Source organism: Coenobita brevimanus, chromosome 43 (assembly GCF_032717465.1).
Source record: "Coenobita brevimanus isolate Jiangsu-jjx chromosome 43, ASM3271746v2, whole genome shotgun sequence".
In the NCBI taxonomy this organism is placed as follows: domain Eukaryota; kingdom Metazoa; phylum Arthropoda; class Malacostraca; order Decapoda; family Coenobitidae; genus Coenobita; species Coenobita brevimanus.
Genome location: NC_136996.1, coordinates 24,853,085 through 24,997,263, shown reverse-complemented (window position 1 = coordinate 24,997,263; position 144,179 = coordinate 24,853,085).

Here is a 144,179-nt window from a genome sequence, read left to right as displayed (position 1 = left end):
CACAAAGGAACAGGGCATAAAAACTCGGCAGTACACCTTAACACATCTATTGTCTTAACTCAACACACCTTACAGTATAAGAACAAAGAGACACTGGATATGGAATAGACAGGATAACAGAGTTGGCTTCTCAATACTAACGTACACAAATACATTAAGGGCAGAGTATGGTGATATTCAGATATACACAGATTGTTTGTCACTAGAGTACAACCCCAGTATTATAGTTTGGGCATAATTGTCATTTAATATTCTGGACCGGATGTATTATAGGCAGATAGAATAAAGGGTCAGGTTGGTTAATATTACTATACACTTGTTGTGGCGCGAGTCGCAGCACCCGGGATTGTCATTTAGCCGTGGCGACACTATTTCACTGGCTTTTTTTCCTTCTCGGCACTCCACTGGTATAGACACAATGTTTCCTTACATCCAATCGTCTTAATGGCCGTACTTACTAACCCTTACTTTCTGCCTGGGCATTCATGTATCTGTGTGTCACTTTATATTTTTGCCCTCACTGTTCCACTGTCACTTTCACTCCTGTCTCTGTGGTTAAGACTTATGTGCGACGTAAGAGAGGCGTTGAAGTCGCCACTTTGCCCTTGGTTCCTGGGCTAACAGAGGTGGCGCCCGGGCGTGGGAAGGGGCCCTACTGGGGAGCCTTCCTGCAGGAGGCAATGGACCATCCGCAGGGACGTCATCGCCCGGGGCTGCTTTGACAGGGGGGTGCAGGGAAACCCTCCCATCTGGGGGCCTCGACCTGATAGGTGGCCCTCGTACTGAGGCCTCGTCGGTGGGGTGCAGGGAGGCCCTCCTGTCTGGGGGTCTCGACCTGATAGGTGGCCCTTGGGGCTGGGGCCAAACAATATCCAGGAGATGGGCCTGTCGCCTCTTACTCCAGGCGGAGGGCCGTGGGAGAGTGGGACCCAAGTGGCCCTGCTCTGGGGCCTGCTGGCCAGTCCTGGGGGTCCGGGTGCTGCAGCCGCCTACAGGGCGGGGCGCCGTCAGGAGTGAACTGCGGCACCTCTTCTGCCGGGCATCCGTCAGAGGCCGGGGTCATCCAGGGGTAGGTTGCAGGACCGGGACAGGGCCACGCCACCACTCTTGGAATGGCAGCACATCCGGGGAACCACACCTGGAGGGAGAGAGAGAAGGGCATCCCACACAGCTGAGAGGTGGAGGGCCAGCCGTGCAAGGAACCTTCTCCTCCGGGAGAACCTCAGGAACCACGGATGAAGGGCGTACAGTGGCCGCTCCTTCCCCCACAGATACAATGGCCATTGTGGTGGTTCCGCAGTTCCTAAGGGCAGCAGCTGAAGGGGGTACAGTGGTCGCTCCTTCCCCCACACATACAGTGGCCGATGTGGCAGTGCTGCTCCAGAAGGAGGAAGAGGCAGATGGGGGGCTTACAGTGGCCGCTCCCTCCCCGGTACGTACAGTGGCTGTTACTGCGGCTCTGCCTGCCCAACGGGAAGTAACTGAAGGGCGTACAGTGGCCGCTCCTTCCCCGGCATGTACAGTGGCCGTTACCGCGGTGTAACTCCCGTAGGAGGAGGAGGAAGTGGATAAGGGGTGTACAGTGGCCGCTCCCTCCCCAACACGTACAGTGGCTGTTATCGCGGCTCCATTTCTCCTTCCTTTGCCAGTCGGAGCACGCTCAATAGCTAACGCTCTGAGGCTGTCTCCAGATGTGGCTGTAGCTGAAGGGCGTACAGTGGCCGCTCCTTCCCCCACACGTACAGTGGCCGTTGTGGCAGCGCTACAAGGGGAAACAACTGAGGGGTGTACTGAATCTGGAGCAGTCCCACCATGAACCTGGTGAGGGCTGCTCCGCTCGTAAGGTTGTCTTTCATTCCTGCGTTGTTGTTGTTGGCTTAGTACACCTAATCTCTTGGAAGCAGATTTTACAAGAGAGGTATTATGATCTCTCCAAGATAATTCCCGAGAGAATGAAACCCAAAGTATGTCCAAAGATGATGCAGAACTCAGTTAGGTTTTGTTAAAAATTAGAGGATATTCATGTGGTAGATTTGGCAGAAAGATACAAGAACTAATTTATTGATGCATTAAAAACAAGATTACCTTTGCCCCAGTCGAAGATGTCAGTCAAGACAAACATTAAATGTGCCATAGCTTCATCGCGTCTGTTGAAGTAACTGTTGAGATGGACTTTGCGGGAAGGGCATGGAATGGTGAAGGGTGGAGCTATCACCATAAGAATGAAGAGAGTTAGATATACAGCTTAGAAGGCCATTAATGAATAGAAGGAAGAGAGCTGGTGATTGGACAGAGCCCTGAGGAACACCACTATTGACAGCTCTAGGAGAAGAACAGTGGCCGTTTACAACAGCAGGTACAGAACGACCAGAACGGAAGCTAGAGATGAAGACACAGATAGGAGGATAGAAACTACAAGAGGACAGTTTGGAAATTAGAGATTTTTGCCAAATTTGGTTGAAAGCCTTTGAGATATCAAGTGCAATGGCAAAGCTTTTGCCAAAGTCCCGAAAGGAGAATAACCATTAGTCTGAAAGGAACATGAGAAGATCACAAGTGGAGTGTTCCTGACGGAACCCATACTTTTGATCGGAAAGGAGTTTATGATAGGAAAGGTGCGTTATTTATTTATTTGTTACAACCAGATTAAAAACGCTTAAATTATAGGACTGTAGAGGACTGGGAATGGTCAACCTTCTTTGGGACAGGCTGAATGAGAACAAACTTTCAGCAAGAGGACAAGGCACAAGTTGACAGACAAAGGCAAAAGAGTTAACCTAGGCAGGGTGTAAGCACAGATACACGTTCTTGAGGACAACAGGAGGGACCCCATCAGTCCCACATGCATTGTTAGTACTGAGGCCAGTGATGGCAAAAATCACACCGATTGAAGGAATTTTGCTGTCAGTCATGAGGAAGTCAGAGGGGGGAAGTGCTGGAGGAACAGCACCAGAATCATCAAAGATGGAACTGGAGGAGAAGCCTGAATGATGAGTTCTGCATTCTCAGTAGAAGAAACAACTACAGAGTCATCAGAGTGGAAAAGAGGAGGGAAGGATGATGAAGTAAGTTTTTAGAAAGGTTTTTGGTAAGGTGCCAGAAGGAGCGGGAAGAACTTGAGGTGGAGAGTTCAGTGCATTTAGTATGAATGAAATAATTTTTAGCAGAGTGAAGGATAGACTTAGCATGATTCCGGACAAAAGCACAAAACAAGAGATTAGTGGGTGGGTTGGCTCTGGTACCTTTTGAATACCCTCTTCCTGTTGTGGGCAGCTTTAGAACAACCGTGATGAAGCCATTTATTGTTTTCATTAGTCACAGTATAAGAAAAAGGAATATATGCTCCCATGCCCATGGGAATAACTTTCGTAATGCGCAAGGCACACTCAGATGGCTCTCGGCCGGGGAAGCATTAATCACTAGGAAGAATAATAATAATAAAAAAAAAATACAGCCTGATGGCCTTCTAGTCAGTAGCTCCGAAGTGCCAAAAAAGCTGCTTCTTGGGAGAACCCACAGACTTTACTGGAGATATAAGACGGGTTAAGATGATAAGGTTGTGATCAGAGGAGCCCAACGGAGAGAAAAGATTGACAGCATAAGCAGAAGGATTAGTTATAAGGAGAAGATCAGGTATGTTGGAACTCTCTCCAAGGCGGTCAGGGATATGGGTAGGGTGCTGTACAAGGTGCACCAGGTCATTAAAGATAGAAAAGATGTAGGCTTGTTCGCCAGGTGGATCAGTGAAAGAGAAGGAGAGCCAAAGGTGATGGTGAACATTGAAATCCCTTAGAATGGAGATTTCAAAGAAAGGAGAAATTGATGAGTTCCATTTTAGAATGCCGTATCTAACTCCTAAGCTGGAGAAAATTGTCTAGAGATTGCAAGAACAAAGGGGAAAAAGTTGTCCCCAGGCTGAAGGGGTAAAATTGAGGAAAGAAGGAAAAGAAGAAAATGGGGGTCGGGAGAAGAGCGGAGAAATGTCTGGATGGAGAGGAGAAGAGAATGAGGTAAGAGGGAAGATCAAATAAATGCAAAAAAGAAATGCTAGGAGAATGAAAGAAAAAATTAAAAGGGATGGACTCTGCTAACGAAAAATATATAGAATAAGGAAGTAATGAGAAAACGAAGAAAAGGATACTAAAAACGCTAAAGGAAGGGAATGAAAGAGGAATGAAAAGAAGAGAAAAGCTGAGGAGAGACGGGGAACTAGTTTTATGAAATGGTGGAAAATGGAATTACACAGAGAGGAAAGCTAAGAGAGAGGAAGAAAGTGAAAGAAAACATGAATAAAGAGGGGAGTGATATGTGAAAGTAATGCACAAGAGGAAGTCTTACAATAACTTTGTAGAAACTTGTAGGGAAGTTTCGTAGATCAGTTATACAGATATTACACTCGTGGACGAGCGGTTATTATACTTGAGTAGTTTTGTAAGTAGATAATCTTCGTTACCTTTTTGTCATGAAATGACAGGAGAGGTAAAGATGAGTATGGGACTATTTTCATTTGTCTTGGAAATAACACGAGTGAAGTATAGAGTCCCGCGAGCTAACCTCCCTGTCTCGCTTTCTCTGTCTCTGTCTCTGTCTCTGTCTCTCTCTCTCTCTCTCTTTCTCTCTCTCTCTCCCTCTCTCTCGTCCATGTTGCTAGCCTCCTTCTCCCTACTACATGTCGGTTCTATAGCTAACCTCCTTCTGAGCTCTGCTTCCTAAATTCCTATTTCGGCAGGGGTCGTGTCACGTGGAATATTCTGATGTGAAGCTTCTAGAACCCTGTGTGTGAGTATGTGTGTATGTGTGTGTATGGACACGAGGCACTTCATGTTCCTATCAAGCATTCCTTGAGTTAGAGTGTGTAAGCATGTTTAGCATTGCTCGATTCTTGCAGACACAATACCTGTCTCATCCCCTGACTTGTTGCTTCTATCTGTCTGTCTGTCTATCTATCTATCTATCTATCTATTATGATTTGTAATTATAATATGGAGTCCTTACAGAAGGATCAAAATAGAAAATCATAGAGGTACGAGGAAATATAGGCATAAGGGAAGACATGAAGAAGCTAAAGTGAAGGAAAGGGAGAGGAGTAGGAAAGATGTCTGGAGGCGATAATAATAATAATAATAGTAGGAGGTGAGTGAGAAAGTGGTAGAGATGTGAAGGGGAGGGGAGTATAGGGAGAAAGTAGAGGGGCAAGGAGGATGCGCGAGAGCGTGCGTGTGTGTGTGTGTGTGTGTGTGTGTGTGTGTGTGTGTGTGTGTGTGTGTGTGTGTGTGCGTTTTATTCAAATCTGCACTGCCTCTCAACTTATCCCGACCTGCACCCGAACACACTATGAATAAGATGTGATTCAGAATATTGCGTACTTGAATAATATGCATACTATTTTTCGAACACTAATATCAATAAACACTGAAATCGAACAGTGATCAAATTCTTACAAAATACACAATGTGAAAAGTTTATTGAGCTTCAGCGATCGCATTACTGGGTTTCGAACGTCACTACGTTCTCTATTGTTTTTTATCATTATGAAGTGGATTGATTTTTATGACTGTACTGTACTGTGCATCAGATCTACTCCTTGTGCAATCGGACTACCCCTGAACTTGGCAGCTAGTATAGGTAAAACGAACTTAAGTGGTGACAAAACATTACACACACGCATACTCTCTCTCTCTCTCTCTCTCTCTCTCTCTCTCTCTCTCTCTCTCTCTCTTCATTTTCCAGTTGTGTCAAAGAACTGGATCTAGACTACTAACTGTATTGTGATTTTTATCATGTACCAAGCGAAGATTATGTATACATACATGCTTGTCGTACGTGGCGACTAAAAGGGTTGGTGGTGGGTTAGTGCCCCACTCCGTAAAAAGAACTAACTAAAAAAGCGAATAAAGCGCCTCGGACCCGGACGGACCATACCTTGACGACTAAGGAACGGACAAAGGACATTCTTAGGGTGGGAACGTGGAATGTGAGAGGAGTGAATGATGAAGTGAAAGAGAGAGAGATTGTTCAGGTGCTTGAGGATGCAAAAGTGGATATATGTGGATTGACTGAAACTAAATGGAAGGGTGAAAGGGTGAGAGAATGGGAATATGGTGTAGGTACATGTGCAGGAGTCAATGAAAATGAGAGGGCAAGAGAGGGAGTATGTCTGATGATAAGCAAGAAGTGAAAGGAGAATATAAGAGAGTATGGAACAGTTGGTGCAAGGATTGTAGAGTGAGGATGAAAGTAGGTATAGAAGAGTGGGCGATTGTATGTGTGTATGCCCCGACAGATGATCGAGTGGCAAGAGTGAAAGATGAGTTTTGGGAGAGTGTAGAAGCATGTATGGACAAGTTTGAGAGGAGCGAGAGAGTGCTGTTGATTGGAGACATGAATGGCAAAGTTGGGAATGTACGAGTGGATGGAGTGGTTGGTCAGTGGGGTGTGCCAGCTGACGTAGATGGGAATGGAAGTGCTTTGGTGGACATCTGTGCTGGAAAGGGGTTGGCAATAGCCAACACCTGCTTTCGGCATAAGATGATCCACTGATACACATGGAGAGTAATGAGGAGGATGGATGGTGAACTTGTTGAACGAAAGGCAATTATAGACTACGTGTGTGTGGATGAGCTAATGAGAAGACAAGTGTTGGATGCAAGAGTGTGGAGAGGGTGGGGGAATGGAGTCTCGGACCATCACTTAGTGATGGCCAAGGTAGAGCTGCAAAGAAAGTGGTTGAGGAGACGAAGGGGAAAACAGGAGGAAGCAACTCCTGTGAGAAGAGTGAAGAAATTGCAAGATAGTGAGAAAATGACAGAGTATAAGAGCATAGTGGAAGAAAGATTGGGAAGGTATGAGCTAGAGCAGATGGAAGGGGTGGAAGACGTAAGATATTCACGGAAGAGATAGGCGCATCATGTGAGGCGGTTTGTGGAGTAAGGAGGAGATGCAAGGGTGTGCAAGGGACAGCATTATGGAATGATGAGGTGAAACGAGCTGTGGAACAAAAGAAGAAGCCATATAGTGAATGGTTAGCGAGTAAAGGTAGGGGAGAAGATGAGAGAGAGAAGAGAGAGGTATATGTGAGCAGGAGAAGGGAGGTTAAGAGACTGGTGAAGGAGAGTAAGAAGAAAGTGGATGAAGAGTTTGGGAGGAATCTGAGTGTGAAATGGAGGGAGAGTAAGAAATTGTTTTGGAAGGAGGTAAAGAAAGTAAGACAGTGTGAAAGGGGAAATAGTAGGGGAGTGAAAGATAGGAATAATAGATTGTTGGTGGAGAAGAGAGAGAAACTGAGGTGATGGAAGGAGCACTTTGAGGATTTGTTGAGTATAGAGAGTGAGAGCAGTGCGAGTATAAGTGGTTGGGGAATGGCGGGAGAAGAAGAGATGAGAGGAGAGAGGAAGAGATCAGTAGGGCGGAAGTAGTGGAAGCGATGAAGAATATTAAGTTGGGAAAGGCCCCAGGAATTGATGGAGTGTGTGGTGAAATGTTTGGTATGGGGGTGAGATTGTTGTGGAGTGGATATGGAAGTTGTGTAGATTGGCTTGGGAAGAGGGAAGGGTTCCAGAGGACTGGAAATCAGGTATAATTGTTCCTTTATACAAAGGAAAAGGGGAGAGAGAAGTATGTGGTAACCATAGGGGTATTTGCCTACTTAGTGTGACTGGTAAAATATATGGTAGAATACTCATTGATAGGGTTAGGCATATGACAGAGGAGCTAGTTGGAGAAGAACAAGGTGGATTTAGGAAGGGAAAAGGGTGTGTAGATCAGATATTTGTTCTAAGATGTTTAGTGGAGAAGTATCTAGAGAAGGGAAGGAAAGTGTATGCTGCCTTCATGGACTTGGAGAAAGTTTATGACAGAATAGAGAGGCAAGGTATGTGGAAGGTATTAAGAATATATGGAGTGGAGGGGAAATTGTTGAGTGCTGTGAAGAGTATGTACGAGGGAGCTGGGGCTGCGGTGCGAGTGGATGGTGAGCTGAGTGAGTTCTTTGATCTCAATGTGGGACTGAAACAGGGTTGTGTGATGTCTCCATGGCTGTTTAATATATACATGGATGGGGTTGTAAAGGAGGTGCAGGGTAGGGCAGTGGATGTGGGGGTGGCTCTAATGAATGAGGGTGAGATTTGGAAGCTTCCGGTGTTGCTGTTTGCTGATGATACAGTACTGTTGAGTGAAGATGGATGGGAGTTGCAAGGTTTGGTGAATGAATTTGGGACAGTGTGTAGGAGGAGGAATCTGAAAGTTAATGTAAACAAAAGTAAAGTTATGGTGTTTGAGAGGAATGAAGTCACAGAGTGTGCAGTGAGGTTGGATGGTGAGGATATAGAGAATGTGAGTGCATTCAAGTACTTTGGTAGTGTGATGAGTAGGGATGGAACTTTGGGGGATGAAGTGCGTGAAAGGGTACAGCAGGGAAGGAAGGTTGTTGGTACACTGAAAGCAGTGATGAGAAATAGGGAGGTGAGTATGGAAGTTAAGAAGTCACTGCATGATAGTATTGTGATCCCTACCCTGACGTATGGAAGCTAGGCATGGACCTTGCAAGAGGGGAACAAGTCAAGAGTGAGAGCAGTGGAAATGAGTTACTTGAAAGGAGCATGTGGAGTGACGTGGAGGAACAGGTTGACGAATGAAGAAGTGAAGGAACGCTGTGGGGTGGATGTGGATGTGGTTGAGAAGATTAGGAGAAATACACTGAGGTGGTTTGGACATGTGAATAGAATGGAGAATGAAAGACTGACTAAGAGGGTGTATGTAGGTGAGGTGGAGGGAGGGAGAGGGAGAGGTAGACCGAGGATGAGGTGGAGGGATGGAGTTGAGAGGTATATGAGGAAGTGGGGGGTGAGTTGGGGGGAGGGTAGTCAAATGGTGGGTGACAGAGCGACTTGGAGGCGTTTTGTCTGCGGCCTCCCTTTGCGGGATTAGGGCGTCGGGCTATAGATAGATAGATAGATAAATACATACATACATACATACGTAGTGTACAACAAAATCCACATTCTTAACCCCCTCAGCCAGTAGTCGTCGTTATTATCTTTTTTTCTTTCTTACCATCGGCGGTTGCATTTATGTAGGCCTCTCATAGTGAAGGGGTCTGAAACAACTATCGGATCTTTTGTGTCTGGTGAACGTTCTCCCATTTTAAGTAAATTTCGTCACTAATATAAGTTTGTAAGCTGATTCCAAATTTGAACCTATTTTTGGTGAGATTTTTAAAAAGTTAGGTTAGATTAAGTTAGGTTAGGTAATAATAATTAGGTTAGTTAATAATAATAACAAATAGTATTTAAGTATATCCTAAATACAAAAGATACAAATTCTAAGTTATGCCCCCGTAAGCATTTGATGAGCATAAGCAATCGTGGTGGATCCTCTCAGTGGCTCTGCTCTAAACGTGGCTGTAACTAGTGGATTTTCTGTCAGGAAAGGAACGTGGTTTAAGGGTGGCACGCTTTCCTTATCCACCATAGCTGTATTTGTCTACGTATGGAGGAAGGAGATGAATGTTATACTTATATATAATTTGTTATTATCATTAACTGACCTAATTATTATTATTAGCTAACGTAAGCTAACGTTTAGAAAATTAATTTTTCCCCCAAAACAAGTTAAAATTTGGAATTCGCTTAGAAAACTTCATTAAAAACGAAATTTACATAAAATGGGAGAACGTGCACCAAACACAAAAGGACCCAATTACCACTATCCCCCTCAGCTCAGTGACTTATACTCTTACACCTGTGTGAGTGAAGCGAAAGCGGCTGTTATGTTTTAGTCAACGTGATATGTGTGTGCGTCTAATGAGAAAAATGACCAAATTATTAAGAAAACAGGAAATTATTCTAGAAAGAAGTGCGAAGATGTAGAAATGGAAGTGGGAAAAAGTGTGAGAGTGTGAAGAATGAAAGTGGAGGAATACCAATAAAAGGAAGTAAAATAAGGAGTATATGGAAAGAATATTTTGAAAGTCTAATGAATGGGAATGGTGAGTGTAAGGAAGATGTAAACATGACTGGGTTTGATAGTGCACAGACAAGAAATGTGGTCCTAGAAGATTTGGCAGAGGCAGAAGTGAAGGAGGTTGTGAAGCAGCTGAAGAATGGGAAGGCATCAGGCGCTGATTGAATATTGGGTGGTACGAAAAGTTTTCTCCATTAGCAGTTTGCCTAATGGTAACTGATGCGTTGCGGGGACGGCTCGGTCTGCAGGTGTTTGCGTGGGTATGGCTATGGGCAAAAGTATGGTGAAAAGGAGAATATGAATGAGTTAAGGTGGAAAGAGGCATGGTAGGTCAAGAAGAAGGTGCATGGATATGGTAAATGAGGGTGTGAGAAAAAGGGTATGGAATCTGACGATTTTTGTACGAACGAGTGCATGGCAAGGGTTTGTTATACCCCTCCTCCCTTTTTATTTTAGCATTGGCATTCGTTGATTTGACCGTGTCTGACAGGTAAATATGACGATCAGTGAGGACAGTTGCACCGAACAGGTGATTACTGTGGCCTGAGTGATGAATGAATGGGTGTGTGGCCCATTTCGCATTCTTTCCTTTTCCTGGCTTTATATACCCTACCTCACCCCACCTATAGATGAGTAGAAGAAACAGGATGATGATGTTGATCGTGATGAATGTGTGCGTGTCTCCCTGTCTGTTTGTGTGTGCACGATAACTGTGGGTGTTTTTACACACTATTAGCCAAACCTGGTGGAGGGGCTGATGGTATCCGACGGGGTTGACCTTTTGCTTTTGACAGTAGCGGAGTAGGTCATTACACAGACTCAGGCGTTTTGTGATTAGGTAAGTCAACATTTTTAAGACTAAATGAGTGAGTGAGTGAGTAAGTGAAGGAGTACATAAGGAGTGAGTGAGTAAGTGAGTGAATGGAAAGTGAGTGAGTCAGTGAACTGGACGTGAATGAGAAGGTGAGTGAATGAGTGAGTGAAATTTGTGTGAGTGATTTTGTGAGTGGCGAGTGAGTTAGAAAGTTTGCGAATGAGTTAATATTGGCATGGAGTGGGTGACTGAGGGAGTAAGTGAATAGCTCAGGGAGTGAGTGGATGTATGAGTGAGAGCCGAATGTGTGAATGAGACACTGAGTGGTCAACAAGTATGTGAATTAGATGATGTACAATGAAATGAAGAGTGAAATGAGAGTGAGAGGAAATGAGTGAGAAAGTGAGTGAGTGACTGAATGACTGAGTGAGAAGTGAGTCAGTGAATGAGTGAGTGGATCTGAATGAGTGCATAAGAGTGGGGAATGAGTCAGCAAGTTAGTAAATGAATGAGACTGAATTCGTTGTGATTGACTGAGGAATAAATGAGTAATCGCGTGAGTGAGTGAATGAGTGTGAGTGAAGAGTGACAAGTAAATGATTCAGTGAATAAGAAAATGGTAAATGGGTGACTGAGTAAAAGACAGAGTGGGAGAGTGAGTGGATAGTAAGTTAGTGTCTGGGACTGAGTAAAAAGTGACTGAATGAGGAGTGAATGAGTGAGTGAATGAATGCACGAATAGGTGAGAATAAAGTGAGTTAGTTACGAAGGAGTGAGTGGGGAGTGAGTGAGTGAGTACGTGGAAGAGTGAAAGAGTAAGGGCTGAGTGAGTGACTGAATCAGTGAGTGGAGAGTAAATGAGTGTCTGAATGCATTTAATAAGAGGAGATAATGGGAAAAGTTAAATGTGTGGGGCAAGAATAAGTGAGTGGGATTAAGGGAAGAGGACGTTAATATAAAGAGTGGTGGGAAAATGAGTAACTGGAGGTGGAGTGATGTGGAGAGTCTGAGCAGATATTGTGAGTGACAAGAGAGGGAGGCAGGGAGTCAAGGAAGTGAGAGAGATGGAAAGGTTGAGGATAATGCACGAATAAATGGATTCGATTTGGAGAACACAGTCTAAAGCAAAGGTCACAGGGCAAGGTCAGTTCAAACAGCTTTGATTTTACATGAACCAAATAGTGGAAATGCTAAGGGTCAAGTACGAAGAGTCTATTTTAAGAACATTTAGTCTAAGGTCAAGATCATCAGGCATGGTCAAGTTTTAATCCATGTGCTTTTGAATGAACCATATAACAAAAACAGTCTTTCTCGGATGTGAATGAAACTTGATGGATGAGTTGAGGATCGCCCAGGAGGTTGGCATATGATTCTGAGAAAAACAAGTCAAAGGTTCAGATCACATGGCAAGGTCAACTTTAAGTTTTTGTCAGATTTAAAATAAAATACTTTGACGAAGAATTCAGTGTAAAAGATGGATAAATTCGGTATCGTATTCGATTTGGAGCAGTGACGTGCACACATTCAGAAGGGCAGGGGCTCAGCTGAAAAAAAAAAGGGCATTTCCCTAACATTCTTTTTCTTTAGTGAAATCCGCAATGCTATATAGGCTATATATATGTAAACTCACAAAGGAAAATGTTAAAACTGCATGTGGTAAATATTCCGGAATTTTATTAAATTCAACGCAGTATTTTTATATATAAAGCTGATTAAAGGAAATACTCGTACATGAAAATTTGTTGTCAAAAAGGTATTTTTTTTATTGCAAGATTTTCAAAAGATATGAAGATATTGAAATATTGGAGAGTGTTTACAATCACTCAGTTTTACTTATACTGACTTTCATCTCGCTCATCATATAAATCACTGTATTTTGTCGATTCATCACTGAGAGGACAAAGCAGAAAACTATACAAAAGAGAGGCGACAAAGGTATAAAAAAAATTTAGTTTCCCTAATAGAGCAACTGACCAGTGGAATGCACTACCAAACCCAAATGGAACTGTGTGTCAACACCATTCACAAATTCAAAGATAAATATGATAAATATAGGTTAGAAAACTGGACAATACGACACACACACACACACACACACACACACACACACACACACACACACACACACACACACACACACACATGTAAAGATAGGACAAATGTGCCATATCCAGTGGGGTTCAGTTTGCTAGGAATAGTCTGTTGTTGTCATAGTCGATTAAGTCACACCCAGCTGAGTTTAAACTGACAGGTATAATTGGTTGTTGTAACTGAGAGGAATAGTTTGTTGTTATTATGGTCGATTAAGTCGCATCCAGTTGAGTCCATTTTGTAGGTATAATTGGTTTTTGTTACAGTCGCTTTTTTTTTCTGTGTCTGTGACTGTGTGTTCTTACCTGTTGTAAGAATAATTAGGTAAGAATACACACACACACACACACACACACACACACACACACACACACTGGCTCGCTGGCTCAGTGGTAACGTTCTCGCTCGCCATCTGGTGGACCTGAGTTCGCGCCTCGCTCAGGTTGAGAAAAGTTTCACTGACAAAGTGGGTGGTTACTGTCCCCCTTGAGCAGGGGACGGGTGTGTGCGTGTGTGAAGGTCACAGCCTTGCCCTTAGATAGGACTATATGAGCTCTCAGCTCCCTTCCGGAGGGTAAAAGCTGACGATAACGACCATAAAGTGATCCTGACCGACTCGGTGAGTTACACACACACACACTTAAGAATACTGTTAATACTTGGCCAACAAGTGCTGAAGACAGTAGTGTAGCCAATCCGCAAATTGGAGGTGGGTGGACAAGGTGGGGGCAAGTCCTATTCTGAGGAGACCCACTGCTCTACAGTGTGCACACGTTACATAATATGAAATTTCAAATGGGGGCTGGGATCAAGGGTTTGTGTGGGACGCCCCACATGGTTATGACACTGGCCGAAGAGGGTTGCCCTCCCGTGGTGGCATCGATATAGTGTAACTGGCTGGCTCCACTGGCCATTTATACAAACGTCAATCAGCTCACCCCTGTCCACAGAAGAAGAATGATGAAATACAAGAAAAGAGAAACTCCAGCCTGCAGTCCGCCTGGTTCACATTCATGTGAGCCTGGGCATACAGCAATAACAACAACTTGGTCAACAAATAATCGTGGGACAACTGCTTCTAAAACTCTGCACAGGAAATAAGCAGCGCTCACATTCTTCTACGGTAGAGCTAAAAAGTCACTGAAGACCAGAGAGCCCAAACTTATAAGCGATTTCAGGTGGGCACAACCTAGAGTTTAGTGCTTGACCCAAGGAAACAAGAAAATCCCATCAAATCACAGTTTCGTACTGGCTTATACATCAACGTCATCATCACAAACATCATCATGCAGGCTCTAATGCCCTCCTAAAAGAGGAGGTCCGTTAAGAACAAGAAAAAAGGTATATGCTGTAAGCAGAACAACATCCATCAATCAAATGGACCAATCGAATAATTAACCATGAACCATTCATGCCTTAGAAATGCAGTTTTGATTCCACAAGCAATACCATTTGTACATATTTTTTAGAGACGCACTTTACATCCACCTGTGGTGTTAGCATTCTGTTGTCAAGGAGTGGTGTTTGCTGTTTACCATTTTGTTTTACGCATATTTCACCACAAATAAATATTAATTTTCTGGGGCTAACCTAAATTTCACAGATCTAGCAATACGAAAAAAAAATGTTATGATCAAAAGAAGTAGTCCCAAAAATTATGCTGGAGACACAATAATATGATTTTTATTTACCTGAAAAGTTAGAGTAGCATCACATTACCAATTACAGACCTGTGTCCCTGAGCAGCATGGCCGCAAAATTGTACGAGAGAATCTTGAAAGTCAGGTGGATAGAATATCTGGAGGAGATGGACATTTTGGCAAAAAGTCAGTCTGGATTCAGAAATGGAATGCAGTGTGTCTCTAATTTGGTGAGGTTCTACTCAAGGACGATGGATGTGCTACAGGAGAGAGATAATTGAGTGGATTGTATATGCACATAGATCTGGAGAAAGCCTTTGACAAGGTATCCCATAAGCGACTGATGTGGAAATTGGAGCACATAGGAGGACTGAAGGGGAACCTCTTGAAGTGGGTGAGAGACTTCCTGAGAGTCCGACAGATGAGGACAACAAAGGACAAGATGTCAGGATGGAAGGAAGTAACAAGTCGGGTCCCCTTGTTGCTGGTGCTCGTAATGTTCCTGATTTACGTAAATGTTAATTATGATGGATGAAATTAACAGTTATGCAAGTATGTTTGCAGACAATGCAAACGTCTTGAGGACAGTAGCGGTTGATGAGGATTTTAAAATTCTACAGAAAGATCTGGACAAGATGTATGGCTGAAGCCGGGTATGGGAAATAAAATTAAATGAAAAAAAAAAAAAAGGGAAATGGGTAAAAGTACTGAAGTGCTCGACGGGAGAGGAAACAATCACAAAAGCGAGAGAAGAGAAGGACCTGGGACTGTTGGTTCAGGATAATTTATCTCCCGAAACACACATAACAAAATTCTCAGAGAGACATATAAATTCTTGACAAACTTGAGAGGCAGTCCAATAGCTGGATGAGGAGATGATGAAAAAAATGATAGTGGCTCTGATCCACCTCAGGTTAATGTATGCGGCAGTGGTGTGGTCCCCACATAAAAAGGAAGATATTAACGAAATCGAGAGAATACAAAGAGCAACAACCAAGATGGTTCCCAGCTTGGCAGATCTAACGTGCAAGGAAAGACTAAAAAGCTGGGTCTGCCTTCTTAGAAGAAAGAACAAAGAGGGGTGACATGATTGCAGTGTTCAGGGCCATGATGGGAGTAGACAAAATTGACAGAGAAGATTTGTTTGTATGGGATGGAGGACATGGAAAGAAATTGAAAAAGACAAGTTGCTTGAAGGATATCAAGAAACACGTTTTCCATACAGATGCATTGATCTGTGGAATAGCCTGGACAAAGAGTTCATCCGGTTCAAAAACTTAAATGAGTGCATAGTTTGACTGATTGAGACATGGAGAGGGGACCCCACGAGTGTAGCTCATTTCCTGCTTATCACAACGAGGTAAGTGCAGCTAGGTAATTACATCCAGCTGGCTTGGACCAGGCCTGCTGAGGAAGCAGACCAGTTTTCTTGTATACATATCTTGGGTAGACTAAGCTAGACGGCTGGTATTAGTCGTAAACTGATTGTACACTAAAAATTCATTATTCAATACATATCCCTGACTAAAACAATACATAGTATACGTAAGTTTACGATAAGATATCATGAATTTAACTACACTCTGCTCAGTATCAGTAGGTGTAAAACTGCCATCTCTCTTCTTTCATTACTTAGCGACAACAAGAAATTAACAGCAGCATATGGTGCTAATCACAAAAATGTGCTGTGGAAAGAGTGCACGGCCGTAGTATTGCCTTATTCCGACACTGAGCTATGAGAAGTAAGTAGCCAAAGTACGAAAATCTCTGACAAGTTGAAATGGGTGCATCATGGAAAGATATTTGTGTTGCAGAAAATTTGAATAGAGAATCAGGAGAATTGTTATGGTCTGATTATTCTAAAGAAAAAAGATGGTACGAAAAAAATAAAAGAAAAAAGAAAAAAGAAATTGAGTGGGCAAGAAAAATGTTGCCGGAACTGCAAAGCGGAAAAATAAGTTTTAATTTTTTCTACAGCCGAGTCTTTTATGTATGAATCTGAAACAGATTTTTCTTGGATTAGATGGAAGCGTGGAAGTTGTGGAGTTAGGAGAGGGGCAGAGGGGGATGAGACCTATAAAGAAGAAGAAGAAGAAGAATTAATGTCAATCGACTGCACGGGGTTTTCTGATGTAGATAATTTTTGGATAAGTTCGAACCCTAAGAAAGAGGGTGTCTGTTTTTATTTATTTACTTTTTTTTTTAAATAACAAAACAGAGGAAAAAAAAACAAATGAATAAAAAAGAAATCCATACACCAGATTACTGGCGTCCTCCATTCATAAAATATCTGTAACAGTTGGACTTGAACAGCTGTAGGTTGAAGTTTGGGGGGAAACAACTCCAGGGAAGCAAGTTCCAAAGAGATGCTATGGAATGTCAGCAAGATAATTTCTAAATCCACCCCAGTTTGCCCTATCAAAGTGCCATCGGGTCACCCTGACAGCTTCAGAACCGGGAGGTTTGGGAGGGCTAACTAATAAGACCTTAATGAGATTGAGGTCAGTGGATCCAGGTGGTGACTATATCTACCCGATATTGGTCTGGATTATTTGTCAGGAATAGATGCAAGAGATGGGCATTATGGTCAAGATTATCTGGTATTCTGGTTGGTTGCTTTACCAACTGTGTGAGATTAACGATTCTGCAAACAGTTCGCACTCTAGGCCAGCATCATCATTTCTGGCAGAATGCAATAACTATGCAATATTACATGCATAAAAATCACCCAAAATGGTTATTTCACTGCTGAGGGCAAGGTTAAGGTTACTCAACTGTGTGAATATGGAGTCAAATACACTGGGTTCTGAAGCACTGGGGGAGCAATAGACTACACAAATATATTTAGCATTATTTAGATAATTTGGTTTATACAGTGAGTAATCAAAATTCGCTGAAGTGAAGTATAACACTGTCAATAATTGCATATTCAGATTTGATATAAAAACAGGTGCCACCCTTGTTATGGAAGTTTGTGAGGAGATGGTTACTAGGAAACCAAAATGGGGATATTTTGGTAGAGGGAGAGATTTGTGGTTCTGTGAGGAACAAGGCCAGTGAGGATATGGACTGTAGGAAAAAATGAACTGAATTTAGATTAATGCTGAGACCACAGATATTGGTGAAGATTAAGGTCACACCCGCACTTCTCTGCTGACGAGCATGAATGGAATCTGCAACAGTCGCTGCCGCCACAGTCACTTGATGGCGACCAAGAGGACCCTGTGCTGCCCGCCCTACTCTGCCAGTGGTGGCAATCCGAGATACCACCTCGTTTGCTAGTAATAATGCAGTGGCTATTGCTAAAGGGCGTGGATATAGGTATGATATCTTACGTGCATGTAGTGTGGCGTAGACAGTTGAAGGTAGAGGTATTTATTTATTACCTATTTGTTCATATAATAATATATATGTTTTTCTCTTTTATATTTTCTATATCCTGCCTATCTTAATCCACTTGGTAGAAAATTTGTAGACCTGGAATTAAGGGATGTATTGTACTTTGATATGGTTTGGCATGTAGAGAATGGAGAATGGGAGACTGACAAGGAAAGCATATTTGAGTGAGGTGGAAGAGAGGAACATCAAGACTGTGATGAGATAAAGGTGACCCGTATACTTGCTATCCAAGAAGGCTTCGTTGCTTCACTTTCATCCTAATTTAATATGGCTTCACCCACCTATGGTGGGGGTGGCATTTAGTGATTGGTCTGTCTGCCCGTGCAAACATGAGTGCGTGCATGTGTGGGGTCGTGCGTCTGTAAATCTCTTGTGGGTGCAATATCTCTTGAACCCAGCGATATCTCCTGAAAACCCATTGATGGATTTCCACCAGACTTTTTTCACTGATGCAGTATAAGGAGATGATGAAAAGATTGAGTCAGCTAGGTCAAGGAGTCAAAGGTTAAGGTCATATGGGGTCAATTTACATAATCCTAATGGATTGGATATCTCCTGAAACCCTCGACGGATTTCAACCAAATTTCTGTCTGTGATACGGTATGAGTAGACAATGACCTGATTAGGTCAGCAAGGTCAAGAGGTCAAAGATCAAGGTTATATGGGTGTGGGCGCAGCATCTCCTGAACCCCTCAACGGATTTCTACCAAACGTTTGTCAGTGATACAGTATGAAGGGATGATGAACTGATTAGGTCAGCAAGATTAATGGGTCAAAGGTCAAGTAGTCATAGATCAAAGAGTCAAAGGTCAAGGTCATATGGATGTGAGAGTGATACCTCCTGAACGCCTGGATGGATTTTGACCAAACTTTCGTCAGTGATACAGTATGAAGGGACAATGAACTGATTAGGTCAGCAAGGTCATATGACGTCGAATTAGTTTATCTTTACTCTCGTTTCAACTCACAATGAACCCTGGTTGTCTGGCGAGTCCATGTGCAGGGCTTAAAAGAAGCATACTCAGTAACTCTTTGCATCAACAGCTCGAGGCTCAAGTTCTCAGCGTTTCATTTTACATATTTCACTTAGATATTGAAATACCCACACGGCGGGGTGAACCGGACACCACCAACCCAGGAGGAGAGTATGAGGGGGTGATACCCACCCCACAAGGAGATGACAGAAAGGCTGGCTTACCTGACATACTGTTCAGGCAAGAGCGATATATCTCTCCCGTGACCCGACGCCCCTCTTCCCCACAGCCAGACCACCGGGCAGTGTACAGGAAAAGTACACTACTCTCCAGCAGAGGGAACACTGCCAGAACTGGGGTGGGACTTGCAGTGGCAAGATCCCAAGCAAACCCCCAGACACCGAGTCCCCTGGATCGGCCTCCTATTTAACAGAGGACTCAGGAGAAGCCTCAAGGGTTGCTATCCCCCTACCCCAACAGAAGGAGGACACGCTTCACAGGAGCTGTGGCATAAGCCAAGAGAGTTCACCTGACCTCTTCCTCCCGATGTCGCCGGGACAGAAATCCCTACCCCGATGGAAGGAGGACATGCTCTGTCAGAGCTGTGGCTTAGGCTGAGAGAGTTTGCCCGACCTCTTCTTCCCAACGTCACTGGGGCAGGAGTCCCAGGCCCTACGGCAGGAGTGCAGACTCCACCGGAGCTGTGGCTTTTGCCAGGAGAGCCCGTTGGGTGCCTACTCCCAGCCGCCAGGGTCGGCGGTGTCCGGAAGTGTCTCCCCCAACTCCTGTCACACCCCTGTCTCCCGTAGGAGTACAGGCAGTGCCCAACAGGGCTGCCTGATGGAGGGACCATCCCCCGGACCTCCCTCGCACTCCCCGGAACGGAATTTCGGCGGGGCCTCGCGGGCCCACCAAGTAGGAGGGTCGGCCCTCAGCCGCTCTCCCTCCTCTAGTCCCCAAGCTCCTACCGAGGGAAACATCTCTTGCTCCGCCCACCCCTCCTGCTGCGGAGTGAGGCGCCCCTCTCCCTGCCTCTCTCTTCGAGAGGGTGGGATCTGCTGTGTTAGGACTCCAGATAAACTTGTACACCATCAACGCATTGGACACTCACAGTTTTTTTATTTCCCTCATAACACATCAGTTTACATAGTCTGTCCAGATATACCACCATCTCATACATCAGCATCAGGATTATACTGTACATAGCACCAGACTACTGTGCGGTATTTAACCAGCCATGTCTACTTTATCCACCATCAATCACTACGCCATTCTCAATCATACACACAAACATTTCCACCCACTGCCTGATATGAACTTAAACATGAGCACAAGTATTAAGCTGACTTCACCTAAGTTTGAAACTATGCAGCTGATCAATGAAACAATGAAGCCCTGGGAAGATTTGAGTTTGAGTATGTTCAACCCATATTATGTGTATAGCCCAGCACCTACTGTCTTTATAATCGTCTGCATTGTAGTTGCAGTACTGCTGTTCGCAATGCACAGAATGCATGCAAGAATTGCTAATTTGGAGTCATTATTTAGTGGGGGGAGAGTTAACATCAAAGTTAACCACCCTGAATGAAGTGTATATATTTTGTATATAGTATTAATTATATATATAAAAAAAATACAAAGAAGAATGACCCATATATGGCAGACCAGTACCATTATCTTTAAATGAAGTATTAATAACTCTTACCATAATCTTAATTTTAAACTATTTTTTTATTCTTGCATGTATGCATTTCACTATAATAACCCAAGTACATACTGTATTACAATTAAATAATTTACTTTAATGCATTTATTCAAATATGTATACAACTTGTTTAAAATGTAATATTACTGAATAATCACTATTTACTATGAATATTATATGTATACAATATTCATACAATTATGTTACTTTTACAATATTATGTATTTCACTTAATTAGCTTATAAGTTCATTGTAATGTGTATATAATGTGTATTAATATGTTATGACTATTAACTGTCGATGGTACGCCATTTTCGCGCGGCCGAGCAGTGTGTTAGGACTCCATATTATAATTGCAAATCATAATAGATAGATAGATAAATAGATAGATAGAGAGACAGATAGAAGCAGGGAGTCAGATGATGAGAAGGTATTGTGTCTGCGAGAATCGAGCAGTGCTAAACATGCTTACACACTCTTAACTCGAGGAATGCTTGATAGGCACACGACAACGCCTAGTGACCATACACACACATACACACATACTCACACACAGGCTGCTAGAACTTTCCACTCACAAGGAACACACGTGACACACCCCTGCTACACCAGAATTTAGGAAAGAGAGCTGAGAGGGAGGTTAGCCACAGAACAGGCAGGAGCAGAAGAAGACAAGCCATACAAGAGGCAGGTCGCAGTGAGAAGGGCTTGGTAACTTTGAGAGAGAGACTTGTTAATATTTCCAAGACAAATAAAAATATTCCCATACTATTCTTTACCTCTCCTGTCACTACATGACAAACGGGAAGCTACTCCAAGATATAAAACCGCTCGTCCACAAGTCTCATAATATATATAACTTCTCTACAAGTAAATACAAAGTCTTTTATGACATTTAGTCATTTTATGACACTGCTCCCCTACAGGAACCCCACCAGAGACCAGACCGGGCGAGACGTTCCCGAGGCCAGGTGTCCGGTCCTTGCAGCCCTGCCCTCCCCAGGTGCTGATGGACTCCACCAGGACAAGAGACTGCAGTCCAGTTTGACGGCCTCCTCCTGCAGATGAGACTGCAGTTCCCGAAGTGAGTCAGCAGACCTCCCCAGACTCCTGCTGCAGCAGCCAGACCTCCCCTGGTGCAGGTGGCTGCAGTTCCTCTCTGACAGCCGCCCCTGCCGGACGTGATGGCAGCTCAGCCAGGGCATCGCCCTCCCCCTGGCTGACCCTAGGCCTAGGCTGCCCCAGGTCTGCCTCCAGAACCCCGACAATGACTAAGAGCCAGCGCCGAGCAGCATGCCTCCTGGCCCTCTTTGGCCCTAGCCAGGAGAACCCCGACTCCAGCCAGCCTGTCGCAGCTAGGGAGTCGCCCATCACGCCACCCACCAACTCCTCCAGTACTAGTGGCGACCACACTGACAACCTATCCCTGTGCTATACCCCGGATGGCCCACCCTCTACACCCAGCCACCACCTGAGGTTCCCAGCATAGGCCCTCTCGTCACCCATGGTCCATGCCCTCCACCCCACCAGGACTGTGAGTACGAAACTCTAAGATTGTGTGTCCCCCCCCCTAGTGCTAGTGAACCCAACCCCCATGCTCCCCTGTGTTGTTGTGTCCCCCAGTGTTCGTACACCCTACCCCAGTGAACTTGCCCTTACTTATCCCCCTGGTGGACCTAGTGTTGTTCCCCTTTTGTATACGATTGTACCCATAACCGTATGGACGGAATGTGTGACACCCACCCACGGGTTGACCTCGGATGTGAAAACCTCCCCCAGTGTTGCGCCCTCCCCACAGGACACTATATTTCAGTATAACCCCACTGTGTACTCCCCCCCCAGGCCCCCAATCCCTGTCTCCCCCTCCCATGAACAGACCCACCCTAGACTCACTCAAACCCCCCCTTCCCCCCCTGACCAGTGCAGAACATCATATATTCTCCTCCTATGTAAATGCTTACATAACATAAGGTTAGCTAGGATATCATCTATGTCACACAAATGTATTGTACTAGCTAGGAATTCGTCTATGTCACGTGAGCACCTAGACTTAGGGCTTGAGTATATTATCGTCCATGTCACGTGCATGTCATATTGGCTATACTGTACTAAATTGTCCATGTGTGCTGAACATAATGTACCTGACATATTTGTGGAATATTGTCTGTGACACTGTGAGGACATCACTCTATATTGGGAAGGTGTAGCTCTGTATACCGGACAGACTTGCTGAACTAGGTGGAAAGTGATTATTGTAAAACCTGTTTCGAGTCATTGTAAGTTCCTCAGTTTTGCTCATAGAACTTGTATGTTTCTCTTTTGGTAATATATAAGTGTGCCTTTTGACAGTGGTGTTTGTGTTTTCCTTCCTTGCCTGTACTGATCTGGTCAGGAACAAAAAAACCAGAACTGCACCATACCTGAACCTGAGAAGTCGGGACTCAGAATACGCTGCATAACACTGGTGGCTAATGGTGGTTCTTGACCCGGTGGTGGAATGGCAAGGAATGGAAAATTCGCAAGCATGGCGGCCAAACCGCACATACAACTTCCTAAGTTTGAGTCTGAACTTTACGACATAAACATGTATATGTCTATGATCAAAGCTATACCAGACATAAGTTTTGAGAATGACCGAGAAAAGATAGCAGTCACGCTTCCACACCTTGGAAAGATTGTCTCACTAAAATATTCCCGGAGTTGAAATGGGACAAATTTCAACAAATTGTGACCCAAGCTGTCACACCCACATTAGGGAAGGTCGTCGCCTTCTCTCAGCTGGATGCACTCACATATGATGGGAATTTAGACAACACCCTTATTCAAAGACAATGCCTCGTCGCCACCACCTACCCGGAGGCGGACATACAAACCTGGGACCAACATGTGTTTAATACCCTGTTACAGATACTCCCCAGCGTGGTCACGGAACACTTTACCATCTACGACCCTACTGGGGATATCAACAGGGATATCCAGTTGGTGAGACGCCCGCTCGCTGCCCGCACCACTCCCCAACAAATAGGGGCAGTAAGCAGAGTCCCCACCCGCAAGTCGCTCCCTAACAAGCCTCGGATGCCCACCCCAAACCAGCTGCCCCAGGAACCGCCAGCCCTACCACGAACCATCCCCACTAAAAAGCAATCCACTCCCAGGGAAATGTCCAACCTCATCTCCATCAATCCCTGGGAGTTCACCACATGCAGCCACTGCTGTCCCATACACTACATTCTAGAACAAATGAAAGCTGCCCGGCAGAGGGCTGCGAACCAGGGGCACTGCAAGGTATCGGCTATCGAGGACGACCCACCAGACGAACCCTCCCCGCCCACCAATGCCCCTGATGCTGAAGAGGCTGGCATAGGCAGTGAGGGGGAAGGTGCCTCGCCCCAACTGGATTTGTAGGACTGCCCCTGCACCTCCCCATGGTGGCGAGGCCACCTCACACAAGTACCACCCCCAAGTCTTTGGTAAGGCCAGGCTAAATGAGGTGAAGGTTCGACTATTGGTTGACACGGGAGCAGCCAGGTCTTGCCTATACTATCACTTCTACTCCCGTCATGCCAGAGCTTTCGGTCCTCTCCTCCCCACCTCACCCCACCTTGTAGACGTGGGGGACGGCCCCCTGCCTATCTGTGGGGAGACACGGGCCCTCCGTGTCCAGACACATCAGAAAGCAACTACCCAACATCAGTTCATTATATCTGACTCCACTTGCCGTGCCTATGATGGTTACTTGGGGTTGGATCTGTTGCAGAAACTCCGGGCCAACATCGACTGCCATGGAAAGCGGTTGCACTTCAACAAGTCACCAGATCCACCCCCTCAACCTCTCTGCACATGCCACACCGCAACACCCCCCCCTCCCCTCCCCCCTTCCCACCTTCCCCCTTCCCCCCAGCCCCGCCCCTGCCCCACCCGCCCCACCCCCCACCTTCCCCGCTATGCTCTCCTCCACTGTCACTATTCCTCCCAGCCACAAGGCCTGGCTCCCCTTGCACTGACCCGCTGGCACCCATGTAGTATTTTCCCCAACCGCACCGGCAGGTGCTATAGGACTACATAATAAATAGATAGATAAATAGATAGATAGAGAGACAGATAGAAGCAGGAAGTCAAACGATGAGAAGGTGTTGTGTTTGCGAGAAGCGAGCAGCGCTAAACGCTTACACGGGGGAAAGCTGACGACAGCGGCCAGTAAGATGATTCAGTTAGCTGTCAGCAGTCCTCTCGTGAGAAAGTTCTGTTGCCACGAGGAAGATACGTGACACACACACCCTACTACACGAGATGTGAGGAAAGAGAGTTTAGAAGGAGACAAGCGACCCTATAGAGAGGTCGAGACGGAGATTAGCTTGAGAACAGAGAGAGAGAGAGATAGCGAGACAGGGAGGTAGCTACCCAGGACTTATACTATTATACCTGTTTAATATTTCCAAGACAAATAAAGATAGTCCCATACTATTCTTTACCTCTCCCGTCACTACATGACATCTGGTGGGGAAACTACTACAAGATATAAAAGCCGCTCGACCACAAGTCTAACATATACTTCTCTACAATTAACTACAAAGTCTTTATGACATTTGGTGGCAGCGAACGTATACGAACCTCGTCTACGAATCAACATTAAATTCCTACAAAATATCAAGATTGACAACAACCAACAATATCAGCTCCTGCCCCCTCCGTCTCCCAGATCATTACGCTGATGCAGAGGTCAAGAGATCACTCGACGCCTTGCAAGTAGCTTAACGACAAACCAGCAAATCTGCGGACATCGTCTCCGAATTAAAAGCAAATTTCTACAAAAGCAACCGAGACTACAAGGTTAGCTTCAGTTCTACAAAGTCTACAGCCATCTACAATCAACTACAGCCATCTACAATCAACTACAATTAACAACTCTACGAATAAATCACTAGAGAAAAGGACAGAGAAAACTTCCACATAGAATAAAGGGAACAAACAAACGAAGAGTGAGACACGATTTACAACTCATCTTACTCACTCGTCTTCACTCAAGTTACTCATCGCTACTCATTCACTCACCACAGCTACCAGTGTGGGAAGCCGACGTCACCATGTGCTGAGATGACATCACAACGCGAGTCTGCCATGCCAAGCAACGTGTGACGGACAACAGGCACTTCTCACCCACTACTCATTACTCATTATTCACATAGCTCCTACTCATATTCACTTATTTTCACAGTTAAGTTGGAAATTCGACGTTCTATGTTGAGGTTTGCCTGGGACAGCCGTTAACCACTACAAATACCAGGCCATGGAGTTTCCTGAGTAATATCGTCCATCAACACACCACTAGAATTATCAAGAGATCTTCAATCAAACCTGTATTTTCTTCCGAGATCGACTTTTGTAACGACACACCTCTACGATCTGTATCAAGTGGGTAAAATTATACTTGCTCATTTCTTCTCAGTGCTAAAATTAGCTATATTCAACTTATTTAATCATCTAGTTTGCTAGGACATAAATAAACAAGAGGCATATTTCATAACATCATATCTTAATGACAGGAATATTTTCGCAACCACCCACGTTAATACCAGATGACACACAAATTGCCACAACATCAGACTCACAATTAAGAGACAGCCCACCCATTGTACAACCCACACCACACGTTATAGATAAGGAAACAAATACGGGAGTTTCGGATGATGAGTGGGAAACCCCTTCAGATGTTGAGAGTATCGACTTCGCAGCTGCCTTAAATACGTATGCCAATATACTTAACAGGGTTCACCGGTCCGGTCATACATATTCTACCATTCCCTCACATAACGATAAACTCGTACAAGTTGATTTAACAGGGCAATCATTAAAGATGAATCAAGAAACAAATACTGCTGATCTAAAAACCACACCTCACGTTTTTGTGTATCACGAGGATAAGACTGCCCCAAAATTCCCTGGCACAGACAAGGATCGCATTGATGTCATTTCATTAATCAGTCAGTGCGAACAAATGTTCATCAAGCGCCATATACTAGATGAACAAGAGAAAATTGCTATTTTTTCATCTTGCATAAGCCAGGAAAGATGTCCAGCAAGCAATTTATTGCGCTCCGATAAGCTACATCGTGCTAGGACATATGATGAATTTAAAACTGAATTTCTGAAGAAATTTTCTGGAGGTATGAACTTCTTGCCAGGTATAATTCCAGAATTACATAAAATTGTAGATCTTGTAAGGGAGCACACTACAAACCATGTGCTCAGTGAAATAACTGCTGATGTCTCCACAATCAAGAGAACCCTATTAGCTACTCTGGAGAATTCTAAGTGGATAACAGATGATGGAAAGATGTCCCCAGACCTCGTCGTGGACATCATTGGTTATGTAGCTGCCTTGTGTAAATTACCTGATAGAACCCTTAAGATCGCCAAAACAATCGCGTACATCCCTGGAATGTGCTTACTAGACTTAATGAACGAGGTAGAGATGCAGTGCAGTAAAGCAGGTGTGGTCGACACACATGCACATTCTGGTAGAATCAGGGTACCTGAGACAGTATCAGCTGTGAAAACATCAACACCGACCCCAAACAGAGAACAAAATCGATCGCGACCTGAAATGAGGCAGCCCAAACAAGCAAAGACGCCTAGACCTCGTTCCCACACGCCTTCCTACAGGCAGTTTCATAAGTTTTCGCGCAGCCCGAGTAGGTCTCGCGCTATAAACAACACTTTTTATGGGAAATCACCTCGTAGGTCACAGTCAAGGGATAGGTCCATTCTGTGTCATTACTGTGCAAAACCAGGACACACAAGGTATGAATGCTTTATCAAGGCAAAAGAGGATAATCAAAAGACACAAGGGTTTGGTCCTTACTGTAGGCATCATAGATACCAAGGGCACTGGACTAGTGATTGCAAAACAGTAGAAAAAATTGTGTCTATGTTCAAATCGGGGAAGACCAAGTCATGACAAAAAACGAACAAACATAAAAAAGAACAAGGTTAAACTTCACATAGGAGGCATGTTGGGAAATGAGTGTATCTTGATACCAGCTGTATGTGAGGATCAAAACGTTTCCTTATTTTTAGATACAGGCTCTCCAGTGAACTTAATAACACATGAAGAACTAAATAGAATTCTTAAAAATAAAAAGAAAGTAACTTTTCTGGATGAAGCTGATTTAGAATTAAACACAGTAGATGGTCAAGAGATTACAGTAAAAGGTATGATAAGATTAAATCTCAGTTTCACAGAAACTACAAGACCATTCTCTGCATTGTTCTATATCGTTGAAAACTTAGCAATTACAGCTCATATGTTACTGGGCTTAAGATCCATGAGAACTGAGAACATAACTATACTCCCACAAATGAATGGAATAGACTTTGATAATGAATTTATAGAGGAAATAACTTCAGAGCCCTCACCGATTGGTAGAAGAGAGCCAAAAGAATTGGTAATATTAAAGGCTTAAACAAACATACACAAACAGATGAGTGTATAGATCCACTTACACCAGCAACCCCATCCTCCAGAATTAGTGACCCAGCTAACAGTACTGATTTATCAATTTTTCCAGCCCATCTCACTAATGATTTGGTTATACCACCTAATTCATACATGAAGGTTACCATAAAGAGCAAATTACGGAATAGTACTGTTCTTGTCTTAGAAGAATTATGTAAAGTAAAAGGATTGTCAGTAGAAAACGCATTATGTCATACGAACGACGAAGGGCTAACTCAGATATTCATTATTAATCACATGAATGGGGAAGTTCAGTTGAAGAAGGGAACTTGCATAGTTAATATTGAAAAATGTTTCGCCCCTGTGAAGGAAATAAATATTGGTGGAGTAACAAGTGAGATAAAATCTACGGATAGAGAAAGAATAAAGAGAATTTAATTCACTCAGGTGAATTTGACGAAGAAAATGATTTGTTAACCCTGCTGGAAACACACAGGGACACCGTAGCCTTGCCCGGAGAACGATTAGGGTGTACTAACTTGATTAATCACATGATTAATGTGCACCCAGAAACACCACCAATTTTCGTACCAGCTTATCGCATACCACACTCCCAACGTACACTTGCTAATCAGTATGTCGATGAAATGTTAAAGCTTGGAATTATTGAGCCTTCAGTTTCTCCGTGGAACGCTCCCCTTTTCTTTGTGCCCAAGAGAAATGGAGAAATGCGTGCGGTAGTAGATTACCGTAAACTAAATAATCACACCATCCCAGACAGATTTCCCATGCCATTGCTAAGTGATGTGCTACAGAATATTGGTCCTGAGAATAATATATTCTCGACCATCGATCTCCTAAACGGATACTATCAGATTCCGGTATCTCAGGAGTCACGTAAATACACTGCCTTTTCAACAAACAGAGGCCATTATCAATATACAAGAATGCCAATGGGACTGAGGACAGCCCCTGGTACGTTCCAGCGTCTTATGAATTACGTATTGTCCGGAATTTTAGGACAAGGAATATTTGTTTATCTTGACGATATTATTATCGCAACGAAGAATATTAAGGATCATCTCAGGAAATTAGACTTACTCTTACAAAAGCTTAGTGATGCTGGATTAAAAATTAAACTTTCTAAATGCAAATTTTGCTTTAAGGAAATAAATTTCTTAGGCCACAAATTAAGCTCTGATGGTATTCACACCACTGATGACAAAATACAGGCAGTGAGAGATTTTCCTGAACCCACTACGACTGACGAAGTTAGACAATTTTTAGGTCTGGCTGGGTACTATAGGTCTTTCGTACCACAGTTCTCTCATATAGCCTTCCCTCTATTCCAACTACTCAAAAAAGATGCTGTATTCCAATGGGAAGAAGAACAAAAAAGGGCATTTAACAATCTAAAAATTAAACTAACGAATGCACCTTGTTTAGCATATCCAGATTACACGAAATCATTTCTTATTTGTACAGACGCATCAGTTAAAGGATTAGGGGCTGTACTGATGCAGGAAGATAAAAGAGGAAAGAATCAACCAATTGCATTTGCCAGCAGACAAACAAGAGGTGCAGAAAAAATTATAGCACTACAGACTTAGAGGCACTTGCAGTGATTTTTGCATTACAAAAGTTTCGAGATTTGGTATATGGTTACGAAATCCACTTATTCACCGACCATAAACCACTGGTGGGTATGTTTAAAGAAAAACTCCTTTCTGGGAGGAGAGCAAGATGGAAATGTACAGTTGAAAACTACAGTGTACAAATACATTATATACAAGGTAAAATGAATATAGTAGCTGACGCATTATCTAGGAACCCGAACACAATTCAGGTTGCGGCGTTAGATCTCAAAGGAAATATCCCAAACCACGAGGATATCGCAAAGGCACAAAGACTTGACCCAGTATGGTCAAAAGTAATATACAAGTTAGAAAGTGGAGATGACATACAATTACCCAAACTGCATGTCCCACTTGAACAATTCACAATGGTCAATAATACATTATACAAAATTAACTCTAAACAACCAAAACGCCAAAGAAATACTAACCAGTTGGTAGTACCTAATGACATGATACCCCAAGTATTACGAATGATACACGACAGCCCACATGCAGGACACCCTGGAAAGGATAAGACATTCAACCAAGCCCAGCTATTATATTACTGGCCTTCATTACGAAGAGATATACACAATCATATAGACAGATGCGAATCATGTGCGAAACACAAAGGATACCCAATCACACCTGCACCGATGGGTAATTACCCAGTACCACATCAACCATGGGACGTTGTCGCTGTTGATTTACTCAAGATGCCATTATCATACAATAATAACCTATACTTATTCGTAGCAACGGATCATTTTTCCCGTTATGTCATTTTAGCTCCAATTAAAGATAAGACAGCAGAGACAGTAGCAAAGGCAATAACAGATAATGTAATATGTCGCTTTACTACCCCTAAGGTACTAATAAGTGATAATGGAGGAGAATTTAATTCTGAGATCTTACAAGAAATATGTAAACAATACAACATTAAAAAGGTTAACGTTTTGGCCTATCACCCAGCATCGAATGGGTTGGTAGAGAGACAAAATAAAAAGGTATTAGATGTGCTACGACACATTCTCAGTGAAAATTATGCAAGCTGGGATGATTGGATTCCCAGAGTAGAGGCCTCCATTAATGGGTCTATAAATAAATCCATTGGTGACACACCACATTTCATTATATATGGCACGGATAAAAAATTACCATATGAGCTCCTAGAAGGTGACAGCATGCCTATATACAATTACGATGATTACTCTAAACTCCGTTTACGTGAATTCCAGGACATACACAAAAGAGTGCAAAAACAATTAACGATGTCCAAGGAAGAAATGTCGGAGGCATTTAACAAAAAGGCAAAAGATTCACCTATCAGCTTAGGAGACATTGTTTACGGAGTCATTCATACGAGAGACAATAAATTATCCCCTAAATTTGAGGGCCCATACAGAGTAATTAACATAAAGGCAAACAAAGTTTTAATTAAGTCACTTTCAAGTGGCGAGGAAAAACAAGTTCATATTGACCATTTAAAACGAGTTTCAAGGGAATTATCACATAATTATTCAGCCTCGGATACAACCGAACAGGTGAACGTACCTCAAGAAACCAAGCAAGAACACAACAATGATTACAAAAAGAAATTAAGGTCATATACCAAACGATCGAACATAGGTGCAACTATTCCACTGAAATCTACAGTACATCATTTACGGGAATTAAATATCGATTTAAACTCCTTCTATAATTGATATAACAGCCAACCGTAACGCACATCATCACTATCATCAACCACAGCTTTATAGGAAATTAATAGATTTTTTTTTTTTTTCGGTAGGTTACGATGAAGGGACTTATGCTATGGATTCTCCTATACATAGTAAGAGTATATGCGCACCTAGACCCCAAGCATATAGTAAGACAAGGATGCCTCATAGCTCCAACGGCCACGACTACAATCGTCAAGGATGTCATGAGTACTGAAATAAGTCTAGATTACTTGTATGACTTACCTACTTATATAGAAAGACTTGCGACGCCGATGCGAACTCTGGACTTCAAGATAGGGAATTATGTTTCACAATCACATATCACCAAGGAAGTGGATGAAATGGTGAAGTTAGCGAAATGGAAACTAGAACAGGCGAAGTCAACTATGCTCGTCATGATCCAAGATCTCCCATCTTCTGGAACAGAGGTGCTGAGCGACAGGAACAACATCACACGTACTCGCCAAAAGCGCGGTTTGTTCGATCTGGGCGGCGCAATTCTTGGGAACATCTTTGGATTGGCTACAGAGGATGACCTTAAAAGAAATAAACAAAAAATTTAATAAGATAGCTCAGGTACTAACATACCAAGATAAATTCATCACAGGACAGAACTTGGCAATGAAAACAATTGTGAAAAATCTGAAACAAGCAGAAAACGTAGCTCTCGAGAGTATAGATAAAATAAATAACTTGGAGGGTAACGTTACCCTTTTCCAGCACTTCTCCATCATCACAGAACATATTGACACGATTCTACTACAATTAGAGAACACTAGAGATCATTTCAGGGCACTTATGCAAGGAATTTCGAATGCTGGTGATGGCAAGATCACAAATGACTTACTCCCGGTTCATGAGCTACGTCAGATAGTTAGTCAAGGCATACATACACATAAATTGAAGCCATTGTTCCGCAGTAGGGAATTTATGCAATATTACCCGTACTTGGAAGCAACACTAACACCAACATCAGTGATAGTTCATGTACCATTCATCACGGAAGACCTGTTCACAGTATACCAAATACACCCCTTCCCCTATAGAAACAACAACACTTTAGTCATCATCAACATCAACACAGACACCGAACTCATCATGGTCTCCAAGAGACGAGACACTGTCACTTTCGCAAGTGAGTCAACGATTGAGCGAAAGTGCCGCACATCCTTACATGCTGTTCATCTTTGTCCTGCGTACATTTTCACGTTTCAGCCTACTGATACGGTCCCTTGTGAAATGGCTATCATCAGCAATAACAATATTCATCATCATTGCAACTTCACTTTTGCTCCAGATAAACTTGTACACCATCAACGCATTGGACACTCGCAGTTTTTTTATTTCCCTCATAACACATCAGTTTACATAGTCTGTCCAGATATACCACCATCTCATACATCAGCCTCAGGATTATACATAGCACCAGACTACTGTGCGGTATTTACACCATCCATGTCTACTTTTTCCACCATCAATCACTACGCCATCCTCAATCATACACACAAACATTTCCACCACTGCCTGATATGGACTTAAACATGAGCACAAGTATTAAGCTGACTTCACCTAAGTTTGAAACTATGCAGCTGATCAATGAAACAATGAAGCCCTGGGAAGATTTGAGTTTGAGTATGTTCAACCCATATTATGTGTATAGCCAAGCACCTTCTGTCTTCATAATTATCTGCATTGTTGTTGCAGTATTGCTGTTGGCCATGCACAGAATGCATGCAAGAATTGCTAATTTGGAGTCATTGTTTAGTGGGGGGAGAGTTAACATCACAGTTAACCACCCTGAATGAAGTGTATATATTTTGTATATAGTATTAATTATATATTAAAAAAAAAAAAAAAAAAAAAAATTAATAATAATAATAATAATAACACAAAGAAGAATGACCCATATATGGCAGACCAGTACCATTATCTTTAAATGAAATATTAGTAACTCTTACAATATTCTTAATTTTAAACTATTTTTATTCTTGCATGTATGCAATTCACTATAATAACCCAAGTACATACTGTATTACAGTTAAATAATTTACTTTAATGCATTTATTCCAATATGTATTCAACTTATTTAAAATGTAATATTACTGAATAATCACTATTTACTATGCATAATATATGTATACAATATTCATACAATTATGTTACTTTACAATATTATGTATTTCACTTAATTAGCTTATAAGTTCATTATAATGTGTATGTAGTATGTATTAATATATTATAACTATTAAATGTCGATGGTACGAGCAAATATAGGACTACATAATAAATAGATAGATAAATAGATAGATAGAGAGACAGATAGAAGCAGGAAGTCAAACGATGAGAAGGTGTTGTGTTTGACGACAGCGGCAAGTAAGTTGATTCTGTTTGGTGTCAGCAGTCCTCTCTTGTTAATGTTATGTTGCCTCGAGTAAGATACGTGAAACACACACCCTACTACACGAGATGGAGAGAGAGAGAGAGATAGCGAGACAGGGAGGTAGCTACCCAGGACTTATACTATTATACCTGTTTAATATTTCCAAGACAAATAAAGATAGTCCCATACTATTCTTTACCTCTCCCGTCACTACATGACATCTGGTGGGGAAACTACTACAAGATATAAAAGCCGCTCGACCACAAGTCTAACATATACTTCTCTACAATTAACTACAAAGTCTTTATGACAGTGCCACCGCTTCCTGCCTTCTCTCCCCCACCTTTCTCCCCCCCCAAATTGCCACAGACCGCACGGGTAACGTCTCCACCTCAGCCCTCACCCTCCCTAAGGGCCTAATAGTGGGTGAGCTGGAGGAATCCGAGCCCTGCACAACTCCCCTTCCTCCCACCTCCCCAGCTCTGGCCCCACTCCACGATCATCTCCACACAACAAACCACCAATCTGTGACGACTTCTGGACTTTCAGGACATCTTCTCGTCTGGACCCACAGACATCGGCCACACCACCATCCTGTCCCACAAGATACACATGACAGGTCCTCCCATCCAGCAACCTGCACGCTGGAAGAACCCCACGTAACTGGCAGAGGAAGACCGCCAGGTCCAGGACATGTTAGATGCTGGCGTAATATCTCCATCAACCAGCCCATGGTCCTCTCCTGTCATCCTCGTCAAGAAGAAAGACGGGACACTGCAGTTTTGCATGGATTACCATCGCCTAAATGATGTCACCACCAAGGACGCCACTCCCCTACCAAGAATCGACGACTCCCTGGACTCCCTGTACGAGGCCTCCTGGTTCTCCACCCTGGACTTACAGTCAGGCTACCGGCAGGCCCCAGTTCACCCGGAGGATCAAGGAAAGACTGCTTTCTCCACCAGCAATGGGAAGCACTACAAATTTAACATGCTCCCCTTCGGCCTCTGCAATGCCCCTGCTACATTTTCCCACCTGATGGAGTCCGTACTGAGTGGCTTCACTTGGGAGATTTGCCTCGCCTACCTCGATGACGACATTATCTTTAGTAGGAACTGGGTCGACCACCTCCACTGCCTACGTCAGGGCTTCTCCAAGATACGCCAAACCAGACTCAAGCTCCGCCCATCCAAGTGCGTTCTGGCTCAGAGACTGGTTGCCTTCCTGGGGCACGTCATATCGAAGGAAGGCATCGGACCCAATCCTGTAAAACTCAAGGCTATAGCTGAACTCGCCCTGCCGCGGAACATGCATGAGATCCGCATGTTCATAGGCCTCGCCTCCTATTACCTGCACACTGTGAAAGGGTTCGCAACCATCGCCAACCTGCTGCATGACCTCACCAAGAAGGAGGAACCATTCACCTGGACAGAAGATTGTCTCCAAGCCTTCCGGACCCACAAGGACAAGCTCATCACGGCCCCCATAGTGGCATTCCCCGATTACACTATACCATTCCACCTGTACACCGATGTCTTGCTGGTGGCCATCGGCGCTGTACTAGCCCAGGGACAAGACAGCGGGGAACATATCACCACCTGCGGCAGCCACACCTTCAGCCAGGCAGAACGTAACTATACAGCCACGAAATGGGAGTGCTTCGGTATCATCTGGGCACTCGAATACTTCTGGGCGTACCTGGTGGGTACCCACGTTACCATCATTATGGATCATCAGTCCCTCCAATGGCTTTACCAATCCAACACCAAGAATTCGCAGATGATCCACTGGAGGGAGACCTTAGAAGAATTCAACTTTGATATATCATACCAGCCCGGCAAACGCCACACAAATGCCGATGCCCTCTCTAGACTCCCTGTGAATGCCATCCAGGCTATGCCCACCCTCATGCTACATTGGCAGGTCAAGGACTGCCCTAAATGGATGCCCGCCCATCTATTTTCCAAGCTATAATGACAAGGTGACCTGTTATGTACCCACTCCAGCCACATAGCTCTCAACCCCGATGCTGCCTTAGACACCCTTACCCACCTCCAGCTGACAACGGGATACACCTCGGCACAAGAAAATTGCTCCAGACCTTCAATGACATCTTCTGGGCCCCACACTCTTCCAAACTCGTGCAACAAGTCGTGCAGGCCTGTCGAACATGCGCCCTTGGGAAAGACGCCACTAGCCCGCCTGGCCCCTCTGGCCACCTCGTGGCCAGTAAACTGTGGCAACTGCTATCAGTTGATGTTGTCGGCCCCTTTCCACCCAAATCGGGCTACCACTACATCATGATGTTTGTAGACAATTATTCTAAGTTCCTAACAGCATGCCCAGCAAAAGAACACCACGCCCTCACTGTCCCAGGCGACCTGCAACCATGTGTTCCCATACCTTGGCATCCCCCACGCCCTCCACTCTGATAATGCGCCTGAATTCACAGGAAAAGTTTGGATGGAACCATCTGCCCTTTTCGGATATATTATCTCCCACTCATCCCCATACTGGTCGCAAGGGAATGGCTTCTGCAAGCGTAGCCACCGCACTCTGCTCAATCAAGTGCGGACCAGGACTCAAGCCACACAAAGCAACGACTGGCCAGCGCACGTCAAAATAATACAATGGGGCATGAACACCTGCCCACGTGAGGATGGCATCACACCGCACGAGCGGGTATTTGGTGAGCCACCCATACTGCTCCCCCTCCACCGTCACCTACAAGCCCCTGCAAATCCCACCTCATCCGACTCCCTGCACCATGTGAAACGAAAATTCCAACACCTACAAGCCACACAAGACCTAGCCCCCGAGGCTACACTAGCCAGCCCATACAAACAGGTGATCTCATCATGGTCGTCACCCTACCTACCCCACACAGGCATGCCCCTCACTATACTGGCCCATACGAGATAATAAGCGTCCCCAACCCCTACCAAGTCACTATCAATTACCACCACACCACCTGCACCTACAGGAACCAACATGTGTGTCGCTCTCCAGCACTGAACACACCACCCTGTAAATGACACAGCCCGCTGGCCCCACCTCCCGCTTCCCCTTCAGTGCTGGAAAATTCCTACGCCTGCTACCTTTCTCCTTTCTTCTCCTCCACCAACAACCCCACCACGTCCATCACCCCCACTCCAGCCACCACCCCCACCACGTCCATCACCCCCACTCCGGCCACCATCCCCCATTCACTCACACCTGGCCCTCCAACATCCTCCTCCTCCCTGCCTTCCACCCCCACCCCACCCCCGCTTGTGCCCCACATCCTCTCCCGACACATCACCACCCTCGTCCCCTCCAACCGCCGTCACCCACCACCCTCCGAACCCTGCCACCACACCTGCCAGCACCACCCACGCCCATGCCTCACCTCAACACTCTTCATCACAGCAGCCACTCTTTACGCCACCTCCACCCTCCACACCACCCGCACGCCCTTCCCCCACCAACCCCTCCCCACCCAAGCCCATCCTCACCACCACCCACACCATATCCGGCCGCCTATCCCGCTCACCCGCCCGCTACACCCACACGCCCTCTCCATCCTCCACCCCCACCCCTAACACTGCCCCCCTCAACCCCAAATCACGCCACTTCCCAGGGAATATCCCAATTGCCCACCCCACTAAGCTGATTACCCCGAGACGCCCTCATAAAAAGCACGACAACGTCCTCCCTCTCCAGTCTCCAGCCAGACTTCCTCCAGCACGCTCCATCACCACCACTAGAGATGGAAATCACGCTCGTGATCTGGACCCCACCCCAGGGGGGCAGGCGCCGAATACACGGCACCAATCAACTCCTCCGCCTCTTCTGGGATTAAGACGCCTGGCTTTAAATAGGTAGATTGATAGTATAGGTCCAAGTAAGGTATTGTTCCTTGCCCTGTAATAAGCCACGCACCAGCAGGTGTTAAATTCAGGTCTCGTCTGACTTAAAGGTGTTAGACCTTTCTTTGAGTGGTAATTCTCTCTCTCTCTCTCTCTCTCTCCCCGACCTCTAACCTGCTCAGGGTAAGATGTACTCAGAAGGTCTCCTAAACCATAAAGTGGCGCCCGTCCAATGATTCATCGGCTAAGTGTGTACCAGTGAATTTACCAGGGACTTCATGATGAAAGAGGAAGGTGAGTATATGTATTCTCTTTTTTGTTAGTTAGCAAGTATACTAATTTTATATATGAGGAAAAATAGTGAGCCTATTGATGCGTTGAATGACAAGTTGAAATGTTGGAAGAATGAAGCTGGAATGATGAAAGCAAAGGCAGTTCACGTAGAGAAGTGGGAGCAGAAGTGTTAGGGAAGGCAGATAACTTATAAACTACACTAATTAATGTCAAGACCAGGCTTGACGATAGTGATGGTTTCCAGCCAGTCATGGGTGCGTGCAAGGCCAAGGCAACAGTGATAGAACTGAGGCTATTAGGAATAGGTTTCAGATACAAGGGGTTGAAGTGCAGGATGAGCCTAGCTTCATATTTGTCGGGAAGCCGTTGATTAGGCACCAGGAGTTTTGTGCTAAGAGTTCTAGGAAATAGTGTTCCTGCATTCTTGGGTGTAGGATACAGGACATGACTGAAAGAGTTTATGACATATTCAGCGACACCTCAGAAGGCTCGGTGTTTGTTACTGTGACTGAGTTCAATAATTTAGCTTCAGGCAGATCACAGGAGATTCTTGGAGGAGTAGGGACCTTATTTGGAAGCTCAAGGAATGTCCAAGGAAGTTAGTTGTCTGTGGTTTGTTACCAAGATTTGATGCTGGTTCTATGATCCTGAGAAAAATGATAGGAGGCAATAGTAGGCTGAAAGATCTGTGTAGAAATAGGGGTGTGATGTCTTGGACAACTTCAGTCATGAAAAGAGTATGTATGGCGGAGGTAGGCTTCACCGAAGCAGGGTGCTAGATGAGAGTGTTAGGCAATGATAAAGAAGTGGAAAGATGAAGATTTATTGGCGAAGCTGTTAACAATCCAGTTCCTGAGGTCAGTGGGGGTAGGGTAAGCAAGGTGAGATCAAACAAGAAGGATAATCAAGTGCTCCTGAACTAACCTCGGGCACAGTTAGAAAATTAGAGGATTAGTGGGAAGAGAGCGACTGCTAGGCCATCACCGGCTTATAGAAACTTCGGAAATTCGACAGAGAATTTAAACAACTAAACAGGGGTATTTTTAGTGTATCTCACAGCCCTGCTGGATCCAGCCGTGCTATGAATATTATGTAAACGAGTGCGAGAAGAATTATTTAAACGCGAGAGGAATGAATTATTTACGCAACTACCGAAAATCCCAACATAATGAATACAGAATCATGGATAAACTCCAGTGACGTGCACCTTATTAGAGAAGAATCACTACAAACTTTTAAAATATTTGATAAACTGTATCTGTACAAACTGGTGCGAGAGTTAAAGTTTATATATATATATATATATATATATATATATATATATATATATATATATATAGATATATATATATATATATCTATCTATCTATCTATCTATCTATCTATCTATCTATATATATATATATATATATATATATATATATATATATATATATATATATATATGAATAGAAAGGAGGTGTCATCGAGACTGATGTGGGTGAAAGCGAAATTTCAACGTGAATTGTGGGTGTTTGTGAGTGCATATGGGCCTGGTAGTGAAAGGGATGAGGAAGAAAGGTAGTCTTTCTGGAATGATGTTGATGAGTGTCTGCAGAGTTTTGGAGCGAATGTGAATGTGGTAATGATGGGAGATCTGAATGCTAGAGTGGGAAATGTAGCATTTGAAGGTGTAGTTGGTATGCATGGTGTGCCTGGAAGAAATGAAAATGGGGAACGAATGATAGGGATGTGTGTTGAGCGAGAGATGGTGATTGGAAATACGCAGTTTGAGAAGAAAGATATTTATAAGTATATATGGGTGAGACAGGAGGGTGGAAGGGTTGTTGATAGAGCTCTGATGGACTGTGGTTGTGTCCAGGAATGTAATAGGAAGAGTGTTGGATGTGAGAGTTCTGAGAGGGGAGGGTGGAGGTATGTCTGACCACCATCTGGTGGAGGGAAAGTTAAGAGTAGGTAAGAGATGGGTGACAACTAGGAGGGTTAGGTGTGGCAGGGAGGTTTTGAAAATGAGTGAGTTGGATAAAAGATAGAAAATGATAGAATATCAGGAGAAATTGAAAGATGAATGGAACGCAGTGAAAGATCGGGAAAATGGCAGTGTGGAGAAGGAATGGCAGTTGTTTAAGAGTGCTGTGGTGGGGCATGCAGAAGAGGTGTGTGGTGTGAGACATGTGGGTGGTGGTGCGAGGAAGTAAGTATGGCTGTGGCTGAGAAGAGACGTGCAAATGAAGTGTGGCTGCAGAGAAAGGATGAGGTATCATATGAGAGGTATAAGGAAAAGAGGAATAGGGCGAGAAGGACTGTGCATCATGCCAAAGTGGCAGCAGATGAGAGGTGAGGTAGGTGGCTGACTGAGAATTTTTAACAGAATAAGAAAATGTTCTGGAAAGAGGTGAAAAGGGTGCGAAAGGGAGAGTCTGGGAAGGAAGAGCGAGTAAAAGCAGAGGATGGAAGGATGTTAATTGAGATGGTTGCAGTAAGGAAGAGATGGGCAGAGTATTTTGAAAGATTGTTAAAAGTAGAGGAGGATAGGGTGGCTGAGATTGTGGCGGATGGAAGGGTGCAAGGAATAAATGTGTTGGGAGAGTTGAATGATTCTTTGATCACGAAGGAGGAAGTGGAGAAGGCAGTAAAGGAGATGAAAACAGGGAAAGCTGTGGATATGGATGGGTGTGCTGTGGAATGCCTGAAGGGTGGTGGAGTGACTATTGTTGACTGGTTAGTAAGATTGTTGAATGTGTGCTTTGTGAAAGGTATGGTGCCAATTGACTGGGCAAGTGCTTGTGTGGTTCCATTGTATAAAGGCAAGGGTGATAAGTATGAATGTACTAGTTTTAGGGGTATAAGTCTCTTGAGTGTTGTAGGAAACGTGTATGGTAGAGTGTTAAGTATGAGAGTTAGAGAGGGTACAGAGGGAGTGATTGGTGATGAGCAGTGTGGCTTTAGGAGAGGGAGAGGATGCGTGGATCAGGTATTTGCTGTAAGACAAGTGTGTGAAAAGTATTTAGCGAAAGGCTAGGATGTGTATTGGGCATTCATGGATTTAGAGAAGGCGTATGATAGAATTGATAGGGAGGCTTTGTGGACTGTTTTAAGATTGTATGGACTTGATGGTAGATTACTAAAAGGGGTGAAGAGTTTTTATGTAAATAGTACAGCGTGTGTAAGAGTGGGAAATGCTGTGAGTGATTGGTTTCCTGTGAGAGTGGGGCTGCGACAGGGATGTGTGATGTCGCCTTGGTTGTTTAATATTTGTATGGATGGTGTTGTAAGGGAGGTGAATGCAAGAGTTTTAGGTGGAGGTCTGAGTCTGCTGAATGTTGATGGTGGAGAGTGGAATCTGAAGCAGCTGCTGTTTCCTGATGATACTGCACTGGTGGCTGATTTAGAGGAGAGATTGAGACAGTTGGTAGAGGAGTTTGGAAGGGTGTGTGAAAGGAGGAAATTGAAAGTAAATGAGAATAAAAGTAAAGTGATGAAGTGTACGAGGTTGGTAGATGGTAGGGGGATTAATATAGTTTTGAATGGTGAGTTGCTTGAGGAGGTAGAGTGTTTTAAGTATTTAGGGTCACATGTTTCTGTGGATGAAAGAATGGATAGAGAAGTGAAGTTTAGAATGAATGAAGTAGGAAAAGTGCTGGGAGGAATGAAAAAAGTGTTTAGATGTCGTTCGGTTAGAATGGATGTAAAGAGAAGGCTGTATGGGGGTGTTGTGGTACCGTTTGCATTATATGGGGCTGAAACATGGAATATGGGTGTAGCAGAGAGGAAAAGTTTGAACGTTATGGAGATGAGGTGTCTGAGGAGTACGTGTGGAGTGACATGTATGGATTGAGTGCGAAATGTTGAAGTGCGAAGGAGAACTGGAGTTGTTCGGGAGATGGCTGATACAGTTGAGGAGAGGGTGTTGCGATGGTTTGGGCATATGGAGAGAATGGACAATGAGCGATTGGTGAAAAAAATAGCTAGATCTGATGTGAGAGGTGTAAGGCTGAGAGGGAAACCACGAATAGGATGGATGGACAGTGTGAAGAAAGCGCTGGATATGAGAGGGATGTCTGTCGAGCAAGGAAGAGTGGCTGTGCGTGACAGAAATAAATGGAGAAGAATTATGAATGAATAAATGATGACGCAGCCCTGAGGGGACATTCTCCCGCATTTGGTCTGATCAGCTAGTCAGGTCAGGTCCGGGTAAGGGGATGGGTCTATTATGATGTGGCAGGGGTAAACCAGCTCTTCTGTCGGGCTCTGCTGCGGATGTCACTGATTGCACTGCGAAGTTGACCCTTGTGTGGTGTGGTGCAGTGAGGATCTGTCCGTTCTTCCCTTTGGGGCTAAGATGTGAATAAATGTGTTTGAATGGACCAGTAAATGGGGAGTGTGTCGTCCTGTCCCGGCTACCTCCCTTTCCTTGGGGGAAGCAGCCTAGGTATATATATATATATATATATATATATATATATATATATATATATATATCATCAGCCGTTTGAGTATCCATTGCAGGACCGGCCTATCCCGACCAAAGTCGGGACGATACAGCCAATGTATCTTTACCAAGTGGCTTAGGCTGTCTGGTAGAGATTGTATGTAGGGTGAGATGTGCTTGTAAGTTAATTGTAGTGTTGGAGTGGCTTTGGATGTGTGTGTAGTCTGTGAACCAAGTGTAATCGGCCCGCACAAACCGACTGAGTGCAAGCATTCTATATAGTGAACGACACTGGTTCAACCACAGCACCCCTTGTGTCCGCCAATGCAGTGCGTGGCCGGGTAACATTCCTAAAGTCTATTACCCTGGCGGGGCACAAAACTTGGTTCACCCGTGTACGAAACGCACACTCTACCACTGTACCACAGGGGCTCCATATACAGTATATATATATATATATATATATATATATATATATATATATATATATATATATATATATATATATATATATATATATATTTATATATATATATATATATATATATATATATATATATATATATATATATATATATATATATATATATATATATATATTAAGAACCACATAATGCTGTACAGACAAGGATATTGGATGTCGAAACATACGATTCTTTATATTTTGAAAGTTTCACAGAGTAATAAACCCATTCTTTTCAGCGTAATATACAGACTGCCCAAGTCAGATGAAGAAAATTTTATGGTACTGTTCGACGAAACAAAATCAGTAATTTAAAAAAAAAAGTGAGCTATTTTGGGGGAATGTAGTAATACGAATATTGACCGGAAAAATTCGTGTGTGGATAAAGAAGGCAACAGGTTGTTAGAACTCACAGACGATGCATTTATAATTCAAAAAGTGAATACACATATATGCGACAATAACATTCTCGACTTGCCCTAGCAACAGGCAGATATTTCTTAACAACGATCATAATATCGTTAGACTTGAAGTTAACATAACCTGTAAGACCGGTATAAACAGCCTATTAATTCCTAACTTTAAAGAAGCTAATTTCGACAATATGAGAAGAGAATTTCCAACACCAACTGGATTAAGTTACTACAAATTGATAACGCTGAAGAAACGCTGGAATTATTCACTAATCGACTGAGGTTTACGAAACGAAAAAATGCACTTAGAATTACCCGAAGAAAGAATCACATTAATAAACCGGCCTGGATATCGAAGAACACTGAAGAAATCATTGATTACAAGAGAAGGGCATGTAAAAGAAATAAACGTACGGGAAATCACGATGATGGTACCGAATATTTCAAACTACAGTAGCAATGTATGCAATCTATTCGGATTACTAAACGAGACTACGAGGCGAAAATTTCTCGTGAAGCAAAATCAAACCCAAAATTATTGCTCAATTATGTGAGTAGTAAGAAAACTGTAAAGGATGGCATAAGCATTCTCATAAGCTCGGAAGGCGATCTCGTAAAATGATAACCATGCAATAGCATCATTACTGAACTAATAATTTCGCAGTGCTTTCACACAAGAAAGTAGTGTAAACATTCCCATCCCTCAATCAACGAAGTGACAGGACACGAAGTGTTAGATTATCTTCAGAAAGTCGACCCAAATAAATCAACTGGCCCAGATCAGAGATCTCCCCGCATACAACGTGAATGTTATAGACAATTATCCATCCTTATAACTAAAATATTCAATAAATCAGTAACTGAATGTAGAGTACCTAATAAATGGAAGCTCGGTAATATATCACCAGTTTGTTTTGAAATGGCGATAAAAAGCAAGCCATTTATTACCGCACAATAAATCTGATGGCAGAACAAAGCAAAATCTGGGAAAAATTATCAAAGAAAATTAACCTTATTCCTTAAGAAGCATAATCTTATAAGAGATAATCAGCACGGGTTTCGTAATAGTAGATCATGCCTCGCAAACTTACAGGATTTTTTTTTTTTTTTTTTTTTACAAACGTATACGGTAACCGGGAGGTAAAAAAACATTGGGTGTCATCCGCCTAGATTTCCAGAAAGTGTTTGATAAGGTACCCAGTCTAAGACTACTAGAAAACCTAAAAGTCCATGACCTCTCTAAAAAATAATGTTCATGAATTTGTGATTGGTTAACGAATCATAAGCAGCGTGTAGTGATAATTGGAGAATTGTCAGGTTGGCTAGAAGTAACAAGTGGAGTTCCTCAAGGGTCAGTTCTAGGACCAGTTCTTTTTACTATTTATATCAATAATCTAGAAAATGGACTCGCTGCTTTGGTAACAAAATTTGCAGATGACACGAAAACTGAAGGAAAGTAATTAGGAAAGCAGACTCTGATCTCTACAAAACGACCTGGATAAGTTACTAAATTGGAGTGAAAAATGGCAGATGAAATTATATGTAGATAAATGTAAGGTAATGCACTTTGGCGATAAAAACATTAAATATGAATATCGCATGTTCAACTCACCCCCCCCCCCCTCCCCGACGGAAGCAAAGGACGAGAAGGATCTAGGAGTTATTAACAGTAACGACACACACACACAAAAAAAAAAAAAATGTACAGCAGCCAGTAACACGGCAAAAACAAATGCTCGGTTTGATTACAAGGAACTTTGATCACAAACCGGCTGATGTGATTTCTAAGCTTTATACGTCGTTAGTTAGACCACACCTAGACCATGACCTAGATTATTGTGTACAGCAGTGGTCCCTGAATCTTATTATGGACGAAGATAGTCTCGAAGGAGTGCAATGCAGAGCCACAAAAATGTTCTCACCGCTGCAAAATTTCCGCCACGAAGAAGGACTAATGAAACTAAATATGTTTTCTCTGAAAAGCGACGACCCAGAGATCTGATATAAGTATTTAAAATTCTTAACACATTTGATTATATTAGATATGACAATTTGTTTGAAATACTTAACGATACTGTAACTAGAAATAATGGAATGAAACTCAAGAGATGCAACACTAATATAGGGAAAAACTGCTTTAATAGTCGCTCACTGGAAAAATGGAATAGGCTACCAGCAACAGTAGTTAGTGCAAAAACTATTTATACCTTTAAAATTCGGCTACACAAATATTCTGAGTCTGTAGGTTATAATTTAGTGTCGTTTTATTCCAGGTGTAAGAGATGCAAACGACTGGGAGACGTTATTATAATAACGGGAGTATTCGGCGATTGTTTTTCCTTTTTCTCCACAGATCTGTAGAATAGATATTACATAACGCAAAATCGTTCGTCTTCTGCCTCTCTTATAAAATCCCCATGCTTGCTCTTTTCAACAAGCATGGTGTTTTTTCTGTATTTTTCCTGCCGGTTTAATTGGATGATGTGACAGGTAGGGGACCGCCTTCCTCTTTTCTATCCTTTACTCTTACGCATTGGTTAGATCTTAATAGAATTAGCCTGTTTTCCGACAATTAGCCTCATCATGGGCTAACAGGCCTCCTGTTGTTTGTACTTCTTATGTACTTCTATGTTTCTCTCTCTCTCTCTCTCTCTCTAGCCAGGTGTCTTAATCCTTTAAGGGGTGGTCACAAGCAAATCGTCTCCATGTCGCTCTGTCTTCTGGGAATGGCGTGCCTACCCTCCAAATCACAAACTCCTCTTCCATATATATCTCTTACTCGATCCCTCCATCTTATTATATGAGCAATAAACACCGACCATCTCTCAAATGATTAATCATTGAAAAGTAGCAAAATTGGAAGGAGGATAAAGGTCCAGGTTAGGACCGGATGATGTGATGAAGAAGGATGCCTTCACACAGTGGCACCGATGTAACCAGGCAACTCCTCTGACTGCTGATATACACATTTCTCAGCTTCTACCCTATCCCACAAATGAAGGATGGTGAACTGTAGGAGAGGAGCCTGAGGCTGTAGTTCACCAGGCTCATATTCAGATGAGCCTGGGGCCATAACAACAACAACAACAACAACAACAACAACACAACAACAGCAGCAGCAGCAGCATCAACAACAACAACAACAACAACAAATTCAGGTTGTTAGTGTTGGAAATGTCTTAACTAATAAAAGAATCATCTGCAATGGAAACTTATTTCTTTCACCTTGATTTAGCCCAGATTTTCATCCTTATACAACTTACTTCACGTAACTCAGTGGAAGAAAAAACAGGAAATAAATATGCTGCGGCTCAGCATTCTTTCCGTAGCACTCCCTCGTCACCAGCGTCATATTCTAGTGTTAGTTTGCTGTTATAACTCAGTAACTGAGATCGAGAAATGACAGTTTTAGGTCAAGATACTGTAGAATAAACAAAAATGTATAATATCACCTTCGTAGAGGCCACATTGAAAACTCTGGGGAAAAATCTAGGATTCATGTCTAAAACGAATTTGCATGTAAATGCAAAATTTACCTTCTCATCTCTCCCTTCCTATCTCCGTCATCCCCCAACACCCATTTTCTCCTCCCCTCCTTCCTCTTTACCCCTCCTCTCGCTCATACATCTGTTTATCTATCTATCTGTTTATCTGTATCGGTCTGTATATATTCATATATTTATTTATCTACTTACCTGTTTATAGCCAAACGCCATAATTCCAGAGAGGGTGGCAACAGAAGAACTGCCTTCATGTCACCCTGTCCTACACCATCGGGCTGCCCTCTCTCCAACTCACACCGCCCCTAACTCACACACTGCACTCTCTCAACCCCTTCCCTCTCCATCTCATCTTCTATGTCCCTCTCCACACTCTCCCTCCCTTCACCTCCACTTCGTTCATATACACTCTCTTAGTCAGTCTCTCATCGTCTGCATCCTTACGCTGTATAAATAACCAACTTCATTTTCTCCCCCACCTCTCTGTCACATTCGTTGTCCTGTAAAGCATTCCTCCAAAACTGTCATTTATCTTTCATCCATCTTGCCTTCCGTCATACCAACACATTCCATCATAACGTTTAGAGCCAGACTTCCCAATTATTCACCTACCATTACCCCATCATCATCATCATCTTTCTCCAAGTTTTCCTCCTCCGGCTCCTCCTCTTTCTCCGATCCCCTTCCTTCTCCTCCGTTTCTTCCTCTTCCTCCTCCTTCTCCCTTTTCTTTTCCCTTTTCCCCTTCCCTTCCTCTCCTGCCAGTTCCCTTTCTCTCCTCCTCCTCTGAATCCCTCCACCTCTTCTCCTCCTTATCTTGCCGCTCCTCCAGCTTCTGCGTCCAGTTCTGCTGCTGCTGCTCCACGTCCTCCTGCTGCTGCTGCTCCTCCTCCTCTTCCTTGTCTTCCTCCACCTGCCTCTCTTAAGCGGGTATCACACGGGGACCCGTGAACAATTTGTGCAGCACAAAACGGACGTCCAAACTGAGCTTGGGTGTCCATACCCTATCACACGGTGGACGTCGACGGCCACCTTCTTCTTCTTTATCGAGTTCACCCCACGCGACTGGGAGGTCACTTCCAACTCCCTAGCAGACGACGTGTTTATCAGCAACAACAATGGACATGAACCAGATTGTGACTTTTGCAATGGATGTTGCAGTCCTAACCCTGCAGGATGAGGAAGAAGCCTCTGCAAGAAGACAAAGGAGGGGGAGAAGGAGGGCATTGTGGATGAGAGAATGGGTCCCACGGAGTGAAGAAAGCAGCCAGTATAGAAATCTGCACAGTTGTGCTTTCTTCCCGAGTATATGCCTTTCGAACGTGCGCGGGCCTCTCTTGAAAACAATCAATCCACATTCCATCATATTTACCACATTTTGGTATATATGAAAAGTTTCAATGACAAACAGAAATATTAAAAGTACAAAGTTTACTGACGGTTTTGAATTAATCATAATATATCACCTCAGCTGACTACAGAGTTCAAGATATCAGAGGACACACACTACATGTAAACTCCATAGAGAAGAAGGAGACCACCAAGTCGTGGACGTCCACGAATGGGTCAGGCGGTCTTCCTCCCGTGGACGTCCATGACCCTCCCGCGGGGGTAAGTTTGGACGTCCACGGCCAGTTTGGACGTCCACGAGTCTCCCGTGTGATAGCCCCTTTACAGTCCCTAAACTTCCTCCCGTCCTTCCTTCCTATTCCCTTTCCTTTTAATCCTCTTCTATCTCTTATCTCTTCCTGCTTCTCATCCTCCTATTTTCCTTTCTTCCTCATACTTTATTCTCCTTTTTTCCCATTTCATTTATTTCCCCCTCCTGTTTATCTTCCTTCCACTACCCACTTTTCCTCCCATCTTTCCCTTTCCCTCTCAGTCTGTCTCTCTCTCTGCAGATATATGTACATATATACTGTACATACATACATATATATATATATATATATATATATATATATATATATATATATATATATATATATATATATATTTATATATATATACTGTATATATATACTGTATATATATATATATATATATATATATATATATATATATATATATATATATATATATATATGTACACTCATGGTTACTAATCTCTGACCAGAGGCAAGTGGCGGGCAGTATTATGACCACACACGAGCCACGCATTCGAACACAGCCTCTACACTACTGGGCAGGGCAAAGAACTGTAACCAGGGGCGGTATTTATCATTAGCTGTGAACATTCACAAGGGTCCTTGTGAATTCGCAAGCCAGTGAACCGTTCACAAATTTGTGAACGATCGTAAGAGTAATTTATCAAGCTTGTGAAGCGCTCCTAACGCTGTGAACCGTTCACAACAATGAGGGAACTCTGCTAGCTGTCCGGGACACTTTTAACCCCTTAACCGTGGGGCGTAACTTTCGTGACTCTCGTGCGCAATGGATCATACCTCGGGGCATCACTTTTGTGATTTGGTGTTATTTTGAATTCTCCCGGGCTTTCAAGTGGTGGCTTGTATCATCTATCCGTACTGCCAGTGTCCAACAATAGTCAGCACTCCTAATGTCATCTGTACATCCATCCATTGTCGACAATTTAGCCATTTTTCCCCATTCTTGACTCCCTTCCCTACCTCCCCTCCATTACCCTCTCCTCTCGCAAGCCCGGCCACTCTGCGCTAAGCCAATCTTCCCCGGAATTTTCCACTGATTTCATCCATTGAAATAAGCCCTATGACCTATTCTTATACAAAATAATATATACAAAAAAGAAATAAGGTAAGTGATAGTGCCATACACATGGAATTGGCTAATTATCACCTGACAACACCTCATGTGCACTCATTCGCTAATTTTCCCTGGTAATTTCCCCTTGAAATATGCCGTATGATCTATTCACGTAATAAAAATATATATAAGAAAGGAAGGGAGAAGCCTAAGTGATATTTACATTCACCTGGAACTACCTAATTTTTTATGTATTGTCGAGATTTCCTACCAATCATTTCATAGCATATAAATTAGCAGCTGTCACCCTACTGACATTGTCAACCCTTGGCTGCCCACATATGCAGCGTCATTCAGTTCCCTGTCCTCTGAGGTAAAATCATGTCGCACTCGCGCCCCGCCATTTCCGCTGCTTCTGCACCCATTGCAAAGGGCCCTGTGACCTCTACCCCTCGAGAAACTCGTGTGGGAAGCAGTAAAGGACTAAGTGACTCAGCAGTGGAACGTGAACTGGCAAAATTATCTACGATAATGATGGATAGTGACTTTGATCCATCGGGTGAATCGTGTGATGAGCCTGGGGAGGAAATTGTGACAGAAACTCCAAGTATGAGTGCTTCAGTGTCCCAAGTTCGTCCTAGCTCCAAGGGAAAGGAGCCCTTAGTGCAGCAAGGGAAGGAATTTGGGAAGGGAGTGAAGAGGAGGCGGGTTAGCCCCGGAACAATGGCCCCACGTGACCCAGCCCGCCATGAGTCCCGAGGTGAATCACCTCCCTGCTCTCCCAGCCCCACATCACTAATTTCTTCCTCTTCTTCAGCGGAATTTTCTCCTGAGTCTTCGTTGTCGGAGTCTCCACCAGCACCTACAGTGAAGGCAGGCCGTAGGGGAAGAGGTAAATCCCTGACTCGTAAAAGTAGAGTAGCAACTAGAGTAAGGGCTGCTAGTGCTACACGGCAACCTAGGGTCAGTCAGAGTGACCTTGAAACAGCCCAGTTTGCCTCACAGCCACCCCTCCACCCTCACCCACCCTACACCACCACAAGAGGGAACCCTGGACGCCTTCTTGTGGACGGGAGGTCCCGATTTCGTCCCTGAACAACTCCATTTTCACTCTTGATGAGGATGCTGAGTGTTTGGACTTTCTTTTGGCCTTCCTCGATGACGAAGTCATGCAGCACATATGTGATGAGACCAACAGATACTAGTCACAACGTGGTGTAAGTGGTGCAGGTGCAGCGAAAATGCAACATTGGACCGTGCTTGGAGTGCAGAAGCTGTATGTGTTCTTCGCCCTCATGCTTCTAATACCATATTCAAAGAAGCATGGGTTAGACGATTACTGATCCATGGACCCTTTACTACCCTCACCCACCTTCAATAAGTACATGGCCAGAGATCACTTCCGGAACATCATGGGAAACCTGCACTTCGCCAACAACGATGTACTTTCCCAGACTGACCCACTTTGGAAGATCCGGGAGATTCTGAGCAGAATGAAGGATAAATTTATGTCATTCTTCCACCCATTTCAGAAGGTTGTCATAGACGAATCCTTGGTTTTGTTCAGAGGACGTCTTAGGTTTGTACAGTATATTCTAAGCAAACGTCATCACTTTGGAATCATGTTCTTTGTACTGTGTGACTGTAAGACGGGGTACATCCTTGACTTCGTCATCTATTCAGCCAGCACTGTCGATCTGGACAAAACACACCCCCTTGGGTTCTCAGGCCGTGTAGTGAAAGTGCTGCTTGCAAGGTACTGTATTTTGGTGGGAATCATGTGCTGTATACTGACAACTACTATACAGCACCGAAACTTGCTAAATACCCTTCAGAGCACGGCATCGGCTCCTGTGGCACTGTGAAGTGCAATCGTGCCAACTTCCCCAAATTCCCCAAGGCAGGAAACTCGCAGCGAGGAGACGTGCACCTACGCAAGTCTGAGAAGATGCTGGCAATACGGTGGCATGACAAGAGGGTCGTGCACATGCTCACCACCGTACACAAGGGGGAACTGAAAGACAGTGGGAAGGTCGACTGTAGGACAGGCGAACGTGTGAGGAAACCTGATGCTGTCATCGACTATAATATCAACATGCGGCTGGTGGACAAGTCCGACATGATGATTGCAGAGATTAACTGCCTCAGGAAGAATACTAGGTGGTACAGGAAAGTTTTTCTGCATCTCATTGACATGACGATGCTGAACGCCTTCATCCTGTACGAGATGAATGTAAAGCCACCCAAGTCTTTCTCCCTGAGATTGTTCGCCAGGACTTGTGTTCAGCAGCTGCTTGAGAGATATGGTAGGTTGACAGCAGCTGCTCCAAGGTGCCATTCTGTTAGACTTCCTGACAGACTTGAGCAGAGGGCGTACATGGATTGGCAAAGACTGTTGCAAATGCCTGCCACAACGAAGAGGAAGTCTGCAATCCGCAGGTGCCAGGTGTGTGCATATACCACCAGAGGCACACCTGAGCACAAACGCATCTCTTGGCAGCTGAGTGCCAGGTTCCTCCCCCACGTAACCTGCTTCTTTGATTACCACAGCCTGAAGCAGTTCTAAAAGTGCAAGTGGAAAATATAAATAATATGTAAATAATGTGTAAGTAATGTGTAAATAGCAAGTGAAAGCAATGGATGTAAATATGATTGAACAGTGTAATATAGTTTTATAAGTTACTGCAAATGACAGTGCATAACATAGTGTAAGTAAAATAGAAGTGTAAATATTGAAAATACAATAGAAGATGTAAATAGAAATGTAAATAATTAGTAATATAAGAATATGAGTACAAATACTTGAAGTTATGACAGTGAAAGTGAAACCTTGGCTCTCTATGTATTTTACTGAAAGAGAAAGTGAATGCCTACAGTGACAATAAACTACTATTACTGAAGGAAACTTATGGATAAATACTGCAGATATATATAAGTGTTATAAAGTAATAGGAATATAAAGTGTGAGTGTTTTTATGAATAATAAATGACAGAATACCAGCGGGGAACGGGACGGGTTGGAAGCTTGTACGCGCTCGTAATTTACATTGCTTTCACAGTTATTTTTTTGGAGTATGGATTCCAAACTATTTGAAAATCATATAATAGTGTTTCTAGTGATAATATCAGGCTGTGGTAATCATATTACGGGATGTCGGGAAGTTTAAAGTGGTGACTTAGTTACCCAACTTCAGAAGTCTCCACTCGTCCTACGGTTGTCGACGAAGGTTCAACAAACATCCCAGGAGAAAGCTGAAGGTATGTGCCATATGCATATTTAATTATAATATTCTAGGGCCAATAAATAATTTTTGGTAAATATTTTTAAAAAGTCAGTCGGAGCACGAATATCCCCGCGGGACGCACATGGATTGGCGAAAACATCCCCGCGGTGTAGGGGTTAAGGACTTGAGAGTCGTTCACAAGAAGCGAGTCGGCGACGATACAAACAAACAATGGACCTGTGCATCCGTCAACCAGGGAATTTTTGACCAAGGAGAGGCTTCCTCAATGAATACGATGACGAAGAGTTAAGGAAAAGATATCGTTTAGACAGGGAAGGCATTATGTTTGTGACAGACTTGGTGAGAAATGAGATAACCAACTGCACACGTCGAAGTAATGCTGTCTCTCCGGAAATGAAAGTAGCATTGACCCTTTGTTATTTGGCGACTGGCAAAATGCAGCAGTGTAACACAGACGATTTTGGCCTTTCACAACCAACAATCAGCCGAGTGATCACACAGACACTTGAAGCTCTAGTAACACCGGAGATAATTAGAAGATTTATTCGTTTCCCAACGGATGTTGGAGATATTAGAAGCTAAGCAGAGTTCCATGAGATTGCAAGATTTCCCGGCGTTGTGGGTGCAATTGACGGTATCCACGTCCGGATGGTGTCACCAAGGGAGTATGAAGAGGTGTACATAAACAGAAAAGGTTTTCATAGTATAAACGTTCAGGTTGTGTTTAATGCAAATTATGAACTAATAAATTTAGTGGCACACTGGCCTGGCTCAACTCATGATTCAAGAATTTTAAGGAACAGTGGAATCTACCGTGGTTTTGAGAACAATATAGTACCCCATGGATGTTTTCTCATGGGGAATAGTGGCTATCCACTCACACGCTGGTTAATGACTCCATACCTAAGACCTCAAGGTGCACATCAAGAAGCCTATAACAGGTAATTATTTGCAGTAGCTATATTATTATTTTTGTGTACTCCAGTGGGCTTTGCCTTTGACACCTAACTCTGTAATGAAGTGACTTATGGCTGGGAATGTTTTAAAACAAATCTTTGGGTAAGAATGTCAGAGATACTTAATTTTCAGTATTTTGAAATTGTTTCATTTATTCATTTTCTGCCCTTGGGCTGAGTTAGTAGAGTACTGTATATTTGAAGGGGATGGTCGCCAATTTGATTATTTTTTACCCATGCACAAGAAATTTTGATGCAATGTAGAATAAATAGCAGTCCATGATATATAAATTTATTATTCTTATACTGTAAACTTTTTAAAATGAATTTCTTTGTGGAACTTCACATTCTAACCCAATGCTAACCATAAACCTTTTTGGACGGTGGAACACATTATTTTCCATTTTTTATATTTTTTCTCATTGCCTTAGTCATTCATGGAATTCTGAGTATTTTTTTGAGTGCATTTTCAAGTTTTGGTATCCTTTATGTCATGGTGCAAAGCATTTAAAAGCAGTGCTTGTTCATTTTTAAGAGGAGGTCTGGTTGCATTTTAGATTACCATATCTAAGCATTTCATCCTCACCTCACCCAAGTTAACATTACCCACCTTAGAATGGGAAGATACCATTCTGGTACAGTTATGAACAGAAACTTGAAAAGGATAATTAAGGTGTCAAACTGCAGCTCAGGGCTCAGTACTGTACTATATACAGTATAGTCCTTCTAAGCTCATCAGTAGCAATAAAGGACTAGGCCGCAAAGTAGTACTATCTATATGTATATGTAATTAGTTTGCAAAACAAACACTAAAATATGCCCTGTTTTGTTTTTTTCAAGGACACATAAGCAAACTAGAAGTTTGGTGGAAAGGGGCATTAGGCAATTGAAGCGTACTGTTGATTCCATGTCCTCCATGGAGAAATACGCCTCAGCCCTGAGAAGACTACTTGTTATTATGGCATGTGGAATCCTCTTCAATATCTGCAAGCAGAGGAATATCCCATTTGATGGGGAAGACAATCTTCAGGAACAGGACAACAATGAGATGTACAATGTGTTCCAACCAGGCTAAGGGGTACCTGTCGATGATGGACGACATATACGGGATATGATTGCCATCAGCCATTTTAGTTAAGCATGTTCAACACCAAAAAAAAGGAAATCACCTTGCTCCGTACACTAATTTTTTCCACCTCACTCTTGCCTTTCTCTCTCCATTTCTTCTTTGGTCTTCATGTCTCTTGGTTAATGCCTTCTCTTTGTAAATCTGTCATCACTCATCTTCATATGACCACGCCACTTGATTACGTCTTTGCCTGTTCGTTGTATTAAATTACCTGTAACCACACTTCCTCTTTACCTCATTAGTGTTACTTTGATTATTATCATTCACATTGTAAAGTTTGCCAAGTTTCAAACACAGCTGGTACACTTGATGATCATTTGGAATCCTTCCCCAGAATATTTCTGTGATTCCACTTGAACAGTAATATCTCAGCATTTATTGTGTAACCTTTTCATTAATAAATTTAGAACTTTCTGAATTTTTTTCCACCCATAATTTACCCGTTAGTATAGTCATGCATTGAGTGGGTCATGTACTTACTTGAAACATTACTAGGGGTGTAAATGGGAATTGGGAAAACAAAACTTAACTTTTTCAGGTTAGTGATGTGAATGGGATGTCAGGAAATGAGCTTGTTGATTTTTAACTCACAGGTGAAGCATCAAGATGCACCCATATACAGTAATTGGTCTACGAGGAAAAAGTGACGGGTTATAAGGAGTCTTACTGAGCATGTTATTATGTAGAATGTTGCTTGTCATAAATATAAGGGTGGTTCTTGCAAGATGTGGGAAAATGTCTGTGTTAAAATGGCAAAGAATGTGATAATGGAAGCATAGTAACCAGTAACACTAGAGCAATACTTTCTCCTTGTGATATTGTCATCGGTTTTCTCCATCTCACCACACCACTTGATTATCGTATATCTTGGCCTGATCATTGTTTCAATTACCTGTTCCCACACTTCCTCCTCACCTCACTAATATCAGTATGATTATCACTTATTGTAAAGCTCACCATGTTTCAGTCACTATTAATACACTTACCGGTATTGATCTGGAAAATAACATTTTGGCAGTGATTGTAACAAGGTCATGTTTCTGCTGGATACAATACTTCGGGTATAAATGGGTATTCAGAAAACACAATTCAGGAACTTTTTTTAAGGTTATTGATTGTCTTTGGTGGTGCCCAGAGAAGTGATTGCACTGTATTTTGACTAGAATCTCATTCTGTTGATTTTTTCCTGACCTAGAGTTAGCCTACCTCATCTCACCATGGCCTGGGACAAGTGTGGATGCTGATAATGGTAACGATTAGTCCATCCATCATCCAATCCTACGTTGCCCCATGAGGAACGCAGGAGCCTGGGGCTAGGCAAGTTGGTCCTTACATTTAAGATGAGAATGACCAGCCTTACTCATCCCTGAGTGGCATTACATGAGCAATAACCCCAGTCAGTGTTAAGTCACCCACAGGCAGAAGGAAAAGCAATGAGAAAAGGACAAAAAGACAAAGGAGGGAGTGTAAAGTCACCCGTAGGGAGAAGGACGTGGAAAAAATGAAATAAAAACAGAAGAGGAGTGAAGGAATGGAGGAAGGAGAGGAAAGGGCAGACACCCGAGAGTAGCACTACATCGAGTGAGTGGATGGTGGGTGCTCCCTATATAAGGTTAATATAAATTCCTTAAGATTTATGTCAGCCTCTGCCTCTCTCTTAGATGCCCTCTCTGCCACCAGCTGGGCTTCGTAAACTCGTTGCTTGGCTTCATAGGCGGATGCGATCTTCTGCTCCTTGATGCACCTAGCCCTTAAAAGTTCAAGCTCCAGTCTACAGTACGCACCTCCTCCTCATGCTCTTCCTTCCCCAGTCTCGTACGATTAGAAGACGGAGGAGCATGGGCAGAAAGGAGAGAGGACATAGATGAACCCATAGCTCAAGGCTCCTGCTAAAGTGATGGCAGTAGTACTGGTGAAGCACTTCTGTCAGGGACGTCGTGTGCAGCTGGGAAAGTTATTGTTGTCACGTTGTCATGGAGCTGGATCCCCGTCATCAAAGACGCTTCCACTGGCTCTGACGATGATGTTGATGCATTTTGACTGAAACCAAAAGCATAACCATGAAAACTATATCTTACAAATAAATACATTACCTTCATTAGATACATTAGATTATCATATTAACTGGGTAGGCTTAGGGCACACCTATATTCTGTACCATCATATGACATCATTTTATTTATAATCCTCTCTCATTCTCAGTGTTCTACTGCAGTTTAAGTCAGGGTAGTTACCTTTTTTCTTGCACCAGTTGTTTCACTTCATTCTAACATATGTTGCCTCCTTTCCTTTGTCCTCATCCAACCTTCCACAACACGCTTGAATGATTTCTCCAGTGCTCCTAGTGCCCATGAACTTAGAGCATTTCCCCTGATTTGTGGTACTGCTTAGCATATGGTAAATGACAAAACAATACACACCTCATTATATCAAACGACGAATCCCTGAGAGGGGGAAGACTGACCCCTGATAATGATTTATTTCCTATGCCTAGGATTCCTATCACTGCCTCTGCAACAGCACTGAGGGGGTGAGGAGCAGGACCACCACCTGAAAAAATGTATAATATGACAATCACACACACACACACACACACACACACACACACACACACACACACACACACACACACACACACACACACACACACACACTAAATTTATGTATAAGTAAGAGAGGATGTCTTAATGAAGAAAAGTTTTAATATGAATAATGTAGGTCTGCAGAGGCAGAAATGTAGGTTATATTTGGATATTACTAAAGCTTGGCTATGAACTATCTTGGAAACAGCAGAGGATGGAAAGGGATGACTCTAAGTTGCAAGTAGGGAAGAGGAAATGAAGCTGCCTCATTTGGGCCAGTTCTTCAGTTCTTAACATGCAGCTGTTTCGCTTAACCTCCCTTGCCGATATGACTCAGTTGAGTTAGGTAATCATTAACAACCGAGCAAAATAGTCGTAAAATTTTTATATCATGCAACATGCCATAGCTTAAAAAAACATCTTACCAGTCTTGCAGGATACTGTTTTAAAATTCTGAATCTCATCCCTCCCTTTCTTTTTTAACTGCCACCATTTTTTTTACACCGCTGCTTTATCAACCGGTGCGCGGCCTGGGAAGGTTGCATTTAACGTGTCTGGTATAGAGATCCAGGTTCTGGTAAATTTCTGAGCTGTGACCTCATTGCTGAACCTGTTAGCAAAGAATGAAACAGGGTAAATTGATTGAAACAATTTTCATCGATAAAGATTAAAGTAAATGCATAATGATAGCAAAATTCTGATGAAGCTAGTTTGGAAAATGGGGAAATCAGTATCCAATATATACCACTTTGACAGTAAGATAAGACAAAATGCTCAAAATATTGAACTGCATAAGAAAAGCCTACTTAAACCTATCTATCTATAGCCCGAAGCCCAAATCCAGCAAAGGGTGGCTGCAGACAAAACGCCTCCAAGTCGTTCTGTCACCCACCATTTGACTACCCTCTCCCCAACTCACCGCCCCCCCTCCCTCATATACCTCTCAACTCCCTCCCTCCACCTCATCCTCGGTCTACCCCTCCCTCTCCCTCCCTCCACCTTACCTACATACACCCTTTTAGTCAGTCTTTCATTCACCATTCTCTCCACATGTCCAAACCACCTCAGTATATTTCTCCTAATCTTCTCAGCAACATCCACAATCACCCCACAACGTTCCTTCACTTCTTCATTCGTCAACCTGTCCCTCCATGTCACTCCACATGCTCTTCTCAAGTAACTCAGTTCCACTGCTCTCATTCTTGACTTGTTCCCCTCTTGCAAGGTCCACGCCTCGTTTCCATACGTCAGGGTAGGGATCACAATACTATCATGCAGTGACTTCTTAACTTCCATACTCACCTCTCTATTTCTCATCACTGCTTTCAGTGAACCAGCAACCTTCCTTCCCTGCTGTACCCTTTCACGCACTTCATCCCCCAACGTTTCATCCTTACTCATCACACTACCCAAGTTCCTTAAATGCACTCACATTCTCCATATCCTCACCATCCAACCTCACTGTACATTCTGTGACTTCATTCTTCTCAAACACTATAACTTTACTCTTGTTTACATTAACTTTCAGCTTCCTCCTCCTACACACTGTCCCAGATTCATTCACCAAACCTTGCAACTCTCATACATCTTCACTCAACAATACTGTATCATCAGCAAACAGCAACACCAGAATCTTCCAAATCTCACCCTCATTCATTAGAGCCACCCCCACATCCACTACCCTACCTTGCACCTCCTTTACAACCCCATCCATGTACATATCAAACAGCCATGGAGACATCACACAACCCTGTTTCAGTCCCACACTGAGATCAAAGAACTCACTCAGCCCACCATCCACTCGCACCGTAGCCCTAGCTCCTTCGTACATAATTTTCACAGTACTCAACAATTTCCCCTCCACTCCATATATTCTTAATACCTTCCACATACCTTGCCTATCTATTCTGTCCATGAAGGCAACATACACTTTCTTTCCCTTCTCTAGATACTTCTCCACAAAACATCTTAGAACAAATATCTGATCTACACACCCTGTTCCCTTCCCAAATCCACCTTGTTCTTCCGCAGCTAGCTCCTTTGTCATATGCCTAACCCTATCAATGAGTATTCTACCATATATCTTTCCAGTCACACTAACAAGGCAAATACCCCTATGGTTACCATATACTTCTCTCTCCCCTTTTCCTTCGTATAAAGGAACAATTATACCTGATTTCCAGTCCTCTGAAACCCTTCCCTCTTCCCAAGCCAATCTACACAACTTCCATATCCACGTCACTACAATCTCAACCCCATACCTCAGCATTTCACCAAACACTCCATCAATTCCTGGGGCCTTTCCCATCTTGATCTTCTTCATTGCTTCCAGTACTTCCGCCCTACTGATCTCTTCCTCCCTCCTCTCATCTCTTCTTCCCCCAGCCATTCCCCAACCACTTATACTTGCATTGCTCTCACTCTCTACATTCAACAAATCCTCAAAGTGCTCTTCCATCTCCTCAATTTCTCTCTCTTCTTCACCAACAATCTATTATTCCTATCTTTCACTCCCCTACTACTTCCCCTTTCACACTGCCTTACTTTCTTTACCTCCTTCCAAAACAATTTCTTACTCTCCCTCCATTCCACACTCATATTCCTCCCAAACTCTTCATCCACTTTCTTCTTACTCTCCTTCACCAGTCTCTTAACCTCCCTTCTCCTGCTCACATATACCTCTCTCTTCTCTCTCTCATCTTCTCCCCTACCTCTACTTGCTAACCATTCACTATATGCCTTCTTCTTTTGTTCCACAGCTCGTTCCACCTCGTCATTCCACCATGCTGTCCCTTGCACACCCCTGCATCTCCTCCTTACCTACTTTTGGAAAAAAAAAAAAATAAGGGGGTGGGGGAGGGCACTTTTATCATGACACCAAACTGTGATAAAATTTTTGTTTATAGTACTTTTTTTTTTTTTAAACTTAAAAACCGATATAAATACTTTTACTTCGTATTCAACACCAGCCATCTCTATAGCTGTATTACCAAGTATGACTGTTAATACTATGCTGTGCATGGATCAAAATTCACAGTATGCACCACAATATTATTTGTACATGCGTGATTACACTCTCCATGTATCGAACTTCACAATGATCTCTCTGGCAAGGCAGGCCTGTATTTGTATTAGTGGTTAACTACACTATTACACTCTATGGAACCAAATTCACAACCATCCATATGTCAAGCCTAGGGTCATAACTGTATAATGTGCCTAATTTTACAATTTCCTTAAATCCAAATCCACGGCCAGCTCTGACTTCATTTGTAAAGCTTGTTAATTTTTCATTTTCCATGGAGACAAAGTCACAGGCAACTCTGGACCTATGCACTGTGGCTCACATTCTGTGTAGTTTTCTTGGAGAATCTTCAGTAATCTTGAAAAATATCTCAAACACCAATATCATTACAACCACCATCACAAAATATGACAACGTACCTTTTACTCTCAACCACATGTTTATTCTGCTCCACTAGTTGAAGCAGATACAATTCCATTTCCGAGGTCCAGTTGGCATCCCTCTTGAACTTGGGTGATTTGGACTCTCTCGGCCCATTTCTTGATTATACTCGGTGTTATCTGTGAGGGACTCCATTATTTTTCACAACACACCGATGCTGTTGCTGTGGACTCACGTGAAGGAAGATCATGGTTAGAGTCTTTGGAGATGTCGGTGTGGTGTTGTTGTTCGTTTTGTTTTCGGCCGTGGACAAAAAAACAAATACTTTGGAAAATTTGTAATATATTATATTAAATTGCAGTTATAATCAAACTCTTATTAAACATTCGATAAGTTTATTTTTCTATTGTATAATCATACCAAAAACAACCTCAACACATAGTTTTTATTAATATAGCGTTCGTGTCCATGCTAACGTTACGCGTTCCTTCACCGATCGCAAGATACGAGGGTTTCACCCTTGGGAGGCGTTCGCAAGACTATGGTAAATAACTCCTAGGAACGCCTCAAAGTAGTGAAATGTTTTGGAGCTTGGGAACGGATTCTTGTGAAAGGGGAAGGCCACTATGATAAATACGGCCCCAGGTGATTTGACGCGTTCTACTCCTCATATCTCTGATATTACCATGTTTTATGGCTTCTCTTCCATAATATTGTAAACTGCGTTTATTGACAGGGGCCGACATTTCTTCAATCAGTCTGTAATTGGTCAAGTTCCAAGAAGTAAATAAACATGTGCCACTGTATGTAGGTATTGGCATCATATACACCGTAATAATCATTTATGAATTAACGACATTAATTGGCACATATTTCGACCAGAGGGGGAATGCAGCTAAGACGTCCCGTTGGGCGCAACCATTCCCACTGGATGGTAATGGGGCCTGTTATCACTAAGAAAAAACAAATCAGTTCAAAGGAGTAAGTAATGGCTGAATTGGTAGAAAGGCGGCCTGCAGTCTTAATGGACCCAGGATCGAATCCCGGCTGGGACAGGGAACAGTATAAGGATTTGAATTTCATAAAAGCAGACTTCATTACTCTACCAGAAGACCCGACGAAATGTCGTATAAAATACCCCCGCTAATACCAGTAGCCCTAGCATGTATTCAATATGGTCGGTGGGTGTTAGCGCCAAAGTGGTGACATGTGGAGGTGTGTAGGAGGACTACTGGGCCTTGAGATAGGCCCTGCAGCCTTTGCCCAGAGTCAGACACATAAAAGATGTATATATATATATATATATATATATATATATATATATATATATATATATATATATATATATTAGTTTACAGGGTAAAGTGCTTGATAGGGTGCAACAGGGAAGAAAGGTTGCTGGTTCCTTGACAGCAGTGGTAAGAAACAGGGAAGTGAGCATGGAAGTGAAAAAGCTACTACGTGATAGGATTGTGATACCAACTCTAATGTATGGACGCGAAGCTTGGACCTTGTTGGAGGGACAGAAGTCAAGAGTGAGAGCAGTGTAAATGAGTTATTTGAGAGGAGCATGTGGAGCCACATGGAGAGACTGAAAAATGAGGAAATGAAGGAACATTGTGGTGTGGGTGTGGATGTGATAGGAAGCGTTAGGAGAAACACACTGAGGGGGTTTGGCCATGTGGAGAGGATGGAGAGTGAGATACCGACGAGGAGAGTGTATTGAGTGAGGTGGAGGGCGGAGAGTGAGGGGGAGGCCAAGGATGAGATGAAGGGATGGAGTCGAGAGGTATATGAGAGATGGGGGTGTGAGCTAGGAGAAGGGCAATGAAATGGCGGGGGACAGGGCGACATGGAGGCGATTTGTTTGTGGCCACCCCTTATGAGATTAAGGCGTCTGGCAATATATATATATATATATATATATATATATATATATATATATATATATATATAATATATATATATATATATATATATATATCAATCAATCAATCATTTCCTGTGGCACCCTTGGGGATGCATAGGGCCTCGATGAACTCACACCACCACATCCTATCTTGTGCTAACTCCTCAAGATCTCCCCAACACTCATCTCCAGCTTCCCGTCTCATTGTCCTCACCCACGTCTCTTTTGGCCTTCCTCTACCTCTCCTACCAAGTGCCACCCACCCTGGTGTACCTCGTACTATTCCCTGTCTCCTATACACATGTCCTAGCCACTTCCATCGTGAGAACCTAACATATTCATCGACAGGCTGCACTCTCGTTATTTCTCTAATTCTACTATTTGGTATCCTTTCCCACCACTTAACTCCTAATATTCTTCTAAGTGCTTTGTTTTCAAACACCAAGAATTTATTTTCCATAGTCACTGTGCTGTACCAAGACTCGTGTCCATAAATTAAGATACTCCTAACCATTACCTTATAAAGTTTGATTTTTGTATGCACAGAAAAATTGTTATTATTCCAAATATTTTTAAGAATTCCCATTGCCTGATTAGCCTTCTATAACCTTTCCTCGAATTCAAAGTTCAAAGAACCATCCTTGGCTAAATAAGTACCTAAATATTTAAACCTATCAACTTGCTTTACAACCATACCTCCAATTACACATTCCTGCGCATTTTCCATATTCATATTGATTATTTCAGTTTTTCCACAATTAATAACCAAACCCACCTTGCGACCTTCACTCACCAAACAGTCCAACACTCTCTGCATCTCTTCTGGCCCATCACAAATCAAAACTATATCATCTGCATAATCTAAATCCAAAAGTTTCCTGTTCTCTCCCCAAAGTATACCTGCACCGGTTTCTGTTCCAACGCGTTTCATAATGTAATCAATGACCAATATAAATAGTAAAGGCGATAGAACACCACCTTGAATTACTCCGGACTTGACTTCAAACGAATCACTCAGACAACCATCAACCATCACTTTACAAAATGTGTCCTCATGCATGTTCATAATGACCCTCACAAACTCCTCTGGTATTCCATAATGTCTCATGATCTTCCCCATAGTCTCTCTCGAAACACTATCAAAAGCCTTTTCAAAATCAACAAAACAAAGACTTAACGGTACTCTCATTTCATTAACTTGCTGCATCAAATGCCTAACTATAAAGATCTGATCATTGCAACCACGTCCCTTTCTAAAACCAGCCTGTTCATCCCTCAGAATACCCTCAACCACCGGCTCCAACCTATTTAACAACACTCTACTGAAAACTTTCAAAGCTATCGGTGACAAAGAGATTCCCCTCCAATTACCACATTCACTCAGGTCTCCCTTCTTCGGAACTTTAACAATTACACCATTCTTCCAAACTGATGGTAGTAACCCCGTCACCCATATCTTATTGAATAGCTTGGTCAAGATCATTATTAATCTATCCCCCTCCACTTTAAACATTTCCGGAAATAAACCATCCTCCCCTGGTGCCTTATTATTCTTTAACTGTTTTACTGCTTTCTCCACTTCTGCAAGCCTCAACTCTCCTGTTTCAATATTTAAATCTTCCTGAGCAGACGGTATATCCTCTTCTGGTGGTATTGGTCTATTAAGAACTGTCTCAAAATGCTCTTTCCATCTATTTTTAATATCTCCATCTTTGGTCAATAAATTTCCCTCCCTGTCTCTAACTGGTATTTCCTTGCGTTTACCTGCATTACCACTCAGTTCGCTAATCGATTCATATGCTATTCTTTGACTCTGTCCATCATTTTTGTTTATTAAGATTTCAGTCTCTGCAACCTTTTCATCCACACATCTTCTTTTATCTCTCCTAGTTAACCTTCTTACTTCTGAATTCAAACTCCAGTACGCAGCTCTTGCTAATTCAATCTCTCGTTCATCAATGCATTGCATCTCACTCCTCAATTTAGCCTCACCTCTCTTTTTTATCATATCCCACGTTTCCTCTGATATCCATTTCTTTCTCCTGAATCTATGTCTCCTTCCAATCGTACATTCAGCAGTCTCATGCAAAACTTTGTTCACATCCTCCCACATCTCATCTACACTTCTCTCCCCCTCTTCCAACGTTTCCAACACCAAAAACCTATTTCTGCATTCTAATCTGAATTCCTCCTTTTCTTCTCCTTCCCTTCTAAGCTTAACAATATCGTATCTACCAACACCAGAATTTTCCTTCTTCTGATTTTTAAGTTTAAACCTTATTTTTGCAATGCTGAGTTGATGGTCACTACCAATATCCGCTCCCCGTTTAACATGAACATCTAGCAGAGAACTTCTATGCCTCCTACTGCTAGCGATGTGATCAATCTGATTTTTATATTTTCCACACGGAGACACCCAAGTTGTCTTGTGTATATTGCAATGCTGGTGGTAGGTGGTAGGCGGTGGCGACCATCATCCACTCGATGTAGTGCTGCCTACTTCTTCCTTAACCTTTATCATTCCTTTTCTGTGCCTGCCCTCCTCTCTTTCTATTTCTCCCATCTTTCTTGTCACTTCTTATTGCTTTTCTTTCCTTTACAGGTGCCTTTACATTGAGTGACAAGCCAAATGATTTCCGGTAAGCCAAGGAACCATTTACAACGCTGGGTGGTAACCATACAACCAAACCATACGTGCTTCCTACGTGTCAGCAAGTGGGTTGGTGGAGGGTTATTGCCCCTCCCCGTAAAACTGATAACACGAAATAAAAAAGCCACGCCTTACGAGATTATGGCGACTGGCAATATATATATATATATATATATATATATATATATATATATATATATATATATATATATATATATATATAACAGAACGGAGGAAGGAAAAACAAATGAATTAAAAAAAAAATAATCCGTACACCAGATTACTGGTGTCCTCTGTTCATAAAATATCTGTAACAGTTAGACTTGAACAGTTGTGGGTTGAAATTTGGAGGGAAACAACTCTGGGGAAGCGAGTTCCAGAGAGATACAGTTCGGGGAATAAAAGAATTCTGATCGGCAGAAGTTCTGCAATATGGCTGAGTGACATTCCAGACATGAGCGCTACCAGATGCCTGTGTAGCACGAGAGAAGGCATGGAGAGGTGGCACCATGGACGCAACTTCGTCTGAGCATTTGCCAAAATAATATCTGTAAAATAATGCAAGGGAGGCAACATTCCTTCTTACTTGCAGGGGAGGTAGTTTATTTGTAATGGCAGGTTTGTTAATAATTCTAACAGCTTTGTTCTGAATTTTGTCTAGTTGTTTTAATGCAATGTCTCCACATCCATTCCACATGGGTGAGCAATATTCAAGCTGAGAGCGCACATGACTCTTATAAATTATAGCTAACTGCTCATCAGCGAAGAAGTTAGGGACTCTGTACAATTATCCAAGTTTCTTAGAGGCGGTTCTTGCAAGTGATCTCTCATGAGAGGTCCAGCTGAGGGCATTGTTAAGTGAGACGCCATGAATTTCAATACTTTTGGAGATGGGAATATTACTAGCACTGAAGGTAATGTACGAATCTGGCAATATCTGTATATTAGTAAATTGTATATATTTAGTTTTACTACCATTAAAGAGACTATTTTTTTTTTTGTCCCCATTCATTGATCGTAGAAAGGTCTTGATTTATGGAGATGGCTGTACTGAGTTGAAAGGTAGAGATATTAGACGTTGTAATTGGGTGTCTGGTGTGAATGAACTATGTAGTGTTGAGTCATCTGCGTATGAGTGGATGGGATTGTGGGTGACAGATAAGAGGTCATTAATATGAACCAGGAATAGGGTTGGCACTAGAACTGACCCCTGCGCCACGCCGGCGTTAATTGAGTGGAAACTGGAATATACATCATCTACTTTTACTCTTACTTTCCTGTCACTAATATATGAAGAAATCAAAGGAACAAAAGACGTTAGTCCATAGTAAGGGAGTTTGGATAGCAGGGAACGGTGCCATACTCTGTCAAAAGCTTTAGAAATATCAAGAGCTACTACATGAGTTTCTCCAGGTAGATCAGTTGATTGATGGATGATATGAGTTAGGAGATTGAGTATGTCAATGGTGGATCTTTCGTGGCGTAAACCATATTATCTATCACTGATTAAGTTGTTAGATTCAAGATGTTTAACAATGTGTTTATTAATTAAAGTTTCAAATATCTTACCAAGAGAAGATGTGACAGCTATTGGTCTGGGGTCAGAGGAACTTCCTTTCCTTGGAATTGGGAGAATATTGGCTTCTTTCTATGAATTAAGGAATGGAGAAGTACGTATGCATAGTCTGAATAATTTAGCTAGAACAGAGGCAAGTTCAGGGGAACACTTTTTCAAAACAATTAGCGGAATTCCATCTGGACCTGGAGCTTTGTTGGTAGATAAATTGTCTAGGATGGATTTTATGTATCTTGTCTGTATTTTAAGTGAGGCAATTTCGGGAGAGTCAAGTTCTAGTACTGGGACATTCTGACTGGTATCGTCTATGGTAGAGTTTCTGGCAAATGTACTGGCAAAAATATCCTCTTTCCCACGGGGGTCATTTGTAATGTTGCCATCGGATGATTTTAGTGGGAGAATGGAAAATGACTTGTTAAAGTTATTATTGAAATAATTAAGAGCTGACCAGAATATTCTATTGTCATTAGGGTTGTTAAGTAGCTTTGATGCTTGCTTTTGAAGAAAGTTTGATTTAGTTAGATTTAATACAGCTTTTGCATGATTTCCAGCAATTTTAAATTGAGAGAGTGATTCAGATGTTTTTTATTCTAAGTAAAAGTTATATGCTAATGACTTTTGGTCTGTTGCTCTGGCACAGTTGCGATCAAACCATTTTGGAGTGTTCGATCTTTTAGTGAACTGTTGACTTGATATGAATAAATCCATACCAGCTTTTATTTTTATTTATTTATTTATATTTTTTTTATGTGTTCGACTCTGGGCATAGGCTTCACAGCCTGCTATCAAGGCCCAACAGTCCTCCTACATACCATACACCTCTTCATGTCACCACTTCGGCGCTAACACCCACCGTCCATATTGAATACATGCTAGGGCTGTCTCATACAGGACTGGTGTATTGGTATCAGCGGGGGTATTTTTACGACATGTCGGCGGGTCTTCTAGTATTAAGTTGCAAATGTGGGACCGGGTAGAACTGGGATCACTAGAGAAGAAAGACTGCCATGGAATGTCAGCAAGATAATTTCTAAATCCATCCCAGTTTGCCCTATTAAAGTGCCATCGCGTCACCCTGACAGGTTCAGAAAGGGAAGGTGTGGGGGGTTAACTAATGAGAATTTCATGAGATTGTGGTCAGAGGATCCAAGTGGTGACAGTACCTCTATCCTGTATTGATCAGGATTATTTGTCAAGAATAAATCCAAGAGATGGGCATTATTGTCAGGATTATCAGGTATTCTGGTTGGTTGCTTTACCAGCTGGATGAGATTAAACGATTCTGCAAACAGCTCGCACTCTAGACCAGCGTCGTCAGTCCTGGCAGAATGCAATAACCATTCAACATCATGTATGTTAAAATCACCCAAAATGGTAATTTCTGTGCTAAGGGCAAGGTTAAGGTTACTCAACTGTGTGGATATGGAATCAAATACACTGGGTTCCGAAGAAGCATTGGGGGAGTGATAAACTACACAAATATATATGATAATATTTTGACATATTTGTTTATATAATGAGTAATCAAAACTGGATGAAGTGAAGTTTAAAACAGTGTCAACTGCATATTGGGATTTGATATAACAGCAGGTGCCGCCCTTGTTAAGGAAGTTTGTAAGGAGATGGAAACCGGGAAAACAAAATGGGGATATATCAGTAGAGGGTGAGATTTGTGGTTCTGTGAGGAAAAGGGCCAAAGGGGATATGGACTGAAGGAAAAAATGAACTGAGTTTAAATTTGTGATAAGGCCGAGGATGTTGGTGAAGAATATATATATATATATATATATATATATATATATATATATATATATATATATATATATATATACAGTATATATTGGAGAGACACACATTACACGCGTGTGTATATATATATATATCATTACATGCGTGTGTATATATATATATATATATATATATATATATATATGGAGCCTCTGTGGTAGAGTGGTAGAGTGTGCGTTTCGTACACGGGTGGACCAGGGTTCGCGCCCCGCCAGGGTAATAAACTTTGGGAGTGTTCACCCGGCCACGTACTGCATTGGCGGACACAAGGGGTGCTGTGGTTGAACCAGTGTCGCTTACTGTAAAGTATGCTTGCACCCAGTCAGCTTGCGCGGGCCAATTACACTTGGTTCACAGACTGAACACACATCCAGAGCCACACCAACGCTACAGTTACACTAACAAGCACTCCTCACCCTACATACAATCTCTACCAGACAGCCTAAGCCACTTGGTAGACATACATTGGCTGTATCGTCTCGAATTCGGTCGGGATAGGCCGGTCCTGCAGTGGATACTCAAACGGCTGATGATATATATCATCTCATCAGCCGTTTGAGTGTCCACAGTAGGACTGGCCTATCCTAACAGAAGCGGGAACGATACAGCCAATGTATCTCTACCAAGTGGCTTATGCTGTCTGGTAGAGATTGCATGTAGGGTGAGAAGTGCTTGTAAGTTTATTGTAGTGTTGGAGTGTCTTTGGATGTGTATGTAGGCTGTGAACCAAGTGTAATCTGCCCGAGTAAGCGACTAGGTGCAAGCATACTTTATAGTATGCGACATTGGTTCAACAACAGCACCCGATATATATATAAATATAAATATAAATATATATATATATATATATATATATATATATATATATATATATATATATATATATATATATATATGTATATATATATATATATATATATATATATTTATGAGAAGAAGAAGGAACCAAAGGCAACGAGCCAGCAAAACTGTTTCCTCCAAGAGAAAAACAAAATACAAGAGAGAGACAAATTCAACTTCCGATCATTTCGAGATGCCTGGACACACTGCGTTTGAAAGACTGGAGATCATAGGAAGCAGGAATTACAGATAGAGGGAGACAGTTCCAGAGTTGACCTGTTACATAAATGAAGGACAGGGAGTAACGATTAACTCTTGCATTAGAGAGTTGGACAGAAAAGGGATGAGAGTTTGCTGCCAGACGGGTGCTACGTGCCCGTCATAGAGGTGGAGGAATGCATGCAGACAGTTCAGAGCAGCAGTGACCATTGAAGTAACGATAGAAAAGAGATAAAGATGCAACAGTGTGCCGAAGAGACAGAGGTTGAAGGGAGTCAGTAAGAGGAGGAGAGTTAATGAGGCAAAAAGCCTTTGACTCCACCCTATTGAGAAGAGCTCTATGTGGGGAGCCGCCCCACACATGAGAGTTGTACTCCACGCAGGAGCGGATAAAACCCCTGTACACAGTCAACAATTGTGCAGGGGTAAAGAAGGAATGGAGTCGGCTTAGCACACCCAATCTCTTGGAAGCAGATTTTACAAGAGATGTAATATGGTCTTTCCTAGATAAGTTCCGAGTAAATGAAACCCCAAGCATGTTCAAGGATGATGCAGGATTAAGCTGAATATCATTAAACATTAGTGGGTATACCTGTGGAAGAAATTGTCAGGTTGATAGGTGCAAAAACTGAGTCTTTGATGCATTAAAAACAACCAGATTATTTTTACCCCAGTCAGAGATACGAACCAATTCAGAAATTAGGTGTGCCATAGTCTCATCCCTTGTTGTTGAAGTAACTACTGAGATGGGAGTTGCGGGAATCGAATGGAAAGGTGAAGGGTGGAGTCATCAGCGTATGAGTGGATAGGGTTAGATGTACAGCTTAGAAGGTCATTGATGAATTAAAGGAAGAGAGTTGGTGATAGGACAAAGACCTGAGGAACACCACTGTTAATAGATCTAGGAGAAGAACGATGGCCGTCTACAACAGCGGCTATAGAACGACCGGAAAGGAAGCTAGAGATGAAGGCACAGATAGACGGATAGAAACAGTAAGATGGCAGTTTGGAAATTAAAGATTTATGCCAGACTCGATCGAAGGCCTTTCAGATGTCAAGTCCAATGGCAAAGCTTTTGCCAAAGTCCCGAAATGAGGATGACCAGGAGTCTGAAAGGCAGGTGAGAAGATCGCCTGTGGAGCGTCCCTGACGGAACCCATACTGACGATTAGAATGAAGGTTGTGATAGGAAAGATGCTTTAAAATTTTTCTGTTAAGAATAGACTTGAAAACTTTTGAGATACAGGATGTTAAAGCAATTGGATGATAGTTAGAGGGTTGGGAATGGTCACCCTTCTTTGGGACTGGCTGAATGAGAGCAAACTTCCAGGAAGAAGGAAAGGTACAAGTTGATAAACAAAGGCAAAAGAGTTTGCCTAGGCAGGGTGTAAGAACTGAAGGACAGGTCTTCAGAACAACAGGAGGGACTCCATGAGGCCCATATGCCTTAATAGTATTGAGGCCTGTGATGGCAGAAAATACATCAGCTGAAGAAATTTTAATGTCAGCCATGAGGAAGTCAGAGGGGGGAAGTGATGGAGGAACAGCACCGGAATTGTCTAAGGTGGAACTGGAGGAGAAAGTCTGTGCGAAGAGATCTGCTTTATCAGTAGAAGAAATAGCTACAGAACCATCAGAGTAGAAAAGAGGAGGGAAGGATGATGAGGTAAAGTTGTTAGAAAGGTTTTTGGCAAGGTGCCAGAAGGAGTGGGAAGAATTCGAATTAGAGAGTTGAGAGCATTTAGTATGGATGAAATTATTTTTAGCAGAGAGAAGAACAGACTTAGCACGATTCCGGGCAAAAACGTATAAAAGATGTGATTCAGGGGTGGGTTGGCTCCGGTATCTTTTATAGGCCCTCTCCTTGTTGCAGAAAGCATTAGAACAAGTGTGATTAAACCAAGGCTTTCTTGCATTAGTCAATGGATATGAGAAAGGAATGTATGCTTCCATGCCCGAGAGAATAACCTCCGTAACGCACAAAGCACACCCAGATGGCTCCTGGCCATGGAAACAATAATCATTCCAGGGAAAATCAAAGAAGTACTGCCTGAGGGCCTCCCAATCCACAGCTCCAAAGTGCCAGAGATGACGTTTCTTTGGAGGGTCCGCAGGCCGTACCAGAGTGATAGGACAGGTTAAGGTGATAAGGTTGTGATTGGAGGAGCCCAACGGAGAGAAAAGATTAACAGTGTAAGCAGAAGGATTAGTTGTAAGGAAGAGGTCAAGTATGTTGGAGCTCTCACCAAGGCGGTCAGGGATATGGGTAGGGTGCTGTACAAGCTGCTCTAGGTCATTAAGGATAGAAAAGGTGTAGGCTTGTTCACCAGGTGGATCAGCGAAAGGAGAGGAGAGCCAAAGGTGGTGGTGAACATTGAAATCTCCTAGAATGGAGATTTCAGAGAAAGGAGAAATGGATAGAATGTGTTCCATCATAGAAGTAAGATAGTCAAAGAATTTTTGATAGTCAGTAGAATTAGGGGATAAGTAAACAGCATAGATATATTTAGTCAGAGAATGACAGGAAACCCGAAGCAAGAGTGTAGAGAATTCAGAAGAATCGAGTTCAGACACATGAGAGCAAGATAAGTTGTTGCGTATATATACACAACAGCCACCTTTGGCTTTGAAATGAGTATAGAGAAAATAGGAGGATACAGAAAAGGGTCTGCTGTCAGTTGCCTCAGACAGCTGAGTCTCAGTTAGAAAAAGACAGTGAGGTTTAGAGAAGGAGAGGTGGTGCTCAACAGAGCGAAAGTTAGAGGAGAGGCCACGAATGTTGCAGAAATGAAGAAGAAGAGAATCAGACAGTGGTTCCAGGCATCCTGAGTCGTCACCGGGAGAGGGGCAGAAGGTGGGGGCATTTATGGTCCCCCCCCGGGGACTCCGAGGCTATGTTATTCGACGCCATTTTTTTTTTCTAATTTTGAAAAGGAAGTTTGATGTGTACTGTGCATGTAGTTTGGTGTTGACAGTTAGAGAAACTTGTATTGGAGAGCATGCTGGCCTACTCTCTGTGTTACTGAGATACTGAAAAAGTTCAGCAAGGGGGTATGGTCGGGACCTAGTCCCAAGGGCTGATGAAACTGGAGCTACAGCTCTTCCTGTCATCAGCTTTCCATCCACCTTGGGAGTACTGCCCTGCTCGACTGGTGCTACAGTCTACTAAAAAATATATATATATATATATATATATATATATATATATATATATATATATATATATATATATATATGTAATCAGCAACAGCAGGACTTGGAAGTCCACTGCTGACCAAAGGCCTCCCCAAATCTTCTCTACGAATTATTTGACTGAGCCAATCTCTGCCACGTTTTCCCTGCAAAGTACTGTATCTCATCTCTCCACCTCCTGTATGGCCTTTTTCTGCTACGCTTACCATCTCTTGGTGTCCAGTCAGTCATCCTCTCGCTGCATTGGTTATCCATTATTCTTGCTACATGACCTGCCCTTCTCCATTTCGGTTGTTTTATAATTTCTATTATGTCTGACTTTAGTCTGCCTCCTTACGCAAGTTGATCTTTTTTTGTCTTTTAAAGATATTCCCAACAGTGTCCTTTGCATTGCCCTTTGAGAACTGATTAGTTGATTTTCCACTGATTTTATCAGTTTCCAGGTCTCACAACCATACGACATAGCTGGAATTATACATTTGTTATATACTCTTCGTTTCATACATACTGGTGTGCCTGGAAGAAATGAAAATGGGGAACGAATGATAGAGATGTACATTGAGCGAGAGATGGTGATTGGAAATACCCTGTTTGAGAAGGAAGATATTTATAAGTATACATGGGTGAGACAGGAGGGTGGAAGGGTTGTTGACAGAGCATTGATGGATTATGTGGTTGTGTCCAGGAAGGTAATAGGAAGATTGTTGGTTGTGAGAGTTCTGAGAGGGGAGGGTGGAGGTATGTCTGACCACTACCTGGTGGAGGGAAAGTTAAGAGTAGGTAAGAGATGGGTGTGAGCTAGGAGAGTCAGGTGTGGTAGGGAGGTTTTGAAAGTGAATGAGTTGGATAAAACAGAGAAAATGATAGAGTATCAGGAGAAATTGAAAGATGAGTGAAACGCAATGAAAGATTAGGAAAATGGCAGTGTGGAGGAGGAATGGCAGTTGTTTAAGAGTGCTGTGGGGGGGCATGCGGAAGAGGTGTGTGGTGTGAGACATGTGGGTTGTGGTGTAAGAAAAGGAAGTGAATGGTGGTGCAAGGAAGTAGTATGGCTGTGCCTGAGAAGAGACGTACAGCTCCGGACAGATGAAACGGCTACACCCCATCCACCAGCGACTTGGTTTGGGTCTCAGTGGTTCTGGTAACAGTTGCAGGTGGATGGAGGGGGGATGTGGGAGGGTGAGGAGGGGAGAAATGTGGGCGGAGTTATATAGGGGGTAGTGTGGGAGGGTGAAGAAGCAGCACAGTCTGGCTGGTGGGAGGGGGAGACGAATGGTTGGGTAGCGGAGACGAGAGTCTGCTGGAGGGTAAGACAGGTGAGTGTGATTAGATGAAAAGAAATTACAAAAAATGAATTATTATAATATCTGCTGCATATATTGCATTTTATCTACTAAATAAAAACACTGTCTATTATTCACCACCGTATTTGGGTATCCTACTCATTATTATTATCCTTTGGATATTAGCCAATAAATAAAGATATTGGACGGTCTTTCGGACCCGAACCAATTTTCTCATAACTTTTTTCTTCAGCTATTTCCGTATTCCTATTATTCCTCGTGCTTGAAGTCCCCATTTTTATCACTTTCTCCTACGCCCTACATTTTTTTTAGGCATAAGGCAGTTTAACTTTCTCTTTAAATAACCATATTTGTCAACAAATATTCCTTTCATTAATCTATTTAATTACCTGTTTTCTTTCAATATGCATTTGTCTAATAATGGGTGTTACACCTTAATTGGCGCCGCTATTTGACGTTGTGAATAAATTTGGTCTAAATTTACGCATATATTGCAGTCTCTCTCAAGTAGGCTGGCAACCTCACACATCCTACCCCCTGCTTTCTCCTTCTCTCGCTACCCGTTCCCTCCTTTCCTTTTGTAGTACTGTTTATCTATTCTTTCTCATATTTTTAACCTCATTCCTTCTTACAAACTTTTAGTGCCATAGGAATTTCTCCCTTATCACCTACAGTTCTACTACATGAAAGTGGAAAAAACTGCCATCGGGAAAAGAATAACTGGAAATTTATGGCGAAGGTTACGATATTAGTTATTTAGAATGAAAGTGTTGGCAGATACGCATTCTTGACGTGATTATCGCAGCCACAGCATTTCGCCTTCATAAAACAGAAGGACTATAGGTTTCATGCATTACCTCCTTACGTCCAGCATTACTGTGCAGAACGCCATGTATAACACATTAAGGACCACAAGGACAGTACTGGTAGTCATCGTGATTCTCATGAATCTCTCCATAGGCTATTGAAAACAGTGTTTTATGCTCAACTTCAGAATTATGTTCTCATCATGGCAATGATAGGCAAAGATCATAAAAACAATATATACAACCAAATTATCATTTATTATACAACAAAGCTCAAACTGCCTCCGTGCTACCTGAAAACAAATAAATACCTGATCATATATATATATATATATATATATATATATATATATATATATATATATATATATATATATATATATGGATGATGCCATGTCGTAGCGCTTAAGGGAATAACAGGGATGACGACGGTGATAATTGTCGCAAGTGAACGAGATGAAAGGAAAATTTTCTCTACCTGAAGTAAATTCTAATGGACAGTAATAATTCGAGACCCCGTTTATTGACAATAATTTTTATAGATCTGCATGTCGCCGTTATTGCGTCTCGGAACATTTCGGTAGATGATATAACTGATATAAACTGATAAATGGGTAGAGAGATATCCTTATCGTCTATATTACGTGATAAGTATGATATAGTAATGATAATCTGTCCTGATAGAGTAAATCTTGCTGTGACGGAAGGGTATTTGTAAAGCGAGCTAATTTATACCATAGACTGTATCAGAAGTGTTTCTTCTTCGTAAATTGAAGCTCGATGAATACTCTAGACTGTATGCCAGGAAGCAGGTGACCTTGGTGTTTCTTATGAGGGATCCGGTTCGTGGCATAATATGGAGGATGCATAGAGCTCAAATTTATCAAACAGATAGTATCCTCGTAACTGGCCACCTCTTCACCCACTTCCTGAAACTCAGACATGGAGTACCGGGGTGAGAATAACGCCATAATGACTAATACACCACAAACACATGGATATTTATACATCAACGAGAAACGACTGTGGTTCACTTGTATTTTCTATGGACTGCATTAAACACCGTTACTCAGGGCAGACCACCAGTTCCATGTTTTGTCAGTATATACTGAGATGAATGATTCTAACCGAATCAGGTAGATCCTCTCCGTCAACTGAGACAGTGGCATACTGACATGTGAATTAATTGTCATGTCTGGTTATTCTTTAGAAACAGTAAAAAAAAAATAATGACTTTTTGTTTACCTGTAGAAACAAATAAAATAGTAGGTAGAGGACAAACTTGTGCCACGTGACACTATGCGAAGTCGTTAGGTTTCCTGCCATGAACAGAGGTGTTTAACAGAGGTATCAGCCACCCCGGGGCATCAGTCACACCGATTCAGAATGGAGGCAAGACGTAGAGAGGCAAGACGTAGAGAGGCAAGACGGAGAGAGGCAAGAGAAAGGAGGATTGGTTTAAGAGGGCGCATTGTAGGGATGCGTGAAGCCGGGCAGTCCATCCGAGCCATCGCTAACACCCTGGGAATTTCCACCAACACTGTCCAAAGGTGGATAAGAAGGTGAGTGTAGATATAGTTCCTCTAATAATAAATAACATAACCGTCAGTTTAGGAGTTAAAGACACATAAGGTTTATGAAATAACACCACATCATGTTCTTCCTGACCTTACTATATAATACATTTACTCCATTTCCTTCCGTCTGGCCAACGCAAGTTTAAATATGGTAACATCGCATTGCACGCTCGTGATTGGCGGAACAAATGTGGTCCTTTACCCTTGGCTTGTTAAGATCTACCTGATTCGGTTAGAATCATTCATCTCAGTATATACTGACAAAACATGGAACTGGTGGTCTGCCCTGAGTAACGGTGTTTAATGCAGTCCATAGAAAATACAAGTGAACCACAGTCGTTTCTCGTTAATGTATAAATATCCATGTGTTTGTGGTGTATTAGTCATTATGGCGTTATTCTCACCCCGGTACTCCATGTCTGAGTTTCAGGAAGTGGGTGAAGAGGTGGCCAGTTACGAGGATACTATCTGTTTGATAAATTTGAGCTCTATGCATCCTCCATACTATGCCACGAACCGGATCCCTCATAAGAAACACCAAGGTCACCTGCTTCCTGGCATACAGTCTAGAGTATTCATCGAGCTTCAATTTACGAAGAAGAAACACTTCTGATACAGTCTGTGGTATAAATTAGTTCGCTTTACAAACACCCTTCCGTCACAGCAAGATTTACTCTATCAGGACAGATTATCATTACTATATCATACTTATCACGTAATATAGACGATAAGGATATCTCTCTACCCATTTATCAATTTATATCAGTTATATCATCTACCGAAATGTTCCGAGACGCAATAACGGCGACATGCAGATCTATAAAAATTATTGTCAATAAACGGGGTCTCGAATTATTAATGTCCATTAGAATTTACTTCAGGTAGAGAAAATTTTCCTTTCATCTCGTTCACTTGCGACAATTATCACCGTCGTCATCCCTGTTATTCCCTTAAGCGCTACGACATGGCATCATCCATATATATATATATATATATATATATATATATATATATATATATATATATATATATATATATATATATATATGATCAGGTATTTAAATTTTTTCAGGTAGCACGGAGGCAGTTTGAGCTTTGTTGTATAATAAATGATAATTTGGTTGTATATATTGTTTTTATGATCTTTGCCTATCATTGCCATGATGAGAACATAATTCTGAAGTTGAGCATAAAACACTGTTTTCAATAGCCTATGGAGAGATTCATGAGAATCACGATGACTACCAGTACTGTCCTTGTGGTCCTTAATGTGTTATACATGGCGTTCTGCACAGTAATGCTGGACGTAAGGAGGTAATGCATGAAACCTATAGTCCTTCTGTTTTATGAAGGCGAAATGCTGTGGCTGTGATAATCACGTCAAGAATGCGTATCTGCCAACACTTTCATTCTAAATAACTAATATCGTAACCTTCGCCATAAATTTCCAGTTATTCTTTTCCCGATGGCAGTTTTTTCCACTTTCATGTAGTAGGACTGTAGGTGATAAGGGAGAAATTCCTATGGCACTAAAAGTTTGTAAGAAGGAATGAGGTTAAAAATAAGAGAAAGAATAGATAAACAGTACTACAAAAGGAAAGGAGGGAACGGGTAGCGAGAGAAGGAGAAAGCAGGGGGTGGGATGTGTGAGGTTGCCAGCCTACTTGAGAGAGACTGCAATATATGCGTAAATTTAGACCAAATTTATTCACAACGTCAAATAGCGGCGCCAATTAAGGTGTAACACCCATTATTAGACAAATGCATATTGAAAGAAAACAGGTAATTAAATAGATTAATGAAAGGAATATTTGTTGACAAATATGGTTATTTAAAGAGAAAGTTAAACTGCCTTATGCCTAAAAAAAATGTAGGGCGTAGGAGAAAGTGATAAAAAGGGGGACTTCAAGCACGAGGAATAATAGGAATACGGAAATAGCTGAAGAAAAAAGTTATGAGAAAATTGGTTCGGGTCCGAAAGACCGTCCAATATCTTTATTTATTGCCTAATATCCAAAGGATAATAATAATGAGTAGGATACCCAAATACGGTGGTGAATAATAGACAGTGTTTTTATTTAGTAGATAAAATGCAATATATGCAGCAGATATTATAATAATTCATTTTTTGTAATTTCTTTTCATCTAATCACACTCACCTGTCTTACCCTCCAGCAGACTCTCGTCTCCGCTACCCAACCATTCGTCTCCCCCTCCCACCAGCCAGACTGTGCTGCTTCTTCATCCTCCCACACTACCCCCTATATAACTCCGCCCACATTTCTCCCCTCCTCACCCTCCCACATCCCCCCTCCCTCCACCTGCAACTGTTACCAGAACCACTGAGACCCAAACCAAGTCGCTGGTGGATGGGGTGTAGCCGTTTCATCTGTCCGGAGCTGTACATATGAAGTGTGGCTGCAAAGGAAGGATGAGGTGTCATATGAGAGGTATAGGGAAAAGAGGACTGGGGTGAGAAGGACTGTGCGTGATGCCAAAGTGGCAGCAGATGAGAGGTGGGGTAGACGGTTGACTGAGGATTTTCAACAGAATAAGAAAATGTTCTGGAAGGAGGTGAAAAGGGTGCGAAAGGGAGAGTCTGGGAAGGAAGGGCGAGTAAAAGCAGAGGATGGAAGGATGTTAATTGAGATGAATGCAGTAAGGAAGAGATGGGCAGAGTTTTTTGAAAGATTGTTGAATGTAGAGGAGGAAAGGGTGGCTGAGATTGTGGCAGATGGAAGGGTGCAAGGAATAAATGTGTTGGGAGAGATGAACGATTCTTTGATCATGAAGGAGGAAGTGCAGGAGGCAGTAAAGGCGATGAAAAAAGGGAGAGCTGCACGTATGAATGGGTGTGCTGTGGAATGCCTGAAGGGTGGTGGAGCAACTATTGTTGACTGGTTAGTAAGACTTGAATGTGTGCTTTGTGAAAGGTATGGTGCCAATTGATTGGGCAAGTGCTTGTGTGGTCCCACTGTATAAAGGCAAGGGTGATAAGTATGAATGTACTAGTTTTAGGAGTAGAAATCTGTTGAGTGTTGTAGGTAAAGTGTATGGTAGAGTGTTAATTAAGAGAGTTAGAGAGGGTACAGCGGGAGTGATTGGTGATGAGCAATGTGGCTTGAGGAGAGGGAAGGGATGTGTGGATCAGGTGTGTGCTGTGAAACAAGTGTGTAAAAAGTATTTAGCAAAAGGCAAGGATGTGTTTTGGGCATTCATGGATTTAAAGAAAGTGTATGATAGAATTGATAAGGAGGGTTTGTGGACTGTTTTAAGATTTTATGGACTTGATGGTAGGTTACTAAAAGGGGTGAAAAGTTTTTATGTAAACAGTAGAGCTTGTGTAAGAGTGGGAAATACTGTGAATGATTGGTTTCCTGTGAGAGTGGGGCTGCAGCAGGAATGTGTGATGTCGCCTTGGTTGTTAAATATTTATATGGATGGTGTTGTAAAGGAGGTGAATGCAAGAGTTTTAGGTGGAGGTCTGAGTCTGGTGAATGTTGATGGTAGAGAGTGGAATCTGAAACAGTTGCTGTTTGTGGATGATACTGCAGTGGTGGTGTGGTAGGTCTCCATATTATAATTGCAAATCATAATAGATAGATAGATAAATAGATAGATAGAGAGACAGATAGAAGCAGGGAGTCAGATGATTGAGAAGGTGTTGTGTCTGCGAGAATCGAGCAGTGCTAAACATGCTTACACAACACTGAGGAAAGCTGACGACAGCGGCCAGTAAGGAGATGATGCAGTTAGCTGTCAGCAGTCCTCTCGTGAACAAAGATCCACGAGGAACACACGTGACACACCCCTGCTACACCAGATTTTAGGAAAGAGAGCTCAGACGGAGATTAGCCACCGAACAGGCTAGGTAGAAGGAGACAAGCGACCCTAGAGAGAGGTCGAGACGGAGATTAGCCACCGAACAGGCTGGATAGAAGGAGACAAGCGACCCTAGAGAGAGGTCGAGACGGAGATTAGCCTTAGAACAGAGAGAGAGAGAGAGAGAGATAGCGAGACAGGGAGGTAGCTACCCGGGACTTATACTCTTCCCATAGAGAGACCTGTTTAATATTTCCAAGACAAATAAAAATAGTCCCATACTATTCTTTACCTCTCCCGTCACTACATGACATCTGGTGGGGAAACTACTACAAGATATAAAAGCCGCTCGACCACAAGTCTAAAATATACTTCTCTACAAGTAACTACAAAGTCTTTATGACATTTGGTGGCAGCGGTGGTAGGTACATAATTGTAGTTAGTGTAACGACAAACGATTGCATTATGTTACACTAACTACAATTATGTACCTACAAACGATATGTAACAATTATGTAACGACAAACGATTGCATTATGTTACACTTTGCCAATTATGTAACAGTTGCATTAACAAGATGTAACTTTTATGTAACTTTAACTACAATTATGTACCTACAAACGATATGTAACAATTATGTAACGACAAAACAGTTGCATTAACAAGATGTAACTTTTATGTAACTTTAACTACAATTATAAGGCCAAGACACTTATGTAATAGTTGCATTAACAAAATGTAACTACAATTATAAGGCCAACACAATTATGCATTAACACAATATAAGTCATACAATTATAGCACAATTCTGTATTACCAGTATCATCATACAAGTTAGGTGAAATATTAGACATTACTAAAGTGATAACTCTATGTAATGTATAACCTAACAGTATTACCATTGCACAATTATATGCGTACGTCTGTTGTACATGCACGTCTTGCAAGTGTTATACAACAACCATTGCATTTATTCAAATATGTATACAACTTGTTTAAATGTATTATTACTGAATAATCACTATTTACTATGAATATTATATGTATACAATATTCATACAATTATGTTACTTTTACTATATTATATATTTCACTTACTTAGCTTATAAGTTCATTATAATGTGTATGTAGTATGTATTAATATATTATAACTATTAAATGTCGATGGTACGCCATTTTTGCGCGGCCGAGCAATGTGGTAGGTCTCCATATTATAATTGCAAATCATAATAGATAGATAGATAAATAGATAGATAGAGAGACAGATAGAAGCAGGGAGTCAGATGATTGAGAAGGTGTTGTGTCTGCGAGAATCGAGCAGTGCTAAACATGCTTACACAACACTGAGGAAAGCTGACGACAGCGGCCAGTAAGGAGATGATGCAGTTAGCTGTCAGCAGTCCTCTCGTGAACAAAGATCCACGAGGAACACACGTGACACACCCCTGCTACACCAGATTTTAGGAAAGAGAGCTCAGACGGAGATTAGCCACCGAACAGGCTAGGTAGAAGGAGACAAGCGACCCTAGAGAGAGGCCGAGACGGAGATTAGCCACCGAACAGGCTAGGTAGGAGACAAGCGACCCTAGAGAGAGGTCGAGACGGAGATTAGCCTTAGAACAGAGAGAGAGAGAGATAGCGAGACAGGGAGGTAGCTACCCGGGACTTATACTCTTCCCATAGAGAGACCTGTTTAATATTTCCAAGACAAATAAAAATAGTCCCATACTATTCTTTACCTCTCCCGTCACTACATGACATCTGGTGGGGAAACTACTACAAGATATAAAAGCCGCTCGACCACAAGTCTAAAATATACTTCTCTACAAGTAACTACAAAGTCTTTATGACAGTGGCTGATTCAGAGGAGAGATTGAGACAGTTGGTAGAGGAGTTTGGAAGGTTGTATGAAAGGAGGAAATTGAAAGTATGAAGTGTACGAGGTTGGTAGATGGTAGGAGGATGAGTCTAGTTTTCAATGGTGAGTTGCTTGAGGAGGTAGAGTGTTTTAAGTATTTAGGGTCACATGTTGCTGTGGATGGAAGAATAGATGCATAAGTGAAATTTAGATAAATGACATGGGAAAAGTGCTGGGAGGAATGAAAAAAAGTGTTTAGATGTCGTTCACTTAGAATGGATGTAAAGAGAAGGCTGTATGAGGGTGTTGTGGTGCCGACTGCGTTATATGTGGCTGAAACGTGGAATATGGGTGTAGCAGAGAGGAAAAGTTTGAATGTAATGGAGATGAGGTGTCTGAGGAGTATGTAGGGAGTGACGCATATGGATCGAGTGACAAATGATGAAGTGCGAAGGAGAACTGGAGTTGTTCGGGAGATGGCTGATCGAGCTGAGCAGAGGATGTTGCGATGGTTTGGGCATATGGAGAGAATGGATAATGAGCGACTGGTGAAAAAGATAACTAGATCTGATGTGAGGAATTTAAGGCTGAGAGGGAGACCACGAATAGGGTGGATGGACAGTGTGAAGAGAGCGTTGGATGCGAGAGGGATGTCTGTTGAGCAAAGAAGAGTGGCTATGTGTGACAGAAATAAATGGAGAGAAATTGTGAATTAATAAATGCTGACGCAGCCCTTAGGGGATATTCTCCCGCATTTGGTCTGATCTGCTAATCACGTCAGGTGCGGGTAAGGGGATGGGTCTATTATGATGTGGCAGGGGTAAACTAGATCTGCTGTCAGGCCATGCTGCGGATGTCATTGATTGGACTGCGCAGTTGACCCTCGTGCGGTGTGGTGCAGTGAGGATCTGTCCCTTCTCCCTTTTGGGGCTAAGATGCAAATGAATGTTTTTGAATGGATGAGTAAATTGGGAGTGTGTCGTCCTCTCTCGGCTACCTCCCTTTCCTTGGGGGGAAGGAGCCTAGGCATATAGTATATAGATAGACATACTGGCAAGCTACTTTTCATGATGTCTCTATGTTTACCGATGCCTTTCCATCCAATTGTAATTCGTCTTTTTATTTCGGCATCATGATGTTTCATTAATTTTTTATTTGCCCCATGGAAGTGTACTCCTTGACTTCTTCGGGAAATTAGTCGCTTATTTTGATGACGCTCTTTGGTCTATTTTGAGTAAACATTGCTTTAGTTTTACTCCGGTTCATCTTTAGCCGTACTTTGAGACTTCTCTGTTCAAGTTATTAAACGTTTCTTGCAATGCCTCTGCTGTTTCTAAGATTAGGACAATGTCATCAGCAAATATTAAATGATTTAGCTTTTCTCCATCTATGTTTACTCTTTTGTTTCCCCAGTCTAGCTTTCTGAAAATGCTTTCTAGGCAAGCTGTAAATGATTTTAGTGAAACTATCTTCCTGACGCACGCCCTTCTCAATCTTAATTTTTTCCCAGTCTTTATGTAATTCAACTGTAGCAGTTTTACAGTATTCTCATTTACTCCTTGTTATCGTAATGAATTTATAATTGCTATGCACTCCACTGAGTCGAAAGCCTTTTCGCAATAAACAAAACATAAGCACAGTGGTTTATTTTTATTCTTTAGTTTCCTCAAATAGCTGATTCATTGTGTGTATATGATCAGTAGTCGACTACTCGCTTTGGAATCCTGCCTGTCCACAAAGTTGGTTTTCTTCCAAATTAGTTATTCTCTTCATAAGAGTTTGTAAATAACTGATAATGAGTTAAGGGGTCAATAGTTATTAAGATCTATTGAGTCGGCTTTTTTTGTAAAGTAAAATAACTGTCGCATTACACCATGTTTTGGAATTTTTTTTCTTTTCTATACACTGAGTAACTAAGTAAAAGAGCCTGTTCTGTTCTTCTTCTGCATCCTTCAATAAATCTGCTGCTATTCCATCTTTTCCTGGGGTCTTCCCTGTTTCATATTTTCAAGAGAAATATTTACTTCGTCTGGTGTTACCTCAGGTATTTCACTTGTGTCATCTGAAAAGTTAGGTAATGGTACTATTGTCCCCGATGCATACAGTTCTTTGTAAAATTCTTCGACTCTCTTCATCATCATATCCCTGCATTTAACGACTACCGTTTTTGTCTTTCAGTGATATAATTTGTTGCTTTCCTAGTGCCGTTTTACTTCCAACCTGTTTCTGACTTTTTCCTTAGTTGATAGTTTCGTTGATGTGAGACATGTTTCTCTTTCTTTTTTCTTCTCGTTGTTTCTTGTTGATAAGCTTATTCAAGTCTGATCGTTGTATTTCATTTTTCTGTGTTTTTGCTTCCGTTTCCTATTTCTATTCATGAGCTCGAGTGTCTTTTCCGAATTCTTGTTGGTTTTGACTGTATTAACTTTCCTTGCTACCTCCGCTGATTCTCTTAGCACTTTTTTTTAGTCAATCATTCAACTCGTCATACTTACACTCAGTATAACTTATTACCTGACATCTGTTCGTTATTTCTAACTGAAAGGCTGCTCTTTTTTTTTTTTTTTCCGCCTACTTTTATTGAGCTTATCTTTTTATTTTTAATCATCTTCTTTCTTTTACTTCTGAAGTTGAATCTGGCTGTGCAACCCACCATTCTATGGTTATTCCTATAGTTACTTTGTTGATAACCGTGACATCTATGATCGTGTTATTCTTATCTGTTATAATGAAGTCGATTTCATTCTTTGTTTCTCCGATTGAACTTCTCCAGGTCCATTTTCTCCCTGTTGTTTTGTGAGGGAATGTGTTCATTTCAGCAAAATTTGCCGCCATTTCTCCTCTTTTCATTCCTTTCTCTTACCCCAAAGGTTCTCAATCATGCTTCTCCATTATTTTTTTTTTTTTTCCCAAATTTTGCATTGAAGTCTCCCATAAGTATGGCCTATCTGGTTTTTTTTTTTCTTCCATTATCTGTGAGATGTCGTCATAGAATGTTTCTATTTCTTCATCTGAGCTTTAAGAAGTCGTTGCATATACTTGTATTTTTTTCAGGGTGTATTTTTTGCGTAGTCTAATTATAATTCATGCTGCTGTCTCAGATACACTGATTAATTAAACAATGTTGTCTGCAAGATTTCTGTTAATTAGAAATCCTGCACAACTAACTCATTTCATTTTGCCATCCTCTATTGTGAAATAGATGGTTGCTGTCTTGGAGCTGAATTACTTTTTCTTTTCTGCGTACCTCACTCAAACCTACAATATCGTAACTAATGTTTTCTAATTTAGTCAATAAGTTATCAATTTTGTAATCTTCTGCGAGGCTTCTTACACTGTGCGTATAGATCTCCATGGATTTCAGTTTGTTTAATATCCCAGTCTCTACTTTGCCAAGACAATGCTTACTCACTTTCGGTGGAACACTGTTCGTTAGCACAGGAGATAGTGCAGTTGGACCTTTAGTAGATAACGATCCAACAGAAACTCCCGTCAAATCATTTGCATTAGAATTCATGTTTGGTTGGGAGGATTGTGGCAAATAATCTCACCTCCCTGCCACATGGTTTCTGGTGAGATGTGAGTTTTGTGCCACCTTATTCAGTATATTCGGTGGAGCCCTATATATCCATAGGGGGTCCCTTAGTCCGCGCCGTCTAAGACGGTACCTCGTATGTCTACAAGGCCTTCCCCTACATTAAATGGATGTATCCGTATTTATCTATTTATATCGATCTGTATTTCTACCTATCATCTGTCTATATCCATGTATCTGTCATTCTGTCTATATCCATGTATCTGTCATTCTGTCTATATCCATGTATCTGTCATTCTGTCTATATCCATGTATTTGTCATTCTGTCTATATCCATGTATCTGTCATTCTGTCTATATCCATGTATCTGTCATTCTGTCTATATCCATGTATTTGTCATTCTGTCTATATCCATGTATTTGTCATTCTGTCTATATCCATGTATCTGTCAGTCTGTCTATATCCATGTATCTGTCAGTCTGTCTGTCTTTATATCTATCTGTTTATCTATATACGTCTCTGTTTACCTCTTTGCCTATTATGCTTCTATAGCCATGTATCTATCTCTCTCTGTGTGTGTATACCTATCTATTTATCTATCTGAGTCTCTCGCTTTCTGCTTGTCTATCTATCTGCCTATTATCTTTCCATCTGCCTGTCTATATCTGCGTCTGTCTTGTCTTAAACCATTTCTCCTTTCCCTACCCCCTTCACCCCTCGCTTTCTCTTCCCACGTCCATCTCTGATGTCTCCCGCCCTCCTCCATCCTCCCCACCTCTTTTCTCCTCCTCCTATCCCTTCCTCTTTCCTCCTTCTCTCCTTCCTGGACCAATGGTCAGAACTCACCAGTCGGAGTGACGCCTTGCATAGGTTCTACCCCAGGTGAGTGGAGTATTTTCAGTTACTTAATGCCTTTGTGGGAAGTGGGTTGATCATTTACTCTTGTTGCTACAACCCCAGGCTCATCTGAAATGTGAACCCGGTGGACTGCAGGCTTGAGTTGCTCCTTTTCTTGCAGCCCACCATCCCTCAGACTACATCTCTCTATCTATATCTATCTTTATCTATTCATCTATCTATCTATCTATTCATCTATCTACATACCTCCAAACTCTCCAAATGGCTCGAACTCTCCAAAATGGTTTGATGGGAACTGTGCCAGAGCAACAGCCCAAAAGTCATCAGCATATAACTATTACTTGAAATCAAAAACATCTGAATCGCTCTCTCAATTTAAAATTGCTAGAAACCATGCAAAGGCTGTAATAAATCTTGGTAAATCAAACTTTCTTCAAAACCAAGCATCAAGACTACCTAACAACCCTAATGACAATAGAATATTCTAGGCAACTCTCAATTTTTTCAATAATAACTTTAACAAGTCATCATCCATTCCCCCACTAAAATCTCCAGATGGCAACATTACAAATGACCCTCGTGGGAAAGCAGATATCTTTGTCAGTACATTTGCCAAAAATTCTACCTAAGAGGAAGCCAGCCAGAATGTCCCAGCACTAGAACTTGACTCTCCCGACATTGTTCCACTTAAAATACAGACAAGGTACGTGAAATCCATCCTAGACAATTTACCTACCAACAAAGCTCCAGGCCCAGATGGAATTCCGCCAATTGTTTTGAAAAAGTGTTCCCCAGAACTTGCCTCTGTTCTTGCAAAATTATTCAGACTATGCATACGTACTTCTTCATTCCCTAATCCATGGAAAGAAGCCAATATCCACCCAATTCCAAAGAAAGGAAGTTCCTCTGACCCTTCTGCTTACAGACCAATAGCTGTCACATCTTCTCTTGGTAAGGTTTTTGAAACTGTAATTAATAAGCACAGTTAAACATCTTGAATCCAACAACTTAATTAGTGATAGACAATATGGTTTCGCCAAGAAAGATCCACCATTGACATATTCAATCTCCTGACTCATTCTATCCATCAATCAGTTGACGTACATGGTGAAACTCATGCAGTAGCCCTGGATATTTCTAAAGATTCGACAGAGTGTGGCACCGTTCCCTGTTGTCCAAACTCCCTTGCTATGGACTAAACTCTTTTGTTCCTTTGATTTCCTCATATCTCAGCAATAGAAAAATAAGAGTAAAAGTAGATGATGTATATTCCACTTTCCACTCAGTTAACGCCGGCGTGCCGCAGAGATCAGTTCTGGCACCAACTCTGTTCCTCGTTCATATTAATGATCTCTTATCTGTCACCCACAATCCCATCCATTCATATGCAGATGACTCAACACTTCATAGTTCATTCACACTCAGACATCCATTTACAAAGTCCGATATCTCTAACTCTCAACTCAGTACAGCCATCTCTTTAAATCAAGACTTATCCACGATCAGTGAATGGGGACAAAATAACCTTGTCTCATTTAATGCTAATAAAACTAAATATATACAGTTTACTAATAGACAAGTATTGCCAGAATCGTACATTACCTTCAATGCTACAAATATTCCCAAGTCCAAAAGTTTTGATATTCTCAGCGTCTCGCTTAACAATGCCCTCAGCTGGACGTCTCATGTTAGATCACTTGTTAAAACCGCCTCAAAGAAACTTGGATTATTGTACAGAGTCCGTAACTTCTTCACTGACGAGCAGTTAGTTTTAATTTATAAGAGTCATGTGCACTCTCAGCTTGAATACTGCTCACCCTTGTGGAGTGGATGTGGAGAGGTTGCATTAAAACAAGTAGACAAAATTCAGAACAAATCTGTTAGAATTATTAATAATCCTGCTATTACTAATAAACTACCTCCCCTACAAGTAAGAAGGAATGTTGCCTCCCTTGCGTTATTTTACAGATATTTCTATAGCAAATGCTCAGACGAAGTTGTGTCCATGGTGCCACCTCTCCATGCCTTCCCTCGTGCTACACGGGCAGCTGGCAGCGCTCATGACTGGAATGTAACTTAGCCATATTGCAGAACTTCTGCCTATCAGAATTCATTCATTCCCCGAACGGCATCTCTCTGGAACTCGCTTCCCCAGAGTTGTTTCCCTCCAAACCACAACCTACTGCTGTTCAAGTCTAACTGTTACATATATTTTATGAACAGAGGACACCAGTAATCTGGTGCATGGATTTTTTTTTTTTAAATTCATTTGTTTTTCCTTCCCCTATTCTGTTATTAAAAAAAAAAAAAATCTGTAGCAAAACGCCTTAAACCTTGAAGGCTCGACCACAGAAGAATTGCCTTCATGTCACCTTGTCCTCCATCATCAGGCTGCCCTCTCTCCAACTCACACCGTCTCTAACTCATATACTGTACTTCTCAACCTCTTCCGTCCCTCTCATATTCCATGTCTCCCTCCCCTTTCTCCTCGTTACCTCCACTTCTCTCACATACACTCTCTTAGTCTCTCATCCTCTGACCCACTTACCCTGTATAAATAACCAACCTCATTCCCTCCCCCACATCTCCATGACATTTGTTACTCTGAGAAGCATCGCTACAACATTCTCTTCTCTCAACCATCTTCCCCTCCCTCATAACAACAGACATTCCATCATAAAGTTTAGAGTATGACTTCCCAGTTATTCACCTTCCATTTCCCCATCATCATGAACAACTTTCTCTAACTTTTCCGACTCTTCCTCCTCCTCCTCTTTTCCCAGCCCTCCTCCTCTTTCTCCAAACCCTCTCCTCCTCCTCCTCCTCCTTTTTTTCCAGCCTTCCTCCTCTTTCTCCAAACCCTCTCCTCCTCCTCCTCCTCCTCCTCCTGCTCCTCCTCCTCCTCCTCCTTCTCCTTCCTCCTCTTTTTACTCTTCCCTTTTCTCCTTCTCTTCCTCACCTCCTAGTTCCTTTTCTCCTCTCTTCTCTATCCCTCCACCTTTTATCCTCCTCCTCCTCTTGCCCCACCTCCTCCTGTTTCCAGTCCTGCGCTGTTGCTGCACCTCCTCCTCTTCCTTCTGCTCCTCCTCTTTCTAATCCTCCTTCATCTGCTCCTGTTCTTCCTCCTGCTCTTAATCCTCCTCCTCTTCCTTCTGTTGCACGTGCCTCTCTTACAGTCCGTTTTCCTTCCTCCCATCCTGCCTTCCTCTTCCTCTTAATCCTTCTCCCTCTCTCCTCTCTTCCTGCTCCACCCTGCTCCTATTTTCCTCTCTTCCTCATATGCTATTCTCTTTTTCCTCTTTTCCCATTCCATTCATTTCACCCTCCTTTTTATCTTCCTCCCTTCCACTACCCCTTCTTCCCCCCATCTCTCTCTCTCTCTCTCTCCCTCTCCTGTTTTTTTTTTTTTTTTTTTTTTTATGTGTCCGACTCTGGGCATAGGCTTCACAGCCTGCTCTCAGGCCCAGTAGTCCTCCTACATACCATACACCTCTCTACATGTCACCACTTCGGCGCTAACACCCACCGTCCATATTGAATACATGCTAGGGCTGTCTCATACAGGACTGGTGTATTGGTATTAGCTGGGGTACTTTTATGACATGTCGGCGGGTCATCTGGTAGATCAGGAAAGTCTGTTTTTATGAAATTCAAATCCTTAAACTGTTCCCTACCCCAGCCGGGATTCGAACCTGGATCCATCAGGACTGCAGGCCGCCTCTCTACCGATTCAGCCATATATCTGTCTATATATCTAGGCTGCTTCCCACCGAAAAGGGGGGATAGCCGAGACAGGACGACACACTCCCAATATACTCATCCAAACACATTTACTCGTATCTTAGCCCCAAGAGAAGAAGGGACAGATCCTCACCCTACCACACAGCACGAGGGTCAACTGCTTAGTGCAATCTGCAACATCAGCTGCAGAGCTGGTTTACCCCTGTCACATCATAATGGACCCATCCCCTTACCCACATTTGACCTGATCAGTTGACCTGACCAAAAGTAGGAGAATAGCCCCTCGGGACCGCGTCACCATTTATTCATTCACAATTTCTCTCTAGTCATTCCTTTCACGCACAACCACTCTTCCTTGCTTTACAGACATCTCTCTCGCATCTAACGCTCTATTCTCACTTTCTCATCCATCCTATTCGTGGTTTTCCTCTCAGCCTTACATCCCTCACATCCGATCCAGTTATCTTTTTCACCAGTTGCTTTTCATCCATTCTCTCCATACGCCCAAGCCATCGCAGCACACTCTGCCCATCTCGATCAGCCATCTCCCGCATAACTCCAGTTCTCCTTCGCACTTCATCGTTTCTCTCTTGATCCATATGCGTCACTCCACACACACTCCTCAGACACCTCATCTCCATTACATTCAAACTCTTCCTCTCTGCTACACCCACATTCCATGTTTCAGCCCCATGTAATGCGGTCGGTACCACTGCATCCTCATACAGCTTTCTCTTTACATCCATTCTAGTAGGAGTAGACTGTAGCACCAGTCGAGCAGGGCAGTACTCCCGAGGTGGATGGAAAGCTGATGACAGGGAGTGCTGGAGCTCCCGTTTCATCAGTCCTCAGGACTAGTTCCTGACCATCCCCCTTTGCTGAACTTTTTCAGTGTCTCAGTTACACAGAGAATAGGCCAGCATGCTCTCCAACACAAATTTCTCTATCTATCTACACCCAACTACATGCACAGTACACACTACACTTCGTTTTCCAAAATTAAAAAAAAAAATCATGGCGTCTTATTACCCAGCCTCGGAGTTCCCAGGGGGGGGACCATAAATGCCCCCACCTTCCGCCCCTCTCCCGGTGACGACTCGAGGTGCCTGGAACCACTGTCTGACTCTCTTCTTCTTCAATTCTGCAACATTCACGGCCTTTCTTCTAACTTTCGCTCTGTTGAGCACCACCTCTCCTCCTCTAAACTCACCTTCTTTTTCTAACTGAGACTCAGCTGTCTGAGGCAACTAACAGCAAAAACTTTCCTGTAACCCCCATACTCTCTCTATACTCATTTCAAAGCCAAAGGTGGCTGTTGTGTATACATATGCAACGACTTATCTTGCTCTCGTGTTCCTGAACTCAGTTCTTCTGAATTCTCTACACTCTGGCTTCGGCTTTCCTGTCATTCTCTGACTAAATATATCTGTGCTGTTTACTTATCCCCTAATTCTACTGACTATCAAAAATTCTTCGACTATCTTACTTCTACGATGAAACACATTCTATCCATTTCTCCTTTCTCTGAAATCTCCATTCTAGGAGATATCAATGTTCACCACCACCTTTGGCTCTCCTCTCCTTTCACTGATCCACCTGGTGAACAAGCCTACATCTTTTCTATCCTTAATGACCTAGAGCAGCTTGTACAGCACCCTACCCGTATCCCAGACTGCCTTGGAGAGAGCTCCAACATACTTGACCTCTTCCTTACAACTAATCCTTCTGCTTACACTGTTAATCTTTTCTCTCCATTGGGCTCCTCCAATCACAATCTTATCACCTTAACCTGTCCTATCACTCTGGTACAGCCTGTGGACCCTCCAGGGAAATGTCACTTGTGGTATTTTGGGGCCGCAGATTGGGAGGCCCTCAGGCAGTACTTCTTTGATTTTCCCTGGAATGATTATTGCTTCCATGGCCAGGAGCCATCTGAGTGTGCCTTGCACATTATGGTTATTCTCTCGGGCATGGAAGCATACATTCCTTTCTCATATCCTTTGACTAACGCAAGAAAGCCTTGATTTAATCACGCTTGTTCTAATGCTGTCCACAGCAAGGAGAGGGCCTACAAAAGGTACCGGAGCCAACCCACCCCTGAATCTCATCATCTTTACTTTTCTGCCCGAAATCATGCTAAGTCTGTTCTTCGCTCTGCTAAAAATAATTTCGTCCGTACTAAATGCTCTCAACTCTCCAACTCGAATTCTTCCTGCTCCTTCTGGCACCTTGCCAAAAACCTTTCTAACAACTTTACCTCATCATCCTTCCCTCCTCTTTTCTACTCTGATGGTTCTGTAGCTATTTCTTCTACTGATAAAGCAGATATCTTCGCACAGACTTTCTCCTCCAATTCCACCTTAGACGATTCCGGTGCTGTTCCTCTATCACTTCCCGCCTCTGACTTCCTCATGGCTGACATTAAAATTTCTTCAGCTGATGTATTTTCTGCCATCACAGGCCTCAATACTATTAGGGCATATGGGCCTCATGGAGTCACTCCTGTTGTTCTGAAGACCTGTGCTTCAGTTCTTACACCCTGCCTAGGCAAACTCTTTCGCCTTTTTCTGTCAACTTGTACCTTTCCTTCTTCCTGGAAGTTTGCTCTCATTCAGCCAGTCCCAAAGAAGGGTGACCACTCCCAACCCTCCAACTATCATCCAATTGCTTTAACGTCGTGTATTTCAAAAGTTTTTGAGTCAATTCTGAATAGAAAAATTTTAAGGCATCTTTCCTATCACAACCTTCTTTCTGATCATCAGTACGGGTTCAGTCAGGGACGCTCCACTGGCGATCTTCTCACCTACCTTTCAGACTCCTGGTCATCCTCCTTTCGGGACTTTGGCGAAAGCTTTGCCATTGCACTTGACATCTCAAAGGCTTTCGATCGAGTCTGGCATAAATCTTTAATTTCCAAACTGCCCTCTTACGGTTTGTATCCTTCTATTTGTGCCTTCATCGCTAGCTTCCTTTCTGGTCGTTCTGTAGCCGCTGTTGTAGACGGCCATTGTTCTTCTGCTAGATTTATCAACAGTGGTGTTCCTCAGGGCTCTATCCTATCACCAACTCTCTTCCTTTTATTCATCAATGACCTTGTAAGCTGTACATCTAACCCTATCCACTCATATGCTGATGACTCCCCCCTTCATCTTTCCATTTGGTTCCCGCAACTCCCATCTCAGCAGTTACTTCAACAAACAAGGGATGAGACTATGGCACACCTAATGTCTGACTTAGCTCGTATCTCTGACTGGGGTAAAAATAAACTTGTTTTTAATGCATCTGTGACTCAGTTCTTACACCTATCAACCCGTCAAAATCTTCCACAGGTATACCCACTAATGTTTAATAATATTCAGCTTAATCCTGCATCATCCTTGAACATGCTTGAGGTTTCATTTACTCGGGACTTATCTTAGAAAGATCATATTACATCTCCTGTAAAATCTGCTTCCAAGAGATTGGGTGTGCTAAGCCGACTCCGTTCTTTCTTTACCCTTGCACAATTGTTGACTCTATACAGGGTTTTTTTTCCACCCCTGTGTGGAGTACAACTCTCATTTGTGGGGAGGCTCCCCACATACAGCTCTTCTCAATAGGGTGGAGTCAAAGGCTTTTCGTCTCATTAACTTTCTTCCTCTTACTGACTCCCTTCAACCTCTGTCTCTTCGCCACACTGTTGCATCTTTATCTCTTTTTTATCACTACTTTAATGGTCACTGCTCCTCTGAACTGTCTGCATGCATTCCTCCACCTCTACGACGGGCGCGTAGCACCCGTCTAGCAGCAAACTCTTATCCCTTTTCTGTCCATCTCTCTAATGCAAGAGTTAACCGTTACTCCCAGTCCTTCATTTATGCAACAGGTCAACTCTGGAACTGTCTCCCTTTGTCTGTATTTCCTGCTTCCTATGATCTTCAGTCTTTCAAACGCAGTGTGTCCGGGCATCTCGAAATGAATGGATCTTGAATTTGGCTCTCTCTTGTATTTTGTTTTTCTCTTGGAGGAAACTCTTATTGCGGGCTCATGACCTTTAGTTCATTCTTTCTCGCATTAAAAAAAAAAAAAAAAAAATGACATCTAAACAATTTTTTCATTCCTCCCAGCACCTTTCCTACTTCATTCCTTCTAAACTTCATCTTTACATCTATTCTTCCATCCACATTAACATGTGGCCCCAAATACTTAAAACACTCTACCTCCTCGAGCAACTCACCATTCAAAACTACATTCATCCTCCTACAAACTGCGAATCTCGTACTCTTCATCACTTTACTCTTATTCTCATTTACTCTCAATTTCCTCCTTTTACACATCCTTCTAAACTCCTCTGCCAACTGTTGCAATCTTTACTCCGAATCAGCCACCAGTGCAGAATCATCCGCAAACAGCAGCTAATTCAGATTTCAATATTTATCATCAGCATTCACCAGACTCAGACCTCCACCTAACACTCTCGCATTCACCTCCCTTACAACATCAACCATATTAATATCAAACAACCAAGGCGACATCGCACATCCCTGCTGCAGCTCTATTTTCACGGAAACCAATCACTCACAGTATTTCCCACACTTACACATGTTTTACTGTTTACATAAAAACTTTTCACTTCTTTTAACAACCTACCATCTAGTCCATACAATAGCAAAACAGTCCATAAAGCCTCTCTATCAATGTATCATACGTTTTCTCTAAACCCATGAATGCCCAAAACACATCTTTACCTTTCGCCAAATACTTTTCACACACCTGTCTCACAGCAAATACCTGATCCACACATCTCCTAAAACAACACTGCTCAATGCCAGTCACTCCCACTGTACCTTCTCTAACTCTCATAATCAACACTACCATTTACCTAACTTACAACACTCAATAGATTTATACCCCTAAAACTAGTGCATTGATACATATTACCCTTACCGTTTCACAACGGAACCACACACGCACTTACCCACTCAATTGGCACCATACTGCTCACAAAACACACATTCAGCAGTCTTACTAACCACTCAACAATGGTCACTCCATCACCTTTTAAACATTCCAGAGCACACCCATCCATACCTGCAGCTTTCCTGCTTTCATCTCCCTTACTGCCTCCTGCACTTTTTCGTGATTAGTGAATCATCCATTTCTCCCAACACATTCTTTCCTTGCACTCTTCCATCAGCCACAATCTCAGCCTTCCTTTCCTCCGCTACATTTAACAGTCTTTTAAAATACTCTGCCCATCTCCTCCTTACTGCATCCATCTCATTTAACATCCTTCCATCCTCTGCTTTCACTTGCTCTTCCTTCCCAGACTCTCCCTTTCGCCCCCTCTTCACCTTTTTCCAAAACATTTTCTTCTATTGAAAATTCTTAGTCAGCTGCCTACCCCACCTCTCATCTATTGCCAATTTAGCATCACCCATAGACCTTCTTGCCCTATCCCTCTTTTTCTTCTACCTCTTATATCATACCTTATCCTTCCTTTGCAGCCACACTTCATAAGCACGTCTCTTCTCAGCTATAGCCATACTTCCTGGTACCACCATTCACTTCCCTTTCATACACCACCATCCACTCGTCTTACACCACACACCTCTATCGCATACCCCATCGCAGCACTCTTAAACAACTGTTATACCTCATCCACACCGCCATTTTCCTGATCTTTCACTGCGTTCCACTTATCTTTCAACTTCTCCTGATACTCTGTCATTTTCTCTCTTTTATCCAACGCACTGACTTTCAAAACCTCCCTGCCATACCCAACTCTCCTACCTCTCACCCACCTCATATGTACGCTCAACTTTCCCTCCAGCAGGTAGTGGTCAGACATACCTTCACCTTCCCTTCGCAACACTCTCACATCCAACAATCTTCGTCTTACATTCCTGGACACAACCAGATATTCCTTCAGTGCTCTATCAATAACCCTCCCACCCTCCTGTCTCACCCACGTATACTTATAAATATCTTTTCAAACAAGGTATTTTCAATCACCATCTTTTGCCCAACACACATCCCTATTATTCTTTCCCCATTATCATTTCTTCCAGGCACACCATGCATACCAGCAACTCCTTCAACTGCTACATTTCCCACTCAAGCATTCAGATCTCTAATCATTACCACATTCACATTTGTTTTAAAACACTGCAGACACTCATCAACATCATTCCGCTTTCCCACATCAGTCTTCATGACACCTCCTTCCATTCAGTCACACATTGCTGCATTTCTGGGCTCACCAACAAAGCCAAACCTTCTTTCGCTCTTCCTCTATCAACACCTGACATCCTTCCAGTCACACTGCCAAACTTAGATTCACCTGTCCCGTTCATATATATATATATATATATATATATATATATATATATATATATATATATATATAAATATATATATATATTTCCGAATATGGGCATAGGCTTCACAGCCTGTTCCCAAGGCCCAGTAGTCCTACTACATACCATACACCTCTACATATCATCACTTTGGCGCTAACACCCACCGTCCATAATGAATACATGCTAGAGCTGCCTCATACAGGACTGGTGTATTGGTATTTGCGGGGGTATTTTTACATGTCGGGTCTTCTAATAGATCGGTAAAGTCTGCTTTTATGAAATTCAAATTCTTAAACTGTTCCCTGCCCCAACGGGGATTTGAACCTTGGTCCGGAAAGTCTGCAGGCCACTCCCTCTACCGACTGAGCCACCACTTCCCCCCATATATATATATATATATATATCATAAAAGACTTTGTAGTTACTTGTAGAGAAGTTATATATATATTAGACTTGTGGACGAGCGGTTGTTATACTTGAGTAGCTTTGTAAGTAGATAATCTTCTTTCCCATTTGTCATTCAATGACAAGGAGAGGTAAAGAATAGTATGGAACTATTTTTATTTGTCTTGGAAATATTAACAAGTCTCTCACACAAAGCGAAGTATAAAGTAGAGTCCCGGGAGCTATCTCCCTGTCTCGCTCTCTCTGTCTCTCTCTCAAGTTGCTAAGCCCTTCTCCCTACGACCTGTCTGTTCTATGGCTAGCTTCCTTCTGAGCTCTCTTTCCTAAATTCTGGTGAAACAGGAGACGTATCACGTGTGTTCCCTGTGATTGGAAAGTTCTAGAAGCCTGTGTGTATGTGTGTATGTGTGTGTATGGTCAACAAGGCTTTGTTCACCTGGTGAATTGTTGACAACTAACTGTATCATCTTCTTACTGGCTACTTCGTAATCTGTCGTCAGCTTTTCCTCAGTGTAACTTGCAAGATCATTTCCCATTCCCAGGCTCGCATAGAGCTGTCTATCTATCTATTTATCTATCTATCTATTATGATTTGTAATTACAATATGGAGTCCTAACATATGCTCGGTCACGCGAAAATGGCGTACCATCGACAGTTAATAGTCATAATATATTAATAAATATTATATACACATTATAATGAACTTATAAGCTAATTAAGTGAAATATATAACAGTGTAAAAGTAACATAATTGTATGAATATTGTATACATATAATATTCATAGTAAATTGCAATGATTCAATAATATTACATTTTAAACAAGTTGTATACATATTGTGAGATATGTATGTATAACAGACATACGCATATAATTGTGCAATGGTAATACTGCTAGGTTATACATTACATATTGAGTTATCACTTTAGTAATGTCTAATATTTCACCTAACTTGTATGATGATACTGGTAATACAGAATTGTCCTATAGTTGTATGACTTATAATATTGTAATAACATTGTGGTAATACATAATTGTAACATTTTATGAATTGTTACAAAATATTGTGGTAATGCATAATTGTGTTGGCCTTATAATTGTAGTTACATTTTGTTAATGTAACTGTTACATAAGTGTCTTGGCCTTATAATAGTAGTTAAAGTTACATAAAAGTTACATCTTGTTAATGCAACTGTTACACAATTGGCAAAGTGTAACATAATGCAATCGTTTGTCGTTATATAATTGTTACATATCGTTTGTAGTTACATAATTGTAGTTAAAGTTACATAAAAGTTACATTTTGTTAATGCAACTGTTACATAAATGGTTCATATTGTTTGTAGTTACATAATTGTAGCAAGTGTAACATAATCCAATCGTTTGTCGTTACATAATTGTTACATATCGTTTGTAGTTACATAATTGTAGCAAGTGTAACGTAATCCAATCGTTTGTCGTTACATAATTATAATATGGAGTTACATAATTGTTACATATCGTTTGTAGTTACATAATTGTAGCAAGTGTAACATAAAGCAATCGTTTGTCGTTACATAATTGTTACATATCGTTTGTAGTTTATGCGGTATTTTGGCATATGTAGTAACACACTTATTCTCATTTGTTTGTTATGTGATCTTACTCTATTTCTCTCTTTTTTCTTTCTTACTTTTTCTTTCTTTCTTTCTTTCTTTTTTTTTTTTTGTATGTATTGATTTCCTATGGTTTGTTTTTCTTCGTTTGTCTACGTTTTTTCGGTGTTGCTCGAGGTTGCATAATTGCTGGCTAATTTCCTTGGGACCCTTGTTTAAGGTTTAGTTTATAATGCACGAGTATTATTGAAAATGATATTATATAGTCCCATATTTATTTTATATAAAAAAAAATATATATACAATATTAACTATATACACTGACTTGTTGTTCACCTGTATCTATCGTGGGTAATATGTGTGTCAGCACTGAGTGGAAATCATTGTCTTCACGATTGTGTTGAATATGTTCACTCTTGCTAACGTCATTTGTGTTGGCCATTTTTTTTTTCTTCTCTAGTTTACCTTGTAACTTTATATGTTTCCACTAGGTAGCTTTAATTAATAAATTTTTAATACAGTTCTTTTAATCGCTCACTGAGTAACTGTGATGGTATATTTTCTTTATTACTTTGTAGATGTAATAATGTATAGTTGTATGTATGAAACACGTATTTTATGTAGGTATAAATGGTAACACTCGTTGATAGTAAATAAATGTTATAATAAATGAATGAATATATACATTGTAGAATATTTATTGTTGGTGATTATTTAGTGTTCGAGTTATGCAGTTAACTGAAGTAAGTATGTGTATTTAAGCTGTAACTATACAGCACGTTTTATATGTTTGTGCAGAAGCTTATTGTCTATCACTGTGTATTGTATAAATGAAGTAACTATGTAACTCATTAATTTTTACCGTGGTGGGAATGGTGTTAGTGATGGTGCAGGTGTTGAGTTGACTGACGTGGCGTCTTTTCAGCAAGCACGCATGATGACGTCGACTTCCCACACTGGTAGCAGTGGTGAGTGAATGAGTAGCGATGAGTAACTTGAGTGAAGACGAGTGAGTAAGATGAGTTGTGAATATGGACTTGGTATCTGCTTCGTCGTCTTGACCTCTTCACTCCTGCGTCAGCAGAGAGGAGGGTGAGGTCTGGTAGTTGTGAGTTATGAGTCGTGTCTCACTCTTCGTTTGTTTCTTTTGTTTTTCTTTCTCGATGTTTTCTAGGTCCTTTTCTCTTGTGATTTACTCGTTGTAGGATGAAGACTGCCGCTACTTGTAGGTGCGTGTAGAAGATTATACAGACGACTCATAGAGTTGTTACTTGTAGTTGATTGTAGATGGTTGTAGTTCGTTGGTTCGTCGTAGAAATTTCAAGATTGTTTGTATCAGTACTTTGTTAAACTACGTGCAAGGCGTCCTGTGACCTCTTCACCTCTACATCAGCGTGATGATCGGCGAGATGGAGGGGGCTGGTTGGAGAGAACTGTCAGGAGCTGGTTGTAAGTTGTTGGTTGTGAGAGTTTTTTTTTTTTTTTTTTCAATCTTGATATTTTGTAGGAATTCACTGTTGATTCGTAGACGAGGTTCGTATCCCACCGCTGCCACCAAATGTCATAAAAGACTTTGTAGTTACTTGTAGAGAAGTTATATATATATTAGACTTGTGGACGAGCAGTTGTTATACTTGAGTAGCTTTGTAAGTAGATAATCTTCTTTCCCATTTGTCATTCAATGACAAGGAGAGGTAAAGAATAGTATGGAACTATTTTTATTTGTCTTGGAAATATTAACAAGTCTCTCACACAGAGCGAAGTATAAAGTAGAGTCCCGGGAGCTATCTCCCTGTCTCGCTCTCTCTGTCTCTCTCTCAAGTTGCTAAGCCCTTCTCCCTACGACCTGTCTGTTCTATGGCTAGCTTCCTTCTGAGCTCTCTTTCCTAAATTCTGGTGAAACAGGAGACGTATCACGTGTGTTCCCTGTGATTGGAAAGTTCTAGAAGCCTGTGTGTGAGTATGTGTGTATGTGTGTGTATGGTCAACAAGGCTTTGTTCACCTGGTGAATTGCTGATAACTAACTGCATCATCTCCTTACTGGCTACTTCGTAATCTGTCGTCAGCTTTTCTTCAGTGTAACTTGCAAGATCATTTCCCATTCCCAGGCTCGCATAGAGCTGTCTATCTATCTATTTATCTATCTATCTATTATGATTTGTAATTACAATATGGAGTCCTAACATATATACCTAGGCTGCTTCCCCCAAGGAAAGGGAGGTAGCCAAGACAGGACGACACACTCCCCATTTACTCATCCATTCAAACACATTCATTCGCATCTTAGCCCTAAAGGGGAGAAGGGACAGATCCTCACCGCACCACACCGCACAAGAGTCACCTGCGCAGTGCAATCAGTGACATCCGCAGCAGGGCCTGGCAGCAGAGGTGGTTTACCCCTACCAAATCATAATAGGCCCATTCCCCTACCCACACCTGAATAGCTGATCAGACCAAATGCGGGAGAATATTCCCTCAGGGCTGCGTCATCATTTATTCATTCACAATTTCTCTCCATTTAGTTCTGTCGCGCACAGCCACTCTTACTTGCTCAACAGACATCCCTCTCGCATCCAGCGCTCTCTTCACACCGTCCATCCATCCTAATCCTGGTCTTCCTCTCAGCCTTACACCTCTCACATCAGATCTAGTTATCTTTTTCACCAATCGCTCATTATCCATTCTCTCCATATGCTCAGACCATCGCAACACCCTCTGCTCAACTCTATCAGCCATCTCCCGAACAACTCCAGTTCTCCTTCGCACTTCATCATTTCACACTCAATCCATACGCGTCACTCCAGACACTCCTCAGACACCTCATCTCCATTACATTCAAACTTTTCCTCTCTGCTACACCCATATTCCATGGTTCAGCCCCATATAACGCAGTCGATACCACAGCACCCTCATACAGCGTTCTCTTTACTTCCATTCTAAGCGAACGACATCTAAACACCTTTTTCATTCCTCTCAGCACCTTTCCTACTTCATTCATTCTAAACTTCACTTCTGCATCTATTCTTCCATCCACAGCAACATGTGACCCTAAATATTTATAACACTCTACCTCCTCAAGCAACTCACCATTCAAAACTATATTCATCCTCCTACCATCTACCAACCTCGTACACTTCATCACTTTACTCTTATTCTCACTTACTTTCAATTTCCTCCTTTCACACACCCTTCCAAACTCCTCTACCAACTGTCTCAATCTCTCCTCTGAATCAGCCACCAATGCAGTATCATCTGCAAACAGCAGCTACTTCAGATTCCACTCTCCACCATCAACATTCACTAGACTCAGACCTCCACCTAAAACTCTTGCATTCACCTCCCTTACAACACCATCCATATAAATATTAAGCAACCAAGGCGACATCGCACATCCCTGTCGCAGCCCCACTCTCACAGGAAACCAATCACTCACAGAATTTCCCACTCTTACACACGCTGTACTATTTACATAAAAACTCTTCACCCCTTTTAGTAACCTACCATCAAGTCCATACAATCTTAAAACAGTCCACAAAGCCTCCCTATCAATTCTATCATACGCTTTCTCTAAATACATAAATGCCAAAAACACATCCTTGCCTTTCGCTAAGTACTTTTCACACATTTGTCTCACAGCAAACACCTGATCCACGCATCCTCTCCCTCTCCTAAAGCCACACTGCTCATCACCAATCACTCCCTCTGTACCATCTCAAACTCTCATAAATAACACTCTACCATTCACCTTACCTACAACACTCAAGAGACTTATACCCCTAAAGCCAGTACATTCCTACTTATCACCCTTGCCTTTATACAACGGAACCACACAAGCACTTGGCCAGTCAATTGGCACCATACCTTTCTCAAAGCACACATTCAACAATCTTACTAACCAGTCAACAATAGTCAATCCACCACCCTTCAGGCATTCCACGGCACACCCATCCATACCTGCAGCTTTCCTTGTTTTCATCTCCTTTACTGCCTTCTCCACTTCCTCCTTCGTGATCAAAGAATCATTCAATTCTCCCAACACATTTAATCCTTGCACAGTTCCATCTGCCACAATCTCAGCCACCCTTTCCTCCTCTACATTTAACAATCTTTCAAAATACTCTGCCCATCTCTTCCTTACTGCATCCATCTCAGTTAACATCCTTCCATCCTCTGCTTTTCCTCGCTCCTCCTTCCCAGTCTCTCCCTTTCGCACCCTTTTCACCTCTTTCTAGAACATTCTCTTATTCTGTTGAAAATTCTCAGTCAGCCACCTACCCCACCTCTCATCTGCTGCCACTTTAGCATGACGCACAGCCCTTCTCGCCCTATTCCTCTTTTCCTTATACCTCTCATATGACACCTCATCCTTCCTCTGCAGTCACACTTCATATGCAAGTCTCTTCTCAGCCACAGCCATACTTACTTCTTCGCACCACCATTCACTTCCTTTTCTTACACCACCACCCACACGTCTCACTCCACACACCTCTTCCGCATGTCCCACCACAGCACTCTTAAATAACTGCCATTCCTCCTCCACACTGCCGTTTTCCTGATCATTCACTGCTTTTCACTCATCTGTCAATTTCTCCTGATACCCTATTATTTTCTCTCTTTTATTCAACTCACTCACTTTCAAAACCTCCCTGCCACACCTAACTCTCCTAGCTCTCTCCCATCTCTTACCTACTCTTATTTTTCCCTCCACCACGTAGTGGTCGGACATACCTCCACCCTTCCCTCTCAGAACTCTCACATCCAACAATCTTCCTATTACATTCCTGGACACAACCACATAGTCCATCAAAGCTCTATCAACAACCCTTCCACCCTCCTGTCTCACCCATGTATACTTATAAAGATCTTTCTTCTCAAACAGCGTATTTCCAATCACCATCTCTCGCTCAACACACATACCTATCATTCGTTCCCCATTTTCATTTCTTCCAGGCACACCATGCATACCAACTACACCTTCAATTGCTTCATTTCCCACTCTAGCATTCAGATCTCCCATCATTACCACATTCACATCCGCTCCAATACTCTGCAGACACTCAACATCGTTCCAGAAAGACTCCCTCTCTTCCTCATCCCTTTCACTACCAGGCCCATATGCACTTACAGACACTCACAACTCACGTTCAAATTTCGCTTTCACCCACATCAGTCTCGATGACACCTCCTTCCATTCAGTCACACACTGCTTTACTTTCGGACTCACTTACAAGGCCACACCTTCTCTTGCCCCTCCTCTATCAACACCTGACAATCTTCCATTCACACTTCCAAACATAGACTCACCCTTCCCTTTCATCTTAGTTTCATTCAAAGGTAACACACACACACACACACACACACACACACACACACACACACACATATATATATATATATATATATATATATCCTTGTTCATGATATCACTCTGAAGATGTAATATACGAAAGTACTCTTTGTCGCTCCTTTCATTTTTCCTGTGGTTAGTTTGCATACATATCTTCACGATGAAGTGAAGTCTCTGCATATATATATATATATATATATATATATATATATATATATATATATATATATATATATATATATATATATATATATATATATATATAATCTGTCTTCCTGTCAATATCCATGTATCTATCTGTGTCTTTATATCTATCTGTTTATCTATCTACGTGTCTGTTTATCTCTTTGTGTGCCTATTATGTTTCTTTAAGAATGTTTCTATGACTGTGTGCGTGTATACCTATGTATTTATCTATCTCAGTCTCTCACTCTGCTTGTCTGTCTCTATCTGTCTGTTATCTCTCTGTCTGTCTATCTTTGTCTGTCTGTGTCTGTCTTGTTTGTCTTAACCCATTCCTCCTTTCCCTACCCCCTTCACCCCTCACTCTCCCTTCCCTCCTCCATCTCTGGTGTCTCCCACCCTCTTCCATCTCCCCCACCCTTTTTCTCCTCATCCTCTCCCTTCCTCTTTCCTCCTTCCCCTCTTCCTGACGTAGTGTTCAGAACGCACCAGTCTGTCGCAGTGATGCCTTGCATAGGTTCTACCCCTGTGAGTGGAGTATCTTCAATCACTTAATACCATTATGGGAAGTGGATTGATCTTCTACTCATGTAGCTAAAGCCTCAGGCTCATCTGAAATGTAAACCCGGGACATCATGGGCTTGAGCTGACTATTGGATAGCTGCCTGGCTAACACCTGAGAGTTCCGAGTTGGATTCCCAGCACATTAGTAATATATTACATGATTTTTCCTGTGTAAAGTACAGGTTTCTTTATTCATTCTGACTTGCCGTAAGTACTTGGGTTAGGATAAAAGCATCTACATGCCAGAGTGCTAGGGTGTTGTCTCAACCTCTTCAGTCTCACAGTGGAGGAGGAGGAACATTGGTTACAAGATAGTGACATTGTGAGATAACTTTTTCCTGGTCGTGCCGTAGTGGATTGCTGCCTGGATATCACCGGAGATCCCTGGTTCGATTCCCGGCATAGTGGTAATGTATTGAATGGATGAAGGTTGTCGAATTTCATGCAAGCACTACATAGTAATCAAGTTAAGGAATTGGGCAATTTCTGTCATATAACAAACTGCCTGTAATAGGTTAACTATTTGCCTTTTTTTTTTTTTTTTGATTGGATGATTGGTTTATTGATTCATCCATTCACTGATCCATTTAATTCATTACCAACTCAGACTCGCTGCTGCTGCAGTCATTGATTGGACTGCACGCAGATATCAGACATAAAGCAAATTACTGCACTTAGATCAATCACGCACCATATTGCTGCATGCAAACAATTCAAAAACTCTCTCCCGCACGCAAATGAATAACAAACATTTAACTGTACACGTAACCATGTATGTCAAACACCATCCTGCTACACGAAATAATATAAACAGTTTTACTGCACACACACACACACACACACACACACACACACACACACACACACACACACACTGAATACAAAGCTGATTAATAATGTCATGAGGCAGTTATAATATCTTACTCCCACAGAAAACGAGAGTGAACCTTCCCCGCCAAACACAAATGATTGAAGAGTGCAGTGTACGGACCACCTTGTAAGTTGAAAAGAACAGTGGCCTATTCTTAGTACGATTTCTTTTGTGAGCTTTTACTTAACATATTGGCCACCCTGTATAAAACACAGGTTAAGTGTAGTTATTTTACCTTAACGTGGACTATGTTTTTGTCAACTTATAGCCTTATTTCATGGAGTTTAGTTTCAGGAAATGACGATGGTAAGGCTGCAAATCCTTTTCATAATACTTTTGCTTGACCTCCTTTATTTTCTTGTGTTAATCTACTGCTAAACTAAGCACTGAAGATAAAGTAATTTTAGGTCAAGGTAAAGCCAAAAAAGGTATGGGAAAGCATAATGATCTTATCTTACCATTTGTCGTGGAAATTATACTTTGTAACATCTGGACCTCCTTCTATATTCTGACAGAGACTAAGCAGGAAAGCATACTGGCACATTCTTAGCATGTGTTGTACAAACTATTTTTCAAATAAGTATGGACCACCAGATATATTTAAACGGAGGTTAACTAGGAGAACGAAATGGTGTACCTTTATCATTATGTTCTGTGAGCTATTTTTAATCTTAACATCAATCACAAGAGAGCGTCTAAGAGAAGCCATGGTGTAGTGATGACACCTGGACACCTGTAAGATTAATTAGCAAGGGGCGTCAACACCTTTGTTTGCTCTGTCTGTCTGTCTGTCTGTCTGTCTGTCTGTCTGTCTGTCTCTCTCTCTCTCTCTCTCTCTCTCTCTCTCTCTCTCTCAGTTTGTACCTTCTCGGCAGGGGTCGTAAGACCTTTTGAAGTAATAAGTGTCTTTGTAACTCTCTCTCTCTCTCTCTCTCTCTCTCTCTTTCCATTTAATAATTAGAGACAGACCAGGTGAGCAAAACAACCCTGGCTTCGTTGGCACCTCACCTCAACATCACTAATTATTTCCTGCCGCTCCCCCCCATTTCTCTCTCTCTCTCTCTCTCTCTCTCTCTCTCTCTCTCAAGGGAAGAACTGCGACAAGCTCCGAGAAATACAGCTCGCCGACATATGAGTATCAGCACCCCTCCTTTAGCGATATATTTTGCATTATTACTCTTCATATAAGTAGAAGAGGACACTTACCTGCCACTCACTCTATGTAGTACTGTCTTTTGGTGACTGTACGCTGAGTGACAAGCCTAATCGTTTCCTTTCACCTAGAAAACCATTTGCTACGTTCGGTGGTAATCATAAATGCAAATGAAGCCTGGTGGTCTAATCACTAGTGGGTTAAGGCGCAATCACTAGTGGATTAAGGCGCTTTAACCGGATGTGGCCCGTATGGGCCTACATCTGAGGGAACGTTGCGGGATATTGCTCACGTATTACAATGCAGAGGCTCGCCAGGCTGGTCATACCTCGCCTTAAATATCTGGACTGATGTTACAATGGTGGTCACAGATGTTGCAGCTGAGTGCTGCGATAGGTGGCAAGGGAAACTCAGGATGGAAGTATTTGATTGGCTTAACCAAGTAGTAGCCTACAGGTCTAGCGTGTTTAGAGTCTGAGCTGCTACTGGCGTGAAGGACAGCAAAGGAATATGCTTAGCTTGCAACTAATCTGAGTTAGCCACAACAGATTTCCTAACAGTTATGCAGTTCATTAATAAAACTATATCATATAATTTGCTATACAGTAAGGCATATACATTCCTCTGAGTATCCTAGCTCCTGATGGAGCAACAAAAATACTGGATGATCAATGTATGTGTAGGTGGATTGCACTACAGTATTCCTTTGTATATTATTGTTGTCTATTATAATATCAACACAGTTGGCGTCACTGAGAAAGAAGAGATTATGAACGTGTTTAGAAAAAAAAAAAAAAGCCTAATGCAGTACTATTTGGAGCTTAAATTACAGCTTACTATTTATTTTTCCTTTGAATTCTTACCTCCTGCTCGTACAGTTTCCTTGGGAAATCTTGCTTTTTGCTGGTATAATTCCATCGTACTGTTATTATTCTCTTTTAATCTTTGCGTCTTGCTCGTGCGTATTGCTTGGTTAATCTTGCCCGTTGCTGGCATTATTTGTAGCCTAAGTTACTGACACTTTTTTCCAAATGAATTTCCTCTTTTTTGTGGTAAATCTTCCCACTTCCTGGTATTTTATATAATGAATCTTGCGTCGCAGGTATTACTTTCCTGGTAAATATTGTTTCTTGCCATTATTTGTCTTGATAATTTTTGCTTCTTAATGGTAAGATTTTAGTAAATCTTGTCTATTGCTAGTAATGTTTTGATGAAACTTTCTTTTTGCCAAAACTTTTTGCTTGGTTTATCTTGCCGTTTGGTGGTAAATTTTGCGTGATTTATCTGGCCACACTATTGTATTATTTTCATGTTATTTTATTTTACTACTTGGCTTTATAATTATTGCCTCTTGCTGGTAATGTGATTAAACTTTCCATATAATAATAGGATTTGTTTGGTAGTTCTTGCTTCTTATTGATATTTTTCCCTGTTCCTGCTATTTTTTCCTGATAAATATTGCATTTTGTATTTTTTCATTGCAAAGCTTGCCTCTTCCTGGCATTTTCTTTTGGGCAAAGTTTGGCTCTTTAGTTTTATATTTTGTTTCACACTACACTCTGATGGGGCTCTATGCTAAAGCAGCACCTTTATTGTATCAACATTAGAGTGAAATATAAGTAAGTAGTGAAAGAGTTTATTGTTATTATTATTATTATTATTATTATTATTACTGAAGACGAAGGGGAGCTGTAAGGCTCGGTGGATGAGTTTGGGAGAGTGTGTAAGAAACGGAATCTAAAGGTGAATGTAGGGAAGTGTGAAGTTATGGTTTTCGAGAGAAGTGAAGCCAGTGAATGTACAGTGAGGCTGGATGATGAGGAAATGGAAAATGTGAGTACGTTTAAGTACTTGGGTAGAGTGATGAGTAAGGATGGAAGTTTGGAGGGTGAAAAGCTGGAAAGTGTACAACAAGGAAGAAATGTTGCTGGTTCCTTGAAAGCAGTGATAAGAAACAGGGAAGTGAGCATGTAAGTGACAAAGTTACTACATGACAGTATTGTGATATCAACTCTAACGTATGGAAGTGAAGCTTGGACCTTGTTGGAGAGACAGAAGTCAAGAGTGAGCACAGTGGAAATTAGTTATTTGAGAGGAGTCTGTGGAGTCACATGGAGAGAGAGAGACTGACAAACGAGGATGTGAAGGAGCGTTGCGGTGTGGATGTGGATGTGATAGGAAGCGTTAGGAGAAACAGACTGAGGTGGTTTGGCCATGTGGAGAGGATGGAGAGTGAGAGACTGACGAGGAGAGTGTATGTGAGTGAGGTGGAGGGGGAGAGAGGGAGAGGAAGGCCAATGATGAGATGAAGGGATGGAGTGGAGAGGTATATGAGAGTGGGGGGGTGGTGAATTGGGAGCAGGGCGACATGGAGGCGATTTGCTTGTGGCCACCCCGTATGGGATTAAGGCGCCTGGCAATAGATAGATAGATTATTGTTATTATTATTATTACTATTATTATTTTTATTATTATTATTGTTATTATTATTATTATTAAAACTTCTCACATATCTGTGGGAAGGTTTCTTGCTTTTGTCATTATTATTATTATTATTATTATTATTATTATTATTATTATTCCTTCTGCCTGTGCGTGACTTTACACTAAGTGACAAGCCGAATGGTTTCCTGTACACCAGGAAACCATTTGCTACACTGAGTGTTAACCATATAACTAAATTTTGGCGCCTGGTGGTTTAGTGGGCAATTACGTTGCCCCAGTCGGATTGAGCCGGTGATGGTTTATATCCAAGAGGTGGCTGAGGTTTATTGCTCATGTAATGCCACTCAGGGATGAGTGAGGCTGGTCACTCTCATCTTAAATGTCAGGACCAACTTGTTTAGCCCCGGGCTCCTACGCTCCTAATGGGGCAAAGTAGGATTGTGTGATGGGTGGATGGATTATTATTATTATTATTATTATTATTATTTTTATATTATTATTATTATTATTAGTTGGGCAGAGAAACACGAGTGTCAGACAGAAGTTTATTCCTGACTAGAGTCGCACAGAGGCTCGTCTAGAGGAATGAGCTTTTCCCGGGCCAGTCTGATTTATATGGCCGGCTGGTGGATCACACTCTTGGTTAATCTTTAGTCTTCATGTTGCTGATTGGTCCGTTACCTTTCCCTACCTGACATGACCATCTGCGCTGCTATGCGAGACCACACCACGTCACCTACTCTTTTGTTGTTATTATTTTTATTGTTTGTTATGTAGAGTGCCTCCACAGCTTTTCTTTGTGTCTTTGTTAGATTTTTCCCTAATATTTCTGCTCCGCTCCGTGTTGGCAGATGATGTTTTTCAGCTATGTGGTTGACCAGGGCATAGTCATCCGATGATGTCTCACATCAGCTCATGTTCCCCTAGCCTCGTTTCTACGCCTCTACTGGTTTGCCCCTAGTAGGCTGCATCGCAACCACTGCAGGGTGTCTTGTATACTATGCTACTTTCATTTTGAGGGCCTTCTTCTTTCTTTCTTATTATGTCAATTATTTTCATACCTGATGATGTCAGTATGTTTATGGTGGTAAGGCTCAGTGCTTTTCTAAGATTAATGACTGTGTCCGAGTTTGGTACTATACTTATCCTGTCTTTTATCTGACTTTCCCCTTTCCATTATTTGCTTTGTATTTTCTTTCTTTGTGACTAGAAGGGCCTTGAGGTATCCAAGTTTTAGAAAGCCACTTATGATGTAGTCTAATTCCCTTTGGAGATACTGTACTCCACACAACAAATCCTAAATGCTCTTAAAAAAAAAAATACCACGCTTGACTTTGTTCTGTTGTCATGAGTGCTGAAGTAATGAATGAAGTAATCTTTGTTGATTGGTTTCCTGTACACATTGAATTTTACTTGATCACTGGATCTCATAGAGTGCCCAAGAAAGGTGTTTTATCGCAATTTTCTTCTTCTGCTGTAAACTTTAGCTTTTCACTTACATTATTTAGTTTCAGAAATAAACTGTCATTGTTGGTGTTTCTGTGTGTAACGTATCTATACTATTTTGTACTTCTCGGCACTATCTTCTGGTAATGATCCCTTTCAAGCATTTCCGCATAGAGTATAGGGACGCAATCACTGGACTGAGTGCTGAGCCCATTGGCAGGCCCTCGTGTTGGCGATATTCCTCATTGTTAAATTTGAAAGCCAATAATTTTGCACACATGGATACGAGGATCCTGTAATCGCTTTTTCTTACTGGTAAATCCTCCTCACTGATAAGGTCTAACACACTTTCCACTGCACTTATCATACCATCCACCAGGACATTTGTGAATAGTGACTTCAACAAAGCTCACGATCTTTTTGCTGTGAAAATTCACTTTCTGCAGCCTTCCCTCAGGTCAGACGAGTTTTTCAAGTGGGAATCGCTGATTTTCCTCAGGGCTGAGGAGAGTGGCTTTGCCAGACATTTAGCTATAGCTTATGAGGAGCACTTTCGGTGCCTGAGTGATGCGTCTTATGTCAAGACACTAGAATATCATAACACGCTACATAATAGCTAATAACGTATATATTGTTAAGCCGAACCGTCCCGGTATCGTATGGATACGTTGCAACATTCTGTCACAGTGAATCCTGATAATGTATCCATAAGTTCTGCAATTGCAAGATCCGCCATATCCACAATTTTCAAATTTCGCGCGTGATTTTTAGTATGTAGAGGCGGGACACCTTCCTCTACTTGCTGGCAGAGAGGACACTGCCTTACCCCACGTGACCTCCTCCCCCCTCCCCCCCAGCACGCCACTGTCTCGGGAACTCACCTGTTACCAGTGACCTGGCAAGTAAAGACATGGTGCACCACGATACGAAATTCAAGGCGAGAGTGATTCCCCAATCGATGAAGATGTGGAGGACAAAGATTACATGGCGCTAGAGCAAGAAACGAGAAGTGAAGAGGAGGTAACGTCACCAAGGAAGGTGCGGTATATTGATATGTTCAGTAAATGAAACATCGCTTATATCGCCTGTATTATTGTGTGAAAACCAGTATATTCTTGTAATTCATATAAATTCGTACCAAATGAACAAATATCTTCATATTCTGAGTGGTCTGCAATAGTTATCGCTACATAGAAAAACGACACTCGCAGCTCGGCTTCAGAGAACACGGTACCAACCCCTGGATTGCGCAATTACCCTTTTTTTTTTTTTTTTTTTTTTATCCCACGCTGTGGTGGGCAAAAAATGAAGAAAAAAGTGTTTTTGTTTTTATTTATTACAAACCTCAAGATAAACATCCAGGGCATCATCTGGTAAAAAAAAAAAAAAATTCTATCTCTCTCACCGTCTTTGTGTAGGGAGTGGTGAAAAAAAAAATTAATGAAAAAAAAAATGTTTTTTCTTTATGAGAAACGAAGATAAACATCCGGGGCATCATCTGGTGAAACGAAAAAAATATCTCTCTCTCTCTGTCTTTGCGTAGTGCCATGCGTAAGTTTGAGTAGGGGTGGAGTAGTTAGTGATGATGCACCGTCACCACAGCCTGAGCTGTGGCTCGCAGCTCAACGCCACCCAGCCTGAGCTGTGGCTCGCAATCCACGGGTTAAAGTGTCGCCTGTTTAGACCACTTCTAAGTTCAGGTGAGCAATTTGGGGGGCATTTTCCAGTGTTTCTCATAAAAAGAGGAGGTTTTAGCCAAAAAAAATAAATAAATAAATAAAAAAAATAAATAAAAAATGCCGAGAATGGGGAGGGTCAGTGGTGAAAAATCGGTCGGGACACGGCAGGTCGATATGTAATACAGAGGTTAGATGAAAGTCGTGCTTAAGCGAGAGGTCTAGAGGAAATAACGCTGCACATTCTGTAGTTAGGAATTTTGCACATAGCACAGTGTGACGCCAGATGGAGACTTCCACAGGCTTGGAAAGTTACATACACACAAACACACACACACACACACACACACACACACACACACACACACACACACACACACACACACACACACGTGACCATACGCAGGACACAACTACTCATATACAGAGGAAATGGGAGAGACAGGGCAGGGGTTAGGAGAGAGAGAGAGATATGGTGGGGAAAGGCAGGAACAGAGTGGACGGAGTTAGCAAGCATAAAACCGCTCTCGCCTCAGTACTGCTCTTGTGAGATACTCCCTCTGAAGAAAGAAACTGCAATCAAACCCCAGACTCATCTTTATCTTCCTCCTGCCATCCACGACAAGAACAATGAACATTCTCTCCTTAAAATCCCTACAGTCTAACACACTTTTGGAAAAGCTCGGTGACGGCTACGATACTTAGAGGATTCCCAGGCTTGTGTGTTTTTGGTGAGCCTCTCGTAGTCGGGATCTTCTGTGTCTCCTCCAACAGGTGTTGTAGCTTCTTCCCATTCTCCTTTCTGTTGAGAATCGTACCGGCTTCTTTCTTGAACCATCTTGATTCCATCTTCCCTTGTCCAGATCTTTCTTTGTTGTAGGTGTTGGCATCTGACAGCAAGGGTTCCATTTTCATGTATTCGCTAGTGTTAATGATGACTATTCCCTCTCCTTTATCTGCGGATATTATGGTAATGTTTCTGTTTTCCCGTAGTTCTTCCAGGGCTCTTATGTACCTGCGAGGGATGGAAGGTTTAGTTGTTGTTTCTGCTGCTGTGCGATATAGAGTCACACCTTGCTTGAAGCTCTTATCAATGTCGTTAGCTTTCCATTCGATGTTCTTTAGGAGGAAGTCTAAAGAGTCCTTGTTTAACCCCATCTAAATTTGAGTCCTAACGATAGTGCCTCCTTCTGCGTGTCTATCAAAACATGCATAGAAATGTTGTTATTAGTTCTGATCTTCCTGCATTCTTCCATCTGGTGTTGTTACAAAGTTCCTGCAGTTTTCTGTCTATCTCATGTAGTTGCTCCACCACGTAGCGTGGTAGATGTATGTGAATCAATTTGTCTTGGTCTCTCCTGCTTCTTGATGGATTTTTTTTTTTTTTTTCACAAGCCTCTTTCATGTGATCTTTCGCTGCATTGCTGAATGCCTTCTCCTCATGATGTTGGTTCCTGGAAGCGGACCTGGGTAGTATCTGTTCCTCCAAGCAGTCATGTAAGAAAATAACACTCATTTGTAGTGTGGCCTGTTGATTCCTTGTGGTATTTACAATATGGACGGTGGGACTGCAAAAATGAATGTCACTGCCCTTCCCCACGGGCTTGTCTTTGTTTACGATAACAATCCTGTTCACGATGTCCAGACACACCACAATGCCAGCAAACAACCGAGGACTTCTCACTCTAACATACGGTCGAATGGTCATGCTCACCTGTAGGCGACCTGCATCGCAAGTAATAATGAACATTACTGAAAGCACTCTTGGCAGACGAACGTGAATGAGAATGCTCCGCCAAGTCTTGAAAGATTTGCGCCGCTCCTATAGTTCTGATTGTGTTGTCACTCACCACCTGACGAGTGATGTCTGTACCCAATTTATCAACAATTTCCTTTGACAGTTTAAGTAATTTATCACCCGGGTTGAGTCCTATTTGTAAGGCAGTTTCTAGCTGGCGTTTGTCAAGCCAATTGTTGAATTTAAGGTAACCCATTAAAAAACAAAAATTTTTCAATTTAATAGCATCATACCCATTGGTGTCCCGAAATTCCCATGGGGTACCTCGCAGAAGCTGCCCTACTTCAGAAATGGTAGAGTTGGCAGCAGCCAATATTTCATACAGGGTTGCATCTTTTACTGGGACCTTCATATTATCTATCTATCTATCTATCTATTGCCAGACGCCTCAATCCCGTTCGGGGTGGCCACAAACAAATCGCCTCCACGTCGCCCTGTCCCCCGCCATTTCACTGCCCTGCTCCCAACTCACACCCCCTTCTCTCATAAACCTCTCCACCCCATCCCTCCATCTCATCCTCGACCTCCCCCTCCCTCTCCCACCCCTCCACCTCACTCACATACACTCTCTTCGTCAGTCTTTCACCCTCCACCCTCTCCACATGGCCAAACCACCTCAGTGTATTCCTCGTAACGCTTCCTATCACATCCACATCCATACCACAACGCTCCTTTATATCCTCATTTGTCTGCCTGTCTCTCCATGTGACTCCACAGGGTCCTCTTAAATAACTCATTTCCACTGCTCTCACTCTTGACTTGTGTCCTTCCAGCAATGTCCAAGCTTCACTTCCATACGTTAGAGTTGGTATCACAATACTGTCATGGAGTAACCTTTTCACTTCCATGCTCACTTCCCTGCTTCTTATCACTGTTTTCAAGGAACCAGCAACCTTTCTTCCCTGCTGTACCCTTTCAAGCACTTCACCCTCCAAACCTCCATCCTTCATCATCACACTTCCCAAGTACTTAAACGTACTCACATTTTCCAATTCCTCACCATCCAACCTCGCTGTACATTCACTGACTTCACCTCTCTCAAAGACCATCACTTTACTCTTCCCTACATTCACCTTTAGATTCCGTTTCTTACATACTCTCCCAAACTCATCCACCAAGCCTTGCAGCTCTCCTTCGTCTTCACTCAACAACACAGTATCATCTGCAAACAACAGTACAGGGAGTTTCCAAACACTACCCTCTCTCACCAGGGCCACTCCAACATCCACTACCCTACCTTGTACCTCTTTTATTACCCCATCCATGTACAGATTGAACAACTATGGAGACATGACACATCCCTGTTTCAACCCAACCTTCAAAGAGGAAAATTCACTCAGTTCACCATCCACACGCACTGCAGCCTTAGCACCATCGTACATACTGTACTCTTCACAGCATTCAACAACTTCCCATCTACTTCATATATTCTTAATACTTTCCACAATCCTTGTCTATCCACCTTGTCATATGCTTTCTCCAAATCCATGAAAGCCGCATACAACTTCTCTCCCTTCTCTAGAAACTTTTCCACTAAAGATCTAAGAATGAATATCTGATCTACACAACTTCTTCCCTTCCTAAAGCTTCCCTGTTCTTCTCCAACTAATTCCTCTGTTCTTTCTCTAACTCTGTTAATAAGTATCCTACCATACAATTTTCCTATTTTACTAAGAAAATACGCGCCCCTATGATTACCACACACTTCTTTTTTTCCCTTTTCCTTTGTACAAGGGAATAATTATACCTGACTTCCAATCCTCCGGGACTCTACCTTCCTCCCAGGCCAATCTGCACATTTTCCACATCCATTCTACTACTATCTCTCCCTCATACTTCAGCATTTCACCACGCACTTCATCAATTCCTAGGGCTTTCCCCAATTGAACTTTCTTCATTGCTTCCACAACTTCTATCCTACTGATTTCTTCTTGTCTTCTCACCTCCCTCCTTCTCCCAGCCATTCCCCAGCCATTTATACTCGCATTACTTCCATCCTCTACAGTATGTACGACAATTCCTTAAAGTGTTCTCTCCATCTGCTCACTTTTTCTCCCTTCTCCACTAGTAATTACCATTTTTATCTTTCACTCTCCTGTTAACTTCACTTCCACCCTGTCTTACTCTTTTCACCTCTTTCCAGAACATTTTCTTACAGTCCCTCCACTTTACACTTAAGTTCCTTCCAAATTCCTCATCCACTCTCTTCTTACTCTCTCTTACTAATCTTTTCACCTCTCTCTTTCTTTCTACATATAACTCTCTCTTCTTCCTCTCAACTTTTTCCACGCCCCTATTTCTCATCCATTCATTGTATGCTTTCTTCGTTTGTGCCACAGCCTGTCTCACCTCTTCATTCCACCACGCTGTTCCTTGCACACCCCTCTGTCTTCTCTTCATCCCATACACCACATCACATGCTACACATATTTCTTCTGTAAATATCCCGTACACACTTTCCACGTCCCCCATCTGCGCCAATTCATATTTGCCCAAACGTTCCTCCACTTCTCTCTTATACTCTGCCTTTTTGTTATCCACTTGTAATCTTTCCACTCTCCTTACAAATACTCCTTCTTCCCGTCCTTCTCTTCTTCTATTTCTCCATCCTAACTGGACCTTGATTCTGGCTACCACCAAGTAGTGGTCAGAATGTCCATTCCCCCAACCTCTATAAGCTTTTGCATCCATTACACATTTTCGCATCGTTTCATCCACACACACATAATCAATCATTGCCTTCCTTTCATTCAGTTCACCACCCACCCTTCTCATCTCTCGCCATGTATACCTGTGGATCATTTTGTGCCTGAAGAGGGTATTGGCTATCACCAACCCCCTCCCAGCACAAATGCCCACTCCACTAACGCACTGCCATTCTCATCTATCTCAGCAGGCACACCCCACTCACCAACTATTCCATCCACCTTCACATTCCCTACTTTACCATTCATATCACCGATCAAAGACACTCTCTCATTCCTTCCAAACTTTTTCATGAACACTTCCACTTCATTATCCTCCATGTTTTTAAAGGAGGATATGGAAAACAATGAGATACTGCTTTGGTATGAGAACAATAGAAATCTACTAGCTCTTTACAAAAACCATCAATTGTTGTGCAACTGTCAAAACACCCTTATCTGAAGACGGCTCCCATTGGCGTTTTACCCTGGTCTAGACGACTGTTAAGATAGGAGATTTTCAATGGGTTGGCAGTAATATGCCAGTTATCAATGTCTGTTTTGATCCTGTGGAAGAAATCATATACCAGATCCGTGTTATCTTCTGTGAATTTTGGCCCATTCTGATCATCCAGAAAAATTGATTGTGGAGGGGATGCCGCACCTGTCATAGTTGTTTTGCTTTTGGAAAGGCGAAGCAGTGAGATTAGTCACCAAGTGGAGACTGAGAGACAGAAGGGGAGACTGAGGTAGATGCAGAAGTGAGAGTGAGTGATGGTGTTGGAGGTTGAGTATTGGCAAGGTTAACTGAGGGAAGAGTATCAGGAAAATGAGAAGACTGAAAATGTAGAGGGTCTTTTGGGGGAGAAGGAGCAAGACTATCTGGATTATAATTATCTAATGACCCAAGACAGCAGTAGCACAAGCAGTAGGTGTAGTATAAATAGTACTGGAAGATGAAATAGTATCAGTAAAAGCAGTAGTAGTGGCAGCAGTAGTAATAGTAGAAGCAGTGGTAGTAGTAGTAGCAGTAGTATTGTCTGAGCTTGGGTTTACATAGTAATTACCACTACGAAGTAAGGTTTTTTCGCTATCATTAGCACTGCCATTATCATCAACATCATCATCTCTACCTGACTGGTGAATTGGAGAGAGTTCAGCTTTTCCAAAACAAGTTTTATATATATATATATATATATATATATATATATATATATATATAGATAGATATAGATAGATAGATAGATAGATATAGATAGATAGATAGAAGAGAGATAGATAGATAGATAGATAGATAGATATAGATAGATAGATAGATAGATATATATATAATATATATATATATATATATATATATATATATATATATATATATAAACAAGAGCAGAATGATAAATACGCAGCTACAGCCACGTGTAAGAATGAACTATACACAATGAACACTTTATGAAAGAAAATTGGCGGTTTTATGAAGAATGAATAAAGACACAGGAGTGAAGATAATAAAAATGAAACATCTAATATGTAAAGGAACTTGCACACTGAATGAAATCAGAAATGAAAAATAATCATATTAACCCCCCCCATCCTGACATTTTCTGGGCAGTGGTACGCCCCAGTCCCGACATTTTTGGACCTTTTTTTTTGGGGGGGGGGCTCAAACATCCACTTTTGGTGAGAAACATCGAAAATTCATAGAGAAATCGCTCACCTGAGGTTTAAAATACTCGATACAGGTAGGAGTACCTCCTTACCTTACAGGATTTTCTATCAGGCTGGCTGCAAAGAAAACGAGTTCTATGGGAGGATAACTATTCCAAACCACTCATAAACGGTATTTATTTATTTATTTGGTACGAATTTATATGTAGTACGAGAGTATATTGGTTTTCAAACAGTAATATAGGCATTATAAGCATTGTTTCACTCACTAACTCATCACCATACATGACCTTTTTTTCCCACATTACCTGATCATCATTTCTGACTGTTTCTTCCTCTAATGCTATGTAAACTTTGTCCTCCACATTGTCATCGATTGGGGAATCACTCTGGCCCTGAATGTCTTTATTGGCCAGGTCACTGGTAACAGGTGAATTGCCGAGACAATGGCGTGCAGGGGGGGGGGAGAGATTATGCGGTGTAAGGCATTGTCCCTGCTTGGCATCTTGTAGAGGAATAGAGGGAGGTGTCCCGTGCATACGTGCCAAAAACCACTCGCAAAAATTGAAAATTGTGCAAATTAGGGACCTTGCAATGTTGCCGCGTTAATTTACGTCTCCAGGATATGAATGCACATCATGTGAGGACGTGAATTCAAGTCTCTGGGACGGGATGGGTTAATCACAATCTTTAGAGAGAGAGAAACAACTTCTTGAGGAAGGGGTAAAGTAACAGTAAATAATTACGAATCTGTCCACCAACTATGAGTAAATCAGACGATACTCACACTGGTATGGATAAAGATAAAGTGAGGGATGAAACTCCTCCCACCGAGTAGAATGGATGAGTTGATTGGAGAAAACTAGGTGACGAACGTCGTGACGTGGATCAATGTGGGAAGTAACACACTCGCTGGTCGTAATGTACGGATGACGTGAATGTCTGGGTGTTTCCACGTGTCCTTGGATGGGCGGCTCAAGTCCAAGATACGTTGTAAATATGGTCCGCAGCAATTACTTGTTGCAGGATGTGGGAGCCAGGTTGGGGATCTCATTAGGCTCCCACAGCACAGGATAGAGCAAATTTACAGAGAGAAACACCTCCATAGGAAGGCAGAGGACTCACACACACACACACACACACACACACACCAGCTCCACATGAAGGAGAGTAGGAGGTTACAGGAACTGCAACAGCAGGTAGCAGAGGGCTCCGAATCCAAAACAGCAGGGCTAGGCAGGTCACACAGAGGGAGGCCAGGACATGCAAGACACCATTTGGGTAGAGCTGGCTAACTGAGGGAAGAGTTTAGAGAAAACCAGCTTGTGTAGCTCACCGACAAGAAGATGGGTGTACTGTCTTAATGTTGAGAAGGCGTCGAATGTCTGTTTGTCCAAACACCATTGCCACCACTAATGTTATTGGGTTGTTGTCAAGGTTGGTTCAAAATGCCCACTGCGTTTTAGCATCTTTACTGGGGACTGGCTAAATACAGATGTGCCCGCCCTGAGATACAGTGCTGAACTAACTCGCAAAGCCGGCACACTCCATCTCCCTCTGAACTCAGACGACCTACTCAGCAGAATTGTACTGGTGGTGCATAGCTCAGCATGCATTCTATCATGTAGGTCACTCATATTTATACATGGCTATACAAGGCTATATATTAGACATTATTATACATACACTTAAAATGATATAAGTGAAAAAAAAAAAATATATATATATATATATATACAGTATATATATATATATATATATATATATATATATATATATATATATATATATATATATATATATATATATATATATATATATATATATATATATATATATATATATATATAATCTCTAGTTTATGAGAAATTACCAAATCATCTGCAACATTGGGACTTTTCTGGGTGTTTCAGATGTTACCTAATTTTCCATGAAGAATTAAAGCTAGAGCCACCATACTTGGTGCATTTATAGACAGTGATGACCTAAGGTGATATGCACAAGATCATTGGCCTTGACCTCAAGGTCCCTTTGTAGCTCGGCTTCTAGTGAGCAATGGCTGTGGGAAGTTTTTGTTTATGAAAATTGTTCTTGGACAATATTATTGTGTTCTAGCTATTATTATTATTATTATTATTATCATTATTATTATTATTATTATTATCATTATTATTATTATTATTATTAATTTTAAAATTCCGATATTTCAAAGGTTATTTGGTGTAAAGCCTTCAGTCTAGGTCAACATAATCGGACAGCTATCTGCTTCTTTACTCCAAATATGGTGGCACTCCGTCAAACAGTTCTCCAGAGATTGTCCGGAATACAGAAAAGTGAGTAAGCCACGTTACCTCAAATACCGCCTAAACTAGGAAACTAAAATTTTACTGTAAAATAGCTTTAAGCAATGGTGTACAACCTTTTCTAATTCTAGCCCCCTCCTCACTGAATGACACATTCCCTGAGCCCCTCTTCCTCAAATACTGTATTTTACTGGCATAGTTGGCACATGTCAAAAAATATCATACATTCTTAATCTCTGAAATTGTTTATATATTCAGATAACTAGATTTCTTATTAATATCTGAAATATTTTCTCCATATTTAGAAATTACTGAATTCCATCATAATTCATAGTTTTCAAATATAATTATCCTCTTTATCAAGCCTTCGCGTCCCCCCAGGCAGCTCTTCATGCTTCCCTAAGGGGGCTCGTCCCACAGGTTGGAAACCACTGGCCTTAAGGCAGATGCAGGCTGGAAGAGTGTAGTTCCAATCGGCTGATTATTTTTTGAGATCGCCTGTGGTCAAAAATTGGGACTTTCGAATATTCCGGATGTCACTTAATTTTCCATGAAGAATTAAAGCTAGAGCCACCAAACTTGGTTGACTTATAGACTGTGATGACCTAAGGTTACATGCACAAGATCAATGACTTTGACCTTGCCTGTGGTAAAAAAGTGGGACTTTTTCTGATACTCCGGGAGTCCCTGAATTTTCCATGAAGGGTTAAAGCTAGGGCCACAAAACTTGGTGGACCTTTAAACTGTGATGACCTAAGGTGACATGCACAAGATTAGAGACTTTGATCTCGTCTGGGGTAAAAAATTGGGATTTTTCCGGATAATCTGGATGTCAGCTAATTTTCCATGAATGATTAACACTATAGTCATCAAACGTGGTGTACTTATAGACTCTGATGACCTATGGTGACATGCACAAGATCAGTGACCTTAACCTCATTTGGGGTCAACAATTGGTACTTTTCGGGATATACTGGAAATCACTTATTATTCCATGAAAGGATTTAAGCTAGAGACACTAAACTGGGTGAACATATAGACTGTGATAACCTAAAGTGACATGCACAAAATCAGTGACCTTGACCATAAGGTCTCTTAAAGTTCGGTATCTAGCAGGCAATAGCTGTGGCAAGTTTTCCTTTATCAAAACTGTCCTTGGACAATTTTACGATGTTGTTGTTATTGTTATTATTATTATTAATTTTTTTACTACTACTACTACTACTACTACTACTACTAATAATAATAATAATAATAATCATTATTATTATTATTTTGCCTTGTTCATTTGTAAAGCCTTTCTCGTCAACCAATATCTCTTCTTTACAGATCTTCTGCGATGTCGTCGTTGGTGTATTTTCATATTGCTACCATTCTCTTACGGTTATTCTTTTCATAGAAACTTACATCTTTTTTCTTTTTTTTCTCCTTTTATTCTGTTTTAGTTTTCCTCTTTCTTCTTTCTATTCTTCATTTTCTAATTTTTCTAATATTCTTTCCATTTTTCATTTTCCTTTTTCATTCCTCTTCTTTCTTCCTCCTTTTCGTCTTTCTTTCTTTTCTTGTTTTCACTTCTTCCCTCTTCGTAAGCCCCCTCACTTTCGTCCACTGCCATTGACTGGACTCCATTCCTGATATTTGTGAGCCAATGACATTCCTCACCAGTAATACCCCAATGACATTCCTCACCAGTAATACCCCCCCCTCCCTCTGTCTGTCTGTCTGTCTGTCTGTGTCTCTCATACCCCCCCCTCTCTCTCTCTCTCTCTATCTGTGTGTGTCTGTGTGTGTGTGTGTGTGTGTGTGTGTGTGTGTGTGTAATTGTCTTTTTTTTATATATGTATTTCGGAGAAGCAGAAAAAAAAGCCAAATCTGTAAAGTTAATTAATGCTATCAGGATTTCTATATAGTCCCCTATCTCTTAGGTATATTATTTTTACAAGAATGGAGCATATCTATCCATCTGTCTCTGTATCTATATATCCATATATTTGTAGCCATAAGCTCTAATCTTATGGATGGCAGGAACAAATCGTTTCCATGTCACCCTGTCCTCCACCATCAAGTTGTATTCTCTCCGGTTCGTATCTCTTGTTCGTATACTGTACTTCTTCCCTGCAAATCATCCATTCATCTTATACTCAGTTTCCCGATTCCTCTACTCCCCTCTACACCTCACTCAATGCCCTCTACTAATCTTATTTTTCCATTTACCCTAGATGTTAAAAAGTCAGAAGTTTAAACTATGAGAGGAACGAAAATAAGGCAAGAGCGAGAGAAGTGAAAATGACTTAAGAGGAGCATGTGGAAGTGCCTGGAGGGACAGATAGACAACTGAGGAGGTAAAGGAGCGTTGTGGTGATGTGGATGTGTTGGAAAGTATTAGATTCATAGCCATTAGCAAAAGCTCACCAACATTTCTTTACTGGGCTTGGCAATGAATTTCTTGCATGAACTATAAGTGATAAACAATATAAAGTACAAAAAAAAATGAATAAGTGAAGAAAGGTCACTCTGTCGTGTGGGGGATGAATGAGGAATATGACTGACAAGACACACTGCTGACAGAGATTCCTGGCGACCCTTTGCTCCTGGCTGTACCTGGAGCTGGAGCATATCCCGGTGGTTATTAACACACTGCGCGGTTGAGACTTTTGTAATTTTGTGATCGTTATTCTTACATGCATTTCATCATATCAGAATTCTAACGGACTAAATTCTGCCATAAGAATCAAGTCTCTATGGGTAACTGGACATTGTGGAGGTAGCAATAGTTGCTGTTGTAGTCCAAGGTTCATCAGAGTGGGAATCCAGTGGGCTGTAGTCTGAAGCTTTCCCTCCCCTGCTGCCCTCATTTACCTTTTGGCTGATAGGGAAGTGAATGACATTTGTATAACTAGGCAGGTTCCATGGCCAGTTATATCTGTGCTATCACGTAAAGCCGTCGCTCTCCAGCACCAAACATTTTAGTCATCCGTTATATTAATCTGGTGGCTCATGTTTAAGCACCACCCCATTACATCAGCCATTTTACCGCGAGTCTGGTGCAAAGAATTCGCATATAAACACTCTTTATGAAGAATTCACGTATAGTTAAGTCGCAAATAAAGAATTAACATATAAAGATATCCCATTGAGAGCTGCACGGCATAATGATTCCATAACTGCGTACTTAAGAAGTATTACTCCTCGTTATAAAAACTTGACTTTACAAAATTTGTGTATACGGAATTCCCTCGACTCTCTACAGTCAAATTGCATTCCCCGGAACTGTGCATCCAAGAAGCATCATTCATAGCTAAAGAGGATTTACTTTTCGGCATACACATATAAAGTATTCCGTTACGCTCTACAACCTAATAATATATTCCATAACTGCGCATCCAAGAGGCCTTATGCCTTTTGCCTAGACGATGAATTCGACGTCCAAATGTTGGCTGGCCTGTTTCCTCCATTACCTTGTTTTAGGAGGGAACTAAGGGGAAATATTGTCTTTAGGAAAGGAAAAAAATGGCCCTTGACGTCTTGTGCCTTCAACGGGATGCCTATAATCATTTCTTTAACATGGCCCATTTTTTCATCTTTTTGCAACTTATTTCAGGTAGCTGCATGGCGAAAAATGGGGACAATACTATCGACAAAAATTCTTCGTGAATAACATCATATACTAATATTAATTCGATGTTACAATGCAGCAATGAAAATACAAAGAAAGCAGTTTTAGGTCAGGGTAATTGAAAAGAGTTCACTTAGGGATGCTGATATGCAGCAGTAGTAATACTCACATCTTATTCTGATAACTGGTACTAATTCCTCCTCCAACAGAGTAAGACGAGATTATGTATTCATCCCTGCCTGAAGGTTTGTTTGTTTGTTCAGATGATCTAAAAAAGTTATTGATAGATTTCAGTGAAATTTTGTGGATATGTGGGTTATGGGGTATGAAAGAGTTGAATAAATTTTGCTGGTGATCTAAATTGTCTAGTAAAGGCTTTGGCGTAGGTATGCATTCTCTGAGAGTTGTCTTCTTGCCCTTCGTGAGCTGAGCCTTTCCAGATTACACGGGAGGCTGACGGGGTCCCACTGGACCCCAAAACTTTTTGTTGGATTTCTGCTATATGCATAAAGCTATATCGTTTAAAGTTTGTGCATATGTTGTCAAGGACACGGGACGTGGAGGCAACCCACCAGCATCCATCTCCCCCCCCCCCTTTTTTTTTTGTATTCTGAGAAAATTATTTCCATTTATCAGAAATTTGAGTTTCAGTATGGACGCACTGAACCTCCACTTTTGACTATCAGTACTCATGGGATAGGTTCTTTACATAACAACAAGCTCTGATATAAAGCATAATTCATAATCATAAAATAAAGCCATCCTTATAATGTTCAGATTAGATACAAAAATTTTTGTTTTCAGTATCACACAAATATAAAGAAAACTTATTTTTTATCTTGGGAAAACAACTAGATAGTACCTTTCTCACAAATACAAAGAATAGTGACTTCTACAATGTTAATAATGATAATACAGCAGAGTGTTACTGTCAGATTGTTCAACCACTTCATATTCATCAGCGTCAGGTATTTCACTGCCTGAATCAATATCTGAGAAAAAAAAAAAAAAATCGGGCTGGTCATTATCTGCCAACAAATTTTTGCCATTAAACATTGATTTTGATGTTGACATTACTTTAGATGTCAAAATTCAGGAAAAAAAATAAAAAAGTAACACGGAAGGCAAGATGGGGTCCCAGCAGACCCCACAAACATTTTTTACACTGTCACTCCTAAATGCTGCAAGCTTTTTTCGCCCCCAAATTATGTGCATATACAGCGGCCATCTGCAAAAAAATTCAGGGAAGGTCAGGTCGGAACAATAAACAGTGACTTAATGGCATCATTTTAAAGACATGCTGGGGTCCACAGGGACCCCACTCAGCTCACGAAGGGCTAGTTGAAATTGTGTTTAACCGCTTGAATGCGAACAACTCATTTCTACTGAGCGGTCAGTAAATAGCACCTCACTGGAAAGCCGCCTGGCGTTATCTTATGTTACGAGGACGGCTCTGTCTGCTGGTGTGGGCATTGGTGTGATGATACGAATTGCAAGTTATTAAATGATGCAGTATGGACTTAAATAACATTGAATAAACCGTCTCTGCATCACACGAGAATTCATTCGGTGGAGTGGATAAAAGCATTATATGCACGCTACCTGTACTTTGCTGCCACCAGACGATATTTATTGAGCTTAGAGAGGTCTGGTAGCAAGGAGGTTATTGAAGGGCACATCTAACCCCTGCAATATGAGGAGATGTATGGGTGCAAATTCAAAAATTATTTAAATTAATGGCAACTGAAAGCCATGTGTTACGACTACTGCTGTTGTGCACATTCCCTGACGTTTACCTAATTGCATCAATCTGATGACTACAACCATCAGATAATTTTATTCAACTTAAGGGAAAGTTTTCGAAAAAGAGGAGTTAGATATAGCCTTCATTAACCTGTTCACTGCAAAACATTCACAATTAGCTGATTTAACTGATTTAGCGGAAGAAAGAACAGCAAAAAAAAATACATCATCGGACTGACCGCCATTCCACGTCTGGGTGTATAGAAAGCTTTTATGTGAATGTGTGTGGACGCCCTGACCGCCCTTGCCTGTCTGTGTGTAGGAAGGTGCTGACATGAGGTCGTTTGTTGCCTCGCCGCTTGTATTGGTGCGAAAGTTATTGAAACTGGTGAAATGGGTTGTGTGTGTGTGTGTGTGTGTGTGTGTGTGTGTGTGTGTGTGTGTGTGTGTGTGTGTGTGTGTGTGTTGGGTACAGTAGCGTTCGTCGGTGCTGTCAAATACTTCTTCTGCCAGCGTGGTATGGAGGAAACAGGATTTGTTGTTTGGAAAGGATGTGAAATTACTGGTGGCACTTGATTTGTTGAGAAAGGAAGGTGTATTTTAGTCTGTGGGAAGTTATAGGACCGAGAAAAGGAAACTGTTATTGGAAGTAGGAGGTACAGTCAAATGAAAAATATCCTCTCGCTTCTTTTGTCTGTTTTTCATTGTTCGATTAATTGATACTCGAATGAAACGTAGTGGACAATGGATCATTGTATCATCCACAGTTGGATGATGATATGCACCTCAGTCCACTATGAAACAGTGAACGTTTATGAATACAGTGATCAAAGAGAGACAGGATAAGCAAAAAGATTTAAGTATTTGACTGTCCTTTGGTTGTTGGTAAGTTGACAGGACTGGGACACATCAAACTGGTTGCTGGGTACGATAGAAGGCACAAGACAGACAAAACATACCAAGGACCATAGTAGTCTCTGGGGAAAATTGTAAGGCTAATAAAACTAATTTGCTATAGAGAGTATGGTGTACTATAGATGCTGGGGATGTGCAAAAGTTGGAGGCACCTAACTACTTCATTTCAATGGCGTAGTTCATAATAGGGGTGACCCCAAAGTTCCCGGAAGAGATCAATAGCACGGGAAAAAAAAAATAGTTCCCCGTTGCGCCAGTAGGCACAACTTGCGAACAGCCTGGTGAATCATTCTGCCCTGTGGCTTCGCACTGAGAGGGTCGAGTCCGTATTTCTGGCGTTTTTTCTTTGTTCGTGCACGTGACTTCTAGAATTTTCGTCCTCAAACCACTATGACAGATTTGAATGAGCAAAGAGTGTGCATTATTCATTTTTCCCTTGGGAATCCACGGCTGAGGCAGTGACAATGTTTAAGCGAGCTTTCCATGAGCAGGCTATGAAAAAAAAAAAAAAAAGTCTTCGAATGGTATGCGCGTTTTAAGAAAGGCAACATGACAGTCCAAGGAGGCTCTTCACGTTCTGGTCGTCCTTCCACCTCTCAAGCAGATGAAAACATCGAGTAAACTGGACAGGAAATCTTGGTATTTGTCCCCCGTGGACAGTGAACCAGCTGTTTTACATTACAGTGAGAGGTGTCTACGGGAAAGCATCAGGCGCAAACGTTTAGAGAAGAGGCGCGACGAGAAATTGTTCTTGCATCACGACAAAGCCCCATCCTATATAGCGCTGTCACTTCAGCAATTTTTGCCCCCTCCCCCCCAAAAAAAAAGTCGTTGTTGCTCCGCACCCCTAGTATTCGCTAGATCGCTCCCAGTGATTTTTTCTTGTTCTCCAAGATCAAGTAAAATGTGAAATGCAGAAAATATGAAAACTTAGAAGAAATCCAATGAAAAGACGCATGAATCTCTGGACACAGCGACAAAAGACCACAACAGAAGTGTTCCCAGGAATGTGAAGTGTGCCGGGACAAACCTACTGCGTTTCAAGAGGAGTGCTTTGAAGTGAAGTGATGGATCTGCTGAAAGTTTGTAACGAAGTTTTTTGTAAGCAGTTTCGGGAAAATTGGAGTACCCTCTAGTATCTGCTTCTTGCAGCCACCGGACGATTTTATTAAGTTCTGAAGACACTTTTCGAACTGGAGGAGGAACAGATAGTTTTCATTAACACCTTCACTACTTGTGATGCTTCATAAGCTGAATAAAATCATCAGATAGTAGCATGAGTAAGGCCAAATTACGTCACCGGATTGTAGTCCAGGAGACAGTGAGGTGAACCTTGCAGTAGGGTATATACAAGTTTTTTTTTTGTTGTTTCTAGTCCCCCTGGGTGTCCTAACGAAGAATCTGACGGATGCCAGTCTGGCATCCTTGGGCATTTGTTTTTATTAACAGAAATTCAAAATGGCGGCCGGACCATATTTATCACTGTGGTACTGTGCAGAAGATCAAGAGGATACCTGCTTTAACCCCTTAACCGCGGGGCGTCACTTTCGTGACACTTGGGAGCAAGGGATCATACCACGGGGCGTCGCTTTTGTGATTCTGTGTTATTTTGAATTCACCTGGGCTTCCAAGTGGGGGCTTGTATCATCTATCAGTACTGACAATGTCCAACACTTGTCAGCACTCCTAATCTCATCTGTACTCCCATCCATTGTTGACAATTTAGCCATTTCTCCCCGTTCTTGACTCCCCTCCCTACCCCCCCTCCATTACCCTATCCTCTCGCCTGCCCGGCCATGCTACGCTAAGTAAATTTTCCCTGGAATTTTTCACTGATTTCATCCATTGAAATAAGCCCTATGTCGTATTCTTATACCAAATACTATATACAAGAAAGAAATCAGGTAAGTGAGTGTGCCATACACCTGGAATTGGCTAATTATCACCTGACAACACCTCACATGCACTCGTTCGCTAATTTTTGCTGTTTTTTTCCCCTTGAAATATGCCGTATAATCTATTTTCGTAATAAATATACATGTAAGGAGGGAAGGGAGAAGCCTAAGTGATATTTACATTCACCTGGAACTACCTAATTTATAATGTATTGTCTAGATTTCCTGCCAATCATATCAGTGCTACACAAAGCTGTTTCAAGATTTAACATTGGTTGCTCTGATTATATATCTCCTAAGTAGGCCTCTAATCTATTTTCGTAATAAATATACATGTAAGGAGGGAAGGGAGAAGCCTAAGTGATATTTACATTCACCTGGAACTACCAAATTTATAATGTATTGTCTAGATTTCCTGCCAATCATATCAGTGCTAGACTTAGCTGTTTCAAGAAGTAATATTGGTAACTCTGAATAACCCCTAAAAAGGCCTCCAGGCTGGCTGGCCCTGCGTTATCAGTTTACTGTCATCTTCCGAAGTGAGAGGACGTATGTTTCTTCTTGCTGACTTCAAGGCCTTTTTTCACCCCCATGCAAATGGCTCTGTGACCTTTACCCCCTACTAAACCTCGTGTGGAAAGAGGTAAAGGGCTGACAATTGATAAAAGAGTGACTACGATCTTTCTATTGAGTAAAACAGTGCAAGTGGAATTGTAAATAATGTGTAAATAATGTGTAAACAACAAGTGAAAGTAATGAATGTAAATATACGTGAACAATGGAAAATAGTTTTATAAGTTATTTCAAGTGACAGTCACAACACAGTGTAAATAAAATAGAAATGTAAATAACGTAAATAAAATAGAGAACGTAAATAGAAATGTAAATGAGTAGTATTATAAGAATACGAGTATATACCCTAGGAGTAATGAAAGTGTAAGTTTCACTCTAGCATGTCTGAATGCTATGAGTTATGAGAGTAAGATGAAAGTGACATTCACTCTCAATGCCAGTATACAGGACGAGAAAGTAAATGCTACGTATTTTACTGAAAGAAATTGAATCCCTACAGTGACAATAAACTAATACTACTGAAGGAAACTTATGGATAAAGACTGTAGATATATATAAGTGTTATATAGTAATAGAAATATAAAGTGTGAGGGGTTTTATGAATAATAAATGACAGACTACCAAGAGCGAACTAGTGCCAGTGCGACGATCAGACGCGCTCGTAATTTCCATTGCTTTCACAGTGTTTTTTTTTTTTTGAGTATGGATCCCAAACTACTTGAAAATTGTAGAATAGTGTTTATAGTGTTTGTATCTGGCTGTGGTAATCTTATTACGGGTTGTCGGGAAGTGTAAAGTGGAGACTTCGTTACCCTACTTCAGAGGTCTCCACAAGTCCTACGGTAACAGACGAAGGCTCAACAATCGTTCCAGGAGAAAGCTGAAGGTATGTGCCATAAGCATATGTAATTTTATTATTCTAGGACTAATAACTGATTTTTGGCAAATATTTTTTGAGAGTCTGTCGGAGCCCAAATAACCCCGCGGCACACGCAAGTCATTGGTAAACAAGCCCGCGGTGTAGGGGTTAAATACTATGTACAAGCTGTCACTGCTATTATAATAACGTCTATGAGTTTTATTTAACATCATACACATTCATCATGACAATACATGGACGTAGTATGGGCAAAAAGCTACCAAAAGGTATGAAAATAGCAAATAACAGCAACAAAATGTATGATGCCAGCAGTGACTAACATTCATCAGTTAGTTCTCTAGATTACCCTTCACCAGAATATTTAAAATAAAGCTCTCTACACTTCACCACAATATGTAAGCTTTAAACATTTACATCCATAGCTCAAAACAGAGATCTATTCATCCAGATCATCCTTACTGTCTGATTCAAGAGGATCATCGAACATCTGCTTAACTGTATGTTCGTTGTTGCACTTGTCCTCTATTTGGCAGCTGCAGAATGTGGTGCAAGACATCTTTGCACTCATACAGCTGCACTGCTTACGACTACATGGTGTGCTGCTTGTGCATCCACATGAGATAACTTTCATCAGGTCTGAAGGTGCTGCAGGCCTATACATTGTTACTGGATAGGGGACCCCATCTCTGTTATGCCACCCATAGTCTTCTGCATTCACATCTGGGGGTTGCTGCTCATCAGCAGCTTTCCACAACATTGCCTGAAGGTGAGCTCGCTTCATGTGGTGAGTGAGTGCCTCGTCTGTTGGCGGAAGAGAGAGGAGATATGAGCATTTTTCTCTCTTTGTGGTGAAGAGCATGTGGTGAACTTCAGCCATGGTTGTGCAGATCTTGGCACCATACAAGAGGCAAAACAGACGACGACCAGTCTCCATCGAGACTTCTTCAGAAGTGTTTGGTTGACCCACTGGAGTAAGATCAAGGTTGTCATGCTTCATCATGACATTAATGGCAGATACATTGTCCTTCCCAAAGGGGTATGAGACTGTCACACCCGTTAATCACATGCAAGGGCAAAAGCTGCAAGCTTTTATTTCCAAGCTTTCTAGCTGTAGCAGTTATATCGATAACTGTTCCATCAAATTTCCTCATCGTGACCTACTGGGAGAGGTGGTGTTTCCAACAAAAGTACACCAACAGCACAAACACATCTGTGTCCTCACTCAGTACCTGAATGTGTTCCCTGCTTTCCTCTCTTGCCAAAAGAAGAGTGTAGCTGATGCTGTTGATATCGGCTTCTTCATGTCCAAATTCTTCATCCTCCTGACCAATCATCTTCACATTCACATCATCATTATCATGTGCTGAACAAAGAAGGCCAATGAGTTGCATTTTGTTGTTGACATTCTTCATGAGCACATTCCTAGCTGGCAAAGGAGTGGTCATTGTCATTTTGATGTTAGGGGGCAGAGATCCAGATGTACATCTCTCACGTTCATGGGACTTAATGGATCCCTCCTGGTACCGGTCAAAGATAACGTACACCTCATGACTTCGAGATACTGATTTGCTGAAGTTAGCTGCCAGCTGTTCCATTGTTGCATTCTTTGGCCAGGAGACGTGGTACAGCATTGCATTACCATTAACCTCGGGCTGAATGGTTGAATGCTTCAATACTGCAAGATGGCTGACAAGAGAGGATTTGTTGCCTTTCCTCATATCACCATATTCATCGAATAGACTGAATGGGATGGGTGCCAGTTCATAACTGAGGACATCCTTTAAGTCAAGGCACCTGTGAGCACTTGTCACGAGCATTCTTGCATACAACCTTTCTGTGTCATACACTGTCTTGTCTCCGACTCTGACTCCTTTCTTCACTGTCTCCATAGTGACCACCTCTTTTTTCACTGGTTTATAGAAACCTCCAGGTAATTTGCCTAGAAACCTGGCAGCCATATTTTGCCTAATTGCAACATCATTCTGGACATTGACCATGCTGTCTGCAGTGCACCCATTGACAATGTTCACAAGCTTTTCATTTGAGGATTTCAGAGGTTGGAAGGACTTCTGTAGGTCAGTCCGTATTTTCCGTCTGTCCATTGCATCGAGCTCAACCCTTTGTGATCCTTCCTCCTTATGCCTTTTCTTTGACTCCTTCCCTTCCACACTGATGCTATCTTCATCCTTGAACATTGTATCCATAGACAGAGAAACCGTGTTGCAGACACCATGTGAAAGGATCCATCGTGCCACCTGATCTGGTGAGAGGGTGATACCAACAAGTCGACCTCTTGCTTTTCCATACCGGATGTATGTCTGTTCCCCGAATTGGTCTGTAAACACAGCATTCCATGGTCCTTCTTCATGGCGGCAGACATGCTCCCCTCTTAGGAAGACATCTTCAATGACTTAATTTCAAGAAAATGAAACTGGGAGCAGTGTCTGAATATTACAACGGCTGACCAAATCGCTTATAAAGGAGGGGGTACTTATTTGCCCCTATAAAAAATTTTGCCCAAGGGTGCCAGAGTGGCATCCGTCGGATTCTTGTTCAGGACATGTGGGAGAGCAATAAACAACCAAAAAACCTTGTATATACCCTAAAGTAAGGTTCAGCTAAAAAAAAAAAACCACACGTCTCCTGGACTATTGAAGGGATTAAACAGTTTGGGCGGTGGATAGACTGGCAATACTAACCAGCCTATACTCACTGAACTTTCAAGTGGCTTAATTTTCCCGTCTCTCCATCCTCAATGCTGAGCTGTAATAACATATTAATACAAGAATGAAACAACAAATTTTTACTAGAATATGATTCTAGACACGATAAAATGCCTGAAACCTATGTTGAGCAGTAGCACTGTAATTTTTTTCTGCCACTGAGCTACGTGAAACACGCGACAAATGGACAAAAATCAGAGCCTGGTTAAGGTAAAACAAGTATAGTATAGGAGTGTATTTTCACTACAGTACTGGGAGCATGGAAAGACTGTGGGTAATTAATTGGCAAGGTAAGATGGTGCATTTTGTTTGACAGGGAAGTGAAAGGACTATTGAAACTCAAGTTTACTCTAACCTGACAAAATTCCTTGACCTCTTTCAGATCAGCTGATGGCCAGGTGTAGCAAAATTTGTTTATTTGACTAATAACCAGGGAGATTCATTATTACATTACAGCAGACTCATATAATTTCCTGCAGTCACGACTGAATATTGAAGTTGTGGAAGTGGCTAGTTCCGTCACTGAAAACAATCGACAATAGCAGTGATTTTCTATAAATTATAGAGAGTGCTTCAAAAACGTTTGCATATACATGGGACTAGCGTTTGTAATGAAAGAGAACTGACAATACACCCTCACTCATATAGCTCTCCACCCAATCCCCTCATTTCACCCCAGGTCTCCCTCTTTTTCACCCCAGGTCTCCCTCTTCTCTTCTCTTCTCTCCCTCCACCCCACTCATATAAATTCTCCTAGTTAATCACTTGTTTCTGTTCGTTCCACTTTGCAATGTTACAACAAAAGAAATGAAAGAATTTCATTAAAAAAATACCAAACAGTGATAAGGATTAAGAAAAAGTGAGACAAGGAGAAGGAGGAGAAGGGGAAATACAGAGGAATACAAAGGAATAAAAAGAAAAAAAAAACAGCAACAGACCTTATGGTCCTATCGAGGCTGTTTGTTAGAGTAGACTATGACTACGAAATTTAATTCTGCATGCTGAAGGATAAAGACAGTACTGCAAGAAGGCTCCCACCACCTCGAAACCCTCCAGGAAAAAGTAAGAAGGACCACCATGCACCACGGAAAAACTGGCATGGAAATTTCATAGGAAGGACTGAAAAGGAGAGGTTACATTTTATAATACTTTGTCTATAAGCTACCAGTTTGACTAACCTGAAAGAGAAAGTAATAAGGTAGAATGAATAATCAAATAAATAAATAACTAAGGCGTGACGACAATATGTATGGGTATGTAAGAGTTAATGGGGCGTCTTTAGGCACAGTGTGGAAAATGCATAGCGTGGATGTTCAGGGGTGGTGCGGCAGCCTTGTCTGGCACTTTTAAGGTAGGCAGCGGTGAATCAAGCCCCAGCTCCGTTCACTCTACTGTGACAAGGAACTTTCCCATGCGGGACAAGTACACAAGTTACCTGTGACCCCTGATATATTAAAACAATCCCGATGGTGGTCACTTAACTAACAGGGATCCTTAATCATCCACAGTCCATCACAGGTCGAAAGTACGAGTTGTGACCATTAACACAGGGCTATCTGTGCAGATCCTAGTCTTTGCTTATATTACTTTATTTGCATTTAATAAATTGCTAAATATATAATGACATCATGCGAAACTATGTTCGGATACGTTAAGTTTATGAGGTGTCTTGTAGACAGGTGGGGAATGAACTTATGCTTAGGTGGTAAAAGTAAGTTATTTGGACAGACACGAAGTCAGCTGAAGATTCTCGTGCAAGTACTTGTCTATTTTGTTTTTAAATGTCTTAACTGAGATACTGGTCACGGTGTCTGAGGGTAATCTGTTCCATATATTTACGACTCTGTTGAAGAAGTATTTTCCTTCGTGGTTTTGGAAACCTTTCTCGTAATTTTGCAGCCATTACTCCTGGTTTGACTCGACTGGTCTATTTCAAAATACTTATTCATGTCTACGTTGTCACAAATAAGGCCTCTGCCCCAGCCCCCCCCCCAAAAAAAAAAAAAAAAACTGGGATACTATTAACCTTTTCAATCATACAACTTCTGTACTTCTTTTCACCTTAAACTGGCCAAGGTTTTCGTCCTTTTGTAGGTCACTGTCCCTATCTAAGTGGCAGAATATGACACCTGCTAAGGCTCTACATCCTTTCTGTGGCATTTCTTTGCGACTAGCATCATACCTTTACCTTTACCGCAGTGCCGGTAATGTGACGTTAGCGGCCATGGAGCGCCATCTTCCTCTACCCTCAGCTCTCCTGATTAACTCCACATTGCTGATTCTTTCTTGTAAATCGTTCCTTATACAGTCCATATACTTTAATCGTTGTCTTCCTCTTGCTCTTCTTCTCTCTGTTCTTCCAAGTAAACAGTCATATTCAAGTTCTTTTACTCCTATAACATGTCCCAAAAATTCCATCTGTCTTTTCCTTCTAGTCTTCATCATTTCTCTTTCCAATCCTGCCCTTCTTAGAATTTCTTCATTTGTTATTTTTTATATCCATGATAATCGCATCATTCTTCTCAAAAACAATACCTCAGCTGCTTGTAATCTCTCTCTCATTTTCTTCTTTAATGTCCAACTTTAGCACCCGTGTAATAGCGTTGACCAGACAAAACATTTCAACACTCTTATTCGTGTCCTCATATCCATAGTTATGTTAGTTATAATTTTTCTCATTCGTCCGAAAGCTCCTTTAGCAACACCAATTTTTCTTACAATTTCCTTCTCTCTTCCTTCGTCATCTGATATAACAGCACCCAAGCATTCGAAACTTCTCACCTGCTCTATATAGCTTCCGTGTATATTAAGTTGGATATTTATCGCTTCTCTCCGTTTTGTTAGTACCATTGCCTTTGTGCTCTTGATGTTAAATCTTCATCCCTTTCTGTTGACATGCTTCCACTAATTTATCCACTAGTTCTTGTACTCGTAGTTTCTCTTCCGAATCCGCTACCAGTACCGTGTCATCAGCATACCTCAGATTATTGATGTTCTTACCACCACCATTTGACGACTTCCAGTTCCTTCAGTTCGTCCATTACAACTTGTCCGTATAAAGATAAGTCTGGCGGCAGAACACATCCCTGTCTTACTCCTCTTTATTATAGTCACCCACTCCGTCTTCTCCTCTCCGACTCTAACACCAGCTATTATATTCCAGTACAGGATTACAATGATAATTATATCCTTATTATCTACCCCAACCATTCGCAACATTCTCACCATCTCTTCAGCCTCACGGTGTCAAAGGTCTTTTCAAAATCCACAAAATACAATCATAAATCCTTCTGTACTTCCAGAGATCTTTCTATCAACATTCGCAATGCAAAAACAGCATTTCTAGTGCCTTTACTCTTTCGAAAGCCATATTGTTCCTTTGCCACATAGCTATTTGTTTCGTCTTATTCTTTCCCCCCATCACTCTGTCACGGGTTTTTTTTAAGATACATGCAATATTAAAGGATAATTTTCAATAATACTGATAGCAGGGACAATGAATTGTCTTGCTAAAAATCAAGGCATTGCTTCGCCGATTCTCTAAGAACGAGAATTTATAAACTTTCTCAACAGTACACAGCAAAGACTAATTCCTCACAATTGCTGTTTATTAGTACTGTTAGCCTCTGGAGAAAGTGACTTCACCCCTGACAATCAATAACTAATGCTATTAATGATAACAGATTCTTGCTGATGCATTAATTCCTAGATCGCACAACGGATTTTAAGCTTAATACAACAAGACTGGCCTAAGTACCAGTTATGAATAGCAAAGCGTTTATGCAAGCTAGGAGGTGCAACTAGAATAAGCTTAATATGGAAAATAAAACACGAGTTTACATTACATTAGGCTCGAGAAAAAGAACTGTTAAATTTATTGATTACAAAGAAATAAATTTACTTTACATTTCAAAATGAATTGAAAATAAGGAAATCGCACTCACTTGCTCACTCAAAAGCTAAACTCTTAAACCTAGGAAAAAAACGAAAAGAAATACTGGTCAAAGAGTGGACTAAGCGGATGACTGGGCATCATTGGGGAAGGACACTGCACTCGCTAAGTCTCTCGCCAATCACTCTACTGTAGGTGGAAATTCAGGAACTGGACAACAGTGGCACTGCTACTCTCTGGGCCCAACCTGCTTTCGTGGCGTACAAACCTTGACTGACTCCAAATCGTGGGAAAGAGGCAGTGCTGTGGCCACATTGTTAATGGCTAGAATGAGAAAAACATGCCCAAAATAAATCACTCAGCGGAAGTGCTAATGCCTCGCACAAAGACGATCATTTATGACACATTGAAAAATTGCCTGAAAAAAAAACACTTCCGACCGGCTGAATATGCAGCGGTTAAACTGAACGATAAACACTGGGATTCCACTAGAGTTCGCGGTTTCCCACCAAATGATGTCACGAGCCGACTCGTGACATTATGCCCCATCAAAAGTTGAAATTTTTTTCCAGGAAAAAAATTTCAATATACATACATATAAATCCTACTCAGTCACACAAGATTCACACTGTGGTGTGTGTGTGTGTGTGTGCTATCCTGCTACAGGAGAAAGTCACAGTCGCCAGTGAGCGAGAAAACCTTGTATTTATGTTAACAGAAACAAGTTTGAGGGAAAAACTCCGTGATGACGGTGAAAAATCCTGTACTCAGGTCAAACTGAGTGAAAAGTTTGCTACATTTACATTAACTACTAATTGTTATTTAGCATGATGTATGTAATACATGGTGTAGGTGTGACAGTTGTGGTGTAACTGTACCTACGTGTAAAATCATGTAATACAAATTTATAGTAAATAATGACTACGAGGCAGAAGAGAAGGGGCAGCAGCATGCGACAGGGATGAACAGCTGATCTGCACGGCAATGCTGCACCCACCAGCTGCACCTGTGAAAGGACTTAAGGTGGAGCATCAAAACTGTTATTTCTCTCTCTCTCTGCCTAGCAATCAGTACTTATGCCATTATTAACCAGGAAACGTATTTCTTGAATTCACAAATTGCTTAGAAACTTTATAGTTTACTGGTTAATGCTTATTAACTAGGAAACATACCAGTTCTTGAATTGCTCAAATCTCTTAGAACGGGCAGTTTACTAGTTAACCTAACATTATTAACCAGGAAACGTGCCAGTTCTTGAATTGCTCAAATCTCTTATAACGGGCAGTTTACTGGTTAACCTAACTCTACACTTACGACTAATAACAGGAAGCTGAGAATCGCTATGCAATCTCAGGCAGGTCACGTTTTAACACCCACCGTGGGTGTGAACACTCATGTGGATATTGTGCATTCTACGGGAATCCTCAGAGAGGCCCACAGCTCGAGACGTTCCACAAGGTAATTCATACACTGCCTCGGACTGTCTCTGCAGGGTTCTCAAACTTCCCCCTTAACTTATGGTATACATGTATATACAGACCCTGGACACACTGTGTCCTGTAGGGCCAACGGGCGAGACGTCAGGTCTTACTGGCACACTTTTAACTGGGAACCAGGCTGGTCCTTGGATTACTCAAATCTCTGAGGATGCCCATCTTACAGAACCCAGCATACAACAGTTGCCCGTGTTAGTCAGCAGTTAGCAGGCGAGACATCAGGTCTGCACCTACGTTATCAATTCCCTTGACGTATCTCACAACAAGGTTAAACTGCTGTAAATGCGTGTCCAGCGTGTCAATCTTGCATTAGCCGTCTTGGTCGGGCTAGACTAGTGAGTGGCATATGATCAGTTTCCAGAGTGAATGGTGCCCCATATAAATAATAATAATATTTTTTAACACCATCAACCACGGCCAAGAGTTCCTTCTCAACAGTACTGTAATTCCTCTCAGCAGGTTTTAGCTTACAGCTGTGGTATGCCACTGGGAAGATTCCACCTTCCGATTCCTGCATCAATACGGCACCTACTCCATCTTGTGAAGCATCAGTGCGCAGTATGAAAGGTTTGTTGGAATGAGGCAACTGCAAGATAGGCTCCTTGCACAACATGTTCTTAATAGCGATAAAAGATCTCTCTTGCACTTCTCCCCATTCAATAGTGTTTGGAGCATAGTTCCGTAGCACCTCGTACAACGGTTGGGCAATGAGAGCAAAGTTGGAGATAAAACTCCTATAATACCCCACTAGGCCAAGGAATGCCCTAACCTGTTTCTTGGTCACGGGTCTCGGGGCTTCTCTAACCTTTCTGATCTTGTCACCCTGACACTTGCAATGATTGGTGCCAACAATATGTCCGAGGAACTCCACCTCACTGTGAGCAATCTTACATTTGCTAGGCTTGACAGTCATGTTGAAACTCTGGAGTCTACTGAAGACAATTTCCAAGAGTCTGAGGTGCTCCTCCAATGTGACGGAATGAACAAGGACATCATCAACAAACATCTCTACTACGATACCATGGGGCACTTGTCTCATGGCATGATTGAATACTGCTGGGGAATTGGTAAGTCCAAATGGGAGGACTTTATACTGATACAACCCCCTAGGAGTAGCAAAGGCAGTGAACTGACGGCTCTCAGGGTGAAGGGGAATCTGGAAGAATCCCTTCGCCAAATCGAGCTTCGTGAAATATCGTGACGGCAATGTGGTCACCCATCAGCTCAGCATCCACTTTGGTGATTGCATTGAGCCTCCTATAGTCGCCACAGATCCTGACTCCACCATCTTTCTTGCAAACTACTACCATTGGACTGCAGTAAGGAGATGAGGACTTCTCAATAATACCTGCAATCTCCATGTCAGCAATTTCGTTGTCTACTGCGCCCAGGAGTCTCATGGGAATCGGATATGGTTTAACCTTTACGGGAGTATCGCTGGTCAACTCAATCTTGTGACAATCAGCCTTTGCAAGTCTAGGTTGGTCAGAGAAGACATCAGCATACTGACAGAGCAGTGACCTTATGGCATTCTGATCACCTAATGCTAAGTCAACGTTAAGTAAAACATCTTCGACAGTCTCTTCCTGACGGGACTGAGCGGTTAAGGGCTCATCATCATGGTCATCAGCTGGGATCACTGCAGCTGCCCCAGTTTCTTCCAGTGGCTGGTCACTATCATCAGCTACTTGTAGGCCAGTCTCCTTGGGGTTTGACTCATGATAAGCCTTCAACATGTTAATGTGGAACCTTTTGCGAAGATTCCCCATCTGAATTATGTAGTTGAGGTCTGAAATGCACTCTACTACATCAAATGGACCCTTCCACTGCACCAACAACTTGTTCTGGGCAGTGGGGAGTAACACCAGGAACTTATCGCCTGGACTAAACTTCCGAAGTTTTGCCTTCTTATCACAATAGGCTTTCTGAACTTCACGCGCCTTGATCAATTCTTCCTTAGCTAACTCGCATGTCGACTGGAGGAGGTCAGCTAGATCAAGGACGTAGGTGTAGGTGGTCTTGACTTCAGGGTCAGGTTCTTCATTGTCCCACAACTCGCGAAGGACTTGAAGTGGTCCATGGACCGACCTTCCATACACCAGTTCAAAGGGTGAGAACTTCAAGGAGTGCTGTGGGGCTTCTCGATAAGCAAACAGAAGAGGAGCAATGAACCGCGGCCATTCCTTTGGCTGTTCGGTGGCCATGTGCTTTAACATCTTCTTGAGAGTCCCATTGAACCTCTCACACAGCCCGTTACACATGGGATGATAAGGAGTAGTTCGCAGGCCTCGGATGGACAACAACCTGAATGCTTCGTTCATCATTGCAGAAGTGAACTGCAAACCCTGGTCGCTTAAGACCTCTTTGAGGATACCAACGCAACAAAACACTTCGATCAATGCCTCAGCAACAGTGACGGCCTCTATATTCTTATGGGCCACGGCTTTAGGCCACCATGTGCTGAAATCAACAATAGTGAGGATATACCTTGATCCATCACTTGCCCTAGGAGAGATTGACCCAACAATGTCAACTGCTACTCTCTCGAACGGTTCAGAGATTACAGGCTTTGGTTTCAATGGCGCAGGACGGACGTGTCCCCGGTCAGTGGTACGCTGACACACGTTGCAGGAACGCACAAGCCTTTTTATTTCCTGTCCCATTCCTCGCCAGAAAAAGTCAGCATGGTTGTGGTCAGAGGTTTTCTTTTGGCCCATGTGACCTCCCATGACTGAACAATGACCCAATTCAAACACTGCCCGGCGATACTTGCGGGAATGATGAACTGCAGTCGAACCTCGCCCTGGGGTGTTCGTGACTCATGGTACAGCCATCCTCGTTTGCGAAGGAACCTGACTTGACCTCCCCGTGAATACTTAATCACTTTACTCTTCAGCTTCTTCTGCATTGAGGCAAGTGTCGGGTCAGACTGTTGTTCTTGGACAACGTCTTGACTACAAATCAAATCTTGCAGTGTTGCGATGGTCAACAGGGTGACACGATTCAGAGCCTTGGCCATGGCTCGTGTTACTGCAACAGCCGAAGTCTGAGTAGCAACATCTACGGTGCAACTGTTTTTGACGCCCAGTATGTTGCTGATAATGAGGTCAAACAAGGGTTCTGGCATGACAACAGCAGCTGTCAAGCCAATGTAGAAAGGAGATGCCACCTGGATACGTGCCTCAGGGAACAATCTCACTGACCCATCAATAAGTCTAACTTGGATCTGCTTACCCGTGTACTCGTTGGGCCGAACTAAACTCTGCTTGACAGAGCAGTCTGAGGAACCATTATCTCTCAGTACATTTACAGAAACACTTCCCACAAACCCTGGCTGAACAAGAAAGGCAGTGTTACTGGTGGAAGGGTCTGAAGAGGTAGCAGCCAGTCATTGGTGAGACTGCGGAACAAACGATGCAGCAAATGTGGCGCCCTGAGAACTTGATACCTGAGGGGTCGTGCTCACCATCTGAGGAGCTGGAGCATTGACCACCTGTGGAGGGGGGTTCACTGTCGCTGGGGAACTAGTGAACTGCGAAGTACCTGTACTGGTGGGGTTGGCATGACTGTATGCTTGTTGTGGCATAAGGGCTGCATTTGCATCCTGCCTCCGATACACTAAAGTCGATTGTCCTGACTGAGAGTTACGTGGTTTGTCCTTGCCCTGCTGCTGCTTGAAATACCGGTACTGCTGCTGGTTAGGGTTCTGCTTATCGTACCGCTTCCAATCAGGTTTCTGAGTGTTTTGCCCCTGGTCCTTCTGCGGTTTTGGACCTTGGCCATTATTCTGAGAACGGCCTTGTTGCTGGGGTTCAGTCTGAGACGGTTTCCCAGATTTATCAGGTTTCCTGTTCCAGGTATGCTGCTTGCGAGTTTGATACCCGTATGCAGTAAAGAATGCGTCAGCCTTCATCACCATTTGGCTGGCATCTCTTACCCGGCAGATCTTAAGTTGAGCCATAAGTTCAGTAGGCCACGACTTTTCCAGCTGTGTGCACAGCATAAGGTCAATTATCCCCTCATGTGTGGAAGGAGTTTCATCTTTCTCCATCCACTCATCTAAGTAAGCAGTAAGCCGGTCAAGAAACTGAACAGCAGTCTCTTTATCCTGTAAACACGCCCTCATGAACTGACTCTTGGCGTCGTCAACTGTGAGACCGTACGCTTTGATGAGTGCGGCCTTCATCATCTCATACGTGAGATTGTCTCCACGAATTCTGTGGAAAATATCGAGGGCAGGGCCCTCAAATAGGCTAAGAAACTGAAGCTGCTTAGCTGCATCATCCAGCTGGTAAAGTTGAGCCATGTCTTCAAAACGAGCTATGTATGGCTCGATTCACTCGCCATCTTTGTATGGGGGAAGCTTGATGTGTGGGGTCGCCATAACATGTGCAGGGAGGACGCTCGTGGAGCTTGGGCTAGCTGCACCAGATGTGTCTGAAGCCAAGGAAACTCGCTTGAGCTTCAACATTTCAAATTCATGTTTTTCACATGCTTCTTGCTCAGCACGTTCATGTTCTCGTTGTTCACGTTCGTATTCACATTCTCTCTCACGTTGTTCTAACTCGTGTTGAAGTTCTCTCTCTCGTTCCTCACGCTGTTCTCGCTCATGTTCTAGCTCGAGTTTGCATTGTTTTTGTTCATGTTCACGCTGTTCTCGCTCATGTTCGCGTTGGATTCTACGCTCTTCACGAGCATCTTTCTCATGTTCTTGGTCGTAATTAAACCGTGAGAGGACGTAGCTTTGGATTTTTTCAGGGTCAGTAAGGCCCATATCTTTAGCTTCCTGTACATAGACGTTGGCTGCCATGATGCTAGCTCAATCTAAATAACTAGCGACTCAGTACTGACTGCGATTTTTTCAGAGAAAGATGTCAATAATCAAGAATAAAGAATATAGGCACAGGTTAGTGGTGACCAGTTTTTATCTAATTAAACTGGTAAAGAAAGAAAATTAAACAAACAACTGACTGTGAAAACTATTATGTAATTAATAAAAATGAATCAATAATCACCAGTAAGGTAGTGCCTATAGACTTTAATGATAAATACCTAAGCATGAATGAGTGAGTATTATCTCATGAATAGCTTTAGAGCTAGGAGTTAATACCTGGAATGAGGTCGCCAATTGTTACGGGGTTTTTAAGATACATGCAATATTAAAGGATAATTTTCAATAATACTGATAGCAGGGACAATGAATTGTCTTGCTAAAAATCAAGCAATGATTACTTTATGTGGCTTGCTTCGCCGATTCTCTAAGAACGAGAATTTATAAACTTTCTCAACAGTACACAGCAAAGACTAATTCCTCACAATTGCTGTTTATTAGTACTGTTAGCCTCTGGAGAAAGTGACTTCACCCCTGACAGTCAATAACTAATGCTATTAATGATAACAGATTCTTGCTGATGCATTAACTCCTAGATGGCACAACGAATTTTAAGCTTAATACAACAAGACTGGCCTAAGTACCAGTTATGAATAGCAATGCGTTTATGCAAGCTAGGAGGTGCAACTAGAATAAGCTTAATATGGAAAATAAAACAC